The 144,179-nt window shown below is 46.5% G+C and overlaps 1 protein-coding gene and 1 long non-coding RNA gene across 3 annotated transcripts in view; one reads left to right on the forward strand and one right to left on the reverse strand.

The window, feature by feature from the left end:
* Positions 1-361: 361 nt before the first annotated feature.
* Positions 362-114,000, reverse strand: LOC134896408 (tight junction protein ZO-2-like). 2 transcript variants are annotated; one of them, XM_063913916.1, is made up of 10 exons: positions 113,900-114,000; positions 113,218-113,335; positions 58,758-58,811; positions 56,793-56,917; positions 55,396-55,498; positions 37,886-38,570; positions 37,535-37,638; positions 12,968-13,121; positions 11,168-11,231; positions 362-584 (listed from the first exon to the last, which is right to left on the reverse strand). In XM_063913916.1, exons 2-9 carry the CDS (start codon positions 113,239-113,241, stop codon positions 11,179-11,181), a joined length of 1,302 nt encoding a protein of 433 aa, XP_063769986.1. In that variant the 5' UTR covers positions 113,242-113,335; positions 113,900-114,000; the 3' UTR covers positions 362-584; positions 11,168-11,178. The 2 variants fall into 2 exon arrangements, with proteins under 2 accessions (XP_063769986.1, XP_063769985.1); XM_063913915.1 differs by lacking the exon at positions 113,900-114,000 and adding an exon at positions 113,564-113,853.
* A 26,711-nt stretch (positions 114,001-140,711) lies between these two features.
* Positions 140,712-144,179, forward strand: part of LOC134911010 (uncharacterized) — a 13,044-nt gene continuing 9,576 nt past the window's right edge. The window contains exon 1 of the long non-coding RNA XR_010176288.1: positions 140,712-140,822. This is a non-coding gene — a long non-coding RNA (uncharacterized LOC134911010). The remainder of the gene's footprint in view (positions 140,823-144,179) is intronic.

The raw sequence follows: 144,179 nt of genomic DNA on the forward strand, positions 1-144,179 counted from the left end.
AGGTGCAATGCCTAAAAACGTAAAAAGAAAAATTTGTTACCATTTGCCCTTGGTTCTTAAATCTATCTTAAATCGAAATCAAATCACAGATGTCTCAGATACATCAAAAAGCTGGTGTAGGTCACAAAAAGGAAAAAACATGGGAAGTATGTATGGTGTAATGGTTAGCAATACTGCCTCACAGCACTGAGGTTGATTCACATCCTGTGGTATTTTGGGTACTCCGTAGTCCAAAAATACACTGGTTAAATTTGACTGACAAAAAATAAAAATAATGATAATCTCTAGTATGTACATATGTTTAGGGCAGACTAGTGAGTCTTCGATACTTCAAAATTATTTTTTCCACAACTGCAGGAAGTATTTTAGAAATCTGTATTAAAATCTACTAAATCTCTTGAATGTAAACAAACATTGATTCAAATAACATTTCACAATACAGAGCAATGATTTAGTTTGTTTTGTTAACAATGTATCTTTAATGGAATACAAAATTCAAATATCTTGGCTTTTCACAGACGTTGATATCTTTGGTTAGAGGAACACACAATTGATCTGAGGTTGGAAGACCCATCAACATGGACCTGCAATGTGGAAAAAAAACAAAAAAAAACATTATAGCTATATGTGATAGAGTACATCATTATGGCTATTAGTCTTTCTATATAACTGAAGTCAACAATCACAATAAATCATAGATTCAGATTTCTATACAGTATATTCAATACATGCTCCTAGAAGCAGGACAATGAAAACAAAGGACTTCAGAATCTAAAGTGGCAGATGTGTATTTGCTTTCATTGTAATTTTTTATGAAACATGCCTTAGGCTGTCCTGCTATAGTGTTACAATCACCATCTGTAACACAGAAGTTACTGCTTACACACACATTAATATTATTATTCTCATTAATAAATACAGGTTGAGTATCCCTTATCCAAAATGCTTGGGACCAGAGATATTTTGGATATGGGATTTTTCCGTATTTTGGAATAATTGCATACCATAATGAGATATCAAGGTGATGGGACCTTAGTCTAAGCACAGAATGCATTTATGTTACATATACACCTTATACACACAGCCAGAAGGTAATTTTAGCCAATTTTAGCCAATATTTTTTATAACTTTGTGCATTAAATAAAGTGCGTTTACATTCACACAATTCATTTATGTTTCATATACACCTTATACACACAGCCTGAAGGTCATTTAATACAATATTTTTAATAACTTTGTGTATTAAACAAAATTTGTGTACATTGAGCCATCAGAAAACAAAGGTTTCACTATCTCACTCTCACTCAAAAAAGTCCGTATTTCGGAATATTCCGTATTTCGGAATATTTGGATATGGGATACTCAACCTGTATATATAAAAAATGTTGGGGGGGGGGGAAAGCGCTACTACCTTAATAATTCAATATAGACAATTAAATGCATCATACAAAAACATATGTAAAGAATTACCAGGTAGGCGCTCAATGCCAATGATGAACACAAAAATAAATAAATAAAACTATTTATTGAACAAACTAAAAACATATAACACTTTAAAATATATAAGACCACAGCATAACAATCATATGAAGCTGAGGTTTCTGAAACCTCTAGAATAAGCAATGGTATAGGCTAATTATAAGCACTTGGAAGGCAGTCGCAATAACCTTGAATATGAGATAATTCTTTATTTGATTTTATCTTTGTTTGAATACTCGCCCACAATAGAAGCACAAAGATACTAACACGGCCGTGCATACGAGTGTCCTCAAATTTTGTAAGTTCAATTCCAGCTGGAAAAAGTTCATCAACTTCCAAATCCAGTAGATGTATGAACGGTGCAGAAATAGGAGTTGTATTGATGAACAGACACTCTTTTTGGTTTTAGCAGGTCTCTGACCATGTTCTGGAGGTCCTGGGCTTTTTCCATCGGGAGAAAAACCCTCTTCTGTTCCGTGTCCAGAATCATGCCTAGGAATGATTGTCGAGTCGTTGGCATCAATTGTGACTTTGGCAGATTGAGAATCCAACCGTGTTGTTGTAGCACTCTCAGGGAGAGTGACACGCTCTTCTGCAATTGATCTCTTGATCTTGCTTTTATCAGGAGATCGTCCAAGTAAGGGATAATTGTGACTCCCTGCCTGCGCAGGAGCACCATCATCTCCGCCTTCACTGTGGTGAAAATCCTCGGGGCCGTGGAAAGCCCAAACGGTAACGTCTGTAACTGGTAATGACAGTCCTGTACAGCGAATCTCAGGTACGCCTGATGAGGAGGATATATGGGGACATGAAGGTATGCATCCTTTATGTCGAGTGACACCATAAAATCCCCCCCTTCCAGACTGGAGATCACAGTCCGGAGCGATTCCATCTTGAATTTGAACTTTTTCAAGTACAGGTTTAGGGATTTTAGATTTAAAATGGGTCTGACCGAGCCATCTGGCTTCGGGACCACGAACAGGGTTGAATAGTACCCTTTCCCCTGTTGGACTAGGGGAACCTTGACAATCACTTGCTGTTCACACAGCTTTTGAATTGCAGCTAACACTACTTCCCTCTCTGGGGGAGAAGCTGGCAAGGCCGACTTGAAAAATCGGCGAGGGGGCACCTCTTCGAATTCCGGTTTGTAGCCTTGGGATACAATATCCATCGCCCAAGGATCCACGTCTGACAGAACCCAGACCTGGCTGAAGAGTTGAAGACGTGCCCCCACCGGTGCGGACTCCCTCAGTGGAGCCCCAGCGTCATGCGGTGGATTTAGTAGAAGCCGGGGAGGACTTCTGCTCCTGGGAACTGGCCGAAGCAGGTGTTCTCTTCCCTCTACCCTAACCTCTGGCGAGGAAGGATGAGCCCCGACCTCTTCTGGACTTATGCGACCGAAAGGACTGCATCTGATATTGTGGAGTTTTCTTTTGCTGTGGGGGAACAAAAGGCAAAAAAGTAGATTTACCCGCGGTAGCTGTGGCAACCAGGTCCGCGAGACCTTCCCCAAATAAAACCTCACCCTTGTAAAGCAAAACTTCCATATGCCTCTTTGAGTCGGCATCACCCGTCCATTGGAGGGTCCACAGGGCTCGCCTAGCAGAAATCGCCATGGCGTTGGCTCTCAAACCTAGCAGCTCGTCTCTTTGAGCGTCTCTCATATATAGGACTGTGTCTTTAATGTGACCTATAGTCAATAAAATGGTATCCCTGTCTAATGTCAGCTGACAAGGTATCTGTCCAAGCTGCAACTGCGCTACATACCCATGCCGATGCTATTGCCGGTCTGAGTAAAGCACCCGTATGCGTATAAATAGATTTTAAGGTAGTTTCCTGTCTGCGATCAGCAGGATCCTTGAGGGCTGCCGTGTCTGGAGACGGTAGCGCCACCTTCTTGGACAGGCACGTTACAGCCTTGTCCACCCTGGGTGAGGATTCCCAGCGTACCCTGTCCTGTGCAGGGAAAGGATACGCCATAAGAATCCTCTTGGGAATCTGCAGTTTCTTGTCTGGAGTTTCCCAAGCTTTTTCAAACAACTCGTTCAGCTCATGAGATGGGGGAAAGGTTACCTCAGGTTTCTTTTCCTTATACATGCACACCCTCGTGTCTGGCAGAGGGGTCATCTGTGATATGCAAAACATCTTTTATTGCAATAATTATAGAATGAATACTTTTGGCCACCCTTGGGTGTAACCTTGCATCATCGTAGTTGACACTGGAGTCAGAATCCGTGTCGGTATCAGTGTCTGCTATTTGGGATAGGGGACGTTTTTGAGACCCTGAAGGGCCCTGTGACACAGTCAAAGCCATGGATTGACTCCCTGGTTTTTCCCTGGACTCTGCTTTGTCCATTCTCTTATGTAATAAGGTCACATTTGCATTTAAAACATTCCACATGTCCAACCAATCATGAGTCGGCGTTGCCGCCGGAGACACCACAATCATCTGCTCCACCTCCTTCTTAGATGAGCCTTCCGCTTCAGACATGCCGACACACTCGTACCGACACCCCCACACACACAGGGATATAGTTATAAGGAGACAGTTCCCCAATAAGGCCCTTTGGAGAGACAGAGAGAGAGTATGCCAGCACACACCCAGCGCCAACTGACACTGGAAACAATTTCCCAGATAATATAGCGCTTTTATATATAAATTAATTGTGTAATACACTCACTGCGCCTTACAAATGCCGCCCCCCCCCCCCCCCCCCCTCTTTTCAGCCCTATGTCACCGTGTTCAGCAGGGGAGAGTCCAGGGAGCCAGCTTCTCTGCAGTGCTCTGTGGAGAAAATGGCGCTGGTTAGTGCTGAGAGAACAAGCTCCGCCCCCTCCAGCGGCGGGCTTCGGTCCCACTCAAATGTATAAAACTGGCGGGGGATTTTTATAATTACTGTCTCCGCAGCCTATATACATATAAATGCCAGACTTAGAGGTTTATATTGCTGTCCAGGGAGCGCCCCCTGCGCCCTGCACCCATCCGTGCCTGCTACTGTGTGTTGTGTGTGGGAACAATGGCGTGCAGCGTTACCGCTGCGCGCTTACCTCAGGGAAGATCTGAAGTCTTCTGCCGCCTTAGAAGTCTTCTTTTCTTCTTATACTCACCCGGCTTCTATCTTCCGGCTCTGTGAGGAGGACGGCGGCGCGGCTCTGGGACGAACGGCGAGGGGAGATCTGCGTTCCGACTTCCTCTGGAGCTAATGGTGTCCAGTAGCCTAAGAAGCAGAGCCTATCACTTAAGTAGGTCTGCTTCTCTCTCCTCAGTCCCACGATGCAGGGAGCCTGTTGCCAGCAGTGCTCCCTGAAAATAAAAAACCTAACAAAATTCTTTCAGAGAAACTCAGGAGAGCTCCCCTGTAATGCACCCAATCTCCTCTGGGCACAGGATCTAACTGAGGTCTGGAGGAGGGGCATAGAGGGAGGAGCCAGTGCACACCCATTCTAAAGTTCTTTATAGTGCCCATATCTCCTGCGGAGCCCGTCTATACCCCATGGTCCTTACGGAGTCCCCAGCATCCTCTAGGACGTAAGAGAAATATAAGTAAAATGAGTTATTAAGATATATCTGCTTCAGAGACAAAACTTTAAAATTATTCACTGCTTTGAGTGGTCCATGAACATGAGACTGTGTATAAAGGCGTGTTCAGTATAAAGATGTGCAAATACGTCCAAAGAAGCCAATGCATAATCCCCCATTTTCAAGAATATAAGACTATACTATATATCAAGCTATTGCTTTGTGAAATATATCAACAGCTTTAATCAAATTTTAGCTGGGGACAAATTTAAGCAATTGTTTAAAGTAAAACAAAATTAATTTAATTTAGCAAACTTTCTACCATTTTGAAGCGGCTTTAATTTGACCATTTTATATAGATTGTAGTTACTCCTTGTATGTATTTCATGAAATGAAAGTAAATAAGATTTTACTTACGGAGTCCCCAGCATCCTCTAGGACGTTGGAGAAAATAAGATTTTACTTACCGGTAAATCTATTTCTCGTAGTCCGTAGAGGATGCTGGGGACTCCGTAAGGACCATGGGGAATAGACGGGCTCCGCAGGAGATAGGGCACTTTAAGAAAGCTTTGGATTCTGGGTGTGCACTGGCTCCTCCCTCTATGTCCCTCCTGCAGACCTCGGTTAGAGAAACTATGCCCAGAGGAGATGAACAGTTCGAGGAAAGGATTTTTGTAAATCTAAGGGCAAGATTCATACCAGCCACACCAATCACACCGTATAACTTGTGATAAACTACCCAGTTAACAGTATGAACAATAACATAGCCTCGGTTCAAACCCGATCAACTATAACATAACCCTTATGTAAGCAATAACTATATACAAGTCTTGCAGAAGAAGTCCGCACTTGGGACGGGCGCCCAGCATCCTCTACGGACTACGAGAAATAGATTTACCGTTAAGTAAAATCTTATTTTCTCCAACGTCCTAGAGGATGCTGGGGACTCCGTAAAGACCATGGGGATTATACCAAAGCTCCGAAACGGGCGGGAGAGTGCGGATGACTCTGCAGCACCGATTGAGCAAACAGGAGGGCCTCCTCAGCCAGGGTATCAAACTTCTAGAACTTTGCAAAGGTGTTTGACCCCGACCAAGTAGCAGCTCGGCACAATTGTAGTGCCGAGAACCTCCGGGCCGCCGCCCAAGAGGAGCCCACCTTCCTAGTGGAATGGACCTTAACAGATTTAGGCAATGGCAATCCTGCCGAAGAATGCGCCTGCTGAATCGTGTTACAGATCCAGCGAGCAATAGTCTGCTTTGAAGCAGGAGCGCCAACCTTGTTGGCCGCATACAGAACAAACAGAGCTTCGGTCTTCCTGATCCTAGCTGTTCTGGTCACATAAATCTTCAAAGCCCGGACCACATCCAGGGACTCGGAATCCTCCAAGTCCCGTGTAGCCACAGGCACGACAATAGGTTGGTTCATATGAAAAGATGAGACCACCTTGGGCAGAAATTGAGGACGAGTCCTCAACTCTGCCCTATCCACGTGAAAAATCAGGTATGGGCTTTTATATGATAAAGCCGCCAATTCCGAAACCCGCCTTGCAGAAGCTAAGGCCAACAACATGACTTTCCAAGTGAGGTATTTCAGCTCCACTGTTTTGAGTGGTTCAAACCAAGGTGACTTGAGGAAACTTAATACCACGTTTAGGTCCCAAGGCGCCACCGGAGGTACAAAGGGAGGCTGAATATGCAGCACGCCCTTCACAAAAGTCTGTACTTCAGGAAGAGAAGCCAATTCTCTTTGAAAGAAAATGGATAAGGCCGAAATTTGAACCTTTATGGACCCTAATTTTAGGCCCAAATTCACTCCTGTTTGAAGGAAGTGAAGCAGACGGCCCAAATGGAACTCCTCCGTAGGAGCAGCTCTGGCCTCACACTAAGAAACATTTTCGCCATATACGGTGATAATGTTTCGACGTCACGTCTTTCCTAGCCTTGATCAGGGTAGGAATGACCTCCTCCGGAATCCCTTTTTCAGCTAGGATCCGGCGTTCAACCGCCATGCCGTCAAACGCAGCCGCGGTAAGTCTTGGAACAGACAGGGCCCCTGCTGCAGCAGGTCCTGCCTTAGAGGAAGAGGCCACGGATCTTCTGTGAGTAACTCTTGCAGCTCCGGATACCAAGTCCTCCGTGGCCATTCTGGAACAATGAGAATTGTTCTGACCCTGCTTATTCTTATTATTCTCAACACCTTGGGTATGAGAGGAAGAGGAGGAAACACATAGACCGATCTGAACACCCAAGGTGTCACCAGAGCGTCTACCGCTACTGCCTGAGGGTCCCCTGACCTGGCGCAATATCGCTTTAGCTTTTTGTTGAGACGGGACGCCATCATGTCTATTTGAGGCAGCCCCCACCGACCCGTGATCTGTGCGAAGACCTCTTGATGAAGTCCCCACTCTCCCGGATGCAGGTCGTGCCTGCTGAGGAAATCCGCCTCCCAGTTGTCCACCCCCGGGATGGACACTGCTGATAGTGCGCGTACATGGCCTTCCGCCCAGCGTAGAATCCTGGTCGCTTCTGCCATGGCCACTCTGCTTCGCGTTCCGCCTTGGCGGTTTACATGAGCCACTGCCGTGACATTGTCTGACTGAATCAGAACCGGTTATTCCCGAAGCAAATCCTCCGCTTGACGCAGGGCGTTGTGTATGGCCCTCAACTCCAGGACGTTGATGTGGAGACAAGTCTCTAGATTTGACCAGAGACCTTGGAAATTTCTTCCCAGTGTGACTGTTCCCCAGCCTCGGAGGCTTGCGTCCGTGGTCACCAGGACCCAGTCCTGAATGCCGAATCTGCGACCTTCTAGTAGGTGAGCACTGTGCGGACACCACAGGAGAGATACCCTGGTCCTGGGAGACAGGGTGATCCTTTGATGCATTTGTAAATGGAACCCTGACCACTTGTCCAAGAGGTCCCATTGAAAAGTCCTCGCATGGAACCTGCAGAAGGGAATGGCCTCGTATGAAGCTACCATCTTCCCCAGAACCCGTGTGCAATGATGCACTGAAACGTTTTTTGGCTTTAATAGATTCCTGACCAGGGCTATGAGCTCCGGAACCTTTTTGATCGGAAGAAAAACCTTTTTCTGGTCTGTGTCCAGAATCAGGCCCAAAAAGGTCAGACGTGTTGTAGGGACTAGCTGGGACTTCGGTATATTGAGAATCCAGCCGTGTAACTGCAACGTCTTCATGGACAGAGACACGCTGTCCAGCAACTTCTCCCGAGATCTCGCCTTTATGAGGAGATCATCCAAGTATGGGATAATAGTGACACCCTGCCTGCGCAGGAGCACCATCATTTCTGCCATTACCTTGGTGAAAATTCTCGGGGCCGTGGAAAGCCCAAACGGCAACGTCTGAAATTGGTAGTGACAGTCCTGCACTGCAAATCTCAGGAACGCCTGGTGAGGGGGGAATATCGGAACATGAAGGTAAGCATCCTTTATGTCCAGGGACACCATCCAATCCCCCCCTCCAGGCTGGCGATGACCGCCCTGAGTGATTCCATTTTGAACTTGAACCTCTTCAAGTACAGGTTCAGGGATTTTAGATTTAAAATGGGTCTGACCGAACAGTCTGGTTTCGGGACCACAAACAGGGTTGAGTAATATCCCTCTCCTTGCTGGAGATGAGGAACTGTGATAATCACCTGTTGAATATACAATTTTTGGATTGCTGCCAACACTAGCTCCCTCTCTGACGGGGAAGCCGGCAGAGCCGATTTGAAAAACCGGCGAGGAGGCAAGTCTTCGAATTCCAGCCTGTATCCCTGAGTAGCAATCTAATGCCCAGGGATCCACCTGCGAGCGATCCCAGACGTGGCTGAAAAACAGAAGACGAGCCCCCACTAGATCTGCCTCCCCCCGGGAAGCCCCAATGTCATGCGGTGGACTTTGCAGATGCAGGGGAGGACTTCTGCTCCTGGGAACTAGCTGTGTGCAGCCTTCTTCCCTTGCCTTTTCCTCTGGCAACAATGGACGATCCCCGTACCTTCTTGCTCTTATTGGAACGAAAGGACTGCATTTGATAATGAAGTGCCTTTTTTGTATGCTGCGGGGGGACATAAGGTAAGAAATTTGACTTACCAGCCGTAGCAGTAGAGACAAGGTCCGAGAGGCCGTCTCCAAACTCCTCCTCCCCCTTGTAAGGCAAGGACTCCATATGCCGCTTTGAATCGGCGTCTCCCGTCCACTGTCGGGTCCACAAGAGCCGCCTAGCTGAAATAGACATAGTGTTTATTCTGGAGCTTAGTAAACAAATGTCTCTTTGAGCATCTCTCATATACAAGGCAGCCTCCCTGATATGCTCTATGGTAATTAAAATGGCATCCCTATCTAAGGTGTCAAGCTCCGTAGATAAGGAATCTGCCCATGCCACGACAGCACTACAAACCCAGGCCGACGCCATAGCCGGTCTAACAATAGTACCGGAATGAGTGTAAATGTGCTTCATGGTAATTTCCTGTCTGCGATCAGCAGGATCCTTGAGGGAAACCGTATCCTGCGAAGGCAGTGCCACCTTTTTGGATAAGCGTGTCAGCGCCTTGTCTACTTTAGATTCCCATCGTAGCCTATCCGTTTGTGGAAAAGGATACGCCATAAGAATCCATTTGGGAACTTGTGGTCTTCTATCTGGAGATTCCCAAGCCTTTTTGCACAATTCGCTCAGCTCAAATGAGGACGGAAAGGTGACCTCAGGCTTTTTCCCTTTATACGTGTACCCTCGTGTCAGGGACAGGGGGTTCCTCAGTAATATGCAAAACCTCTTTAATGGCAATAATTATGTACCGAATACCTTTTGCCACCTTCGGCTGTAATTTTGCATCTTCATAGTCGACACTGTCGGTATCTGTGTCATCGATCTGGGATATGGTGCGCTTCTGAGGCCCCGAAGGTCCTGGCGCCACAGGGACAGGCATGGTCTGGCTACCTGACTGATCCCTAGCTTCAGCCTTGTCTAATCTTTTATGCAATAGATTGACATTTGCATTTAAGACGTTCAGCAAATCCATCCATTCCTGTGTCGGCGCTGCCGACAGCGATATGACATTCAAGCACTCCCCCTCCACACATCCCCCTCGTCAAACATGTCGACACACGCGTACCGACACTTAACATACACACAGGGAAACTCTTTTCTGAAGACAGTATACCCTTTAAGGCCCTTTGGAGAGACAGAGAGAGAGTATGCCAGCACACACCCCAGCGCAATGACCCTGGAGACCAACACAATGTTTTTCCCCAGCCGCACTGTATAATATGTTATCCGCCAATTATGTGCCCCCCCCCCCCTCTCTTTTAAACACCCCTTCACCGTGTGTAAGCAGGGGAGAGTCTGGGGAGCTTCCTCTCAGCGGTGCTGTGGAGAGAAAATGGCGCTGGTGAGTGCTGAGAGAGAAGCCCCGCCCCCTCGGCGGCGGGCTTCAGTCCCGCTCAAAGTTATTAAAAAATGGCGGGGGCTCTTTTATATACATGTACAGTGCCCACCTGTACATGTATATTGTCTTTTGCCATAAGAGAGGTGTTATATTGCTGCCCAGGGCGCCCTGCACCCTTACAGTGACCGGAGTTTGTGAGGTGTATGGGAGCAATGACGCACATCTGCAGTGCTGTGCGTTACCTCAGTGAAGCTCTGAAGGCTTCTGCCGCCTGAGACGTCTTCTGACTTAGTTTCTTCTGGCTCTGTGAGGAGAACGGCGGCGCGGCTCTGGGGGTGGACGCCCAGTAAGAACCTGTGTTCACCCTCTCTGGAGCTAATGGTGTCCAGTAGCCGAGGAAGCAGAGCCTATCTTAGACGAGAAGGTCTGCCCCTCTCTCCTCAGTCCCTCGATGCAGGGAGCCTGTTGCCAGCAGTGCTCCCTGTAAAAATTTAGAAAAAAATCCAAACAAAAATGCTTCCTAGGCAGAGAACTCCGGGGAGCTCCCTGCAGTGCACCCATCTCGCTCTGGGCACAGTGTAAAAACGGAGGTCTGGAGGAGGGACATAGAGGGAGGAGCCAGTGCACACCCAGAATCCAAAGCTTTCTTAAAGTGCCCTATCTCCTGTGGAGCCCGTCTATTCCCCATGGTCCTTACGGAGTCCCCAGCATCCTCTAGGACGTTAGAGAAAAATATATTCAATCTATATAGAAAATATTGCTATACAAATGCATGGAAAAATACCTTTATTTGGCTCACTGCTCTTTGGATCTTGGATTTCTTCTCTTGTTTGTGTATGGTGGGTCATCTAAAATGCAAACAGTTATCAAACTTGTAGGTGACCTTTAACAAATGCATATTAAATATGTCTGCTTGCAACTACTTCTAATTACAAAAAAAAAAAAAAAATTATACTTTCATAAATTGTTTTGTTCCATAAATATATTTAGTAGGGAAATGTAATGTCGAGTGGCGTAACTATCATGAGTGCAAGAGATGCGACTGCTATGGGGACCGGGCTGCCTCTAGGGCCCACTATTCCCCTGCAACCAGTTAAGCATGAATTGGGCAGCAGCTGGGAACAAGGGACAACACACACCCCTGACGAAGGTAGACTTGATTGGCTGGATGAAAAGCTTTGGCCACAACCCCTCTGCTGATGGATCCAGGAAGCAACCACCCGACCTCAAGCAGAAACTGCTCTGGCTCCCGCTCAACTTGTTCTTCCCCGCCGCAGTCATATCACATTGCGCACCCCACATCCCCTCTGTCATGCAGTGTAACATAAGTAATGCTAGAAGGCTGGACATCTGCACTATTACAGCAAGCGCTCAGTCTTCATATACTGTGCAGCCATGGCCTCCACGCTAGGAAAGGCTATACTGTCAAATCCTCAGCTCTGCAAGATTTTGCTAAGGGGCCCACAAAGGGGGTAATTCCAAGTTGATCGCAGCAGGAAATTTTTTAGCAGTTGGGCAAAACCATGTGTACTGCAGGGGGGCAGATATAACATGTGCAGAGAGAGATAGATTTAGGTGTGGTGAGTTCAATCTGCAATCTAAATTGCAGTGTAAAAATAAAGCAGCCAGTATTTACCCTGCACAGAAACAAAATAACCCACCCAAATCTAACTCTCTCTGCATGTGTTATATGTGCCCCCCCTGCAGTGCACATGGTTTTGCCCAACTGCTAAAAAATTTCCTGCTGCGATCATCTTGGAATTACCCCCGAAGTTCTAGTTACGCCCCTGGTAATAACACAGAAACCCAGCGCAAATATTGATTGTCTGCCATTTCCTGCACACCTGAACAGGGCTTTGTCAGTGTTTTGAAGATACACAGCTATAAACATCACAAAGGTGATTACAACAGCTCATCAAAAATCAGCATCTTCATCTAGTGTCAAATGTACTTCTATATTAAAAAAGTTTTTACAACAATCTAGTTACATGGACAAAACTAAGGAGTAGTTGAAAATAAATGCAATTAGTATACAGTGGCCTTAGGGGTCTATTCAATTAACTGAATTCACTGAACCTGTATTTTTTATTTTATTTTTACAGGCAACTAAATTAAATAGCGTGTAAAAAAATACTGTGAAATATCAGGACGAATTACGATGTTTCTTCTCAGGTAATTGGATAAACCCCTTAATCTAATTGAAACTACTGTAATGCAATCATTGTTTATGTAAATAAAAAATACACTTAAAGAACAAAGATTGTGAACATTTATAAATACTATACATCACCAAATGGACTATTAAGGGGTTGGGTATGTGATGATGGCGTCCAGGAACCCAGCAGTCAGCATACAGACGCAGGGATCCCGGCCGCTAGAATGCCGGCAAGGGGGCGAGCGCAATGAAGCCCCTTGCCGGCTCGCCACAGGTTATATTCTCACTCTATGGATGTCGTGGACACCCACGAGTGGGAATAGTCCGTGGTAGCCGGGGTTCCGGCTGGCGGCATTGTCAGTGGACGGGTTTCCGGCGTCTGTATCCTGACCACCGGGATCCCGACTGCCGGCAACGTAACTCACTCACCTTCCATTTCAGAATCGCTGTCTTCCACATATGGCAAATTAATTAAAGTCTGCTTTTTGTCTCTAAGGACCACCAGCTGAAGCTTCCCTCGCGATTTCTCGATCAACGCCTGGGCCTCAGTTAAAGACATGTTCTCGGTTAAAATACCATTTATCTACAAATAAAGACACAAAAAATATATAGGATTTATAAAATGTGTGACCTGGTGAAACCCCCTCAAAAAAGTAGTATAATATTATACAATACTGTGCATAAGTTTTAGACATGTGTGGAATAAAACGCAGCAAAGTGAGAATTCTTGCAAAAATAGAAGTGTTAGCTTATTTTTGTCAATTAACAAAATGCAATTAAGTGAATGAACAGGAGAGAAATCTAAATCAAATCAATATTTTGTGTAATCACCCTTTGCCTTCAAATCAGTATCAATTCTTCTAAGTACACTTGCACAAAGTCAAGGATTTTGCAGGATTATAAGGCCTAATTCAGACCCGATTGCTAAGTTGCGTACAGCCAGCGATCATGTCTGAACTGCACATGCACCGCAATGCACAGAGGCGCGTCGGTCCGCAGCGACGGATGGTGCGAGAAAAGCAATCGCGCGGGCGATCACAATGTGACTGACAGGAAGAGGCTGTTTGTGGGTGGCAACTGCCCGTTTTTAAGGAGTGTCCGGAGAAACGCATTAGGAACCAGGCGTTTGGAGGGAGGGTTTCCGACGTCAGCTCATCACACTGGAAGAGTAAGTCCTGGTCTGTGCAGAGACTGCACAAATTTCTATTTGTGCAGCTCTCCTGCACATGCGATCGCACCCTTGCACAGCGATTTCCCCTCCCCTGTAGGCGGCGACTACCTTATCGCAAGGATGCAAAAAAATAGGATTTTATTTACCGGTAAATCTATTTTTCGTAGTCCGTAGAGGATGCTGGGGACTCCGTAAGGACCATGGGGAATAGACGGGCTCCGCAGGAGATAGGGCACTTTAAGAAAGCTTTGGATTCTGGGTGTGCACTGGCTCCTCCCTCTATGTCCCGCCTCCAGACCTCAGTTAGAGAAACTGTGCCCAGAGGATATGAACAGTACGAGGAAAGGATTTATGTAACCTAAGGGCGAGATTCATACCAGCCACACCAATCACACCGTATAACTTGTGATAAACTACCCAGTTCACAGTATGAACAAGTAACATAGCCTCGGTTCAAGACCGACCAACTATAACATAACCCCTATGTAAGCAATAACTATATACAAGTCTTGCAGAAGAAGTCCGCACTTGTGACGGGCGCCCAGCATCCTCTACGTACTACGAGAAATAGATTTACCGGTAAGTAAAATCCTATTTTCTCTAACGTCCTAGAGGATGCTGGGGACTCCGTAAGGACCATGGGGATTATACCAAAGCTCCCAAACGGGCGGGAGAGTGCGGATGACTCTGCAGCATCGATTGAGCAAACAGGAGGTCCTCCTCAGCCAGGGTATCAAACTTCTAGAACTTTGTAAAGGTGTTTGACCCCGACCAAGTAGCAGCTCGGCACAGTTGTAGTGCCGAGACCCCTCGGGCAGCCGCCCAAGAAGAGCCCACCTTCCTAGTGGAATGGGCCTTAACCGATTTAGACAATGGCAATCCTGCCGTAGAATGCGCCTTCTGAATCGTTTTACAGATCCAGCGAGCAATTGTCTGCTTTGAAGCAGGAGCGCCAACCTTGTTGGCCGCATACAGAACAAACAGAGTTTCAGTCTTCCTGATCCTAGCTGTTCTGGTCACGTAAATCTTCAAAGCCCTGACCACATCCAGGGACTCGGAGTCCTCCAAGTCCCGTGTACCCACAGGCACGACAATAGGTTGGTTCATATGAAAAGATGAGACCACCTTGGGCAGAAATTGAGGACGAGTCCTCAACTCTGCCCTATCCACGTGAAAAATCAGGTATGGGCTTTTATATGATAAAGCCGCTAATTCCGAAACACGCCTTGCAGAAGCTAAGGCCAACAACATGACCACTTTCCAAGTGAGGTATTTCAACTCCACTGTTTTGAGTGGTTCAAACCAAGGTGACTTGAGGAAACTTAATACCACGTTAAGATCCCAAGGCACCACCGGAGGTACAAAGGGAGGCTGAATATGCAGCACTCCCTTCACAAAAGTCTGTACTTCAGGAAGAGAAGCCAATTCTTTTTGAAAGAAAATGGATAAGGCAGAAATTTGGACCTTTATGGACCCTAATTTTAGGCCCAAATTCACTCCCGTTTGAAGGAAGTGAAGCAGACGGCCCAAATGGAACTCCTCCGTAGGAGCAGCTCTGGCCTCACACCAAGAAACATATTTCCGCCATATACGGTGATAATGTTTCGATGTCACATCCTTCCTAGCCTTGATCAGGGTAGGAATGACCTCCTCCGGAATCCCTTTTTCAGCTAGGATCCGGCGTTCAACCGCCATGCCGTCAAACGCAGCCGCTGTAAGTCTTGGAACAGACAGGGCCCCTGCTGCAGCAGGTCCTGCCTTAGAGGAAGAGGCCACGGATCTTCTGTGAGCAACTCTTGCAGATCCGGATACCAAGTCCTCCTTGGCCAATCTGGAACAATGAGAATTGTTCTGACCCTTCTTAGTCTAATTAATATCAACACCTTGGGTATGAGAGGCAGAGGAGGAAACACATAGACCGATCTGAACACCCATGGTGTCACCAGAGGGTCTACCGCTACCGCCTGAGGGTCTCTTGACCTGGCGCAATACCTCTTTAGCTTTTTGTTGAGACTGGACGCCATCATGTCTATTTGAGGCAGTCCCCACCGATCCACGATCTGTGTGAAGACTTCTTGATTAAGTCCCCACTCTCTCGGATGCAGGTCGTGCCTGCTGAGGAAGTCCGCCTCCCAGTTGTCCACCCCCGGGATGAACACTGCTGATAGTGCGCTTACATGGCCTTCCGCCCAGCGCAGAATCCTGGTCGCCTCTGCCATGGCCATTCTGCTCCTTGTGCCGCCTTGGCGGTTTACATGAGCCACTGCCGTGATATTGTCTGACTGAATCAGAACCGGTTTGTTCTGAAGCCACTCCTCCGCCTGGCGTAGGGCGTTATAAATGGCCCTTAACTCCAGGACACTGATGTGGAGACAAGTCTCTAGGCTTGACCAGAGACCTTGAAAATTTCTTCCCAGTGCGACAGCCCCCCAACCTCGGAGGCTCGCGTCCGTGGTCTCCAGGATCCAGTCCTGAATGCCGAACCTGCGACCCCTCTAGGACATAGGTTCTCAAACTCGGTCCTCAGGAGCACACACAGTGCATGTTTTGCAGGTCTCCTCACAGAATCACAAGTGAAATAATAAGCTGCACCTGTGGGCCTTTTAAAATGTGTCTGAGTAATTAATACACCTGTGCCCCTGCTGGGTTACCTGCACTGTGTGGGCTCCTGAGGACCGAGTTTGAGAACCTATGCTCTAGGAGGTGAGCACTGTGCAGCCACCACAGGAGAGATACCTTGGCCCTGGGAGACAGGGTGATCCATTTCTGCATCTGTAGATGGGACCCGGCCCATTTGTCCAATAGGTCCCATTGGAAAGTCCTCGCATGGAACCTGCCGAAGGGGATGGCCTCGTATGAAGCCACCATCTTCCCCAGAACCTTTGTGCAATGATGCACTGAAACCTTTTTTGGCTTTAAAAGGTTCCTGACCAGGGCTATGAGCTCCTGAGCCTTCTCCACCGGAAGAAAAACTCTTTTTTGGTTGTGTCTAGAATCAGGCCCAAAAAGGTCAGACGCGTTGCAGGTACTAGCTGGGATTTCGGTAAATTGAGAATCCAGCCGTGCATCTGCAACGTCTTCACGGACAGAGACACGCTGTCCAGCAACTTCTCACGAGATCTCGCCTTTATAAGGAGATCATCCAAGTACGGGATAATTGTGACTCCCTGCTTGCGCATGAGCACCATCATTTCCGCCATTACCTTGGTGAAAATTCTCGGGGCCGTGGAAAGACCAAACGGCAACGTCTGAAATTGGTAGTGACAATCCTGTACTGCAAATCTCAGAAACACCTGGTGAGGGGGGAAAATCGGAACATGAAGGTACGCATCCTTTATGTCCAGGGACACCATCCAATCCCCTCCCTCCAGGCTTGTTGATGACCATTCTGAGCGATTCCATTTTGAACTTGAACCTCTTCAAGTACAGGTTCAGGGATTTTAGATTTAGAATGGGTCTGACCGAACCGTCCGGTTTCGGTACCACAAACAGGAATGAATAATAACCCTCTCCTTGCTGGAGATGAGGAACCTTGATTATCACCTGTTGAATGTACAATTTGTGAATTGCCGCTAACACTAGCTCCCTCTCTGACGGGGAAGCCGGCAGAGCCGATTTGAAAAACCGGCGAGGGGGCATGTCTTCGAATTCCAGTCTGTATCCCTGGGAAACAATCTCTATTGCCCAGGGATCCACCTGTGATTGAATCCCAGACGTGGCTGAAAAGACGAAGACGTGCCCCCACTTGATCTGACCCCCCCCCCCCCCCGGAAAGCCCCAGCGTCATGCTGTGGACTTTGCGGAAGTAGGGGAGGACTTCTGCTCCTGGGAACTAGCCGAGTGCAGCTTTTTTCCCTTGCCTTTACCTCTGGCAACGAAGGACGATCCTCGTACCTTCTTGTTTTTATTGGAACGAAAGGACTGCATTTGATAATGTGGTACCTTCTTAGAATGCTGCGGGGGAACATAAGGTAAAAAATTCGATTTACCGGCCGTAGCAGTAGAGACTAGGTCCGAGAGGCCTTCTCCAAACAACTCCTCCCCCTTGTAAGGCAATTACTCCATATGCCGCTTTGAGTCAGCGTCTCCCGTCCACTGTCGGGTCCACAAGAGCCGCCTAGCAGAAATAGACATAGCGTTTATTCTAGAGCTTAGTAAACAAATGTCTCTCTGAGCATCCCTCATATACAAGGCAGCATCTCTGATTTGCTCCATGGTCATTAGAATGGTATCCCTACCTAAGGTGTCCATCTCCGTAGATAAGGAGTCTGCCCATGCCACGACAGCACTACAAACCCAGGCCGACGCCATGGCTGGCCTAACTATAGTTCCTGAATGTGTGTAAATGTGCTTCATGGTAATTTCCTGCTTGCGATCAGCAGGATCCTTAAGGGAAGCAGTATCCGGAGAAGGCAGTGCCACCTTCTTGGATAAGCGTGTCAGCGCCTTGTCTACTTTAGGCGCAGATTCCCATCGTATCCGATCCTTCTGTGGAAAAGGATACGCCATGAGAATCCTTTTGGGAACATGGAGTCTCCTATCCGGAGATTCCCAAGCCTTTTCGCATAATTCGCTAAGCTCAAATGAGGACGGAAACGTGACCTCAGGCTTTTTCCCTTTATACATGTGAACCCTCGTGTCAGGGACAGGGGGTTCCTCCGTGATATGCAAAACCTCTTTTATGGCAATAATCATGTACCGAATACCTTTTGCCACCTTCGGCTGTAATTTTGCATCCTCATAGTCGACACTAGAGTCGGTATCTGTGTCAGCGACCTGGGATATGGGGCGCTTTTGAGACCCTGAAGGTCCTGGCACCACAGGGACAGGCACGGACTGGCTACCTGACTGATCCCTAGCTTCAGCTTTGTCTAATCTTTTATGCAGGAGATTTACATTTGCATTCAAGACATTCAGCATATCCACCCAGTCCGGTGTCGGCGTTGCCGACGGCGACCTGACATTCAAGCACCCCCCCTCCACATTAAGCGAGCCTTCCTCATCAAACATGTTGACACACCCGTACCGACACACTGCACACACACAGGGAAACTTTTTCTGAAGACAGTATCCCCTGAAAGGCCCTTTGGAGAGACAGAGAGAGAGAGTATGCCAGCACACACCCCAGCGCAACAACCTGGAGAACAACACAGAATGTTTTTCCCCAGCAGCGCTGTATTATACTTTATCCGCCAATTATGTGCCCCCCCCCCCTCTCTTTTTAAACTCCCTTCACCGTGTGTAAGCAGGGGAGAGTCCGGGGAGCTTCCTCTCAGCGTTCTGTGGAGAGAGAAATGGCGCTGGTGAGTGCTGAGGGAGAAGCCCCGCCCCCTCGGCGGTGGGCTTCTGTCCCGCTCAAAATCGTGTAAAATGGCGGGGGCTCAATTATATACATGTACAGTGCCCAGCTGTACATCTATATACCTATTTGCCATCTAAGAGGTGTTATTATTGCTGCCCAGGGCGCACCCCCCCCCCCCCCCCCCCCTGCACCCTGCACCCATACAGTGACCGGAGTGTGTGAGGTGATGTGGAGCAATGACGCACAGCTCCGTGAAGCTGAAGGCTTCTGCCCCCTGAGACGTCTTCTTGCTTCTGTTCTTCTGGCTCTGTGAGGAGAACGGCGGCGTGGCTCCGGGGGTGGACGCCCAGGACGAACCTGTGTTCACCCCCTCTGAAGCTAATGGTGTCCAGTAGCCGAGGAAGCAGATCCTATCAGTTAAGTAGGTCTGCCCCTCTCTCCTCAGTCCCTCGATGCAGGGAGCCTGTTGCCAGCAGTGCTCCCTGTGAAATAAGTAAAAATCCAAACAAAAATGCTTTCTGTAGCAAAGAACTCAAGATAGCTCCCTGCAGTGCGCCCTTCATCTCTGGGCACAGTGTAAAACTGAGGTCTGGAGGAGGGACATAGAGGGAGGAGCCAGTGCACACCCAGAATCCAAAGCTTTCTTAAAGTGCCCCATCTCCTGCGGAGCCCGTCTATTCCCCATGGTCCTTACGGAGTCCCCAGCATCCTCTAGGAAGTTAGAGAAAAAAATGCACCCTAGCGATCAGGTCTGAATTAGGCTCATAGTCAGGTGTATGTTTAACCAATTATACCAGACAGGAGATTATGATCATTTCATATTTAGGTTGAAACAGTCATTAACTGAAACAGCTGTGTAGGAGTGGATGAGGAACAGCCAAACTCTGCTACAAAAGGTGAGACTGTGGAAGACCTTTGGCATGGCAAGACTGAGTACAGCATCAAGACACAAGGTAGTTATACAGCATCAGCAAGGTCTCTCCCAGGCAAAGATTTCAAAGCACACTGGGGTTTCAAGATGCGCTGTTTAAGTTCTTTTGAAAAAGCACAAAGAAACGGGCAATGTTTTGGAACGTAGACAGTCGGCCAAGGAAACGTAGTACATCAGATGAAAGACACATCATGCTTTACTTCTCTTCGAAAACAGAAGATGTCCAGCAGTGCCATCAGCTCAGAACTGTCAGAAACCTGTGGGACCCAGGTACACCCATCTACTTGTCAGAGAAGTCTAGCCAGAAGTGGTCTTCATGGAAGAATTGTGGCCAAAAAGATATACCTTCGACGTGGACACAAAGGCCAAGCGACTTAAATATGCACGAAAATATTGGAATTGGGGTGCAGAAAAAGGCAGCAGGTGATTTGGACTAAGGCAGTGATGGGGAACCTTTGACACTCCAGCTGTTGTTGAACTACACATGGTTAGCATTGCTTTCTTCTTGTTTGTGTGTGCTAGTTCGAATCTCACCACTGTTCTGTTAAATACTTTCTCAGGATATGTCCGTCTACTCGGGTAAAGTTCTAGGCTGAGTCTGGTAGGAGGGGCATAGAGGGAGGAGCCAGTGCACACTACTGATTTCTTAAAATGCCCAAGGCTCCTAGTGGACCCGTCTATACCCCATGGTACTAATGTGGACCCCAGTATCCTCTACGGACTATAAGAAAAGAATTTACCGGTAGGTAATTAAAATCCTTTTTTTGAAGACTGATTCAATATTATGTACAGTCTCAGAAATGCCTTTAAAGGGCATTTTTGTCCCACCAAAGTTGTGTAAGGTCAAAATTCAAATGTTCTATTGGGATACATTCAAATTCTGTTATAGCTGGTTAGATGTTAAATATATTTAAATGCAAATTATTGCAGGTTTGAAATCAACTTAATAAAATTGTATTTGTAAAATATTTAGGCAATTTCAATTTAGACGTATAGCTTATAGCATAGTCCAAATTAGACATTTTGAGAATTTTTGTTTGGCACTCTGTTTGTTCCTGGTAAACTATTCATTATTCTATTTGGTACATATCAGGAAACAGATGACTAAATATTAATCGCAGCTATACTCAAAACTGGGTTAGTACACAAAAAAAAAAAAAAAATTGTGCGCAGGGCCATGTGACCCTGGGGCAAGTGGTGGTGGTGGAAGGTGTGGCTGCAGCCAATCTGTGTAACGTTGCTGGCAACTCTTTCAATCGTTTCCCTACACGATGCACGTTAGGGTGCATCAAACGCCCCGACATTCGGAATGCTTGCTGTCCCTATTCTTAAAATGTACCTTTTTAGCATAGAAACTGTGCAAATTTTTTTTGATGTACGATTTGACTTAGGTGGTCCACCTCCCCACCCAAAAATTGTCTGTATTGTATTGTACTGTACTGTATTATACAAAACAACTAACTTTAGCAAAATGAAGCCAACTTTTGTATGTGTGCCATGAATGCGTGTCTTACATTGATTTAATAACATAAGAACACAATATGGTCACATTCAATATCAGTTTCCATAAACAGCCCTATACTGGCTCAACTAGGACTCTAAACTTTAGCAAAGCAAATTTTGATAAGATGAGGGTATTTTTCAGGGATATTGAATGGGAAGGTTTGTTTTTAGGAAAAAATACTACGGAGAAATGGGAGGTACTAAAATTCCTGCTAGCTAAAAATACACTCAAATTTATTCCTACGAGCAGCAAAAAAAGGAATAAAAATCATAAACCGATGTGGCTTAACAAAAAGATTAAGGAACTTATGGGCAAGAAAAGGCGAGCATTTAAAAAATACAAATCTGACGGGGAAGCAGAGTCATTTCAGCACTATAAGGAATGTAACAAATATGCAAAAAGGAAATAAAAGCGGCTAAAGTAGAAACTGAAAAACTAGTAGCAAAGGAAAGCAAAGCGAATCCCAAAAAATTATTTAAATACATTAATAGCAAGAGATTAAATAAGGAGAGTATAGGCCCTTTAAAAGGCAAGTTGGGAGTCATAAGCAAAAATGATAATGACATAGCGGACACACTAAATGAGTTTTTTTCAACAGTATTTACTAGAGAGGACCCAATTCAGGGACTAACATATAATCTCAATAATGAGAATATCCCACTGATAGGTACTTATTTAAGTGAGGAAGTAGTCTGTGACCGATTAAAACATTTAAAGATTAATAAGTCACCAGGTCCCGATGGTATTCACCCAAGGGTTCTAATGGAGCTTCATTCTGAACTTGCAAAGCCGCTATTTTTGATCTTTAAGGAGTCAGTAATATCAGGTATTGTTCCCAAAGACTGGCGTGTAGCGGAAGTAGTGCCTATATTCAAAAAGGGAAGTAAAGCTGAACCAGGTAATTATAGACCAGTTAGTCTTACATCTATAGTGGGGAAAGTATTGGAAGGTATTCTAAGAGATAGTATTCAGAAGTTCCTTGAAGTCAATAAGGTCATTAAAAGGAATCAACATGGGTTTATGAAGGACAGATCCTGTCAAACCAACTTACTTGGCTTTTATGAAACAGTAAGCGCAAACCTAGATCAGGGGTAAAGAGGTGGATGTAATCTTTTTAGATTTTGCCAAAGCATTCGATACTGTACCACACATGATACTCATCTACAAGCTACAAGAATCAGGGCTAGGAAGCACAATATGCACTTGGGTCAAAAATTGGTTCGATAATAGGGAGCAGTGCATTGTGGTTAATGGATCTTTTTCAACTTGGACTGAAGTGCTAAGTGGTGTGCCGCAAGGCTCAGTATTAGGACCGCTATTGTTCAATATTTTCATTAACGACCTAACAGAAGGTCTAGAGAGCATGGTGTCAATTTTTGCAGATGATACCAAATTGTGTAAAGTTATAAATGCGGAGGGGGATGCTGAGTCGCATCAGAATTACTTCGTTAAATTAGAAGCTTGGGCAGCGAAATGGAGAATGCGCTTCAATACAGACAAGTGTAAGGTAATGCACTGTGGTAACAAGAACAAAAATAACACCTACCTACTAAATGGGGTAAAATTAGGGGATTCTGTACTGGAAAAGGACTTAGGTGTCCTCATAGATAGCAAACTAAGCAGTAGTACCCAAAGTAGGACTGCAGCAAAGAAGGCTAACAAGATATTAGCATGCATAAAACGGGGAATTTATGCTAGGGACGAGAGTATTATACTCCCGTTATATAAATCACTTGTGAGGCCACACCTTGAATACTGTGTACAATTCTGGGCACCTTACTACAAAAAGGATATCCTGGAGCTAGAAAAGGTTCAAAGGCGGGCGACCAAACTAATTAAGGGTACGGAGACGCTGGAATACGAGGAAAGGCTTGCAAGACTAGGCATGTTTACACTGGAAAAGAGGAGATTAAGAGGGGACATGATCAACATTTACAAATATATAAGGGGACAATATACAGATCTTGCGCAGGACCTGTTTTTGGTTAGATCAACACAGAGAACTCGTGGACACTCGCTCAGGTTAGAGGAGAATACGGCGTAAAGGCTTTTTTACGGTAAGGACGATACGTGTTTGGAATTCCCTGCCTGAGGGAGTTGTAATGGCCAATACGGTCAACACCTTTAAGAATGGGTTAGATAAATTCCTAATGGATAAGGATATCCAGGGTTACGGGGCATAGTCACGCACTATGGTTATTATAAAAAAGAGGGGTTAATCGGAAAGGCAGTCAGCAACTTCAGTCAAAATTTTATACAAAATAATCGTGCATAGGAGACCACAAATAGGTTGAACCCGATGGACAATTGTCTTTTTTCAACCTTAGATACTATGTTACTATGTAACATAACAAAGAAAGGGAACAGCATGAAGCCTCATGGGCCTATCGTGGCTGTTCCCATCCAAATCATTAATCAAATCATTATTTCTTTTTCAGATAAAATAAATAGAAATGTATAGAAATAAATAGAAATAAAATAAAATAAATAGAAAAATAGAAATCTTTAATCTTCAGGGGCATGGTGGGCCACAAATATTTCAGATTCTTCAAAATTGGTATGCAACATATCCTTAACAATTCAAAAAAATGTAGCATGGGGACAAATAATTTTTCTTACTTTTAAAAATTCATGGGGCGTTTGATGCACCCTAATGCACGTGCATGATTCACTGTGAAAATTCAAGATCTCTGTTTGAATTTAAGCGTGTGCAATTCCCTGTAAATATCAACCATAAAACAAACAAACAAACAAACAAACAAGGGCAGATACGCAGGACCGCAGGTGTAGACCCAAGGACCAGCTGCTTCTCAGGGGAAGATGATCCTTGGAAAGTGGAGAAAGAAAAAAGTACCAATCAGCTCCTAACTGCCAGTGTATTCAAAATGGCAGTTGGGAGCGGATTAGCTGGCAGTTTCTTTTACTTTACTTTATCACTCTCCAAGGCTTAATAGTCAGCTATGAGTCACCTACTCAAGCCAGTAGCTTAAAGTTCACCATGGGCAACTGCTTGTCCTACATAAACTCTTATCAAATGGACTTTCCTTTATTCTATTTATTACAATTCACACTGTATTGTACACATTACGTAAGGTGCTAAAATAAAAGAGTCAACCCAATTAGCTGTAAAGGGTGCGAAGTGCCACTGCCGCATCATTTAAAAGTCGGCAATGACACCTGATCTTGCACCCATCACAACCTGGATTATGCCTGAATTTGCTCGCTGCCCCATCACTTCTCAGCAAGTTCAGGCCGGCTTATTAGTTTGCCCGCTACCGCGATATCACGGCTAATTGGATTGACCCCTTTGTCTGTGCTTGGGGTAGATGTTTTAGCTGCTCAGTCAGGGTAATTGTGAAATATAGACATAAATAAGCAAACACGTTCTTTATCAAAGAAAGTATCTGCTTATTTACTTATTTTTATTGCATTTACCACATATGATATACTGTACATAATACCTGACATTTCCATAGCTATTAGTATGACATTGTCATATCAGAATCAGATTTATTGGCCAGGTGTACTCACGTACACTAGGAATTTCTTGCGGCACAATGCATTGCCAAGTAGCAACATGAAGGGGGAATATATAGCATACATTATACGTACGAGTTCATACTGCACATTGCAACTGTACGATAGACTCAACATATTAGACATATTATACATATTAGACTTTTTATATATTGTTCAGCTGGTGGACAGCTAGTGGGAAGAAGCTTTTAATGGATCTGGTCGACTTTGCGGGAATGGACCTGTAGCGTCTGCCTGAGGGAAGAGGTTCAAACAGTTTGTGACCTGGGTGCTGCATATCTGCCACGATTTTCTCCGCTCGCTTCTTGACCCATGACTGGTAGAATTCCTGGACAGGAGGGAGGTCAGCCGCAAAGATCTTTTCAGGTGTCCTCACCACCCTTTTGCAGCCTCCGTCCGTCACCCTCATTGGCAGCTCTATACCAGATTGATCGAGGAACAATGGGGGTAATTAAGACCTGATCGCTCGCTAGCGTTTTTTTGCATCGCTGCGCATGCATATGCACTGCAATGCGCAGGCGCATCACACGAGTACAAAGTGGATCGTTGCTGTGCGATGGGTTTTACTAAGAATCCATTCGCACAGCTGATCGCAAGGAGAATGGCAGGAAGAAGGCGTTTGTGGGTGGCAACTGACCACTTTCAGGGAGTGGCTGGAAAAACACAGGCGTGTCCAAGCGTTTGCAGGGCGGGTGTCTGACGTCAATTCCGGCCCCGAACAGGCTGAAGTGATCACAGCGGCTGAGTAAGTCCTGGGCAACTCAGAAACTGCACAAAGTTTTCTTGTACCGCTCGGCTGCAGATGCGATCGCACACTTGCACAGCTAAAATACATTCCCCGGTGGGCGGTGACTATGCGAACACAGGACTTCAAAAAACAGCTAGCGAGCGATCAGATCTGAATTACCCCCATAGCACCGATTCTACGATAGCTGTGTACTAGAGGAGCAGCAGCTTCTGCGGGGTGTTGAATTTCCTGAGTTGCCTCAGAAAGAACATCCGCTGCTGGGCCTACTTTACGACAGTGCATATGTTGAGTCCCCATTTGAGGTCTCTGGAAATTTTTGACCCTAGGAATTTTAAGGAGTCGACCCATGAAACCACGCTGTTGGCTATTACGAGTGGTTGCATCACGTTGGGTTTTCTTCTGCAGTCCACCACCATCTCAACTGTTTTGAGGGGATTTAGGTCAAGGTTGTTCCTGCCGCAACACTGCATTAGCCGCTCCACTTCGCATCTATATGAAGATTCGTTTTCGTCCTTGATTAAGCCGATAATGGTGGTGTCGTCTGCAAATTTTTATAATTTTTACTGATTGCTCAGCCGAGGTGCAGTCATTGGTATATAGAGAGAAGAGCAGGGGGGAGAGGACACATCCTTGAGGGGCCCCCGTGCTGATAGTGTGCCCACTAGACGTGAATGACCCGGCTTTCACCACCTGTTTCCTTGCTGTTAGGAAGTAGACGATCCAGAAGCATGTTGATTCTGGAACCCCTAAGAGAAGGAGTTTCGCTTGCAGGATTGTGTTGAATGCCGAACTGAAGTCGACAAATAGGACTCTCGCATAAGAGCCCGGTCAGTCTAGATATTGTAGGATGTAGTGCAGCCTCAAGTTAACTGCATCCTCAATACTCCTGTTCACTCTGTGTGTCAGCTGCAAGGGGTCTAGGTGAGTGTTAGTCGCTTCTCTCAGGTGGTTCAGGACCAGCCGTTCATACAAACACTTTCATTGCCACAGATGTTCGTGCGGTCGATCTGCAGTTGTTTAGGTCTTTTGCAGCTGCGCTCTTTGCAACCGGGATGATTGTTGAACATTTAAAGCAGGAGGGAACCTTGCATGTCTCCAATGAGGTATTGAAGATCCTGGAGAAGATGGGGGCGAGCTGAACAGCACAGTTCTTTAGGGCAGATGGCGATACACCATCCGGCCTGTGGCTTTCCTAGGTTTGACCCTTCTGAACATTCCTTCTACCTCTTTCTGAGCCACCCGCAGTGCCTGGGAGATGAGACTAGGATAGGGGAGTGGGATGTCCGCTTCACCCAGGACAGGGGTAGGACTGGGACAGGGGGCCTCCTTCTCAAGTCTGCAGTAAAAGTTATACAGCTTGTTCACCAGTTCCTGATGCATGACAGTGGGTTTTCTTGTAGCTGGTTATAGCTTGCATACCTCTCCAAACTGACGTGGAGTCGTTGGCTGAAAGGTTGTTAGCTTGTTGGAGAATTGGATTTTAGCCAGCCTGATTTCGCGTGTCAGGGAGTTCCTGGCCTGTTTGTAAAGGGTACTGTCCCCACTGCTGTATGCCTCCTCCTTGGCCCGACGAAGCTTCCTGAGCTGGGAGTTGAACCAAGGCATGTTGTTATTGAAGGTGCGGACTGTTTTTGTTGGCACTCACGTGCCCTCGCAGAAGCCGATATAGGATGTCACTATAGCAGCCAGGTTGGTGGTAGAAGTTTTAAAAACCCACTAATCTGTGCAGTCAAAACAGGCCTGAAGCTTCAGCCTTGCTTCACTTGTCCAGCGTTTGACGTATCTGAAAACGGGCTCTTCAGTCCTTGAATACTGGATGTATGTGGAGAGGAGGTGGATTATGCAGTGGTCGGAGAGGCCTAGGGCTGCGCGGGAGATGGACCGGTAAGCTGTCTTCATGGAGGTATAGCAGTGGTCCAGGGTTCACCACACCCTGGTATGGCACTTGACTTGCTGCTTGTACTTAGGTAGCTCCTGGCTCAGGTTGGCATTGCTGAAGTCTCCCAGCAGTGAGTCTGTAATATTTGAGTTCTGTATCTGTTATCCTGGTGGCTAGGGCAGGGCATCGTTTGCGCTTTCTTGGGGGGGGGGGGAACACCCCCCAGTACTAAAAAAAATAAGAATTTACTTACCGATAATTCTATTTCTCGTAGTCCGTAGTGGATGCTGGGAACTCCATAAGGACCATGGGGAATAGCGGCTCCGCAGGAGACTGGGCACAAAAGTAAAGCTTTAGGACTACCTGGTGTGCACTGGCTCCTCCCCCTATGACCCTCCTCCAAGCCTCAGTTAGGATACTGTGCCCGGACGAGCGTACACAATAAGGAAGGATTTTGAATCCCGGGTAAGACTCATACCAGCCACACCAATCACACCGTACAACCTGTGATCTGAACCCAGTTAACAGCATGATAACAGAGGAGCCTCTGAAAAGATGGCTCACAACAATAATAACCCGATTTTTGTAACAATAACTATGTACAAGTATTGCAGACAATCCGCACTTGGGATGGGCGCCCAGCATCCACTACGGACTACGAGAAATAGAATTATCGGTAAGTAAATTCTTATTTTCTCTGACGTCCTAGTGGATGCTGGGAACTCCGTAAGGACCATGGGGATTATACCAAAGCTCCCAAACGGGCGGGAGAGTGCGGATGACTCTGCAGCACCGAATGAGAGAACTCCAGGTCCTCCTCAGCCAGGGTATCAAATTTGTAGAATTTAGCAAACGTGTTTGCCCCTGACCAAGTAGCTGCTCGGCAAAGTTGTAAAGCCGAGACCCCTCGGGCAGCCGCCCAAGATGAGCCCACCTTCCTTGTGGAATGGGCTTTTACAGATTTTGGCTGTGGCAGGCCTGCCACAGAATGTGCAAGCTGAATTGTACTACAAATCCAACGAGCAATAGTCTGCTTAGAAGCAGGAGCACCCAGCTTGTTGGGTGCATACAGGATAAACAGCGAATCAGATTTTCTGACTCCAGCCGTCCTGGAAACATATATTTTCAGGGCCCTGACTACGTCCAGCAACTTGGAGTCCTCCAAGTCCCTAGTAGCCGCAGGTACCACAATAGGCTGGTTCAAGTGAAACGCTGAAACCACCTTAGGGAGAAATTGAGAACGAGTCCTCAATTCTGCCCTGTCCGTATGAAAAATTAGGTAAGGGCTTTTATAGGATAAAGCCGCCAATTCTGAGACACGCCTGGCTGAAGCCAGAGCCAACAGCATTACCACTTTCCATGTGAGATATTTTAAGTCCACAGTGGTGAGTGGTTCAAACCAATGTGATTTTAGGAACCCCAAAACTACATTGAGATCCCAAGGTGCCACTGGAGGCACAAAAGGAGGCTGTATATGCAGTACCCCCTTGACAAACGTCTGAACTTCAGGAACTGAAGCCAGTTCTTTCTGGAAGAAAATCGACAGGGCCGAAATTTGAACCTTAATGGACCCTAATTTTAGGCCCATAGACAGTCCTGTTTGCAGGAAATGCAGGAAACGACCCAGTTGAAATTCCTCTGTAGGGGCCTTCCTGGCCTCGCACCACGCAACATATTTACGCCAAATACGGTGATAATGCTGTACGGTTACATCCTTCCTGGCTTTGATCAGGGTAGGGATGACTTCATGCGGAATGCCTTTTTCCTTCAGGATCCGGCGTTCAACCGCCATGCCGTCAAACGCAGCCGCGGTAAGTCTTGGAACAGACAGGGTCCCTGCTGGAGCAGGTCCTTTCTTAGAGGTAGAGGCCACGGGTCCTCTGTGAGCATCTCTTGAAGTTCCGGGTACCAAGTCCTTCTTGGCCAATCCGGAGCCACGAGTATAGTCCTTACTCCTCTCCTTCTTATGATTCTCAGTACCTTGGGTATGAGAGGCAGAGGAGGGAACACATACACTGACTGGTACACCCACGGTGTTACCAGAGCGTCCACAGCTATTGCCTGAGGGTCCCTTGACCTGGCGCAATACCCGTCTAGTTTTTTGTTGAGGCGGGACGCCATCATGTCCACCTTTGGTTTTTCCCAACGGTTCACAATCATGTGGAAGACTTCTGGGTGAAGTCCCCACTCTCCCGGGTGGAGGTCGTGTCTGCTGAGGAAGTCTGCTTCCCAGTTGTCCACTCCCAGAATGAACACTGCTGACAGTGCTATCACATGATTTTCCGCCCAGCGAAGAATCCTTGCAACTTCTGCCATTGCCCTCCTGCTTCTTGTGCCGCCCTGTCTGTTTACGTGGGCGACTGCCGTGATGTTGTCTGACTGGATCAGCACCGGCTGACCTTGAAGCAGAGGTCTTGCTAGGCTTAGAGCATTGTTCCTTGGTGACAAGATTATCCGCTGATGCATCTGAAGATGCGACCCAGACCATTTGTCTAGCAGATCCCACTGGAAGGTTCTTGCGTGGAATCTGCCGAATGGGATTGCTTCGTAAGAAGCCACCATCTTTCCCAGGACTCTTGTGCATTGATGCACTGAGACTTGGCCTGGTTTTAGGAGATTTCTGACTAGTTCGGATAACTCCCTGGCTTTCTCCTCCGGGAGAAACACCTTTTTCTGGACTGTGTCCAGGATCATCCCTAGGAATAGAAGTCGTGTCGTCAGGATCAGCTGCGATTTTGGAATATTGAGAATCCAACCGTGCTGGCGCAGCACTATCTGAGATAGTGCTACTCCGACTTCCAACTGTTCCCTGGATCTTGCCCTTATCAGGAGATCGTCCAAGTAAGGGATAACTAAAACTCCCTTCATTCGAAGGAGTATCATCATTTCGGCCATTACCTTGGTAAAGACCCGGGGTGCCGTGGACAATCCAAACGGCAGCGTCTGAAACTGATAGTGACAGTTCTGTACCACAAACCTGAGGTACCCTTGGTGAGAAGGGTAAATTGGGACATGTAGGTAAGCATCTTTGATGTTCAGAGACACCATATAGTCCCCTTCTTCCAGGTTTGCAATCACTGCTCTGAGTGACTCCATCTTGAATTTGAACCTTTGTATGTAAGTGTTCAAGGATTTTAGGTTTAAAATTGGTCTCACCGAGCCGTCCGGCTTCGGTACCACAAATAGTGTGGAATAGTACCCCTTTCCCTGTTGTAGGAGGGGTACCTTGATTATCACCTGCTGGGAATATAGCTTGTGAATGGCTTCCCATACTGCCTCCCTGTTTGAGGGAGACGTCGGTAAAGCAGACTTTAGAAAACGGCGAGGGGGAGACGTCTCGAATTCCAATTTGTACCCCTGAGATACCACCTGAAGGATCCAGGGGTCCACTTGCGAGTGGGCCCACTGCGCACTGAACTTCTTGAGACGGGCCCCCACCTTGCCTGAGTCCGCTTGTAAAGCCCCAGCGTCATGCTGAGGACTTTGCGGAGGCGGGAGAGGGCTTTTGTTCCTGGGAACTGGCTGTTTGTTGCAGCCTTTTTCCTCTCCCTCTGCCACGGGGCATAAATGAGGTGCCTTTTGCCCGCTTGCCCTTATGGGGCCGAAAGGACTGCGCCTGATAATACGGCGTCTTCTTAGGTTGAGAAGCTACCTGGGGTAAAAATGTGGATTTTCCAGCAGTTGCCGTGGCTACCAGGTCTGATAGACCTACCCCAAATAACTCCCCCCCCCCCCTTATAAGGCAATACTTCCATGTGCCTTTTAGAATCCGCATCACCTGACCACTGCCGCGTCCATAAACCTCTTCTTGCAGAAATGGACAGCGCGCTTACTCTTGATGCCAGTCGGCAAATATCCCTCTGTGCATCACGCATATATAGAAATGCATCCTTCAAATGCTCTATAGTCAGTAATATACTGTCCCTATCTAGGGTATCAATATTTTCAGTCAGGGAATCCGACCACGCCAGGCCCGCACTGCACATCCAGGCAGAGGCGATTGCTGGTCGCAGTATAACACCCGTGTGAGTGTATATACATTTTAGGATATTCTCCAGCTTTCTATCGGCAGGTTCCTTTAGGGCGGCCGTATCAGGAGAGGGTAGTGCTACCTGTTTAGACAAGCGTGTGAGCGCTTTATCCACCCTAGGGGGTGTTTCCCAACGTGCCCTATCCTCTGGCGGGAAAGGGTACGATGCCAATAACCTTTTAGGAATTATCAGTTTTTTATCGGGGGAAACCCACGCCTATTCCTTCCATAAGCTCATCCACTCAGGTGTCGACTCCCTAGGGGGTGACAACTCTATAATAAGCAATTGCTCCGCCTCCATCTCATTTTCCTCCTCAAACATGTCAACACAATCGTACCGACACACCGCACACACACAGGGAATGCTCTGATAGAGGACAGGACCCCACTAGCCCTTTGGGGAGACAGAGGGAGAGTATGCCAGCACACACCAGAGCGCTATATATAGACAGGAATACCACTATAAAATGTGCTTTTCCCTTTATAGCTGCTGTTAGTATCAAAACTGCGCCAAATTAGTGCCCCCCTCTCTTTTTTACCCTTTTCTGTAGTGCAGGACTGCAGGGGAGAGTCAGGGAGACGTCCTTCCAGCGGAGCTGTGATGGAAAATGGCGCCCGTGTGCTGAGATAGGCTCCGCCCCCTTCTCGGCGGCCTTTTCTCCCGCTTTTTGGTGAGTTCTGGCAGGGGTTAAAATACATCCATATAGCCCTGGGGGGTTATATGTGGTGTATTTATGCCAGCCAAGGTGTTTACATTGCTGCTCAGGGCGCCCCCCCCCTAGCGCCCTGCACCCTCAGTGACCGAAGTGTGCCTGAGTAACAATGGCGCACAGCTGCAGTGCTGTGCGCTACCTTGTTGAAGACTGATGTCTTCTGCCGCCGATTTTTCCGGACCTCTTCTTGCTTCTGGCTCTGTAAGGGGGCCGGCGGCGCGGCTCTGGGACCGAGCTCCGAGGCTGGGCCTGTGTTCGGTCCCTCTGGAGCTAATGGTGTCCAGTAGCCTAAGAAGCCCAAGCTACCACCACTTAGGTAGGTTCGCTTCTTCTCCCCTTAGTCCCTCGATGCAGTGAGCCTGTTGCCAGCAGGTCTCACTGAAAATAAAAAACCTAAAACTAAACTTTCACTAAGAAGCTCAGGAGAGCCCCTAGTGTGCACCCTTCTCGGCCAGGCACAAAAATCTAACTGAGGCTTGGAGGAGGGTCATAGGGGGAGGAGCCAGTGCACACCAGGTAGTCCTAAAGCTTTACTTTTGTGCCCAGTCTCCTGCGGAGCCGCTATTCCCCATGGTCCTTACGGAGTTCCCAGCATCCACTAGGACGTCAGAGAAATAAAGTGCATCACCCTAGGCGCTGTAGCTGCCGGACTCAATCCCACTAAGAAAAGTTTCACTCTACTTAACAAATCACACAGAAATACACAAAAATGGTGGATGCAAGCCACAGGCGCTCTGGATGGATAATACTTCCCTCTGGTATAAAGGAGGTGATGTAGATGTAATGAAGATAATTTTTCTTTATACTAAATTTCAACCTTGGATACGATCATCAACGCTCAAAAGGGTATGAAACAGAACAGAAATACATCATAGTGTAATATGTCCACAACATAAATGATGAAAGTCCCACATATGACTCCAAATAATTAGTTTATTTCATTTGCGTGAGTTCGGTACGCCATCTAGAATTTCTTGATTTGCTTCATTCAACACATATTATTTGGAGTCATGTGTGGGATTTTTTCATCATTTAGGTTGTGGACATATTACACTATGATGCGTTTCTGTTCTGTTTCATATCCCTTTGAGCGTTGATGATCGGTGGGGGGAGTAGAACGGGTTGCAGTTAATGATGAGTGTCTCCAATTGCTTGATTTACTTAGGATCGTAACGTTGGAGCACCACCCTTCGTTTATGTAGAAGCAGATGCCTTATGCTGACTGACCAGACCATTCTCACATTCTTCATTACATTAAGTTTGCGCTCTATAATTTGCTAATAGATTTAACTAGTAAATGATTCAAAACAAAAGGCTTTTTAAGAACCGTTGGTGAGAACATGAAATGGGATACATGGGAAAATAATCGGAAGTATATGAATAAATAGAAAAGCAAGCTATGCAGTGGGACAATGACTCTGTCATTTAGTCAAGAAATCAATATGTTAAGTTCATATCTCTTTTATCCATCTCTTCGCTCCCATTTCCTGGCAGTCGCCACTAATGTCAGTTGAATCATTTGCAAAGGTGCGTGGAGAATCTGATTCAACAGATAGTCTATTACTTTAAAATGAAACAAAAAAAAAAAAAAAGAAGAACGACACAGATTCCCTACAGAGAAATATTAAAAGATCAAAAAAAAAAAGGTTATTCCTGATATCAGTACAAGAGTTTAAAGGCACCAATGAAGAATCTTAAGATTGTTTCAGTGATATTGTAACAGTTTCATTCTTTTTATGCTTCTTGTGATTTATTATTTTTTTCTAAATGTTATTGAAGGATTTAAAATAGGAATATAATACCTACCGGAAATTCCTCTTCTCGTAGTCCGTAGGGGATACTGGGATGTATTAGTACCATGGGGTATAGATCGGGTCCATTGGAGCTTGGCACTTTAAGAACTGTTCAGTGTGTGCTGGCTCCTAAACTCTATGCCCCTCCTGCAGACTCAGTCCAGGAAAACGGTGCCCGAGGAGACGGACATACCTTGAGAGAAGGAAAACATACAACAGCAGCGGTAAGGCAACGAACCAACACACAAGAGTAATAAAGGATAGCTGCGCTAACCAGAACGTAAGATAGCAACGCTAACAAGAACAAAGAATAGCAACGCTAACCAGAACAGGAACAGGGACAGCAACAGCAGACCCAACCAAGAAGAAACTTACAACCAGGTAAGCAGGAAACACGAAGCACTGAGGTGGTCACCCAGTATCCCCTACAAACTACAAGAAAAGGAATTACCGGTAGGTATTAAATTCCTATTTTCTCTAACGTCCTAGGGGATACTGGGATGGATTAGTACCATGGGGAAGTCCCAAAGCTCCCAGAATGGGTGGGAGAATGCCGAGACCCCTGTAAATCCGCCTGACCAAACTGAAGGTCTTCACCGGCCAAGGTATCGAACTTATAAAACCTTACAAACGTGTTCGAACCAGACCAAGTAGCAGCTCAGCACAACTGCAAAGCCGAGACACCACGGGCAGCTGCCCAGAAAGAACCCACTGACCTAGCAGGACATCCAATTTTGGTAGCGTCATAAAGGACAAAGAGGGAGTCAGACTTCCTGTGACGAGCTGTCCTTTTGACGTAAATCCTCAAAGCTTGACTTGAAGAATCTGTGAGGAGGGAGTGCTTGAAATTCCAACTGGTAACCCTGGGATATGAGGTGCCTCACTCAAGAGTCCCGGAAGGATTCCATCCACACCTGGGCGAAATATTGTAGTCGAGCACCCTCCTGAAAGTCCCCCTGCAGCTGGGGCCAACAGTCACGCAAAGGGCTTAGTGGAGGAGGATCTGGAGGCTTGGTCCAGAGATTTGCATGGTTTGCAGGATTTGGCTCTATTTCCGCTTGCTGCATTTGAGGCACCTCTGGCTCTGCCTCTATACCTGGCCACACTAAAGGACTGAAGAGAGGGCCCTGGATAGGGATGTCTAGCCGGAGGCGCAGCAGTTGGCAGATAGGTAGACTTACCCACTGTTGCTTGAGAAATCCACTTGTTTATTTCTTCCCCAAACAAGGCATCCCCTGTAAAAGGAAGATTTTCTACGCCCTTCTTGGAATCAGCATCCGCTATCCACTGACGTAGCCACAGAGCTCTGCAAGCGGAGACCGCCATAGCGGTGGAATGGACATTAATGAGGCCTATCTCCTTAATCACCTCACTAATGAAATTAGCAGCATCTTGGATATGTTGCAGTAGAGTCAGGATCTCATCCTGAGGCAGAGTGTCAAACCCACCAATTATATTACCAGACCATTTGACCATGGCCCTCGTGATCCAACCGCAAGCAACACCTACAGCGCGACACCTACTGCAGTGTAAATGGATTTGAGTGTAGTCTCAATTTTACGGTCAGCAGGGTCTGTAAGAGAGATAGCAATAGGTACAGAGAGCACAATCTTACGCGACAGCCTGGACACTGAGGTATCAAGAATCAGAGGGTTCTCCCATACCTTCCTATCCTCAGGTGGGAAAGGGAAGGAATTCAGCAACAGTTTAGGGGTTTCAAATTGCCAGGATTGACCTACGCCTCTTTAAAGAGAGATTAATTCCTTGGAAATAGTAAAAAGGTGGCAGTAGATTTTGGTTTTATATTTAAACACCCCCCCCCCCCCCCCCAAAAAAAAAAAACACACTCTTCATCAGGTTCTGTCTCCTTATTTAGTATGTTGAGGACTTCTCTAATAGAATAAATTAGGGCCTCCACGCCCTGTGACAGAGTATTGTCACCTTCCATGTCCACTTCACCTTCATCCAAATCTGGCATTTCATTTTCAGAGTCAGATTGGAGTAAATGTGGGAGTGTGCGTTTATGTGAGACCAGCAGGGAGGGACTGAGCAGCCTGTCTGTGGTCAGCAGCCTTGACTAAAAATAATCATCCACAGATTTCTTTAGGATCTGACTTAACTGTCTGGCAGTAGCCAACTCAGTATTAATATTAGATATCATTCCTTTAAATGACTCTAACCACTCTGGCTCCTGTATGCTGCTACCCTGAGAAGGGAGAGAGCATGAAGTACATAGGAGAGATCCCCCCGGAGAAGGGGAAAACTTTGTGTTGCATGAGGGAGACGCAGCCTTTTTGCCAGACATTCTGATACAGCAGAAAACACACACAATATTAGTGAAATAGCACAGTTCAGTGAAAGAACACAAAAAACCCCAGACAGCCCGAATGGAGTGATATAAAGAGTAATGAGACCAGCACACAATGCCACACAGTCAAAGCAATGCTCTGCTGGGCATAAACCAGAGCCTTAGATAAGGCTGGTGGCTTTTGTAATTATTTATATACCCCCCCTCCTTTCTATAAATCCCCCTGGTACCAGTACAAGGCGATGTAGCAGGGTCTGTGGAGGAGCAGCGCGTTGTATGCAGCCTGGAGATCAGCATCCGCTGGAAATGGCACCTCTGAGACGCTGGTCCCGTTCTCCGGAAGCCCCGCCCCCATAATGGCGCACGGTCCCTCTACAAACGTTTATACTGGCTTTATCTTATTTTATGTGTAAAACGGAGTTAAAACCCCTTTTATCATCAGCGCCAGTGTGGGTGTTCTCAGCGGGCACCGCAGTCAGATGCCCACCGCGCCCTTATGCCGCCACTGTCACCGGGGACCCGCTAACCGAGAACCCGGTGTCTGTACTCACTGCACCGCGACTTCAGCATCTGTTTGGGGTGGCGGAATGCAGTCGGCGTGTGTGCACACCCTGGGGGCATGTGAAACAGCGCCTCAGGAGCTTTCGTCCTGTCAGCATGGATCCGGACCGTTAACCCTGTAAGAAGTTGGTTCAGTCCCCCACCTAAGTCCCACGACGCAGGCAGACTGGTGCCAGCCAGTATTGCCTGAAAATAATATACTAAAATAAGTTTTTGAAGAAAAACACCCTTGGAGCCCCAGAGAATGCACCTGGCTCCTCGGGCACATTTTTCTAAACAGAGTCTGCAGGAGGGGCAGAGACACGAGGAGCCAGCACACACTGAACATTTCTTAAAGTGCCAGGCTCCAATGGACTCGATCTATAGCCCATGGTACTAATCCATCCCAGTATCCCCTACGTTAGAGAAAATCATAATAGCCTAACACTGAATGTTATTTACCATTACATCTAGGCCACAATAAGATAGAAGTCCCACTGAACAACAATACATATCAAGAAAACCAGATGAATAAACTACCTTGAGAACAATATCTCCTTCATGCAAATTCCCATCTTTGGCTGCTAACCCAGTGTTTGTCAATCCCTTTATGTAAATCTGACTTCCAAGACGAAGGCCATATTCTGGAAGACAAAAATAAATAATGGAAATTTCAATTACATTTTAAACACATAGTGGGAGGAGCTGTATCAAACCTTGGAGAGAGATAAAGTGGAGAAAGATCAAGTACCAACCAATCAGCTCCTGTCATTTTTTAAACATAACCTGTAAAATGACTTAGAAGCCGAGTGACCCTCACTTTATCTCTCTTCACTATCTCTCTACAAGCTTTGCTATATCTCCCCCAATCGGATAATAATGAAAACTTACCCTCATTTGATTTTTTCTTTGTCAATAGAACATTGGTAGTTTTGCCTGAATCACCATAAGCTTGAGGGGATGGACTACGGGACTGAAGTCTGTCTCGACTATGACTTTTCTGCATTTCTTTATCATATTTACGCTCAGGTGAAGCTCTTCTGTCATAGCCACGGTCTGGACTATAACGTGCATTTCGGTCATACAAGTCATCTCTATCCAAGGTTCTTCCACGACTGCTATCTCTTCCATAGGTACGTGGGTCATCTAAGTCACGATCAAGGCTCCTACCACGGCTAGTTTCCCTTCTGTACCCACGATCTTCATCCAGACCACGGTCTATGCTTCTGCCACGACTGCGTTCTCTTTTATATGCCGGGTCCTCATTTAAACCACGATCTATACTTCTGCCACGGCTATGGTCTTGCCCAAGTCCATAACCCACATTAAGGTCCTGGTCTACGCTTTTTGCTCGGGTTGCATAAACTCTTTGATCTCTTTCATAATAAGGCCCTCTTTCTTGGTCCCTTCTGAAGCCTCTGTCAGGACTTGGATCTCTACTTCGGGATCCACCATATCCACTCCTATCACTGTATGCAGGTCTGCTCTCAAACTCTGAGTAGTCATCCATTATATCCAACGCTGGCTCAGATTTGCTTGGGGCAACCATTTGTACCTTTCTTGGTCTTCGAACTACCTGTAAATTGTAAATCGAGCTTTAGATTTTTTGTATAAAACCAAAAACCACCTTTAAAAATAAATAAATTGTAAATAGTTTTTTTGTGGCTCATATTGCAGGAATTTTCCATTTTTATTTTATTTGCAAACAAGTGAAGATAAACCTTTGTTCCGAGACCTCAGATTGTCCTGAAAAAAATGCCAATAAGGGCTGGATCACAGCTAACTGGATAACCACCAGGGATGGGGGGGGGGGGGGGGGGGGGGGGGGATCAACTAACCACAAATCACCACCATAGTCTTATAAACAGCATCTTTGTTCTAGTTAACCACTCAGATTCTGGTTGCAACTTTGATATATATAATGGTTTGTTTTGTTTTTTTCTCTCTCTCTCAAGTTCTGGGTTGGCATGCTTGCTTAACAGTATTTCATTCCAATAAGTTGTGTATAGGACACTATTTAAATAAACTTTACACAAAGATTCAATCTTTCTACGTAAACTAATAAGGCAGAGTACTTCCCTAGCACAATATATCTTGTTTGCTGTATGCATTGTATGCTATTCTAGCATATCCTAATGTTTCAGAGAGAGAGAGAGAGAGAGAGAGAGAGAGAGAGAGAGAGAGAGAGAGAGAGAGAGAGAGAGAGAGAAGATAGATAGATAGATAGATAGATAGATAGATAGATAGATAGATAGATAGATAGATAGATAGATAGATAGATATATGTTTATATCAAACAGATTTTAAACTTACAGTGTATCAAACATAAGTTATGTTCTAATAGTAATCTAGTAGTATCTATATTATGTAGTGTCTGTATGAGACCGGGAGCTAGAGTGTGCCTCAGATTCTTTTTTGCTCTTTAATTAAGGTTCTAGAATCTAGATAGACCGTGGTACAATACAATAGCGATTAAAACCAGGTTTAATGAACTTCATTACAATGCAATGGAGAGGATCCAAGCAGAACCAAGATAAGGCGTGCAGTAAGTAGCACCCAGGTTATTTTAACTGTTTGTTCTCCACTCACAATTAGACAGATGAAGAAAAAAAAATCTGTGCGTTATTACAATTAAAGACACACTAACAAATTCTCATATATCATAAGATTTGAAAAACAACTTTAAAATCTTTTGGATGCAAATCCTGTCCCCAGCATGCAACTATAACACGCAGCTATGTATTTTGATGTTCCAAGCAGAAAGATCTGACAGAGTTTATAGTTCATTGGAAAACAATAAAACAGATCGTGCTCATAAATGTAAATTAGATGAGTAGAAATCAATATGGGTCAGAAATATAATAATACATAGGAACCTTAAGAAGAAAACTCCAGTTTTAAAAGGACATTTTCTGAAGATTGTAAAATGTATAAATAGAAGAGGACCTTTTTAAAAAAAAAAAAAAAGCACTACCCTATTGAAGTCTAATTGTTTACTCGTCACAAAACCAGCACTGCTGTAATTGATTAAGTAATACACAAGTAGCTTTTCACGCGGCTCACTTCAAAGCACTGACATCAGCCAAGTGACACAGCAGTGGGGGCTAGGTATTGACAGGACTAAAAATGCCTGACCAGACAACAATGAAGTATCTGCAGCACTGCAAAGCGCTAGGCATGCATAACATATGATACACAAAAAAAAAATATATATATATAGTGGACTTTCCTTTAAAAAATACAAACACACTTAAAAGAGGTAGGAAATAGCCAAAGAAATGAGCGACATAGAAAAATAAGATTTTACTTACAGGTAAATCTATTTCTCGTAGTCCGTAAAGGATGCTGGGGACTCCGTAAGGACCATGGGGGATAGACGGGCTCCGCAGGAGATAGGGCACTTAAAGAAAGCTTTGGATTCTGGGTGTGCACTGGCTCCTCCCTCTATTTGCCTCCTCCAGACCTCAGTTAGAGAAACTGTGCCCAGAGGAGATCAACAGTACGAGGAAAGGATTTTTGTAAATCTAAGGGCAAGATTCATACCAGCCACACCACTCACACCGTATAAACTTGTGATCAAACTACCCAGTTAACAGTATGAACAACATAGCCTCGGTTCAAACCCGATCAACTATAACATAACCCTTATGCAAGCAATAACTATATACAAGTCTTGCAGAAGAAGTCCGCACTTGGGACGGGCACCCAGCATCCTCTACGGACTACGAGAAATAGATTTACCGGTAAGTAAAATCTTATTTACTCTAACGTCCTAGAGGATGCTGGGGACTCCGTAAGGACCATGGGGATTATACCAAAGCTCCTAAACGGGCAGGAGAGTGCGGATGACTCTGCAGCACCGATTGAGCAAACAGGAGGTCCTCCTCAGCCAGGGTATCTAACTTATAGAACTTTGCATAGGTGTTTTACCCCGACCAAGTAGCAGCTCGGCACAATTGTAGTGCCGAGACCCCTCGGGCAGCCGCCCAAGAAGAGCCCACCTTCCTAGTGGAATGGGCCTTAACAGATTTAGGCAATGGCAATCCTGCCGAAGAATGCGCCTGCTGAATCGTGTTCCAGATCCAGCGAGCAATAGTCTGCTTTGAAGCAGGAGTGCCAACCTTGTTTGCCGCATACAGAACAAACAGAGCTTCGGTCTTCCTGATCCTAGCCGTTCTGGTCACATAAATCTTCAAAGCCCTGACCACATCCAGGGACTCGGAATCCTCCAAGTCCCGTGTAGCCACAGGCACGACAATAGGTTGGTTCATATGAAAAGATGAGACCACCTTGGGCAGAAATTGAGGACGAGTCCTCAACTCTGCCCTATCCACGTGAAAAAATCAGGTATGGGCTTTTATATGATAAAGCCGCCAATTCCGAAACCCGCCTTGCAGAAGCTAATGCCAACAACATGACCACTTTCCAAGTTTTCAGCTCTACTGTTTTGAGTGGTTCAAACCAAGGTGACTTGAGGAAACTTAATACCACGTTAAGGTCCCAAGGCGCCACCGGAGGTACAAAGGGAGGCTAAATATGCAGCACGCCCTTCACAAAAGTCTGTACTTCAGGAAGAGAAGCCAATTCTCTTTGAAAGAAAATGGATAAGGCAGAAATTTGAACCTTTATGGACCCTAATTTTAGGCCCAAATTCACTCCCGGTTGAAGGAAGTGAAGCAGACAGCCCAACTGGAACTCCTCCGTAGGAGCAGTTCTGGCCTCACACCAAGAAACATATTTTCGCCATATATACGGTGATAATGTTTCGACGTCACGTCCTTCCTAGCCTTGATCAGGGTAGGAATGACCTCCTCCGGAATCCCTTTTTCCGCTAGGATCCGGCGTTCAACCGCCATGCCGTCAAACGCAGCCGCGGTAAGTCTTGGAACTATCAGGGCCCCTGCTGCAGCAGGTCCTGCCTTCGAGGAAGAGGCCACGGATCTTCTGTGAGCAACTTTTGCAGATCCGGATACCAAGTCCTCCTTGGCCAATCTGGAACAATGAGGATTGTTCTGACCCTTCTTATTCTTATTATCCTCAACACCTTGGGTATGAGAGGTAGAGGAGGAAACACATAGACCGATCTGAACACCCAAGGTGTCACCAGAGCGTCTACCGCAACCGCCTGAGGGTCTCTTGACCTGGCGCAATACCTCTTTAGCTTTTTGTTGAGGCGGGATGCCATCATGTCTATCTGAGGCAGTCCCCACCGATCCGTGATCTGTGTGAAGACTTCTTGATTAAGTCCCCACTCTCCCGGATGCAGGTCGTGCCTGCTGAGAAAGTCCGCCTCCCAGTTGTCCACCCCCGGGATGAACACTGCTGATAGTGCGCTTACATGGCCTTCTGCCCAGCGTAGAATCCTGGTCGCCTCTGCCATGGCCACTCTGCTCCTTGTGCCACCTTGGCGGTTTACATGAGCCACTGCCGTGACATTGTCTGACTGAATCAGAACCGGTTTGTTCTGAAGCCATTCCTCCGCTTGGAGTAGGGCGTTGTATATGGCCCTCAACTCCAGGACATTGATGTGGAGACCAGTCTCTAAGCTTGACCAGAGACCCTGGAAATTTCTTCCTAGTGCGACAGCTCCCCAACCTCGGAGGCTCGCGTCCATGGTCACCAGGACCCAGTCCTGAATGCTGAACCTGCGACCATCCAGGAGGTGAGCACTGCGCAGCCACCACAGGAGAGACACCCTGGCCCTGGGAGACAGGGTGATCCGTTTTTGCATGTGTAGATGGGACCCGGACCATTTGTTCAATAGAAAGGTCCTTGCATGGAACCTGCCGAAGTGGATGGCCTCGTATGAAGCCACCATCTTCCCCAGAACCCTCGTGCAATGATGCACCGAAACCTTTTTTGGCTTCAATAGGTTCCTGACCAGAGATACAACTCCTGAGCCTTCTCCACTGGAAGAAAAACTCTTTTTTGGTCTGTGTCTAGAATCAGACCCAAAAAGGTCAGACGCGTTGCAGGGACTAGCTGGGATTTCGGTAAATTGAGAATCCAGCCGTGCCTCTGCAACGTCTTCACGGACAGAGACACGCTGTCCAGCAACTTCTCCCGAGATCTCGCCTTTATGAGGAGATCGTCCAAGTACGGGATAATTGTGACGACCTGCCTGCGCAGGATCACCATCATTTCCGCCATTACCTTGGTGAAAATTCTCGGGGCCGTGGAAAGACCAAAGGGCAACGTCTGAAATTGGTAGTGACAGTCCTGTACTGCAAATCTCAGGAACGCCTGGTGAGGAGGGAAAAATCGGAACATGAAGGTACGCATCCTTTATGTCCAGGGACACCATCCAATCCCCTCCCTCCAGGCTGGCGATGACCGCTCTGAGAGATTCCATTTTGAACTTGAACCTCTTCAAGTACAGGTTCAGGGATTTCAGATTTAAAATGGGTCTGACCGAACCGTCCGGTTTCGGTACCACAAACAGGGATGAATAATAACCCTCTCCTTGCTGGAGATGAAGAACTTTGACTATCACCTGTTGAATGTACAATTTGTGAATTGCAGCTAACACCAGCTCCCTCTCCGACAGGGAAGCCGGCAGAGCCGATTTGAAAAACCAGCGAGGAGGCATGTCTTCGAATTCCAGTCTGTATCCCTGGGAAACAAACTCTATTGCCCAGGGATCCACCTGTGAGAGAACCCAGACGTGGCTGAACAGACGAAGACGTGCCCCCACTTGATCTGTGTCCCCCCCGCCCCCCCCACCCCGGAAAGCCCCAGCGTCATGCGGTGGACTTTGCGGAAGTAGGGGAGGACTTCTGCTCTTGGGAACTAGCAGAGTGCAGCTTTTTTCCCTTGCCTTTACCTCTGGCAACAAAGGACGATCCTCGTACCTTCTTGTTTTTATTGGAACGAAAGGACTGCATTTGATAATGCGGTACCTTCTTAACATGCTGCGGGGAAACATAAGGTAAAAAATTCGATTTACCGGCCGTAGCAGTAGAGACAAGTTCCAAGAGGCCTTCTCCAAACAACTCCTCCCCCTTGTAAGGCAATGACTCCATATGCCGCTTTGAGTCGGCGTCTACCGTCCACTGTCGGGTCCACAAGAGTCGCCTAGCAGAAATAGACATAGCGTTTATTCTGGAGCTTAGTAAACAAATGTCTCTCTGAGAATCCCTCATATACATGGCAGCATCTCTAATATGCTCAATGGTCATTAGAATGGTATCCCTATCTAAGGTTTCAATTTCCGTAGATAAGGAGTCTGCCCATGCCACGACAGCACTACAAACCCAGGCCGACGCCATGGCCGGTCTAACGATAGTTCCTGAATGTGTGTAAATGTGCTGCATGGTAATTTCCTGCTTGCGATCAGCAGGATCTTTGAGGGAAGCAGTATCCGGAGAAGGCAGTGCCACCTTCTTGGATAAGCGTGTCAGTGCCTTGTCTACTTTAGGCGAAGATTCCCATCGTATCCTATCCTTCTGTGGAAAAGGATACGCCATAAGAATCCTTTTGGGAACATGTAGTCTCCTATCCGGAGACTCCCAAGCCTTTTCGCACAATTCGCTTAGCTCAAATGAGGACGGAAACGTGACCTCAGGCTTTTTCCCTTTATACATGTGAACCCTCGTGTCAGGGACAGGGGGGTTCCTCAGTGATATGCAAAACCTCTTTTATGGCAATAATCATGTATCGAATACCCTTTGCCACCTTTGGCTGTAATTTTGCATCCTCATAGTCGACACTAGAGTCAGTGTCTGTGTCAGCGACCTGGGATATGGGGCGCTTTTGAGACCCTGAAGGTCCTGGCGCCACAGGGACAGGCACGGTCTGGCTACCTGACTGATCCCTAGCCTCAGCCTTGTCTAACCTTTTATGCAGGAGATTCACATTGGCATTTAAGACACTCAGCATATCCACCCAGTCCGGTGTCGGCGTTGCCGACGGCGACCTGACATTCAAACACTCCCCCTCCACGTCAAACATGTCGGCACACACACACTTACCGACACACTTCATACACACAGGGAAACTCTTTTCTGAAGACAGTATCCCCTTTAAGGCCCTTTAGAGAGACAGAGAGAGAATATGCCAGCACACACCCCAGCGCAATGACCCTGGAGACCAACACAAAATGTTTTTCCCCAGCAGCGCTGTATAATATCTTACCCGCCAATTATGTGCCCTCCACCCCTCTCTTTTAAACACCCCTTCACCATGTGTAAGCAGGGGAGAGTCCGGGGAGCTTCCTCTCAGCGTTCTGTGGAGAGAAAAATGGCGCTGGTGAGTGCTGAGGGAGAAGCCCCGCCCCCTAGGCGGCGGGCTTCGGTCCCGCTCAAATTTGTGTAAAAATGGCGGGGGCTCTTTTATATACATGTACAGTGCCCAGCTGTACATGTACATATCTTTTTGCCATGTTTTGAGGTGTTATTATTGCTGCCCAGGGCTCCCCCCTGCGCCCTGCACCCATACAGTGACCGGAGTGTGTGAGGTGTGTGGAGCAATGACACACAGCTGCGGTGCTGTGCGTTACCTCAGTGAAGCCGCTGAAGGCTTCTGCCGCCTGAGACGTCTTCTTGCTTCTGTTCTTCTGGCTCTGTGAGGAGAACAGCGGCGTGGCTCCGGGGCTGGACGCCCAGGACGAACTTGTGTTCACCCCCTCTGGAGCTAATGGTGTCCAGTAGCCGAGGAAGCAGATCCTATTATTTAAGTAGGTTTGCTCCTCTCTCCCCAGTCCCTCGATGCAGGGAGCCTGTTGCCAGCAGTGCTCCCTGTAAAAATAGAAAAATCCTAACAAAAATGCTTTCTAATGCAAAGAACTCAGGAGAGCTCCCTGCAGTGCGCCCATCTTCCTCTGGGCACAGTGTAAAACTGAGGTCTGGAGGAGGGACATAGAGGGAGGAGCCAGTGCACACCCAGAATCCAAAGCTTTCTTAAAGTGCCCTATCTCCTGCGGAGCCCGTCTATCCCCCATGGTCCTTACGGAGTCCCCAGCATCCTCTAGGACGTTAGAGAAACAAACATTTACCATAAAAGAATGTACAAATGAGTGTCTGCTCATCCAGCGGTTTTTAACTGCAGTCCAAGTATCACCAATTCTGAGTTAACAATTAGCCTACACAATGCATACCAACACCAGTGTGAAGGACTGCTTTCATATCACCAATCACCTATATGAAAACGGATACCAAGTACCATATAAAATTAAAACTTTAAATAAAAGGATAATGTGCAGATCACAAGTAACCTTGCATCCAGAAAGCAGACTAGGATAACAATGCTGTTACAAAGTAATTTACTCTGTCATTATCAATGTGGTAAGTGTCTTGTTCCTGATACTATCCTCATAATTCTGGACACTGACTGTATTCTTTATGGAATATAGAAGAGAGAAATAGTCATGTAGAAAAATCAGTACATTTCCAGAGACAGCCCAGACCAACCCTGGAAATTTTAGACAATTGTCAACTATGTAGATAGAGGAGGGCCAATACCAAGCTAGAATGGGGCAGCAGGCACTTGCGTACAGCATATTGCAGGGAGTTAAAACATGCCACATTTTCTTGAAGTAAAAATCTATGAAGGTTTCTCTAGTTCACGCAATATGCTCAAGTAAGAAGAGATAAAATTTGTAAGTGAAAAACTTTGATTGTATGAAGAATTATACATGTTTGCATTTAGTTATTAACAGTTACTTATGTAGTGCAAGACTATTCCGTTGCACTTTACAATTGGGAACACGCAGTAATAAAACAAGACTGTGTAATGACAGACCGACAAAGGTAAGAGGGCCCTGCTCACAAATCTACAATCTATAGGGAAATATGTATTGATACATAAGGATAGGTGCTACCTATTGCATAATGGTCCAGGCCAGATTGTAAAGGTTCTAGGTTGGCACAGTCACACAGGAATGCTGGCCAAGGGTCAGGAGAATGTTTAAGTGAAAAAATAGAAATTGTTCATGTACTATATAGAGGGGATGTAATTACTTTATGGAGACTATGAGGGTGGTTCTGGAATTATATAAACTTGTCTGAAGAGTGAGTTTTCAGGGAACACTTGATGGTTTGGAGACTAGAGGAAAGTCATATTGTGTTTGGGAGGGTATAACACAGAGTAGGTGTACCTGAAAAAAGGTCCTGTAACCGTTTATGGGAGCAGGTAATGCACGTGAATGAGATGCAGATCTTGTGCAAAGCGGAAAAGTCCGGTTTGGAGATACCTTGAGATAAGCGAAGAGGTGTACAGTATGTTGCTGTAGTTTGGTTAATGACCTTATGTGTGAGTAAAAATTTTATATTTAATTTCGATGAAATACAGGTAACCAATGAAGTGACAGAGTGGATCAGCAGAAAATTAATGTTTAGCCAGGAAGATCAGTCTCACAGCTGCATTTAAAATGGATTGTAGTGGTGAGCCTGTTTTGGGGAAGACCAGTAAGGAGGCTATTGCAATAATCAATTCCAGAGATAATGAGAGAATGAATAAGAGTTTTTGCAGTGTCTTCTGTAAGATATGGTTGTATTCTGGATATGATTTTTAGCTGTAACATGATTTGGAAACAGATTGTCCCCTACATTCAAAGGACAGTTCAGAGCCAAGGATGACCTAGGATGCAAGGTTGTGGGGTAGGATTCATTGTCAAGTTATCAACAGTGAGAGATATCAGGCTGGAAACTACTATTGAGCTATGGAAAAAAATTATTCTGTTTTTTTAATGATGGAGTTTGAGGTGGCAAGAGGACATTCAAGATGAAATTGTAGAAAGACATTCAGTAACGCTGACCAATACAGATGGTGACAAATCTGGGGAGATTAGGTAGCTTGAGTATCATCAAAAGAGCTGATTAGTTTGCCAAGAGATGTGGTATAAAGGAGCCATGCTCATCTTTGATGCGGTGCAGTATGTCGTAAGACGGCTTTCTGCATGGCGCGCCAGGCTTTGACTGTTGGCAGCCGGCACTCGCTCTATTATAGCACCTTTAATTCCATTAGGAATTAAAGGAGCGATCACTGGCTGCAAATAGTCAAAGCCTGGTGCGCCATACAGAAAGCAGTCTTGCGACATGTTGCACCGTAGCAAAGATGAGCATGGCTCCATCCATCTGTAGATTGTGAAACGCAAAAGACCTAAGACTGAGCCTTCCAGTACTCCAACTGGCAGATGTAGCGAAGAGGAGGTGGATTCAGAGAAACAAATAAGTAGGATGAGAACCAGGATAGGTATGTTTCCTGAAGACTTAAGTTTTGCAGTGTTTGTATGAGAAGAATGTGTCAAATGCAGAAGAAAGATCTAGAATAAGAAGTGAGTAACGGCATTTAGACTTGGTGGTGAACAGATCATTCACTACCTTCGTCAGTGAGGTCTCTGGAGTGTTGGTAACGAAAGCCTGACTGAAGGCAAGTGAAGAAAATGTGCCGTGTGGGTGTAGGCTAATTTCTCAAGTAGTTTGGAGGGGAATGGGAGCTGAGAAATAGGACGGTCATTTGAGAGTTAGAATCACTGCATACTTGAATACTGATGGAAAGATGCCAGTAGAAAGACAGATTACCAATTTTAGTTAAGATTGGAATGAGCACATTAGACATTAGAGTTCTGCTGATATGTAAGGGTATAGAATAAAGAGGAGAGGTAGTATAGTAGGTAAATCATAAGAGTGTAGTTACTTCATCTTCATTAGTGGGATCACTGAAGATAATGTGCCAAAGAGTTCAGGGAAGGTTTTGAGCAGGCAGCTGGCTGAGGAAGAGCACACCATTTTATTCTGTATCTTATCCTTGTGATAGGAAACAAGATCTTGTGAACTAATAGTAGCTGGTGGGTTGGGTGTGGAGGAGTAAGGAGAGATTTTAATGTATTAAAAAATGCTTGGGGTTAGAGGCTTGACTAGAGATGAAAAAATGGAAATCTGTTTTTTGGCAGAACATTAAAAAAAAAAAGAATTTACTCACCGGTAATTCTATTTCTCGTAGTCCGTAGTGGATGCTGGGAACTCCGTAAGGACCATGGGGAATAGCGGGCTCCGAAGGAGGCTGGGCACTCTAGAAAGATTTATGACTACCTGGTGTGCACTGGCTCCTCCCACTATGACCCTCCTCCAAGCCTCAGTTAGGACACTGTGCCCGGACGAGCTGACATAATAAGGAAGGATTTTGAATCCCGGGTAAGACTCATACCAGCCACACCAATCACACCGTACAACTCGTGATACTATATCCAGTTTGACAGTATGAAAACAACCGAGCCTCTCAACAGATGGCTCAACAATAACCCTTTAGTTAGCAATAACTATTTACAAGTATTGCAGACAATCCGCACTTGGGATGGGCGCCCAGCATCCACTACGGACTACGAGAAATAGAATTACCGGTGAGTAAATTCTTATTTTCTCTGACGTCCTAGTGGATGCTGGGAACTCCGTAAGGACCATGGGGATTATACCAAAGCTCCCAAACGGGCGGGAGAGTGCGGATGACTCTGCAGCACCGAATGAGAGAACTCCAGGTCCTCCTCAGCCAGATTATCAAATTTGTAGAATTTTGCAAACGTGTTTGCCCCTGACCAAGTAGCTGCTCGGCAAAGTTGTAAAGCCGAGACCCCTCGGGCAGCCGCCCAAGATGAGCCCACCTTCCTTGTGGAATGGGCATTTACAGATTTTGGCTGTGGCAGGCCTGCCACAGAATGTGCAAGCTGAATTGTACTACAAATCCAGCGAGCAATAGTCTGTTTAGAAGCAGGAGCACCCAGCTTGTTGGGTGCATACAGGATTAACAGCGAGTCAGATTTTCTGACTCCAGCCGTCCTGGAAACATATTTTCAGGGCCCTGACAACGTCTAGCAACTTGGAGTCCTCCAAATCCCTAGTAGCCGCAGGCACCACAATAGGCTGGTTCAGGTGAAACGCTGACACCACCTTAGGGAGAAACTGGGGACGAGTCCTCAATTCTGCCCTATCCATATGGAAAATCAGATAAGGGCTTTTACATGATAAAGCCGCCAATTCTGACACTCGCCTGGCTGAAGCCAAGGCCAATAACATGACCACTTTCCACGTGAGATATTTTAGATCCACGGTTTTTAGTGGCTCAAACCAATGTGATTTTAAGAAACTCAACACCACGTTGAGATCCCAAGGTGCCACAGGAGGCACAAACGGGGGCTGAATATGCAGCACTCCTTTCACAAATGTCTGAACTTCAGGTACTGAAGCTAGTTCTTTTTGAAAGAAAATCGACAGAGCCGAGATCTGTACTTTAATGGAGCCTAGTTTTAGGCCCATATTCACTCCTGCTTGCAGGAAATGCAGAAATCGACCTAGTTGAAATTCCTCTGTTGGGGCCATTTTGGCCTCGCACCATGCAACATATTTCCGCCATATGCGGTGATAATGCTTTGCCGTAACATCTTTCCTGGCTTTAATAAGCGTAGGAATTACTTCTTCCGGAATACCCTTTTCCTTCAGGATCCGGCGTTCAACCGCCATGCCGTCAAACGCAGCCGCGGTAAGTCTTGGAACAGACAGGGCCCCTGCTGTAGCAGGTCCTGTCTGAGCGGCAGAGGCCACGGGTCCTCTGAGATCATCTCTTGAAGTTCCGGGTACCACGCTCGTCTTGGCCAATCCGGAACCACGAGAATTGTGTTTACTCCTCACTTTCTTATTATTCTCAATACCTTTGGTATGAGAGGCAGAGGAGGGAACACATAAACCGACTGGTACACCCACGGTGTCACTAGAGCGTCCACAGCTATCGCCTGAGGGTCCCTTGACCTGGCGCAATATCTTTTTAACTTTTTGTTGAGGCGGGACGCCATCATGTCCACCTGTGGTTTTTCCCAACGGTTTACCAGCATCTGGAAGACTTCTGGATGAAGTCCCCACTCTCCCGGGTGGAGGTCGTGTCTGCTGAGGAAGTCTGCTTCCCAGTTGTCCACTCCCGGAATGAACACTGCTGACAGTGCTAGTACATGATTCTCCGCCCATCGGAGAATTCTTGTGGCTTCTGCCATTGCCATCCTGCTTCTTGTGCCTCCCTGTCGATTTACATGGGCGACTGCCGTGATGTTGTCTGACTGGATCAGCACCGGCTGGTGTAGGAGCAGGGATTTTGCTTGACTTAGGGCATTGTAAATGGCCCTTAGTTCCAGAATATTTATGTGAAGGGAAGTCTCCTGACTCGACCATAGTCCTTGGAAGTTTCTTCCCCGTGTGACTGCCCCCCAGCCTCGAAGGCTGGCATCCGTGGTCACCAGGACCCAGTCCTGTATGCCGAACCTGCGGCCCTCCAGAAGATGGGCACTCTGCAGCCACCACAGTAGAGACACCCTGGTTCTTGGAGACAGGGTTATTAAGCGATGCATCTGAAGATGCGATCCGTACCATTTGTCCAATAGGTCCCACTGAAAGATTCTGGCATGGAACCTGCCGAAGGGAATTGCTTCGTAAGAAGCTACCATCTTTCCCAGGACCCGCGTGCAGTGATGCACCGATACCTGTTTTGGATTCAGGAGGTCTCTGACTAGAGATGACAACTCCCTGGCTTTCTCCTCCGGGAGAAACACTTTTTTCTGGACTGTATCCAGGATCATACCCAGGAACAGTAGCCGTGTCGTCGGAACCAGCTGTGACTTTGGGATATTCAGAATCCAGCCGTGCTGGTGCAGCACTTCCTGAGATAGTGCTACTCCCACCAACAACTGTTCCTTGGATCTTGCCTTTATTAGGAGATCGTCCAAGTACGGGATAATTAAAACTCCCTTTTTTCGAAGGAGTATCATCATTTCCGCCATAACCTTGGTAAATACCCTCAGTGCCGTGGACAGTCCAAACGGCAGCGTCTGGAATTGGTAATGGCAATCCTGTACCACAAATCTGAGGTACTCCTGGTGAGGATGGTAAATGGGGACATGCAAGTAAGCATCCTTGATGTCCAGGGATACCATGTAATCCCCCTCGTCCAGGCTTGCAATAACCGCCCTGAGCGATTCCATCTTGAACTTGAATTTTTTTATGTATGTGTTCAAGGATTTCAAATTTAAAATGGGTCTCACCGAACCGTCCGGTTTCGGCACCACAAATAGTGTGGAATAGTAACCCCGGCCTTGTTGAAGTAGGGGTACCTTGATTATCACCTGCTGGGAATACAGCTTGTGAATTGCCGCTAGCACCGCCTCCCTGTCTGAGGGAGCAATCGGCAAGGCAGATTTTAGGAACCGGTGGGGTGGAGACGCCTCGAATTCCAGTTTGTACCCCTGAGATACTATTTGAAGGATCCAGGGATCCACCTGTGAGCGAGCCCACTGATCGCTGAAATTCTTGAGGCGGCCCCCCACCGTACCTGGCTCCGCCTGTGGAGCCCCACCGTCATACGACGGACTTGGAAGTGCCTTTTAGAATCTGCATCTCCTGTCCACTGGCGAGTCCATAAGCCTCTCCTAGCAGAAATGGACAATGCACTTACTTTAGATGCCAGCCGGCAGATTTCCCTCTGTGCATCTCTCATATATAAGACTGAGTCTTTGATATGGTTATCAGGATCGTGTCTCTGTGTCAATATTTTCTGACAGTTTATCTGACCACGCGGCGGCAGCACTGCACATCCATGCTGACGCAATAGCTGGTCTAAGTATAATGCCTGAGTGTGTATATACAGACTTCAGGATCGCCTCCTGCTTTCTATCAGCAGGTTCCTTGAGGGCGGCCGTATCCGGAGACGGTAGTGCCACCTTTTTAGACAAACGTGTGAGCGCTTTATCCACCCTAGGAGGTGTTTCCCAACGTGACCTATCCTCTGGCGGGAAAGGGAACGCCATTAGTACCTTCTTAGGAATTACCAATTTTTTATCAGGGAAAGCCCACGCTTCTTCACACACTTCATTTAATTCATCTGATGGGGGGAAAAACTACGGGTAGTTTTTTCTCCCCAAACATAATACCCTTTTTAGTGGTACCTGTAGTTATATCAGAAATGTGTAACACCTCTTTCATTGCCTCAATCATGCAGTGAATGGCCTTAGTGGGCATCAGGTTAGACTCATTGTCGTCGACACTGGTGTCAGTATCAGTGTCGACATCTGGGTCTGCGGTCTGAGGTAGCGGGCGTTTCAGAGCCCCTGATGACCTTTGAGACGCCTGGACAGGCACGAGCTGAGAAGTCGGCTGTCCCACATTTGGCATGTCGTCAAATTTCTTATGTAAGGAGTCTATACGTGCACTCATTTCTTTCCATAAGCTCATCCACTCAGGTGTCTGCCCCGCAGGGGGCGACATCCCTTCTAAAGGCATCTGCTCCGTCTCCACATCATTATCCTCATCAAACATGTCGACACAGCCGTACCGACACACCGCACACACACAGGGAATGCTCCAACAGAGGACAGGACCCACAAAAGCCCTTTGGGGGGACAGAGTGAGAGTATGCCAGCACACACCAGAGCGCTATATAATGCAGGGACTAACTGAGTTATGTCCCCTATAGCTGCTTTTTCTATATAAATGTATACTGCGCCTAAATTTAGTGCCCCCCTTCTCTTTTTTACCCTTTTCTGTAGTGTAGACTGCAGGGGAGAGCCAGGGAGCTTCCTTCCAGCGGAGCTGTGAGGGAAAAATGGCGCCAGTGTGCTGCAGGAGATAGCTCCGCCCCTTTTCCGCTGACTATTCTCCCGCTTTTTCCTATATTCTGGCAGGGGTATTTTCCACATATATAGCCTCTGGGGCTATATATTGTGGTATTTTTGCCAGCCAAGGTGTTATTATTACTTCTCAGGGCGCCCCCCCCCCCAGCGCCCTGCACCCTCAGTGACCGGAGTGTGAAGTGTGTGTGAGGAGCAATGGCGCACAGCTGCAGTGCTGTGCGCTACCTTGGTGAAGACTGATGTCTTCTGCCGCCGATTTTCCGGACCTCTTCTTGCTTCTGGCTCTGTAAGGGGGACGGCGGCGCGGCTCCGGGACCGAACACCAAGGCTGGGCCTGCGGTCGATCCCTCTGGAGCTAATGGTGTCCAGTAGCCTAAGAAGCCCAAGCTGGCTGCAAGCAGGCAGATTCGCTTCTTCTCCCCTTAGTCCCTCGCTGCAGTGAGCCTGTTGCCAGCAGGTCTCACTGAAAATAAAAAACCTAATTTCTATACTTTCTTTCTAAAGGCTCAGGAGAGCCCCTAGTGTGCATCCAACCTCGGCCGGGCACAAAATCTAACTGAGGCTTGGAGGAGGGTCATAGTGGGAGGAGCCAGTGCACACCAGGTAGTCATAAATCTTTCTAGAGTGCCCAGCCTCCTTCGGAGCCCGCTATTCCCCATGGTCCTTACGGAGTTCCCAGCATCCACTAGGACGTCAGAAAAAAAAGAGTGGTAGATAGTCTTATATGTGAGGAAGTCACTTGGACTATGACGTTCTACTTTACGTGAGAGTTTTTGTACATATTTTGTTAATTTAGAATGCTACAGTTGACATCTAAGTCTACATAGAATGTGAGGAGTTTGGATAATGTGTGATACGGCAATCTCAGGAGAAGTAAATGTATAATTGATGAGAGCAGCTGTTGTAGAGAGGAGGAAAGTTATTGAAAAGCTTTAAGTAATGGAGGAGAGTGTGCAGGTGATAAGGTTGTGATCTGAGAGAGGGAAAGGAGTGTCAGTGAATTCAGAAACAGAGCATAGTCTGGTGAATGTAAGATCAAAGCAGTGGCCATCCTTATGAGTTAAGGGGATGTAGTCAGCATTCAGACGATCACAATACCAACAGCGGCATCCCTACTGTCAGAATCCTGACACATTCCACCAGTAAGGGTTAGGCTGCAGGAGGGAGAGGAGTTGGGTTACAGTACTTACTAAAATGTGTCAGGATGCTGCTGTCTGTATTTTGACCATCGGCATCCTGCATGACTGTCGGGATCCCGTACCCAACCCCAGTAGAGTAGCTGATGATGGAGATGTCAGAGGATAAAATGTGAGGGAGCCAGATGATAAAAATATGTCCAGAAATTGTTAGGGTTTCCCCAAGTGGGCTATACATAGCAGCAACGTGCAGAGAGAAAGGGCTGAAAATGTTGATAGAAAGTATTTCAAACAATGTAAATGTGAGTGATAGACTGTTCTACCACAAGTTCTGTGTGAACAATTGGGATTGTAATTTTTCAACTACCACCTCCTTTACCGTTTCCAGGCACGGAGGTGTGGAGACCACTGTGTGAAAGAGCTGCAGGGAAGGCAATGTCTGATACTGTGAGCATGTTTCTGCTATAGCCAAAGGTTGAGGTTGTAAGAGAGGAAGAGGTCATGGATGGATGTTAATTTATTACAAACAGAGCGTGTATTACATAAACCACATTTTAGCAATTTGGAGGGTGATCGGAGACGTCATGTTTATGTAGTAAAACATTTCATGCCGAGCATGACTATGTAAAGTTCACCATATTCTAATAAAATATGATTATAGTCACCAGAACAGCTGTTTTCCCACATTTTCTTAGTTGCTGAACAGCAAATGAGTGCGGAACATTATCCAAGAGGGTACCATTAACCAGAAGAACACGATCATTCTCTCTGAGAGGAGGCAAAATACATTACATAAAAAAATAAATTATATTATATATATTTAGAATTCATTTTTGCTTTTACATTCCTTACATATTTAGATGGCTTTATATAAAATGTTGATGCGTGATATTCTCTTATTTGGGTTTCCTTTTTTAAATTACCTAAAATTCTCCATTTATATTTTTAGTAGGTTTACCATTAGTAGCCAACTAATCACTGCTCTAGGATACCAGCAGTCATGCAACAGATGCCAGAATCCCAACACCACTCAGGAGACCAGCACCATATCACCGACAGACGGGATGCCGGAGGTAAGTATTGGGGTTCGGCATTCGGGTTAGGGCCCAGGGGGTGGGAAGTGTTATGGTTATGCACTAGCAGGGGGTTTATCCCTACCTGACACCCACCAAGGGTTAGGGTAGAGGGTTGGGGTAAAAATACTTACCCCCTCTGATGTCGACATCTTCAGTGTAGAGATGCTGCGGTCGGTCATGTGACAGCCAGCATCCCGACCGCCTGGATACCGATAGCAATCCTTGTGTGCAATCATTATCTGACATTAACAAGTCCTTCCGTAAAATGGACATTATGTAGCCACATGACCCAAGAGCCAAATGCTGAATCTTAACTAATTTAAGCAACCAAAAGTCAGCCCAAATTAAACAGTGATCCAATCCCTCAGACCAAGTGGCAGAAATGGACCATGTGTGGTCATCTTTATGTAAGGCCCATGCGGATTTACCACTAGGGGTTCCATGTAATGTTAATACAATCCATCTAATGTAATTGGATTTATGATAATATCTATGTTGTGGCAACCTTATTTATTCTTCAGAACACATTAGCACTTTTGGGGTGGGGGGGGGAGGGGGATTTACATTCTTCTGGCTGTGCTACAACTACATAAAACTAAATAACCTTTTTCCAAATCACCGTATATCACAAATCTTATTCTTTTTTAAGAATGTTTTTCACTTACAGCTCTAAGTAGTAATCTCTGTCAAATAGGCTTCTTGAAAAAGTCATTTGTACAATGATCAACATTTGAAAAAGGACAAGTCAAAAAAAAAAAAAAAAAACTTTCATGGAAAATTAAAATAGATATTTTTCAAAAAGAACAGTCAGTGCAGTTTCCTTTGGTGGTATTACAATATGCTTTCATAACAGATATTTGCAGCTGGAATTTAACAGTTTTGCAAAAATTTACACATTTGAGAAACACACATATGCATCTAATTTCATTAATACAGAAAAACAAATCTTCCTATAACAAATGCATAATTATATAACTCTATCTTACTGTAGGCGACCATCAGCAGGACCTCCTGGGAGCACGTCAGAGATCACAATGGAATTGTCCCCATTATTAAAATGTGGATTATCTCTTCCTCCAGAAACAGCAATACCAAATCCTTTTCTTGAATCCTATGACAAATCAGCATTTTTTTTTACCAACATTTAAAAAACTTGAACATTTTGTAACTAAACATTTGTTGTTTTTGCTCATTACAAATGATCTAGCATGTCAATACGTGTAGGCCTGTGTTAGCTCTAATACATATGTACAAAGAAGACAGGTCACTAGTCAAGTGGTATTATGGTATTATGATATATGCTTAACAAAATATAGAACTAAAAGAGAAGTCAGAGTTAACCGAATCCCAATAGATGAAATGGTCTATGTGATTTTAGCTACGAAAGGCAATAATAATTTATGCCACATAAAGTCCCAGGAATCAAATTGTAGTGAACAATTCCTAAATGATAGTCTTGTAAGAGTCCTTGGGTTTTATACAAATGCAACCACGAAGTAGGGACAAAAACATCACGCTGTTTATTTAAGCATGCCTCATTCATTAGATCACAGTGAATGAATAATCTGCAATGCTACTTCCTGCTGCTGCGTGTACACAGTAGGTCTTCCTATATTACGGAGTAGGTTTGCCTTTCATATGTAAGCATTAAAGACAATTTTAAGCTATAAATGTGCTCCAGAGGTTTTGGAGTCACTAATAAAAGAAAGCATATTCTAAAAAGGAGCTTGTTTCTTCTTTTTTCGAGTCATTACTAATACTACTTTGGAGAGCGACACACAACTGGTCAAGCCAAAACAAAAATTTAAAACTCCTCCCGTTTGGCTTCCCAAAGTGCCAATTTATTGCACATTCCAGCTCGCAACTCAGGAGGCTGCAAGATTAAATATATCCCCCCGCGGCTATTTGCCCTTGCACAGAGCAACAATTGAATTGCTCTGTTCGGATCCATCTAGTGGCAGGCGCGGGGTGAAACAATTAAATAACCCCCTCAATTTCTAGTCAGGAACACCTTCCAAGGCACGGGTCTCCTTATACAGAGCATAAACGTTATCCATCTCCACAGAGATGCTATGGACCTGTGTTCATTAGGCTGATCTAGTACATATTTTGCTTTATTGTCAGCCTAAGACAGTTTCTCTCTTTTATAGGGCCTACTCGTTCTAAAGTAATATAGGTTTTTAACTTGATGCAGTTTGCAGCAACTGACACCGATGCACTGGAGTAATGCAGTATTACTCTGGTATCAATAAGCAGCTCTACCAGTAGCATTATTGTGTATGCATGAACTGAGATCAAGCATTTGCACAGTATGGGCTGGAGAAGGGATCTGAATGGATACCGCTTCACAAGCTGGACATCCTACTATGAAGAAGGGCTGTGGTCGAAAGCCACCTGAAAATGCGGTCAGCTCCTGCAGTTAAGTACTAAAAGCATCAGGACACCAGGAGAATGAATCCATTGCACAAAACAGGTTTCCATATGTATTTAATTTTTTGGGAAATGCAATGTATTACGAGCTTATAAAATTGCCATTTAATAAACTCCTTAGAGAGATTAACAGATGGAGAAACAAGCCAGCATGTCATGAATGACGGCATTTTGTGAACACATTTTCTGCTCAGAGTAGTTCTTTTATATTTCAATCACTATAGAACACAGTATTGTTAAAAGGCTGAATAGCTGCGTTGGGCATGCTTTACCGGTGGTCGGGATCCCCAGAATCGCGGCAGGGGGCCAGCGCAACTAAGCCCCTTGCGGGCACGCTGCTGGCTCGGTGACTCGCCATAGGTTCTATTCCCACTCTATGGGTGTCGTGGACACCCACGAGTGGGAATAGCCCTCTACCAGCATTATGGCGGCAAGGATCCCGTCATTCGTATACTGACCACCAGGATAGATATTGTACCGAGCATAGTTTTAGATAAAAGCTTTGGTTGCACGCACTATACCTTTTGTAATGTCACAGTGTACTGTTCCCAAATGGTGTCCTCCATTCCAAGTCCCTGTAGACAAACCAAACATTTTACAATTAACATTATCTTAAAACATAAAAAAAAACAAAATTTCCTAACCAATATGAAGTTATTTTTAATAATAAAATATGCCATTGTTTGTTTATCTTGTGGTAATCTTTCCTCTTATGTGCTTATTTTGTTTATCAGGCACTTCCCGCGGAATTTGAACATGAACAAGCGCAGAACGAGAGAGAAAAAAAATAAATAAATAAATAAGATTTTAAACCTACCGGTAAATCTTTTTCTCCTAGTCCGTAGAGGATGCTGGGGACTCCGTAAGGACCATGGGGTATAGACGGGCTCCGCAGGAGACATGGGCACTCAAAAGACTTTAGAATGGGTGTGCACTGGCTCCTCCCTCTATGCCCCTCCTCCAGACCTCAGTTAGAGAAACTGTGCCAAGAGGAGACGGATAGTACGAGGAAAGGATTTTTGTTAATCTAAAGGCAAGATTCATACCAGCCCACACCATATAACCTGGAATATACGCAACCAGTTAACAGCATTAACAAAACAGTATCAGCCAAAGACTGATCTTAACTGTAACATAACCCTTATGTAAACAACAACTATATACAAGCCTTGCAGAAATAAGTCCGCACTGGGACGGGCGCCCAGCATCCTCTACGGACTAGGAGAAAAAGATTTACCGGTAGGTTTAAAATCTTATTTTCTCTTACGTCCTAGAGGATGCTGGGGACTCCGTAAGGACCATGGGGATTATACCAAAGCTCCAAACCGGGCGGGAGAGTGCGGATGACTCTGCAGCATCGATTGAGCAAACATGAGGTCCTCATCAGCCAGGGTATCAAACTTGTAGAATTTTGCAAAGGTGTTTGAACCCGACCAAGTAGCTGCTCGGCAAGGCTGTAAAGCTGAGACGCCTGGGGCAGCCGCCCAAGAAGAGCCAACTTTCCAAGTGGAATGGGCCTTTACCGAATTTGGTAACGGCAATCCAGCCGTAGAATGAGCCTGCTGAATCGTGTTACAGATCCAGCGAGCAATAGTCTGCTTAGAAGCAGGAGCGCTAACCTTGTTGGCTGCATACAGGACAAACAGTGCCTCCGTTTTCCTAACCCGAGCCGTCCTGGCTACGTAAATTTTTAAGGCCCTGACTACATCAAGGGACTTGGAATCCTCCAAATCTCCCGTAGCCACCGGCACCACAATAGGTTGGTTCATATGAAACACCTTATTGTCTCTACTCTTTTCCATCTTATGATGCTCAATATTTTTGAGATTAGAGGAAGAGGAGGGAACACATAGACCGACTGAAACACCCATGGTGTCACCAGGGCGTCTACCGCTACTGCCGGAGGGTCCCTTGACCTGGCACAATACCTCTGAAGCTTCTTGTTGAGGCGTGACGCCATCATGTCTATTTGAGGAAGTCCCCAAAGACTTGTTATCTCTGCAAAAACTTCTTGATGATGAAGTCCCCACTCTTCTGGATGGAGATCGTGGCTGCTGAGGAAGTCTGCTTCCCAGTTGTCCACTCCCGGAATGAAGACTGCTGACAGGGCGCTTACGTGATTTTCGGCCCAGCGAAAAATCTTGGTGGCTTCCGCCATTGCCAATCTGCTCCTTGTCCCGCCTTGGCGGTTTACATGAGCCACGGCTGTGACGTTGTCTGATTGAATCAGAACCGGTAGGTCGCGAAGAAGATTCTCCGCTTGTCGTAGGCCGTTGTATATGGCCCTTAATTCTAGAACGTTTATGTGTAGACAAGACTCCTGGCTTGACCATAGTCCCTGAAAATTTCTTCCTTGTGTTACTGCTCCCCATCCTCGGAGGCTCGCGTCCGTGGTCACCAGAACCCAGTCTTGAATGCTGAACCTGCGACCCTCTAGAAGGTGAGCACTCTGCAGCCACCACAGGAGAGACACCCTGGCCCTAAGGGACAGGCTTATTATCTGATGAATTTGAAGATGGGACCCCGACCACTTGCCCAGAAGGTCCCACTGAAATGTCCTCGCATGAAACCTGCCGAATGGGATGGCCTCGTAGGTCACCACCATTTTTCCCCATTACTCGAGTGCATTGATGAACTGACACTCTGTTCGGTTTTAACAGGTCTCTGACCATGTTCTGGAGTTCCTGGGCTTTTTCCATTGGGAGAAAAACCCTCTTTTGTTCCGTGTCCAGAATCATGTCTAAGAACGATAGCCGAGTCGTTGGTACCAACTGTGACTTTGGTAGATTTAGAATCCAGCCATGCTGCTGGAGCACTCTCAGGGAGAGCGACACTTCTCAGCAACGTCTGAAACTGGTAATGACAGTCCTGTACAGCGAATCTCAGGTATGCCTGATAAGAGGGATATATGGGGACATGAAGGTATGCATCCTTTATGTCCAGTGACACCATAAAATCCCCCCCCTTCCATGCTGGAGATAACTGCCTGGAGCGATTCCATCTTGAATTTGAACTTTTGCAAGTACAGGTTTAGGGATTTTAGATTCAGAATGGGTCTGACCGAGCCATCCGGTTTCGGAACCACAAACAGGGTTGAATAGTACCCCTTCCCATGTTGAACTAGGGGAACCTTGACAATCACTTGCTGTTGACACAGCCTTTGAATTGCAGCTAAACTATCTCCCTCTCTGGGGGAGAAGCTGGTAAAGCAGATTTGAAAAATCGGCGCAGAGGCACCTCTTCGAATTCCAGCTTGTAGCCTTGGGATACAATTTCCATCGCCCAAGGATCCACGTCTGATTGAACCCAGACGTGGCTGAAGAGTCGAAGACGTGCCCCCACCAGTGCGGACTCCCTCAGTGGAGCCCCAGCGTCATGCGGTGGATTTAGTAGAAGCCGGGGAGGACTTCTGCTCCTGGGAACTAGCCGTGGCAGGCATTCTTTTCCCTTTACCCTTACCTCTGGCGAGGAAGGAAGAGCCCCGACCTCTTCTGGATTTATGCGACCGAAAGGACTGCATCTGATATTGTGGCGTTTTCTTTTGCTGTGGGGGAACATAATGCAAAAAAAGTATATTTACCCGCGGTAGCTGTGGAAACCAGGTCCGCGAGACCTTCCCCAAATAAAACCTCACCTTTGTAAGGCAAAACTTCCATATGCCTCTTTGAGTCGGCATCAACCGTCCATTGGCGGGTCCACAGGGCTCGCCTAGCAGCAATCGCCATGGCGTTGGTTCTTGAACCTAGCAGCCCAACGTCTCTCTGAGCATCTCTCATATATAAGACTGCGTCTTTAATGTGACCTAAGGTCAATAAAATGGTATCCCTATCTAGGGTATCAATGTCAGCTGACAAGGTATCTGTCCAAGCTGCTACCGCACTACAAACCCAAGCCAATGCTATTGCCGGTCTGAGCAAAGCACTCGTATGTATATAAATAGATTTTAAGGTAGTTTCCCGTCTACGATCAGCAGGATCCTTGAGGGCCGCCGTGTCTGGAGACGGTAGCGCCACCTTCTTGGACAAGCACGTTAAAGCCTTGTCCACCCTGGGTGAGGATTCCCACCGTACACTGTCCTGTGCAGGGAAAGGATATGCCATAAGAATCCTCTTGGGAATCTGCAGTTTTTTGTCTGGAGTTTCCCAAGCTTTTTCAAATAACGCGTTCAGCTCATGAGATGGGGGAAAGGTTACCTCAGGTTTCTTTTCCTTAAACATGCATACCCTCGTGTCAGGGACAGAGGGGTCCATCTGTGATATGTAAAACATCTTTTATTGCAATAATCATATAATGAATACTTTTGGCCACCCTTGGTTGTAACCTCGCATCATCGTAGTCGACACTGGAGTCAGAATCCGTGTCGGTATCAGTGTCTGCTACTTGGGACAGGGGACGTTTTTGAGACCCTGAAGGGCCCTGTGACACAGTCAAAGCCATTGATTGACTCCCTGTTTTATCCCTTGACTCTGCTTTGTCCAGTCTCTTATGTAATAAAACCACATTTGCATTTAAAACGCTCCACATATTCAACCAATCAGGTGTTGGCGTTACCGACAGACACCACAATCATCTGCTCCACCTCCTCCTTAGATGAGCCTTCCGCTTCAGACATGCCGACACACACGTACCGACACCCCCACACACTCAGGGATATATCTATATGGAGACAGTCCCCCAATAAGGCCCTTTGGAGAGACAGAGAGAGAGTATGCCAGCAAACAACCAGCGCCACCGGACACTGGAATAAAATCCCACTTAGTACAGCGCGTATATATACACACACATATACACTATATATATATATATATATATATATATATATAACAGAAATCAGTCCTTTGCGCTTAAAATCCTTGGAGTCCAGATTGTTGTCCAACTGCGCTTCAATCCCCTCCGTGCCACCGGAGCAAGGTAGAAACTGGTGAACAAATCGGAGAGCGCAAATGAGTAATAAAAAGTATACGATTTTACTTGAAATAACTGCTTACATACATTTCAGTTTAAAATAAACGGCATGTGTGGAATACTGCAACTCAGCCACTGCATCCGCAATGAAGACTTCTCACAGAGCCCGCTCTGGTCACGGTCACTGACGTCACCACGTCCACGTCCAAGCCACGCCCTACGCGTTTCGTCCAATCAGGGACTTCGTCAGGGGTGTGGTTTACATTCTCAATCACAGTCTCTTATATACCCATATATTACAATAAATACCATTTGAATATTTCAGTACAGGGAATGTTCTAAAGTACATATATAGTTTAAACAGAGTTCAGATTTCTATTAAACCTTATTCATAGACGGCTTGTCTGTATTATCACAACACATCACAAATTGGGAAAGACATATTATATATATATATATATATATATATATATATATATATATATATATATATATATATATATATATATATATATATATATATATACACATATACATATATATATATATACATATATATACATATATATACATACACACACACAACATATAAAGTCTCAAGTGGTGATCTAATTCTGCGGTGTCCGTCCTCACAACTGCTGCGCTAATGTGTACGAGCCGGGACCTAACCACTGCCGCTCACACACAAAGCGCTGCCGTTAAAGAAGTCAACAACGCACAAGTGATCACCTCTGTGATTATAGTTTATTAACCACTTCCTTATCATATAAACATATATATAACCAGGATAAATATATAGACAGAACAAAGATATAATTTATATATTCCAAATACCCGTGATAGGACATACACGTCAGAAATGGATGTGTTGTGATAATACAGACAAGCCGTCTATGAATAAGGTTTAATAGAAATCTGAACTCTGTTTAAACTATATATGTACTTTAGAACATTCCCTGTACTGAAATATTCAAATGGTATTTATTGTAAAGGACATAATTGTCTTTTTTTAAAAATCGTATTCCTGTTGAAGATTGCTTCTGCATTGTGGACTCTTCAATTGATAGCGCTTTGCACGAGAACGGCTGTAGCGAGGTCCCGGTTCCCGTGCACATAGCGCAGCATTAGGGGGGTTAACACTGCATGAGCAGCTCTACTATCTAAATTGTTATATGCTTTACTTATTCAATCTATGCACTTTAAACCTGTGACAAGTCAGGATTAATATGGGCTAGTTGTCTGAAATTGTAATTATAGTTGCTTTATAAAAAGTTAAAAACCTGTTACTTTGTATTTTGTTAAGATCGATTCCATAACTACAACGTCTAAATGGTTATTCCCATAAGAATCCTCTCTTGTAAATATTTCTCTTGTATATATATATATATATATATATATATATATATATATATATATATATATATATATATATATATACACACATACTTATATTTGCTTGTTAGTACCAATTAAATAATGGGAGAAAGATGGGAAAGAACCGCCCAATATGGGTATATAAGAGACTGTGATTGAGAATGTAAACCACACCCCTGACGAAGTCCCTGATTGGACGAAACGCGTAGGGCGTGGCTTGGACGTGGACGTGGTGACGTCAGTGACCGTGACCAGAGCGGGCTCTGTGAGAAGTCTTCATTGCGGATGCAGTGGCTGAGTTGCAGTATTCCACACATGCCGTTTATTTTAAACTGAAATGTATGTAAGCAGTTATTTCAAGTAAAATCGTATACTTTTTATTACTCATTTGCGCTCTCCGATTTGTTCACCAATATATATATATAATATCAGGCGGCACTCACGGCATTGTAGATACTGGTGAATAAACGGTCAAACTCCGTATGAATGTGTCAACGTTTCAATTTCATTTAAAATTGTCGTCAGGATACAAACAATACATTAAGATTCTCACCTTATATCCCCACCGCTGTGTGTGCGTCTCCCGCCCGCTGAGGCGCCAATCCAGGACGCCGAAGCTGAGCGCTGTTGGATGACGTCAGAACTGAGCGCCCTACCGGCCGCTCTGAAACCCATCACCATAGCAACAGTAAACATATCCCAGTGCTGCAATTAATTACAGAGGAAAAACAGCTAATAATCTCCATACTGAATGATTGCAAATACATATATCGACTAAATCGCCAGTCATAGTCACTAATCATTATACTAAAGTATATATAAAAAAACACCACAATTTTACAAAGCTTAATCATCAAATGGTACCATATATTGCAAATCAATTAGCTGAGCTTGTATGATTCTAGCCACTAAATTAATGATTACATAGCTTAAATAGATGTATCAAAATATTAAAATATTAATATGCGAAAAGCATTCGCCCTATTATTTAAAGCATGATAAAGGAAGTTTCTCATTTAATCCACGTGGAGACAGCACATCAAGTTTGAAAATCCACCTAGCCTCACACCTCAATAGAGCTGCTCCCCTATCTCCCCCTCTCATAGACAGAGGGATGTGATCTATCATGCGATACTTTATACTTGCTATACTATGTTTTAATTCGGCAAAATGCCTGGCTACTGGTTGATCACTTGTACCGGTAGTAAGTGCCTGTCTAATAGCTGAGCGATGTAATGTCATCCTCTCCTTGAACTTTCTAATGGTTTTGCCCACATAGGAGAGCCCACAGGGGCATATAATCTGATATACAACGTGGGTGCTCTCACACGTTAAACGATGATGGATTTTAATCTTGGTTCCCAAATGGGGATGACAAAAAGTGTCACCACTAATTAAGTACTTACATGTGGTACATGGACATTTAAAGCAACCTGGTTTACCTCTTGATAAGAATTTTTTTGGTGGTGATACCCCTTTTCATGTGATGTCCGTTTTAACTAGGATATCTCTCAGATTACTGGATCTAGAAAAACAAGGCATTAAATCCGTCGTACCCAAACCCAGATTTTCATCTGTCTTAATAAGATGCCAGCGTTTTTTAGTAATTTGGCTGACTGTTTCCGATCGTGAATGAAATTGATTAACCCAGGGGAATTTGAAATTGCCTGTAGTCCTTTCTTTCTTAAGGCCCGTACACACTGGGCGATATATCTGCCGTTCTCTTGAACGGCAGATACATCGCTGGTCCATCGGCCTGTGTGTACCAGCGATAGGTCTGTGAACTCCGTCGTTCACAGACCTATCGCGTCGGCTCTGCTGCACAGCCGACAGACAATATATCGTTAGATATATTGTCTCGTCGCTGTGTGTGTATGGCCGACCTGATAGGTCGTTTGTTGTCAGTGTCACCTTGAGTGGGCGGTCCTATGTAAAGTATCCTCCGCGCGGGTACAGCAGCCGCCTGGGTTCGGCGTGGGAGCAGCAGCAGCAGTAACCTGGCTTCGGCGTGGGACAGAGCTGACAGGATAGGAGGTGAGTATCACGATCCACTGCCCAGGGTTTCTGTATCTTCAGGGGCTGCATACATTATGCGGCAGCCGCCTGAGGGAAGTGCGGGAGGGGCTGTTTGTTCTGTGCGGGTGCCGCGGCCAGCACATGGGGGACCACCAGCGCGATTCCCCCAGGGAAAGCACACACCAGCATGAGCCGCGGAGGAGGCCCCCCCGCCCCCCTCCGCCGCTCACACAAGCATGAGCCGCGGAGACCCTCCACCTGCCTCCGCTGCTGCCGGCCCCTCTCCGCCGCACACACCAGCATGAGCCACGGAGGCTCCCGCCCGCCGCCGCGTATCCCGCGGCCATCACTGGAGAGGTATTGAGCATCGCTGTGTAGCGGTGTATTAATTTATTGCCATGGGTTTCCGTGACTTTTGGTTGGTCAGTGTGTATCGTCAGCAGATATATCTGCAGATAGATTGATCTGCAGATATATCTGCCAGTGTGTACCCACCTTTAGTTAATAGGTCCTTTCTATGTAAGGCCATTACTCTGTTCTTATCGAGCAATAATTAAGATCGTTTATATCCCCTGGCTACAAATTTAGAGATCAGGTCATCGATTTGAACGGCAGCTGTATCTGTGTCGTCATTGATCCTTCTCACTCTGATCATCTGAGAATATGGCAAGCCATATTTCAGATTCCTAGGGTGACAACTCTTCCAATGTAGGAAGGTATTGCGATCAGTGGGTTTAGTAAAAACCGTGGTTGTAATCTTGCCATCCATAAGGGAAATTTTAACGTCAAGGAAATCAATGACCTGTCGATCCATCTTATAAGTAAATTTGACCGGACTAGAGGACTCATTATGTTGTTTCATGATAGATTTGAAACTTGCCTCTGTACCCCTCCACACAAGCATGAGGTCATCAATAAATCTAGTATAAAATACAATATTGGTGGCAATCTCAGGATTTTTGAAAAATATCTCATGTTCAGCTGCGAACATGAAAATATTAGCATACGCCGGGGCAACTGCGGAACCCATCGCACACCCTTTGGTCTGCAAATAAAAATTTCCATCAAAAAGAAAATAATTTTTGGTGAGGATGAGTTCCAGCAGTTGCCCAATAATTTCAATATGAGTATTATCGAGAGAGCTACATTCCCGCAAGAATTTCTGCACTGTATCCAGACCCTCAGCATGAGGGATAACAGTGTACAAACTACACACATCTGCTGTAATTAACCATACATCACCAGGAACAGTGCCTAAATCAATTAGTTTATTGAGGAGTGCTGTGGTGTCCAATAAATAATTGGGATGCGCCTGTACAAAAGGTTGTAAGATGGAATCTAGTAAAGTTGAAGTGGGTTGAAATAAAGACCCACGAGCCGCAATAATGGGTCTGCCAGGCGGAGGATCTAAACCCTTATGAAATTTTGGCAGACTGTATAATAGTGGAACCAATGGAAACTCCGGAATAAGGACCTCAAAGCACTCCTCAGTAATAAGTGAAGCATCCAATGCCAATAAGAGAGTCTCCCTAAGACTTTGAGAAAAACCGGCAGTAGGGTTACCCCTGAGTTTTGTATAAACACCGGGTTCCGCTAACTGTCGCTGTAACTCAATTCTATAGTCACTCAGGTCCTGGAGAACGACCGCACCGCCCTTATCGGCCGGCCTGATGATCAAATTCTCATTGCCGGATAAAGATTTCAATGCTCTGCGTTCTTGTGGGTTAAGGTTAGGCGCAAACGAGGCAGGTTCTTGCATCGTATCTGTCACCTGCTGGTCAATGATGCGCATAAAGGTTTTGATACTGGGATTGTTAGACAATGGGTCGAAAGAAGATGGCTTTTTAAATTGCATCAAACTGGGGGGAATAGATCGTTCAATGTTCCTATCAGTTTGATTTTGTGAAAAAAACTCCTTCAATTTGAGTTTTCGTTGAAGTTGATATTTTTTTTTAATAACACTGGCATCTTATTAAGACAGATGAAAATCTGGGTTTGGGTACGACGGATTTAATGCCTTGTTTTTCTAGATCCAGTAATCTGAGAGATATCCTAGTTAAAACGGACATCACAGGAAAAGGGGTATCACCACCAAAAAAATTCTTATCAAGAGGTAAACCAGGTTGCTTTAAATGTCCATGTACCACATGTAAGTACTTAATTAGTGGTGACACTTTGTCATCCCCATTTGGGAACCAAGATTAAAATCCATCATCGTTTAACGTGTGAGAGCACCCACGTTGTATATCAGATTATATGCCCCTGTGGGCTCTCCTATGTGGGCAAAACCATTAGAAAGTTCAAGGAGAGGATGACATTACATCGCTCAGCTATTAGACAGGCACTTACTACCGGTACAAGTGATCAACCAGTAGCCAGGCATTTTGCCGAATTAAAACATAGTATAGCAAGTATAAAGTATCGCATGATAGATCACATCCCTCTGTCTATGAGAGGGGGAGATAGGGGAGCAGCTCTATTGAGGTGTGAGGCTAGGTGGATTTTCAAACTTGATGTGCTGTCTCCACGTGGATTAAATGAGAAACTTCCTTTATCATGCTTTAAATAATAGGGCGAATGCTTTTCGCATATTAATATTTTAATATTTTGATACATCTATTTAAGCTATGTAATCATTGATTTAGTGGCTAGAATCGTAAAAGCTCAGCTAATTGATTTGCAATATATGGTACCATTTGATGATTAAGCTTTGTAAAATTGTGGTGTTTTTTTATATATACTTTAGTATAATGATTAGTGACTATGACTGGCGATTTAGTCGATATATGTATTTGCAATCATTCAGTATGGAGATTATTAGCCGTTTCTCTAACGTCCTAGTGGATGCTGGGGACTCCGTCAGGACCATGGGGAATAGCGGGCTCCGCAGGAGACAGGGCACATCTAAAAAGCTTTTTAGGTCACATGGTGTGTACTGGCTCCTCCCCCTATGACCCTCCTCCAAGCCCCAGTTAGGTTTTTGTGCCCGTCCGAGAAGGGTGCAAACTGGATGGCTCTCTTAAGGAGCTATTTAGTAAAGTTTTTTTTTTTTTTAGGTTTCTAATCAGTGATTCCTGCTGGCGACAGGATCACTGCAACGAGGGACTTTGGGGAGAGACTGGCAACTCACCTGCGTGCAGGAGGATTGAAGTCTTAGGCTACTGGACACTGAGCTCCAGAGGGAGTCGGAACACAGGTCAGCCTGGGGTTCGTCCCGGAGCCGCGCCGCCGATCCCCCTTACAGACGCTGAAGAAAGACGGCGGAACGGAGGTCCGGAAACAGGCGGCAGAAGACTTCACAGTCTTCAGAGAGGTAGCGCACAGCACTGCAGCTGTGCGCCATTGTTGTCACACGGCTCACTGACACGGTCACGGAGGGTGCAGGGCGCTGCTGGGGGCGCCCTGGGCAGCAATATAAATACCTATTTGGCAAATAAATACATCACATATAGCCATTAAGGCTATATGTATGTATTTTAACCCAGGCCAGTTATTAAAAAAACGGGAGGAAAAGCCCGCCGAAAAGGGGGCGGAGCTTATTCTCCTCAGCACTCAGCGCCATTTTCCTGATCAGCTCCGCTGGTGAGGAAGGCTCCCACTCTCCCCTGCACTGCACTACAGAAACAGGGTTAAAAGAGAAGGGGGGCATAAATTGGCGATATAATGATATATTAAGAGCGCATATATAGAAACAACACCTTCTAGGGTTGTTATATACATTATAGCGCTTTTGGTGTGTGCTGGCAAACTCTCCCTCTGTTTCCCCAAAGGGCTAGTGGGTCCTGTCCTCTATCAGAGCATTCCCTGTGTGTGTGCTGTATGTCGGTACGTGTGTGTCGACATGTATGAGGAAAATGTTGGTGAGGAGGCGGAGCAAATTGCCTGTAATGTTGATGTCACTCTCTAGGGAGTCGACACCGGAATGGATGGTCTACTTATGGAATTACGTGATAATGTCAACACGCTGCAAGACGGTTGACGACATGAGATGGCCGGCGGACAAATTAGTACCGGTCCAGGCGTCTCAGACACCGTCAGGGGCTTGTAAAAACGCCCATTTACCTCAGTCGGTCGACAGACACAGACATGGACACTGACCCCAGTGTCGACGGTGAAGAAACATACGTAATTTTCCTTTAGGGCCACGAGTTACATGTTAAGGGCAATGAAGGAGCTGTTACATATTTCTGATACTACAAGTACCACAAATAAGGGTATTTTGTAGGGTGTGAATAAACTACTTGTAGTTTTGCCTGAATCAGATAAATTAAATGAAGTGTGTGATGATACGTGGGGTTCCTCCGATAGAAAGTTATGGGCGGTATACCCTTTCCCGCCAGAAGTAAGGGCGAGTTGGGAAACACACCTTAGGGTGGATAAGGCGCTCACACGCTTATAAAAACATGGCGTTACCGTCTCTAGATACGGCCGCCCTCAAGAAGCCAGCTGATAGGAAGCTGAAAAATATCATGACAGTATATACACACATACTGGTGTTATACTACGACCAGCAATCGCCTCAGCCTGGATGTGCAGCGCTGAGGGGGCTTGGTCGGATTTCCTGACTGAAAATTTTGATACCCTTGACAGGGACAAGATTTTATTGACTATAGAGCATTTTAAGGATGCATTTCTATATATGCGTGATGCGCAGAGGGATATTTGCATTCTGGCATCAAGAGTAAATGTGATTTACATATCTGCCAGACGAAGACACGACAGTGGTCAGGTGAGGCAGATTCCAGACGGCATGTGGAAGTATTGCCGTATAAAGGGGCGGTCCATCGGACCTGGTGGCCATGGCAACAGCTGAAAAATCCACTTTTTGTTACCCCGAATCACATATCGGCAAAAAAGGACACAGTCTTTTCAGTCTCAGTCCTTTCGTCCCCATAGGGGCAGGCGGGCAAAGGCCAGTCATATCTGCCCAGGGGTAGAGGAAAGGGAAGAAGACTGCAGCAAGCAGCCCATTCCCAGGAACAGAAGCCCCTCACAGCTTCTGCCAAGTCCGCAGCATAACGCTGGGGCCGTACAAGCGGACTCAGGTGCGGTAGGGGGTCATCTCAAGAGTTTCAGTACGCAGGGGGCTCACTCGCAAGGGAACTCCGGGATCCTACATGTAGTATCCCAGGTGTACATTGGAAATTCGAGACATCTCCCCCTCACACAATTCACAGGCTGTATTCCCAGCAGGTGATAATCAAAGTACCCCTCTTACAACATGGAAGGGGGTAGTATCCCACACTATATTGTGGTACTGAAGCCAACCGGCTCGGTGAGATCTGAAATATTTGAACACTTACATACAAGCGTTCAAATCAAGATGGAGTCACTCAGAGCAGTGATAGCGAACCAGGAAGAAGGGGACGATATGGTGTCACTGGATATCAGGGACGCTTACCTACAGGTCCAAATTTGCCCTTCTCACCAAGGGTACTTCAGGTTCCTGGTACAGAACTGTCACTATCAGTTCAGACGCTGCCGTTTGGGTTGTCCACGGCGCCCCGGGTCTTTACCAAGGTAATGGCCGGAATGATGATTTTTCTTAAAAGGAAACATGGACGCTTTCCTGATAAGGGCAAGGTCCAGAGAACAGTTGGAGGTCGGAGTAGCACTATCTTAAGTAGTTCTACGTCAGCACGAGTGGATTCTAAATATTCCAAAATCGCAGCTTTTTCCGATGACACGTCTACTGTTCATAGGGATGATTCTGGACACAGTCCAGAAAAACGTGTTTCTCCCAGTGGAGAAAGCCAGGGAGTTCTCCGAGCTAATCGGGATCCTCCTAAAACCAGGAAAAGTGTCAGTGCATCATTGCACAAGAGTCCTGGTAAAAATGGTGGCTTATTACGAAGCAATTCCATTCGGCAGATTTCCCGCAAGAACTCTTCGGTGGGATCTGCTGGACAAATGGTCCGGATCGCATCCTCAGATGCATCAGCGGCTAACCCTATATCCAAGGACAAGGGTGTCTCTCCTGTGGTGATTACAGAGTGCTCATCTTCTAGAGGGCCGCAGATTTGGCATTCAGGATTGGATGCCGGTGACCACGGAGGCCAGCCTGAGAGGCTGGAGAACAGTCACACAGGGAAAAAATTTCCAGGGAAGTGTGATTAAGTCTGGAGAATTCTCTCCGCATAAATAAGCTTAGAGCAAATTTATAAGGCTCTAAACTTAGCAAGACCTCTGCTTCAAGGTCAGCCGGTATTGATCCAGTGGGATAACATCACGGCATTCGTCCACGTAAATAGAAAGGGCGGCACAAGAAGCAGGAGGGCAGTGACAAAACTGCAAGGATTTGTCGCTAGGCGGAAAATCATGTGATAGCACTGTCAGCAGTGTTCTTTCCGGGAGGGGACGACTGGGAAGCAGACTTCCTCAGCAGGCATGACCTCCACCCGGGAGAGTGGAAACTTCATAGGGAAGTTTTTCAGCATGATTGTGGACCGTTGGCAAAGACCAAAGGTGGACATGATAGCGTCCCGCCCGAAAAACGGGACAGGTATTCCGCCAGGTCATGAGACCTTCAGGCGATAGCTGTGGATGTTCTGGTAACACCGTGGGTGTACCAGTCAGTGTATGGGTTCCCTCCTCTGTTTCTCATAACCAAGGTATTGAGAATTATAAGACATAGAGGAGTATGAACTATACTAGTGGCTCCGGATGGGCCAAGAGGGACTTGGTACCCGGAGCTTCAAGAGATGCTCACAGAGGACTAAGGGCCTGGGGAGCTAAGAAGGGACTTGCTTCAGCAAGTACCATGTCTTTTCCAAGAATTACCGCGGCTGCGTTTGACGGCATGGTGGTTGAATACCGGATTCTGAAGGGAAAAAAGGCATTCCATAAGAGGTCATACCTACCTTGGTCAAAGCCAGGAAGGAGGTGACCGCACAACGTCATCACCACATGTGGTGAAAATATGTTGCGTGGGTAAGGCCAGGAAGGCTCCACGAAGGAAATTCAACTAGGTCGATTCTGCACTTCCTGAAAACAGGAGTGTTTTGAGTCTCAAATTGGGGTTCATTAAGATTTAAATTTCGGCCCTGTAGATTTTCTTCCAGAAAAAATTGACTTCAGTTCCTGAAGTCCAGATTGTAAAGGGTGTATTCCATATACAGTTCTTTTGTGCCTCTAGGGGCACCGTGAGATCTCAACATAGTGTTGGGATTCCTTAAAATCATATTGGTTTGAACCGCTCAAATCTGTGGATTTGAAATATCTCACATGGAAAGTGACCATGCTGTTGACCAATATCTCACATGGAAAGTGACCATGTTGTTAGTCCTGGCCCCGGCCAGGCGATTGTCAAAAAGAATGGGCGGTTTTGTTTTACAAAAGCCCATATTAGAATTTTCCATTTGAACAGGGCAGAACTGGGACTCGTCTCCAGTTTCTTCCTAAAGGGGTGTCAGCGTTGTCACCTGAAACAACCTATTGTGGTGCCTGCGGCTACTGGGGACTTGGAGGACTCCAAGTTACTAGACGTTGTCAGGGCCCTAAAAAAATATATATATATATATATATATATATATATATATATATATATATATATATATATATATATATATATATATATATATATAGTTAGGACGGCTGGAGTCAGAAAGTCTGACTTGCTGTTTATATTGTATGCACCCAACAAGCTGGGTGCTCCTGCTTCTAAGCAGTCTATTGCACGCTAGATTTGTAGTACAATTCAGCTTGCACATTCTGTGGCAGGCCTGCCACAGCCGAAATATAGATGCCCATTCCACAAGGAAGGTGGCCTCATCCTGGGCGGCTGCCCGAGGAGTCTCGGCATTATAACTTTGCCGAGCAGCTACGTGGTCAGGGGAGAACACGTTTGTAAAATTTTACAAATTTGATACTCTGGCTAAAGTGGACCTGGAGTTCTCTCATTCGGTGCTGCAGAGTCATCCGCACTCTCCCGCCCGTTTGGGAGCTTTGGTATAATCCCCATGGTCCTGACGGAGTCCCCAGCATCCACTAGGACGTTAGAGAAAATAAGAATTTACTTACCGATAATTCTATTTCTCGTAGTCCGTAGTGGATGCTGGGCGCCCATCCCAAGTGCGGATTGTCTGCAATGCTTGTACATAGTTATTGTTACAAAAATCGGGTTATTACTATTGTTGTGAGCCATTTTTTCAGAGGCTACTTCGTTTTGTTATCATACTGTTAACTGGGTTCAGATCACAAGTTGTACGGTGTGATTGGTGTGGCTGGTATGAGTCTTACCCGGGATTCAAGATCCTTCCTTATTGTGTACGCTCGTCCGGGCACAGTACCTAACTGGGGCTTGGAGGAGGGTCATAGGGGGAGGAGCCAGTACACACCATGTGACCTAAAAAGCTTTTTAGATGTGCCCTGTCTCCTGCGGAGCCCGCTATTCCCCATGGTCCTGACGGAGTCCCCAGCATCCACTACGGACTACGAGAAATAGAATTATCGGTAAGTAAATTCTTATTTTTTCCTCTGTAATTAATTGCAGCACTGGGATATGTTTACTGTTGCTATGGTGATGGGTTTCAGAGCGGCCGGTAGGGCGCTCAGTTCTGACGTCATCCGACAGCGCTCAGCTTCGGCGTCCTGGATTGGCGCCTCAGCGGGCGGGAGATGCACACACAGCGGTGGGGATATAAGGTGAGAATCTTAATGCATTGTTTGTATCCTGACGACAATTTTAAATGAAATTGAAACGTTGACACATTCATACGGAGTTTGACCGTTTATTCACCAGTATCCACAATGCCGCGAGTGCCGCCTGATATTATCACATATTTGTTTCCATCTTGGCTGTGAGGGCACCGGGCGCAGTACCAATTGTTCATTGGAGTGCCGGACATTGTGTGTGTGTGTGTGTGTGTGTGTGTGTGTGTGTGTGTGTGTGTGTGTGTATATATATGTATATATATATATACACACACATATATATATATATATATATATATATATATATGTGTGTGTGTGTGTGTGTGTGTGTGTGTGTGTGTGTGTGTGTGTGTGTGTGTGTGTGTGTGTGTGTGTGTGTGTGTGTGTGTGTGTGTGTGTGTGTGTGTGTGTGTGTGTGTGTGTGTGTGTGTGTGTGTGTGTGTGTGTGTGTGTATATATATATATATATATATATATATATATATATATATATATATATATATATATAAGATTTTACTCACCGCTAAATCTATTTCTCGTAGTCCGTAGTGGATGCTGGGAACTCCGTAGGACCATGGGGAATAGCGGCTCCGCAGGAGACTGGGCACAACTAAAGAAAGCTTTAGGACTACCTGGTGTGCACTGGCTCCTCCCACTATGACCCTACTCCAGACCTCAGTTAGGATACTGTGCCCGGAAGAGCTGACACAATAAGGAAGGATTTTGAATCCCGGGTAAGACTCATACCAGCCACACCAATCACACCGTATAACTCGTAATATTATACCCAGTTAACAGTATGAAATATAACTGAGCCTCACTAACAGATGGCTCATAACAATAACCCTTTAGTTAGGCAATAACTATATACAAGTATTGCAGACAATCCGCACTTGGGATGGGCGCCCAGCATCCACTACGGACTACGAGAAATAGATTTACCGGTGAGTAAAATCTTATTTTCTCTGACGTCCTAGTGGATGCTGGGAACTCCGTAAGGACCATGGGGATTATACCAAAGCTCCCAAACGGGCGGGAGAGTGCGGATGACTCTGCAGCACCGAATGAGCAAACTCAAGGTCCTCCTCAGCCAGGGTATCAAACTTGCAGACTTTTTCAAAAATGTTTGAACCCGACCAAGTAACAGCTCGGCAAAGTTGTAAAGCCGAGACCCCTCGGTCAGCCGCCCAAGAAGAGCCCACTTTCCTCGTGGAATGGGCTTTTACAGATTTAGGGTGCGGCAGTCCAGCCGCAGAATGTGCAAGTTGAATCGTGCTACAGATCCAGCGAGCAATAGTCTGCTTAGAAGCAGGAGCACCCAGCTTGTTGGGTGCATACAGGATAAACAGCGAGTCAGTTTTCCTGACTCCAGCCGTCCTGGGAACATATATTTTCAGGGCCCTGACTACGTCCAGTAACTTGGAGTCCTCCAAGTCCCACGTAGCCGCAGGCACCACAATAGGTTGGTTCACATGAAAAGAGGATACCACCTTAGGAAGGAATTGGGAACGAGTCCTCAATTCCGCCCTATCCATATGAAAATCAGATAAGGGCATTTACATGACAAAACCGCCAATTCTGATACACGCCTGGCCGACGCCAAGGCCAACAGCATGACCACTTTCCACGTGAGGTATTTTAGCTCCACGGATTTAAGTGGCTCAACCCAATGCGACTTCAGGAAATCCAACACCACGTTGAGATCCTACAGTGCCACTAGAGGCACAAACGGGGGCTGAATATGCAGCACTCCCTTAACAAAAGTCTGAACTTCAGGCAGTGAAGCCAGTTCTTTTTGGAAGAGAATGTACAGAGCCGAAATCTGGACCTTAATGGAACCCAATTATAGGCCCGTAGTCAGTCCTGACTGTAAGAAGTGCAGAAATCGACCCAGTTGAAATTCCTCCGTTGGGGCCTTCCTGGCCTCACACCAAGCAACATATTTTTGCCATATGCGATGATAATATTTTGCGATCACCTCTTTCCTAGCCTTAATCAGCGTAGGAATGACTTCCTCCGGATTGCCTTTTCCTTTAGGATCCGGTGTTCAACCGCCATGCCGTCAAACACAGCCGTGGTAAGTCTTGGAACAGGCAGGGCCCCTGCTGCAGCAGGTCCTGTCTGAGCGGCAGAGGCCCTGGGTCCTCTGAGATCATTTCTTGAAGTTCTGGGTACCAAGCTCTTCTTGGCCAATCCGGAACCACGGGTATAGTTCTTACTCCTCTCCTTCTTAGAATTCTCAGTACCTTGGGTATGAGAGGCAAAGGAAGGAACACATACACCGACTGGTACACCCACGGTGTTACCAGAGCGTCCACAGCTATCGCCTGAGGGTCCCTTGACCTGGCGCAATATCTTTTTAGCTTTTTGTTGAGGCGGGACGCAATCATGTCACCTGTGGCCTTTCCCAACGGTGTACAATCATTTTGAAGACTTCTGGATGAAGTCCCCACTCTCCCGGGTGGAGGTCGTGCCTGCTGAGGAAGTCTGCATCCCAGTTGTCCACTCCCGGAATAAACACTGCTGACAGTGCTAACACATGATTTTCCGCCCATCGGAAAATCCTTGTGGCTTCTGCCATCACCATCCAGCTTCTTGTGCCGCCCTGCTGGTTTACATGGGCGACCGCCGTGATGTTGTCTGACTGGATCAGCACCGGCTGGTGTTGAAGCAGGGGTCTAGCCTGACTTAGGGCATTGTGAATGGCCCTTAGTCCCAGAATATTTATGGGTAGGGAAGTCTCCTGACTTGACCATAGTCCTTGGAAGATTCTTCCCTGTGTGACTGCCCCCCAGCCTCGAAGGCCGGCATCCGTGGTCACCAGGACCCAGTCCTGTATGCCGAATCTGCGGCCCTCTAGAAGATGAGCACTCTGCAGCCACCACAACAGCGACACCCAGGCCCTTGGAGACAGGGTGATCAGCCGATGCATCTGAAGATGCGACCCGGACCACTTGTCCAACAGATCCCACTGGAAGATCCTTGCCTGGAACCTGCCGAATGGAATTTCTTCGTAAGAAGCTACCATCTTTCCCAGGACTCGCGTGCATTGATGCACCGACACCTGTATTTGTATTAGGAGGTCTCCGACTAGAGATGACAACTCCTTGGCCTTCTCCTCCGGGAGAAACCCTTTTTCCTGTTCTGTGTCCAGAACCATACCCAGGAACAGTAGACGCATCGTAGGAACCAGCTGCGACTTTGGACTATTCAGAATCCAGCCGTGCTGTTGTAGCACTTCCCGAGATAGTGCTACTCCGACGAACAACTGCTCCCTGGACCTCGCCTTTATAAGGAGATCGTCCAAGTACGGGATAATTATAACTCCCTTTTTTCGAAGGAGTATCATCATTTCGGCCATTACCTTGGTAAATACCGTCGGTGCCGGGGACAGACCAACGGCAACGTCTGGAATTGGTAATGACAGTCCTGTACCACAATTTTGAGGTACTCCTGGTGAGGAGGGTAAATGGGGACATGCAGGTAAGCATCCTTGATGTCCAGTGATACCATGTAATCCCCTTCGTCCAGGCTTGCAATAACCGCCCTGAGCGATTTCATTTTGAACTTGAACCTTCGTATATAAGTGTTTAAGGATTTCAATTTTTAGAATGGGTCTCACCGAACCGTCTGGTTTCGGTACCACAAACATTGTGGAATAGTAACCCCGGCCTTGTTGAAGGAGGGGTACCTTGATTATCACCGGCTGGAAGTACAGCTTGTGAATTGCCGCCAGTACTACCTCTCCTCGAGGGCAGCAGGCAAGGCTGATTTGAGGTAACGGCGAGGGGGAGTCGCCTCGAACTCCAGCTTGTATCCCTGTGATACTACTTGCAGAACCCAGGGATCCACCTGTGAGCGAGCCCACTGGTCGCTGAAGTTCCCTAGACGCGCCCCCACCGCACCTGGCTCCACCTGTGGAGCCCCAGCGTCATGCGGTGGACTCAGAGGAAGCGGGGGAAGATTTTTGATCCTGGGAACTGGCTGTCTGGTGCAGCTTTTTCCCCTCTTCCCTTGTCTCTGTGCAGAAAGGAAGCGCCTTTGACCCGCTTGCTTTTCTGAAGCCGAAAGGACTGTACCTTATAATACGGTGCTTTCTTAGGCTGTGAGGAAACTTGAGGTAAATTTTTTCCTTCCCAGCTGTTGCTGTGGATACGAGGTCCCAGAGACCATCCCCAAACAATTCCTCACCCTTATAAGGCAGAATCTTCATGTGCCTTCTAAAGTCAGCATCGCCTGTCCACTGCCGGGTCCCTAATACCCTCCTGGCAGAATGAACATTGCATTAATTCTGGATGCCAGCCGGCAAATATCCCTCTGTGCATCCCTCATATATAAGACGACGTCTTTAATATGCTCTATTGTTAGCAAACAGTATCCCTGTCCTGACAGGGTAATAGACCACGCTGCAGCAGCACTATCCATGCTGAGGCAATTGCAGGTCTCAATATAGTACCTGAGTGTGTATATACAGACTTCAGGATAGCCCCTGCTTTTTATCAGCAGGCTCCTTCAAAGTGGCCGTATCCTAAGACGGCAGTGCCACCTTTTTTGACAAACGTGTGAGCGCCTTATCCACTCTAGGGGATATCTCCCAACGTGACCTATCCTCTGGCGGGAAAGGGTACGCCATCAGTAACTTTTTAGAAATTACCAGTTTCTTATCGGGGGAACCCACGCTTCTTCACACACTTCATTCACTCATCTGATGGGGGAACAAAACACTGGCAGCTTTTTCTCCCCAAACATAAAACCCCTTTTTTGTGGTACCTGGGTTAATGTCAGAAATGTGTAACACATTTATTTTTATTGCCGAGATCATGCAACGGATGTTCCTAGTGGATTGTGTATATGTCTCAACCTCGTTGACACTGGAGTCCGACTCCGTGTCGACATCTGTGTCTGCCATCTGAGGTAGCGGGCGTTTTTGAGCCCCTGATGCCCTTTGAGACGCCTGGGAAGGCGCGGGCTGAGAAGCCGGCTGTCCCACAGCTGTTACGTCATCCAGCCTTTTATGTAAGGAGTTGACACGGTCTGTTAATACCTTTCACCTATCCATCCACTCTGGTGTCGGCCCCACAGGGGGCGACATCACATTTATCAGCATCTGCTCCGCCGCCACATAAGCCTCCTCATCAACCATGTCGACACAGCCGTACCGACACACCGCACACACACAGGGAATGCTCTGACTGAGGACAGGACCCCACAAAGTCCTTTGGGGAGACAGAGAGAGAGAGAGTATGCCAGCACACACCAGAGCGCTATATAATGCAGGGATTCACACTACCCACAGTGATTTTTCCCTTATAGCTGCTAGAATACACAGATTTGCGCCTAAATTTAGTGCCCCCCCTCTCTTTTTAACCCTTTGAGCCTGAAAACTACAGGGGAGAGCCTGGGGAGCTGTCTTCCAGCTGCACTGTGAAGAGAAAATGGCGCCAGTGTGCTGAGGGAGATAGCCCCGCCCCTTTTTCGGCGGACTTTCTCCCGCTTTTTTATGGATCCTGGCAGGGGTATTTTACACATATATAGCCTCTAGGACTATATATTGTGTTATTTTGCCAGACAAGGTGTTAATATTGCTGCTCAGGGCGCCCCCCCACCCCCCAGCGCCCTGCACCCATCAGTGACCGGAGTGTGAGGTGTGCATGAGGAGCAATGGCGCACAGCTGCAGTGCTGTGCGCTACCTTGTTGAAGACCGAAGTCTTCTGCCGCCGATTTTCCGGACCATCTTCTTGCTTCTGGCTCTGTAAGGGGGACGGCGGCGCAGCTCCGGGACCGGACGATCGAGGTCGGGCCCTGTGTTCGATCCCTCTGGAGCTAATGGTGTCCAGTAGCCTAAGAAGCCCAAGCTAGCTGCAAGCAGGTAGGTTCGCTTCTTCTCCCCTTAGTCCCTCGTAACAGTGAGTCTGTTGCCAGCAGATCTCAATGAAAATAAAAAACCTAAAATGAACTCTTTTTCTAGGAGCTCCGGAGAGCCCCTAGTGTGCATCCAGCTCAGCCGGGCACAAGATTCTAACTGAGGTCTGGAGGAGGGTCATAGTGGGAGGAGCCAGTGCACACCAGGTAGTCCTAAAGCTTTCTTTAGTTGTGCCCAGTCTCCTGCGGAGCCGCTATTCCCCATGGTCCTTACGGAGTTCCCAACATCCACTAGGACTTCAGAGAGAAAAAAAAAAAAAAAAAAAAAAAAATAATACATATAAATATATATATATATATAAATATATATATATATATATATATATATATATATATATATATATATATATACACACACACACACACACACACACACATATATACATACACTCACTGCGCCAATGAAATGTGCCCCCCCCCCCCCCCCCCTCTTTTTAGCCCTCTGTAACCTTGTTCAGCACGGAAGAGTCCGGGGAGCCAGCTTCTCTGCAGCGTGCGGTAGAGAAAATGGCGCTGGTTAGTGCTTGAGGATCAAGCCCCACCCCCTCACCGGCGGGCTTCGGTCCCGCTCAAATTATTTATACTGGCGGGGGTTTATAAATATACTGCCTCCGCAGTATCTACTTTATATGCCAGTGTCCCAAGAGGTTTTTATTGCTGCCCAGGGCGCCCCCCCTGCACCCTTACAGTGCCCGCTGCTGTGCGTTTGTGTGGGAGCAATGGCGCGCAGCGTTACCTCAGTGAAGATCTGAAGTCTTCTGCCGCCTTTGAAGTCTTCTTTTCTTCTTAATACTCACCCGGCTTCTATCTTCCGGCTCTGCGAGGACGGCGGCGCGGCTCCGGGACGAACGGCGAGGGTGAGACCTATCATTTAAGTAGGTCTGCTTCTCTCCCCTCAGTCCCACGATGCAGGGAGCCTGTTGCCAGCAGTGCTCCCTGAAAATAAAAAACCTAACAAAAGTCTTTTTCAGAGAAACTCAGGAGAGCTCCCCTGCATTGCAACCAGTCTCCTCTGGGCACAGGATCTAACGGAGGTCTGGAGGAGAGGCATAGAGGGAGGAGCCAGTGCACGACCATTCTAAAAGTCTTTAGAGTGCCCATGTCTCCTGCGGAGCCCGTCTATACCCGATGGTCCTTACGGAGTCCCCAGCATCCTCTAGGATGTAAGAAAATATATAAATAACCTATCCACCCATATTCTGGGTTCTCCATTTGAAACGATAACCAAAATAAGGAAAAAAAAATCCTCCTATGTAACACACCTAATATTTGGCCACTATTTTATATTGTTTGCGATAGCTTGTTATTGCAGCTTATCTCCACACCCACATATCAACTAGATCTACTTCAGTCTCACCCTTCAGGCCTGCTCTAAAAACATTTGTGCAAGACCATCCCACAGTTTACTTTTAATTACACTTGTGCTGCGGTCTTCAGTGAATACAGGCTGCTGAGATAGCTGCATAAATCTGTAGTTCACAAACTGACCTGCTCTCTTTATTTGTGGTGTAGTTAGGCATGTTGGGTTCGGGAGCAGGGCAGCTCAGAATAAGATTGCTCAAGTAGTAAAGATACATTAAAACCCCCAAAAAAATATATATATTATAATATATTATACAGGTTGAGTATCCCATATCCAAATATCCGAAAATAAGATTTTACTCACCGGTAAATCTATTTCTCGTAGTCCGTAGTGGATGCTGGGAACTCCGAAAGGACCATGGGGAATAGCGGCTCCGCAGGAGACTGGGCACAACTAAAGAAAGCTTTTAGGTCACCTGGTGTGCACTGGCTCCTCCCACTATGACCCTCCTCCAAGCCTCAGTTAGGACACTGTGCCCGGACGAGCTGACATAATAAGGAAGGATTTTGAATCCCGGGTAAGACTCTTACCAGCCACACCAATCACACCGTATAACTCGTGATACCATACCCAGTTTTACAGTATGAAAACAACTGAGCCTCTCAACAGATGGCTCAACAATAACCCTTTAGTTAACAATAACTATGTACAAGTATTGCAGACAATCCGCACTTGGGACGGGCGCCCAGCATCCACTACGGACTACGAGAAATAGATTTACCGGTGAGTAAAATCTTATTTTCTCTGACGTCCTAGTGGATGCTGGGAACTCCGAAAGGACCATGGGGATTATACCAAAGCTCCCAAACGGGCGGGAGAGTGCGGATGACTCTGCAGCACCGAATGAGAGAACTCAAGGTCCTCCTCAGCCAGGGTATCAAATTTGTAGAATTTTGCAAACGTGTTTGCCCCTGACCAAGTAGCAGCTCGGCAAAGTTGTAAAGCCGAGACCCCTCGGGCAGCCGCCCAAGATGAGCCCACCTTCCTTATGGAATGGGCTTTTACTGATTTAGGATGCGGCAGTCCAGCCGCAGAATGCGCCAGCTGAATTGTGCTACAAATCCAGCGAGCAATAGTCTGCTTAGAAGCAGGAGCACCCAGCTTGTTGGGTGCATACAGGATAAATAGCGAGTCAGTTTACCTGACTCTAGCCGTCCTGGAAACATAAATTTTCAAGGCCCTGACTACGTCCAGCAACTTGGAATCCTCCAAGTCCCTAGTAGCCGCAGGCACCACAATAGGTTGGTTCAAGTGAAAAGCTGATACCACCCTAGGGAGAAACTGGGGACGAGTCCTCAATTCTGCCCTATCCATATGGAAAATCAGATAAGGGCTTTTACATGACAAAGCCGCCAATTCTGACACAAGCCTGGCTGAAACCAAGGCCAATAACATGACCACTTTCCACGTGAGATATTTTAGATCCACGGTTTTAAGTGGCTCAAACCAATGTGATTTTAAGAAACTCAACACCACGTTGAGATCCCAAGGTGCCACTGGAGGCACAAAAGGGGGCTGAATATGCAGCACTCCCTTAACAAACGTGTGAACTTCAGGTAGTGAAGCTAGTTCTTTCTGGAAGAAAATCGACAGAGCCGAGATCTGTACCTTAATGGAGCCTAATTTCAGGCCCATAGTCACTCCTGCTTGTAGGAAATGCAGAAATCGACCCAGTTGAAATTCCTCTGTTGGGGCCTTTTTGGCCTCACACCAAGCAACATACATCCGCCATATGCGGTGATAATGCTTTGCAGTTACATCTTTCCTGGCTTTAATCAGCGTAGGAATGATTTCCTCCGGAATGCCCTTTTCCTTCAGGATCCGGCGTTCAACCGCCCTGCCGTCAAACGCAGCCGCGGTAAGTCTTGGAACAGACAGGGCCCCTGCTGTAGCAGATCCTGTCTGAGCGGCAGAGGCCATGGGTCCTCTGAGATCATCTCTTGAAGTTCCGGGTACCACGCTCGTCTTGGCCAATCCGGAACCACGAGTATTGTTCTTACTCCTCGTTTTCTTATTATTCTCAGTACCCTTGGTATGAGAGGCAGAGGAGGGAACACATAAACTGACTGGTACACCCACGGTGTCACTAGAGCGTCCACAGCTATCGCCTGAGGGTCCCTTGACCTGGCGCAATATCTCTCTAGTTTTTTGTTTAGGCGGGACGCCATCATGTCCACCTGTGGCCTTTCCCAACGGTTTACCAAAAGTTGGAAGACTTCTGGATGAAGTCCCCACTCTCCCGGGTGTAGGTCGTGTCCGCTGAGGAAGTCTGCTTCCCAGTTGTCCACTCCCGGAATGAACACTGCTGACAGTGCTAAGACGTGATTTTCCGCCCATCGGAGAATCCTTGTGGCTTCTGCCATCGCCATCCTGCTTCTTGTGCCGCCCTGTCGGTTTACATGGGCGACTGCCGTGATGTTGTCTGATTGGATCAGTACCGGCTGGTTTTGAAGCAGAGGCCTTGCCAGACTTAGGGCATTGTAAATGGCCCTCAGTTCCAGAATATTTATGTGTAGGGACGACTCCCGACTTGACCAAAGTCCTTGGAAATTTCTTCCCTGTGTGACTGCCCCCCAGCCTCGAAGGCTGGCATCCGTGGTTACCAGGACCCAGTCCTGTATGCCGAATCTGCGGCCCTCTTGAAGATGAGCACTCTGCAGCCACCACAGTAGAGATAACCCTGTCTCCAAGGACCAGGGTATCAGCCGATGCATCTGAAGATGCGATCCCGACCACTTGTCCAAGAGGTCCCACTGAAAGGTTCTTGCATGGAACCTGCCGAATGGAATTTTGCTTCGTAAGAAGCTACCATTTTTCCCAGGACTCGTGTGCAGTGATGCACCGATACCTGTTTTGGTTTCAGAAGGTCTCTGACTAGAGATGACAGCTCCTTGGCTTTCTCCTGCGGGAGAAACACTTTTTTCTGTTCTGTGTCCAGAACCATCCCCAGGAACAGTAGGCGTGTGGTAGGAACCAGCTGTGACTTTGGAATGTATAGAATCCATCCGTGCTGTTGTAGCACTTCCCGAGATAGTGCTACTCCGACCAACAACTGCTCCTTGGACCTCGCCTTTATAAGGAGATCGTCCAAGTACGGGATAATTAAAACTTCCTTTCTCGAAGGAGTATAATCATTTCTGCCATTACCTTGGTAAAGACCCTCGGTGCCGTGGACAGTCCAAACGGCAGTGTTTGGAATTGGTAATGGCAATCCTGTACCACAAATCTGAGGTACTCCTGGTGAGGATGGTAAATGGGGACATGTAGGTAAGCCTCCTTGATGTCCAGGGATACCATGTAATCCCCCTCCTCCAGGCTTGCAATAATCGCCCTGAGCGATTCCATCTTGAACTTGAATTTTTTTTATGTATGTGTTCAAGGATTTCAAATATAAAATGGGTCTCACCGAACCGTCCGGTTTCGGTATGTGGAATAGTAACCCCGTCCTTGTTGAAGTAGGGGCACCTTGACTATCACCTGCTGGGAATACAGCTTGTGAATTGCCTCTAGCACAGTCTCCCTGCCTGAGGGAGTTGTCGGCAAGGCAGATTTGAGGAAACGGAGGGGGGGAGACGCCTCGAATTCCAGCTTGTACCCCTGAAATACTACTTGAAGGATCTAGGGATCCACCTGTGAGCGAGCCCACTGATCGCTGAAATTTTTGAGGCGGCCCCCCACCGTACCTGGCTACGCCTGTGGAGCCCCCCCGTCATGCGGTGGACTCAGAGGAAGCGGGGGAAGAATTTTGATTCTGGGAACTGGCTGACTGGTGCAGCTTTTTCCCTCTTCCCTCGTTTTACACGCTTGCATTTCTGAAGCCGAAAGGACTGTACCTGATAATACAGTGCTTTCTGAGGCTGTGAGGAAACATGAGGTAAAAAAAAATTCTTCCCAGCTGTTGCTGTGGATACGAGGTCCCAGAGACCATCCCCAAACAATTCCTCACCCTTATAAGGCTCTATGTGCCTTTTAAAGTCAGCATCACCTGTCCAGTGTCGGGTCCCGAATGGACATTGCATTAATTCTGGATGCCAGCCGGCAAAATATCCCTCTGTGCATCCCTCATATATAAGACGACGTCTTATTTCGCAAAATAGTATCCCTGTTTGACAGGGTTACAGACCACGCTGCAGCAGCACTATCTGCAGGTTTCAGTCTAGTACCTGAGTGTGTAAATACAGACTTCAGGATAGCCTCCTGCTTTTTATCAGCAGGTACCTTCAAAGTGGCCGTATCCTAAGACGGCAGTGCCACCTTTTTTGACAAACGTGTGAGCGCCTTATCCACCCTAGGGGATATCTCCCAGCGTAACTTATCCTCTGGCGGGAAAGGGTACGCCATCAGTAACTTTTTAGAAATTACCAGTTTCTTATCGGGGGAACCCACGCTTTTTCACACTTCATTCACTCATTTGATGGGGGAACAAAACACTGCCTTCTTTTTCTCCCCAAACATAAAACCCTTTTTTAGTGGTACTTGGGTTAATGTCAGAAATGTGTAACACATTTTTTATTGCCGGGATCATGTAACGGATGTTCCTAGTGGATTGTGTATATGTCTCAACCTCGTCGACACTGGAGTCAGACTCCGTGTCGACATCTGTGTCTGCCATCTGAGGGAGCGGGCGTTTTTGAGCCCCTGATGGCCTTTGAGACGCCTGGGCAGGCGCGGGCTGAGAAGCCGGCTGTCCCATAGCTGTTACGTCATCCAGCCTTTTATGTAAGGAGTTGACACTGTCGGTTTATACCTTCCACCTATCCATCCACTCTGGTGTCGGCCCCACAGGGGGCGACATCCCATTTATCGGCATCTGCTCTGCCATCACATAAGCCTCCTCATCAAACGTGTCGACACAGCCGTACCGACACACCGCACACACACAGGGAATGCTCTGACTGAGGACAGGACCCCACACAGCCCTTTGGGGAGACAGAGAGAGTATGCCAGCACACACCAGAGCGCTATATAATTTAGGGATTAACACTATATTGAGTGAATTTTTCCCAATAGCTGCTTGTATATACAATATTGCGCCTAAATTTAGTGCCCCCCCCCCCCCTCTCTTTTTAACCCTTTGAGCCTGAAAACTACAGGGGAGAGCCTGGGGAGCTGTCTTCCAGTTGCACTGCGAAGAGAAAATGGCGCCAGTGTGCTGAGAGAGATAGCTCCGCCCCTTTTTCGCAGACTTTTCTCCCGCATTTTTATGGATTCTGGCAGGGGTATTTATCACATATATAGCCTCTGGGGCTATATATTGTGATATATATGCCAGCCAAGGTGTTTTTATTGCTGCTCAGGGCGCCCCCCCCCCAGCGCCCTGCACCCTCAGTGACCGGAGTGTGAAGTGTGCATGAGGAGCAATGGCGCACAGCTGCAGTGCTGTGCGCTACCTTGGTGAAGACTGATGTCTTCTGCCGCCGATTTTCCGGACCTCTTCTTGCTTTTGGCTCTGTAAGGGGGACGGCGGCGCGGCTCCGGGACCGAACACCAAGGCCAGTTCCATGCGGTCGATCCCTCTGGAGCTAATGGTGTCCAGTAGCCTAAGAAGCCCAAGCTAGCTGCAAGCAGGTAGGTTCGCTTCTTCTCCCCTTAGTCCCTCGGTGCAGTGAGCCTGTTGCCAGCAGGTCTCACTGTAAAATAAAAAACCGAATTATATACTTTCTTTCTAGAAGCTCAGGAGAGCCCCTAGTGTGCATCCAACCTCGGCTGGGCACAAAATCTAACTGAGGCTTGGAGGAGGGTCATAGTGGGAGGAGCCAGTGCACACCAGGTGACCTAAAAGCTTTCTTTAGTTGTGCCCAGTCTCCTGCGGAGCTGCTATTCCCCATGGTCCTTTCGGAGTTCCCAGCATCCACTAGGACGTCAGAGAAATACGGAATATTCCGAAATACGGACTTTTTTGAGCGAGAGTGAGATAGTGAAACTTTTGTTTTCTGATGGCTCAATGTACACAAACTTTGTTTAATACACACAGTTATTAAAAATATTGTATTAAATGACCTTCAGACTGTGTATATAAGGTGTATATGAAACATAAATGAATTGTGTGAATGTAGACACAATTTGTTTAATGTACAAAGTTATAAAAAATATTGGCTAAAATGAGCTTCAGGCTGTGTGTATAAGGTGTATATGAAACATAAATGCATTCTGTGCTTAGATTTAGGTCCCATTGCCATGATATCTCATTGTGGTATGCAATTATTCCAAAATACGGAAAAATCCCATATCCAAAATATCTCTGGTCCCAAGCATTTTGGATAAGGGATACTCAACCTGTATATCTCCCCTATATAGATCTATATTTCTCTCATAATAAATTATACAGTATATACACACACACACACACACACACACACACACAATTCTTTACAAAAATTACTATTTAAAAATTTGATTTTGTACAAGGATTGCAATTCATTAGTAAAAACACATTAGTATTCCTTTAGGTTCATTAAAGGTTTTGTATGTTTCGTGTTACCATCTGCACTCCTTATAACTCTATGAATGGGTATGCTTCGGTCATGCACTTATAATTAACTTGATCCTGCAAAGCTTATATTTCTAGAAGGAATAGATTATGTTACCACTGGCATGTGTTCATTTTTATGCATCTAGCTTTTTGGCCTCAAATACACAGTGCCAGTTAAAAATCCCAAATACTAGTTAAATGCCCTGACACAGCCCAGTACTTTGTGCTCACTTTAACAGAGCAGAAGTTTGTTAATTTACAGAAGACTGTGCTAAATATATAGGGGTGGGTATATTTAGCAACCTCACCCAACTGTACTGGTAACCAACGTTATGTACAACCTTCTGGAAATGTGCAGCACTTAGACGTTAAGATAGTAGCACAGCGTTTCCTTATTGGACGTCAAGTTGGATTGACATCCTGTCAGTGGAGAGAGTAGGAAGAGAAGACTTTCTACTCATTGGCAGCTACATCGGAAGCATAACACCAGCTAAGCTTATTAAATTTTCCTGAACTGATGTCACTCCTTGACAACCATTACTATGGATGCACGATAAAATCTGGGAGTTACAGGACCACATAAGAAATCAATGGTTTTGATATAGTAACCTGTTCTGCCAATTAGATGAAGCAATGAAACCTGTTTTTTGTTATTAAAAATACGGTAAATAAAATAAAAATCACTTCTAAAAAGAGAAGTTGCCCAAAGCAACCAGATTACTTATAAATTTGTAGAATGTACTAGATAAATAATAGGTAGAATTGGATTGGTTAAACATCAGAAACTGTGGCAATTGTGTTTACATGTGGAGTTAATGTACTATGACCGGCAAATAACTGTACACACACATTGATACAAAAATTAGTTTTGAATTTGTGCCAGTTTGAACATAAAAATAAATATCCAAGAATCCCCCGGTCAGTGCTATTAAATGGTTGCTGAAACTTCAAGAACTACGCTAGACAGTGCTCAATGAAAATGGAATTCTCATAAGACTCAATATAAAGCAAACTAATTAATTCCCTGATGAGACATAGTTCAGTCTGGCAGATGTTTCATACTGTCAGTAGTAAGCTGCACTGCCCTGCCATGTCCCCCTGCTCTGTACAGTACGAACTTCACTGTTCAGACCAGTCCACTTTCCAGATTGCTGTGGCCCAATTCTTCCACTGGCAGCTGTCATAATTCCTTGAGTCCTTAGTGCACCACAAGGCGTTTCCTGTGTCACAATTACAAACGTAGCCTTAAGGGCCCTACACACTGGCAGATAACAGAACGATATGAACGTTCTCATTCATTAATGAACAAGAACTCGTTCATATCGTTCAGTGTGTAGGCACCAACCATGAATGATGCGCGGCCCCGCGCTCATTCAACGTTGGTGCCCCATCACTTATGCATGCAGGCCAATATGGACAATCCTGTCCATATTAGCATGCAGGGCTATGGGGCCGGGGGGAGTGAAGAAACTTCTCTCCCCTCTTCCCCCCAGCCACCGGGTCACCCGTATCCGCCGTTGGGCAGCTCGGCGGCGGATCGCCGAGTCTGTAGGGGGCAATACTCATCTTGCTGCTATGCAGCACGCTGCATGGCTCGCCAGGCTGTCACTATTCACAGACAGCAATCACTTAATTAATTCCAGTAGGAAATAATGGAGCTAACGCTGGTTGTGTATAGTTACAGTCCGTCAAGCCATCAGGCATGCTGCATAGCAGCAAGAGGAGTATGGCTACATCTGTATGTTGCACCCATCACGACCAAGAGCGCATCATTGAATGTTATAAGCACATTATGCAGAAATGGAGCAAAGTGATGCAAGAACAGGGGGTGGCTGTAGTTACATCTTCGTAATGCTGACTGCTCAGTGAGTGGTGAAGTAGTGTCCGATTGCGTTATGCCACTTTCAGATCGCTAATGCCGGGTCGCACCCAGGAATTGGAAACGGGTCCTTCCCATGTGCGACCTAGCATTGGACCCCGAGAATTGGCTTCCCGACCATGCATATTGTAGGGTTGCCATCTTGGGCGGGGACCGCAGTGTCATCGGGGGACAGAGGCGGCGCTGGGAGATGAGATCATCTCTGCGCTGCCTCTCCATATGCTGTGAACGAGTACCAGGTCGCATCAACCCGTGAAACCTGTTCACACTGCACCTGACCTGGAAATAATCCGGGAATAAGGTTGAATTACCTGGTCAGGTGACCCTGGAATTAGTCAGTGACCCCTTACACACCACACAACGACCCTCATCGACCCAGCAATATACCGGGTCGATACTGGGTTATCTGCGCAGTGTGAAAGGGGTATTAGCTACATTCGTGTTACTTTCAGAAGGTTGAGTTTAGTTAGACATAGCACGCACTTCATAGGGCACACCTAAAGTAGGGGTTATGGAGACAGATGATGTGTTTGCAGCTGGCTAGAATTTTTTTTTATACTATTCTGAACCAGATGTACAGTATATGTAAGGGACATGCGGGGTGGGAGAGGAAGAACGATAAAATGATCATTGTAAGAGGTGTGGGGGATTTACTGTCCAATGAGATTGGAATATGTTAGCTTCTGAACAAAAATAGTAACTAAAAGAAAATTACTAAAAAGTGATCATGAAGATAATAAAGTAGTGAGAAGGCAATATGCACAGAGGGTTGATGTAAGGAGCGTGCAGGGTGTTATAATAAACAGCATGCCGCAGAAGGATAGTAATTAATGCCCTTTAGCATTATAGGTTTAAGAATAAACACAGGTATCAAAGCACAGAATAAAAAAAAAATTAACACAGAAATAAAACAAAGTGATATAAGTACTGCTTGGTCAGACTGTAGCAGCGGTAGGCTTCAAATATTGGCCCTCATTCCGAGTTGATCGGTCGCAAGGCGAATTTAGCAGAGTTACACACGCTAAGCCGCCGCCTACTGGGAGTGAATCTTAGCTTCTTAAAATTGCGACCGATGTATTCGCAATATTGCGATTACTAACTACTTAGCAGTTTCAGAGTAGCTTCAGACTTACTCTGCCTGTGCGATCAGTTCAGTGCTTGTCGTTCCTGTTTGACGTCACAAACACACCCAGCGTTCGCCCAGGCACTCCCACCGTTTCTCCGGCCACTCCTGCGTTTTTTCCGGAAACGGTAGCGTTTTCAGCCACACGCCCCTGAAACGCCGTGTTTCCGCCCAGTAACACCCATTTCCTGTCAATCACATTACGATCGCCGGAGCGATGAAAAAGCCGTGAGTAAAATTACTTTCTACATAGCAAAGTTACTTGGCGCAGTCGCAGTGCGAACATTGCGCATGCGTACTAAGCGGATTTTCATTGCGATGCGATGAAAAAATAAGAATTTACTTACCGATAATTCTATTTCTCGGAGTCCGCAGTGGATGCTGGGGTTCCTGAAAGGACCATGGGGAATAGCGGCTCCGCAGGAGACAGGGCACAAAAAGTAAAGCTTTACGATCAGGTGGTGTGTACTGGCTCCTCCCCCTATGACCCTCCTCCAAGCCTCAGTTAGGTACTGTGCCCGGACGAGCGTACACAATAAGGAAGGATTTATGAATCCCGGGTAAGACTCATACCAGCCACACCAATCACACCGTACAACCTGTGATCTAAACCCAGTTAACAGTATGATAACAGCGGAGCCTCTGAAAAGATGGCTCACAACAATAATAACCCGATTTTTGTAACTATGTACAAGTAATGCAGATAATCCGCACTTGGGATGGGCGCCCAGCATCCACTACGGACTCCGAGAAATAGAATTATCGGTAAGTAAATTCTTATTTTCTCTATCGTCCTAGTGGATGCTGGGGTTCCTGAAAGGACCATGGGGATTATACCAAAGCTCCCAAACGGGCGGGAGAGTGCGGATGACTCTGCAGCACCGAATGAGAGAACTCCAGGTCCTCCTTAGCCAGGGTATCAAATTTGTAGAATTTTACAAACGTGTTCTCCCCCGACCACGTAGCCGCTCGGCAGAGTTGTAATGCCGAGACCCCTCGGGCAGCCGCCCAAGAAGAACCCACCTTCCTTGTGGAGTGGGCTTTTACCGATTTTGGCTGTGGCAGGCCTGCCACAGAATGTGCAAGCTGAATCGTACTACAAATCCAGCGAGCAATAGTCCGCTTAGACGCAGGAGCGCCCAACTTGTTGGGAGCATATAGTATAAACAGCGAGTCAGATTTCCTGACTCCAGCTGTCCTTGAAATGTATATTTTTAAAGCTCTGACAACGTCCAACAACTTGGAGTCCTCCAAGTCGCTTGTAGCCGCAGGCACTACAATAGGTTGGTTCAGATGAAATGCTGACACCACCTTAGGGAGAAAATGCGGACGAGTCCGCAGTTCTGCCCTGTCCGAATGGAAAATCAGATATGGGCTTTTGTAAGATAAAGCTGCCAGTTCTGACACTCTCCTGGCCGAAGCCAGGGCTAGTAGCATGGTCACTTTCCATGTGAGATATTTCAAATCCACAGTTTTTAGTGGTTCAAACCAATGAGATTTGAGAAAGTCCAAAACAACATTGAGATCCCACGGTGCCACTGGAGGCACCACAGGGGGCTGTATATGCAGCACTCCCTTAACAAAAGTCTGGACTTCAGGAACTGAAGCCAATTCTTTTTGGAAGAAAATCGACAGGGCCGAAATTTGAACCTTAATAGATCCCAATTTGAGACCCATAGACAATCCTGATTGCAGGAAATGTAGGAATCGACCCAGTTGAAATTCCTCCGTCGGAGCACTCCGATCCTCGCACCACGCAACATATTTTCGCCAAATGCGGTGATAATGTTGCGCGGTTACTTCCTTCCTTGCTTTAATCAAAGTAGGAATGACTTCTTCCGGCATGCCTTTTTCCTTTAGGATCCGGCGTTCAACCGCCATGCCGTCAAACGCAGCCGCGGTAAGTCTTGAAACAGACAGGGACCCTGCTGAAGCAAGTCCCTTCTCAGAGGTAGAGGCCACGGATCTTCCGTGATCATCTCTTGAAGTTCCGGGTACCAAGTCCTTCTTGGCCAATCCGGAACCACTAGTATCGTTCTTACGCCTCTTTGCCGTATAATTCTCAATACTTTTGGTATGAGAGGCGGAGGAGGAAACACATACACCGACTGGTACACCCAAGGCGTTACCAGCGCGTCCACAGCTATTGCCTGCGGATCTCTTGACCTGGCGCAATACCTGTCCAGTTTTTTGTTGAGGCGAGACGCCATCATGTCCACCATTGGTCTTTCCCAACGGGTTACCAGCATGTGGAAAACTTCTGGATGAAGTCCCCACTCTCCCGGGTGAAGGTCGTGTCTGCTGAGGAAGTCTGCTTCCCAGTTGTCCACTCCCGGGATGAACACTGCTGACAGTGCTATCACATGATTCTCTGCCCAGCGAAGAATCCTTGCAGCTTCTGCCATTGCACTCCTGCTTCTTGTGCCGCCCTGTCTGTTCACATGGGCGACTGCCGTGATGTTGTCCGACTGGATCAACACCGGTTTTCCTTGAAGCAGAGGTTCTGCCTGGCTTAGAGCATTGTAGATTGCTCTTAGTTCCAGAATGTTTATGTGAAGAGACGTTTCCAGGCTCGACCACACGCCCTGGAAGTTTCTTCCTTGTGTGACTGCTCCCCAGCCTCTCAGGCTGGCGTCCGTGGTCACCAGGATCCAATCCTGTATGCCGAATCTGCGGCCCTCCAATAGATGAGCACTCTGCAACCACCACAGAAGAGATACCCTTGTCCTTGGAGACAGGGTTATCCGCTGGTGCATCTGAAGATGCGACCCTGACCATTTGTCCAACAGATCCCTCTGGAAAATTCTTGCGTGGAATCTGCCGAATGGAATTGCTTCGTAAGAAGCCACCATTTTTCCCAGGACTCTTGTGCATTGATGTACAGACACCTTTCCTGGTTTTAGGAGGTTCCTGACAAGCTCGGATAACTCCTTGGCTTTTTCCTCCGGGAGAAAAACCTTTTTCTGAACCGTGTCCAGAATCATCCCTAGGAACAGCAGACGTGTTGTCGGAATTAACTGGGATTTTGGAATATTCAGAATCCACCCGTGCTGTTTTAGCACTTCTTGAGACAGTGCTAATCCCATCTCTAGCTGTTCTCTGGACCTTGCCCTTATTAGGAGATCGTCCAAGTATGGGATAATTAATACGCCTTTTCTTCGAAGAAGAATCATCATCTCGGCCATTACCTTGGTAAAGATCCGAGGTGCCGTGGACAATCCGAACGGCAGCGTCTGAAACTGATAGTGACAGTTCTGTACGACGAACCTGAGGTACCCCTGGTGTGAGGGGTAAATTGGAACGTGGAGATACGCATCCTTGATGTCCAAGGATACCATAAAGTCCCCTTCTTCCAGGTTCGCTATCACTGTTCTGAGTGACTCCATCTTGAACTTCTTTATGTACAGGTTCAAGGATTTCAGATTTAGAATAGGTCTTACCGAGCCATCCGGCTTCGGTACCACAAATAGAGTGGAATAATACCCCTTTCCTTGTTGTAAAAGGGGTACCTTGACTATCACCTGCTGAGAGTACAGCTTGTGAATGGCTTCCAAGACCGTCACCCTGTCGGAGGGGGGACGTTGGTAAAGCAGACTTCAGGAAACGGCGAGGTGGATCCGTCTCTAGTTCCAACCTGTACCCCTGAGATATTATCTGCAGGATCCAGGGATCTACCTGCGAGTGAGCCCACTGCGCGCTGAAATTCTTGAGACGACCCCCCACCGCCCCCGAGTCCGCTTGAGAAGCCCCAGCGTCATGCTGAGGCTTTTGTAGAAGCGGGGGAGGGCTTCTGTTCCTGGGAAGGAGCTGCCTGTTGCTGTCTCTTCCCCCTTCCTCTGCCTCGTGGCAGATATGAATATCCCTTTGCTCTCTTGTTTTTAAAGGAACGAAAGGGCTGCGGTTGAAAAGTCTGTGTCTTTTTCTGTTGGGGAGTGACTCGAGGTAAAAAGGTGGATTTCCCGGCTGTAGCCGTGGCCACCAAATCCGATAGACCGACACCAAATAACTCCTCCCCTTTATACGGCAAAACTTCCATATGCCGTTTTGAGTCCGCATCGCCTGACCACTGTCGCGTCCATAAACTTCTTCTGGCCGAAATGGACATAGCACTTACCCGTGATGCCAGTGTGCAGATATCCCTCTGTGCATCACGCATATAAAGAAATGCATCCTTTATTTGCTCTAAAGACAGTAAAACATTGTCCCTATCCAGGGTATCAATATTTTCAATCAGGGACTCTGACCAAGCTACCCCAGCACTGCACATCCAGGCTGTCGCTATAGCTGGTCGTAGTATAACACCTGTATGTGTGTATATACTTTTTTGGATATTTTCCATCCTCCTATCTGCTGGATCTTTAAGTGCGGCCGTCTCAGGAGAGGGTAACGCCACTTGTTTTGATAAGCGTGTGAGCGCCTTGTCCACCCTAGGAGGTGTTTCCCAGCGCGCCCTAACCTCTGGCGGGAAAGGGTATAAAGCCAATAACTTCTTTGAAATTAGCATTTTTTTATCGGGGGCAAATCACGCTTCATCACACACCTCATTTAATTCATCTGATTCAGGAAAAACTATAGGTAGTTTTTTCACACCCCACATGATACCCTGTTTTGTGGTACCTGTAGTATCAGCAATATGTAACGCCTCCTTCATTGCCAAAATCATATAACGTGTGGCCCTACTAGAAAATACGGTTGATTCGTCACCGTCGCCACTGGAATCAGTGCCTGTGTCTGGGTCTGTGTCGACCGACTGAGGCAAAGGGCGTTTTACAGCCCCTGACGGTGTTTGAGGCGCCTGGACAGGCACTAATTGATTGTCCGGCCGTCTCATGTCGTCAAACGACTGCTTTAGCGTGTTGACACTATCCCGTAATTCCATAAATAAAGGCATCCATTCTGGTGTCGACCCCCTAGGAGGTGACATCCCCATATTTGGCAATTGCTCCGCCTCCACACCAATATCGTCCTCATACATGTCGACACACACGTACCGACACACAGCAGACACACAGGGAATGCTCTTAACGAAGACAGGACCCCACTAGCCCTTTGGGGAGACAGAGGGAGAGTTTGCCAGCACACACCAAAAGCGCTATATATGACAGGGATAGCCTTATAATAAGTGCTCCCTGTATAGCTGCTTTAATAATATAGTTTTGCCACAATTTTGCCCCCCCTCTCTTGTTTTACCCTGTTTCTGTAGTGCAGTGCAGGGGAGAGCCTGGGAGCCTTCCTGACCAGCGGAGCTGTGTGAGGAAAATGGCGCTGTGTGCTGAGGAGATAGGCCCCGCCCCTTTTTCGGTGGGCTCGTCTCCCGCTCTTTAGTGGATTCTGGCAGGGGTTAAATATCTCCATATAGCCCCCGGAGGCTATATGTGAGGTATTTTTAGCCAAAAAAGGTTTTCATTTGCCTCCCAGGGCGCCCCCCTCCCAGCGCCCTGCACCCTCAGTGACTGCCGTGTGAAGTGTGCTGAGAGGAAAATGGCGCACAGCTGCAGTGCTGTGCGCTACCTTAAGAAGACTGAGGAGTCTTCTGCCGCCGATTCTGGACCTCTTCTCGTTTCAGCATCTGCAAGGGGGCCGGCGGCGAGGCTCCGGTGACCATCCAGGCTGTACCTGTGATCGTCCCTCTGGAGCTAATGTCCAGTAGCCAAGAAGCCAATCCATCCTGCACGCAGGTGAGTTCACTTCTTCTCCCCTAAGTCCCTCGTTGCAGTGATCCTGTTGCCAGCAGGACTCACTGTAAAATAAAAAACCTAAGCTAAACTTTTCTAAGCAGCTCTTTAGGAGAGCCACCTAGATTGCACCCTTCTCGGCCGGGCACAAAAATCTAACTGAGGCTTGGAGGAGGGTCATAGGGGGAGGAGCCAGTACACACCACCTGATCGTAAAGCTTTACTTTTTGTGCCCTGTCTCCTGCGGAGCCGCTATTCCCCATGGTCCTTTCAGGAACCCCAGCATCCACTAGGACGATAGAGAAATACCGAGCGAACAACTCGGAATGAGGGCCATTGATCACTAGTTGTACAAATAATTTTGTGTTAGGGTTTGTTATTTTATTGCGATACTTCATACATTTTATGAGTAAGTCACTGGACTGATATGAAATTGAACATACGCTGGCTAGCAGAGCGTACGTATGTATTGGAGATGTTCGTCTTTCAACCGCACATTCACTTACAACTGAAGAGGAGTAGCTGGTCTGTAATGGTGCTTTTGCATGTAGGCAATGGTTCTGCAAGGACACACCAATGGCAATACAGCCATAAGCCTAAACGTGCATTTCAGATATCTTTGCTACCTAGTACAGGCTGGTGCAAGCGCACACCGATGACAACCGGTAGCAAACTGAAGGAACAAACAGAAGACTAGCATGCCACAATGTACATACAACACTGTGGGGATATACAGTTTACCCATGCACGCAATATGAGAACACCTTAGCCCGTTTCTGTTCAGCTCAACATGAGGCCCATAATAATAATAATAATAATAATAATAATAATAATAATAATAATAATTTTATTTATATAGCGCTCTCTCCAATAGGACTCAAGGTGCTTAACAGATACATAGCATAATATAGTGCAGAAAATAATGAAGTACATTTTCATAAAATACAGAAGCATGAAGATACTAAAAAGGGACATTATGGAAATGCTTGGGTAAACAGGAAAGTCTTGAGTCTACTTTTGAAGGATTCTATAGTTGGGGGCTCTCGCACTGTGCGGGGAAGTGAGTTCCATAGAGTCGGAACCGCATGACTAAAAGCTCGACGCCCGCATGAATTACGGGAGAGTCTAGGTACTGCTAAAAGTCCTTCATCTACAGATTGCAGTAATCGAGTGGGGCAGTATGGGGTCAGAAGCTGCTTCAGGTACCTTGGGCCCTGGTCATGTAATGCTTTGAAAGTCAGTAAGCCAATCTTGAAGATGATTCGCAATCTTACAGGCAGCCAGTGAAGGGAGTAGAGGATGGGTGTTATGTGGCTAGAACGGGGCTGGTTGGTTAACAACCTGGCAGATGTGTTTTGCACCAGCTGTAAGCGGTGCAATTCTTTTGCTGGGAGACCAAGGTAGAGGGCATTACAGTAGTCTAATCGAGATGATACAAATGCATGTATGACTTTTGGCAGATCATCTGAGGGAATTAAGTGCTTGATTCTGGCTATGTTCCTCAGGTGAAAGAATAAGGATTTGATTGTGGCTGATATCTGATGTTTAAGTGTCAAGCCACCATCCAGGACAACACCAAGATTCCGCACACGAACACTGGTCTGTAATTCTGAATCCCCGAGTGTAAGTCCAGTTGGTTGGCTATGCTGCGGTCTTGTCCTTTGATGTTGCCGTCGTATCATAAGGACCTCTGTTTTATCTGGGTTCAGTCGCAGCCAACTGGCACTCATCCACTCCTGTAGCTCAGCTAGACAGCCATTTAGGGTTGCTATTGGGTTATCAGTGCCCAGGGCAAAGGACAAGTACAGTTGTGTATCATCTGCATAGCAGTGGTAGACCAGGCCATGGCACCTGATTATTTTGCCCAATGGAAGCATGTATACTGCAAAAAGCATGGGGGATAGTATAGAACCTTGTGGGACACCCCATGGCAACGGCACTGGGGGTGATGAGTATAATCCAGACGATACTCTCTGTGACCTGCCTGTGAGAAATTATTTGAACCAGCTTAGGACTGTGCCATCCAGGCCACAGAAATGTATCAGTCGCTCAATCAGAAGCCCATGGTCCACGGTATCAAATGCTGCCGAGAGATCCAGAAGGATTAATATTGAACAGTCACCTCTGTCTCTTGCCATCACACACACACACACACACCAGGGCTGTTTCAGTGCTAGGTCTTCTCCTGAATCCTGATTGGAATGGATCATAAATATCATGGGCTGTCAGGCGGGTTTCCAGTTGTTTTGCAACCACTTTCTCAATAACCTTTCCTAGGAAAGGTTGGTTTGATACCGGTCTGTTGGTCATGCAGTCAGGATCTGAACTAGGTTTTTTTAAAAAGCGGTCTAACAATTGCTTCCTTTAGGGGTCCAGGAAAGATTCCTGCCTGCAAAGAGCATTGAACAATTTTTGCAAAGACAGTACCAATTATATCCATACAACCTATTAGAAGCTTGGTTGAGGCCGGGTCCAGATCACAGGTGGTGGGACGCAAAATCCGAGCAATTTCAGCAGTGTCCTTTAAATCCACTGGGTCAAAGCTGGTCCATGAAGGCAGGTAGCTTATATTGGCAGGCTTTGTAGTTTGGCACTCCTTTGATGGCACTGTGGAGATTCCAGCCCGGATGGTGGATATTTTATCTGCAAAGAAGTTTTCAAACTCGTTGCATCTTGCCTGGGAGAGGGTTTCATCAGTCTGCAGGCATGCTGGCTTGTAAAGCATCTCCACTGTGCGGAAAAGTTGAGCTGGCCTATTGTTTGCTGCTGTGATCTCATTTGACAGGAACTGTGATTTCTTACGAGTGATTGTCAATTTATATTCTTCGTTATGCTTTACTAGTTTTATTTTGTCATCCACTAGGTTAGTCTTCCCCCATCGTCTTTCCAGCCTACGCCCCCTTTTCTTGAGCTCACTAACACTGTTGTCGAACCATGGAGCTTGACGTTATGGTTTACGAGTTCTTATACGCACAGGGACGATAATATCAATTGCAGCCATAACATCCCTATTATAATAACGGACAGGAACAGGGATCTTCACAGGCACCCAGTATAGCAGAGAGATCCAGATTTGCTGCAAGAGCCTGGGGAGTCATACCCCTCCTTGGACGATACCTGGTCAACTTCATGGGCAGAGATTTTATTTGAGGGGTTGCAGCTGAGAACCAAATGGAGTAGTGGTCTGACCAGATGACTGGGTTTATTTTTAGGTCAGTGACTTCTAATCCAATCTGAAAGACAAGATCGAGAGTGTGACCACTTTTATGTGTGGCAGAAGGAATGATCTGTGTGAAGCCCAGATCATTCATTGTACACAGGAGGTCTTGGCCAAGGCGTGAGAGCTCATCATCCACCGTGCATTGAAATCCCAGAGGATGAGCCATCTTTGAAGTTCCAGGACCAGGCCAGCAACAGTGCCTGCAATTTCTTGTAGAAATATCTTTCCATCTCCAGGGGGCCGGTAAATGAGAAGTACTCTGAAACCTAATCCTGTCGAACTCCGGGCAGCAATGCACTCGAATGAGCAAGTAATTTCAATAGGGTGGACCCTAAGTTTAAGTTCTTTTTTGAAGCAGACGGCAACCCCGCCACCCCTGCGGTCTAGTCTTGGGTTGTGGATGACAGAGTAGTTTGTTGGGATCGCAGCCTCCAATATAGGTGCTGTATTTTCATCAGTCACTATTGCATCTACCCATAGCAATTGAATTACCCTAGAGTATCTGATAGTTAGGCTCATTTCTGAATTCAGAACAACATGCGGGTCAGCTGATGAAAACAATTGAAGTGATAAGAGTTAAGCTTGCGAATTCAGTCATAAAATTTGCATCACTGACCACAACCATATAATTGGGAATAATGAATGCTGACAAATTCAGAATGTACTGGCTTACATAGAAGTTACAGATCTGAATGTATAGCAGAGAAATAGCTGAGAATATGAAGGACAGAATACATGCACAGACATTTTTCTTTTTAAATGTAAATAAGCAGCTTCTTCGAACAACTTTTTTCATCCAATAATCCCAGTCCTACTACTTGCATGATTTCATTACCACTACCATGACTTCCCTTAGCAACAACTCTCCTATGCAAATCACAACAAATACTACACTGGCTATATTTTAAGCTACTGCTACAGTATGTTGGAAATGAAATACACATTCTATGCTGAATTACTATAGAGTCCAAATGTTTGGTGATAGCAATTTTATTTTTATTTTATCCTTTTTTTAAATGGTAATCCACTCAGGTAGGGTCAACATGCAAATTAATTTCCAAATTCATGAGATGCATGCCCTCTTACCTCATACAACTCCCAAGTCTTGGGTTTTCAAAGACGAGACAGATTTATCACAAATTCCCAGCAACACCTGGATTAAAACTCCTCACTTTGGATAAATGTAAACAAGACTGACAAACTTCCAAAATGAAACTCCTTACCAGTCACCATTTTAAAGCAGTTACACCCCTTTCAGACTAACTTTAAAATACCAGGTTTTTAGCAATGAACACGCATCAACCCGGAATTTCTGTATGTCTGAAAGGCACCAACCCGGAAACCTGCTATTGACCAGGACTTTTCCCGGGTACACGTGTGTAGTATGAGCGGCCGGCGAACGGGATCCCAGCGCCCAGCATACCAGCGCCGGGATCCCGACCGCCAGCAGCGGGGTGAGCACAAATGAGCCCCTTGCAGCCACGATGGCGCTAGTCTCCCTCCAGGGGGGTCGTGGACCCCCAAGAGGGAGAATAGTTGTCAGTATGCTGGGTGTCGGGATTCCGGCGCCGGGATCCCAACAGCCGACATACTGAATACCAGCTGGGTACACAACTCGGGTTAAGTGTGATGCTGCAGGGACAGGAAGAGAGCTTCAGACCGTGCTGCACTGCAAAATACTATATACAGCATATGACAAAGAATATAAATACACACATATATACACACCTAGAGAAATATAGCACTAACCAATCGGGTTACGGCTAGGTGACCGGCAGTGGGAACCCGGCGATCAGCATACCAACCCCAGGGTCCCGGCTGCAGAATGCTGGGGGGTGGGGCGAGTGTGACAAAGCCCCTTGCGGGGGCACCCACGAGTGCGAATAGTCCCTGTTAGTCGGCATGCCCACTGTAGGGCTTTTAATCGCTCGGGATCCCGGCATCACCATGGTGACTGCTGGGATCCCAAGCATCGGTCACATGACCGGATCCCAACCAATCAGCTCTTATCATTTTTCAAACAGCCTATACAATGAGAGTTAGAAGCGGGTTAGTGCTTTATAGCTCTCCATACTTTGATAAATACCCCCTAAGAATCAATAAAACTGTAAAATAGGAGAATCGGTTATTTTTCCCCCTTAGAATGTAACAAGTGACATTTTTAATTGGTGGGAAGGGATAAACCACAAAATGAAGGTTTGAGGTATTGAGTGAGTAATTATATTTTTCCATGAGGACTTGTTTCCATGGTCAGATTTGCTGAGTTAATACTGATCCATTATACACACTCTATTGGAAAGATTATAAATAGGCAAGAAATACAGAGATTATAGCAACATTTTTACGTTATGCATCTTCGTTTTGTGTGTATGTGAATGAAATCCCGAATTGGCTGGAACAGATACAAATGAAGATTCCAGGACTATACATTTGTAGAGGCACCCACACCAACAGCAGAGGAATTGCTGCAAGTTATAATATACATTTCCCTGAATGCTTGGATGTAAAACAGCATTAGAACCTATTGTGAAGTGTTACTAATACGCCACCTCCTCTTTCTAGAGCCTGTACTATGTTTTCATTTTTCCCAGGACCCCACGGTTCATCTCACATTCCCAGCAAAAGCCGAGGCTGTGACTGTGCGTGAGGGATGAGAGCATGATCACTAGAGGTGATACAGCAGCTTCTGATCAGTTCTCCTATACAGTCCTCTTTCTCTGGCCATTCTGAAGTGAAGAGGTGTTTTGATTTTCTTTTGGATACTTTTTAACATAAATCACTGTTTCAACCTAAGAAAACATGCGAGTTCTTTTTCAACAAGTTCTTATTAATGATTCACAGATTGCAGAGTGCCATGGGAGTACCGCAGCAACCAGTCACATGACATATGAGTAGAGTGCCCTTAGAACACCTCAGTATGCTCATCACAGCACAATCAGGTACATGCTTTTTAACACAACATGAGGTTGAAAGAAACAATCAGATTTTAGCACGATAAAACCAGACATCTGACTGGCTGCAGTTATTTACAGCACCTGGCATTACAAATGTATGACTAGCCCAGTAATCATTATTAACTATCAAAATCTGATCAAATAGGGGGGAATTAAAAAGGAAATCTGGTCAACCAATATTAGAAACTGGCTGATATTTGTCTTCAAGCATCCATTGAATAGGAGAAGCTCTTTATTACCTCTTCATTCTGCCTAACCCTTTAAATGCTAGCCTTTCATTTGTGTGAGCGCAACTGGAAAGCATGTTTGCAGTATAAGGAACATGAAACTAACATAGCATTTAAAGAATGTTTTATTTTAAGCTATAGCTAGAAACATTTGTTTTACTTTAAAGATCAGCATCCTTCATGTAGTCCAATCAAATTATTAATAGCAGCCTTAAGAAAAAAAGAACCTCTAGATGGGAAAATAGTTAATTCCAATATTCCTCTTACAGACTGCCACTGTAATTTGTTTTTCCATAGGATTGTGCCTTTAATGTTGGCAAGCAACCAAGCTGTGTAGCAGAATGCTGCTTCTGGATACACAGACTGACCAGATCAAGAGACGGATGTGGAGTTCACAAGTCACTTCACATGAGACTTCATCCGAGTACACTATCCAGAACCAGTAATATTTTTGGGGCCTATGCCACACTGGGGGCAGTGCACCACTTACGCAGGATTAAGATGATACAGAGTTTTGGGGAAGGGGGGGAGGGGGTGCTTATTAGGGATATAGACCATTAATGGTATACACACAAGGTGCACAGCTGAGAATCATATACAAAGGTACTCTTGACAAGAATTGAATTGAAAAACTGTTACAAAACTTACCTGACCATTTTAATCAAATTATAAGAAAGTCAAAACTGTGTTTGGTCAACAATAGTTCACAAACAATCAGATGTAGATGACTGATCAGTCGATGATCTGATTGGCTTTGGTGTGAAATGCTAATCTGAAATAGGTAATTTAAATTCTCAGAAACAAAGGTTAAAATAAGATTTTACTTACCGGTAAATCTATTTCTCGTAGTCCGTAGAGGATGCTGGGACTCCGTAAGGACCATGGGGAATAGACGGGCTCCGCAGGACCTATAGGGCACTTTAAGAAAGCTTTGGACTCTGGGTGTGCACTGGCTCCTCCCTCTATGACCCTCCTCCAGACCTCAGTTAGGGAAACTGTGCCCAGAGGAGATGGACAGTACGAGGAAGGATTTTTGTAAATCTAAGGGTGAGATTCATACCAGCCACACCGTATAACTTGTGATAAACTACCCAGTTAACAGTATGAACAACAACATAGCCACGGTTCCACCGAAAAACTATAACATAACCCTTATGTAAGCAATAACTATATACAAGTCTTGCAGAAGAAGTCCACACTTGGGACGGGCGCCCAGCATCCTCTACGGACTACGAGAAATAGATTTAGATTTACCGGTAAGTAAAATCTTATTTTCTCTAACGTCCTTGAGGATGCTGGGACTCCGTAAGGACCATGGGGATTATACCAAAGCTCCCAAACGGGCGGGAGAGTGCGGATGACTCTGCAGCACCGATTGAGCAAACAGGAGGTCTTCCTCAGCCAGGGTATCAAACTTATAGAACTTTGCAAAGGTGTTTGTCCCCGACCAAGTAGCTGCTCGGCACAACTGTAATGCCGAGACCCCTCGGGCAGCCGCCCAAGAAGAGCCCACTTTCCTAGTGGAGTGGGCCTTAACCGATTTCGGTAACGGCAATCCTGCCGTAGAATGCGCCTGCTGAATCGTGTTACAGATCCAGCGAGCAATAGTCTGCTTTGAAGCAGGAGCGCCAAACTTGTTGGACGCATACAGAACGAACAAAGCTTCAGTCTTCCTGATTCTAGCCGTTCTTGTCACATAAATCTTCAAAGCCCTGACTACATCCAGGGACTCGGAATCCTCCAAGTCCCGTGTACCCACAGGCACGACAATAGGTTGGTTCACATGAAAAGATGAGACCACTTTTGGCAGAAAGTGAGGGCGAGTCTTCAACTCTGCCCTATCCACTTGAAAAACCAAGTATGGGCTTTTATGTGATAAAGCCGCCAATTCGGAAACACGTCTTGCCGAAGCCAACGCCAACAACATGACCACTTTCCACGTGAGGTATTTCAACTCCACAGTTTTGAGTGGTTCAAACCAAGGTGACTTGAGGAAACGTAACACCACGTTAAGATCCCAAGGCGCCACCGGAGGCACAAAGGGAGGCTGAATATGCAGCACTCCCTTCACAAAGGTCTGTACTTCAGGAATAGAGGCCAATTCTCTTTGAAAGAAAATGGATAAGGTCGAAATCTGGACCTTTATGGACCCTAATTTTAGGCCCAAAGTCACTCCTGTTTGAAGGAAGTGAAGTAGACGGCCCAAATGGAACTCCTCCGTAGGAGCAGCTCTGGCCTCACACCAAGAAACATATTTCCGCCATATACGGTGATAATGTTTTAACGTCACGTCTTTCCTAGCCTTGATCAGGGTAGGAATGACTTCCTACGGAATCCCTTTTTCCGCTAGGATCCGGCGTTCAACCGCCATGCCGTCAAACGCAGCAGCGGTAAGTCTTGGAACAGACAGGGCCCCTGCTGCAGAGGAAGAGGCCACGGATCTTCTGTGAGTAACTCTTGCAGCTCCGGATACCAAGTCCTCCGTGGCCAATCTGGAACAATGAGAATTGTTCTGACCCTGCTTCTTCGTATTATTCTCAACAACTTGGGTATGAGAGGAAGAGGAGGAAACACATAGACCGATCTGAACACCCAAGGTGTTACCAGAGCGTCTACCGCTACCGCCTGAGGGTCCCTTGACCTATAGCTTTTTGTTGAGACGGGATGCCATCATGTCGATTTGAGGCAGTCCCCAACGATCCGTGATCTGTGCGAAGATTTCTTGATGAAGTCCCCACTCTCCCGGATGCAGGTCGTGCCTGAGGAAGTCCGCCTCCCAGTTGTCCACCCCCGGGATGAACACCGCTGACAGCGCGCTTACATGGCCTTCCGCCCAGCGTAGAATCCTGATCGCTTCTGCCATGGCCATTCTGCTCCTTGTTCCACCTTGGCGGTTTATATGAGCCACTGCCGTGACATTGTCTGACTGAATCAGAACCGGTTTTCTCCGAAGCAATTCCTCCGCTTGACGCAGGGCATTGTATATGGCCCTCAACTCCAGGACGTTGATGTGGAGACAAGACTCTAGGCTTGACCAGAGACCTTGGAAATTTCTTCCCAGTGTCACTGCTCCCCAGCCTCGGAGGCTTGCGTCCGTGGTCACCAGGACCCAGTCCTGAATGCCGAACCTGCGACCTTCTAGTAGGTGAGCACTGTTCAGCCACCACAGGAGAGATACCCTGGTCCTGGGAGACAGGGTGATCCTTTGATGCATTTGTAAATGGGACCCGGACCACTTGTCCAAGAGGTCCCATTGAAAAGTCCTCGCACGGAACCTGCCGAAAGGGATGGCCTCGTAGGAAGCCACCATCTTCCCCAGGACCCGCGTGCAATGATGCACTGAAACCTTTTTTGGTTTTAATAGGTTCCCGACCATGGCTATGAGTTCCTGAACCTTTTTCGATCGGAAGAAAAACCTTTTTCTGGTCTGTGTCTAGAATCAGCCCCAAAAAGGTCAGACGCGTTGTAGGGACTAGCTGGGACTTCAGTATATTGAGAATCCAGCCGTGTATCTGCAACGTCTTCATGGACAGAGACACGCTGTCCAGCAACCTCTCCCGAGATCTCGCCTTTATGAGGAGATCGTCCAAGTATGGGATAATTGTGACCCCCCTGCCTGCGCAGGAGCACCATCATTTCCGCCATTACCTTGGTGAAAATTCTCAGGGCTGTGGAAAGCCCAAACGGCAACATCTGAAATTGGTAGTGACAGTCCTGCACTGCAAATCTCAGGAACACCTGATGCGGGGGGGAATATCGGAACATGAAGGTAAGCATCCTTTATGTCCAGGGACACCATCCAATCCCCCCCCCCCCTCCAGGCTGGCGATGACCGCCCTGAGTGATTCCATTTTGAACTTGAACCTCTTCAAGTACAGGTTCAGAGATTTCAGGTTTAAAATGGGTCTGACCGAACCGTTCGGTATCGGGACCACAAACAGGGTTGAGTAATATCCCTCTCCTTGCTGGAGATAAGGAACTGTGACAATCACCTTTTGAATATACAATTTTTGGATTGCTGCCAACACTAGCTCCCTCTCTGACGGGGAAGCCAGCAGAGCCGATTTGAAAAATCGGCGAGGAGGCAAGTCTTCGAATTCCAGCCTGTATCCCTGAGAAACAATCTCTAATGCCCAAGGATCCACCTGCGAGTGAACCCAGACGTGGCTGAAAAATCGAACACGTGCCCCCACCAGATCTGCCTCCCCTTGGAAAGCCCCAGCGTCATGCGGTGGACTTTGCAGATGCAGGGGAGGACTTCTGCTCTTGGGAACTAGCTGTGTGCAGCTTTTTTCCCCTGCCTTTCCCTCTGGCAACAAAGGATAATCCACGTACATTCTTGTTTTTATTGGAACGAAAGGACTGCATTTGATAATGAGGTGCCTTTTTTGTATGCTGTGGGGGGACATAAGGTAAGAAATTTGACTTACCAGCCGTAGAGACAAGATCCGAGAGGCCGTCTCCAAACAACTCCACCCCTTTGTAAAGCAAGGACTCCATATGCCGCTTTGAATCGGCATCTCCCGTCCACTGTCGGGCCCACAAGAGCCGCCTAGCAGAAATAGACATAGCATTTATTCTGGAGCTTAATAAACAAATGTCTCTCTGAGCATCCCTCATATACAAGGCAGCATCTCTGATATGCTCTATGGTCATTTGAATGGCGTCCCTATCTAAGGTGTCAATTTCCGTAGATAAGGAATCTGCCCATGCCACAACCGCACTACAAACCCAGGCCGACGCCATAGCCGGTCGAGCAATAGTACCGGAATGATTGTAAATGTGCTTTACGGTAATTTCCTGCCTGCGATCAGCAGGTTCCTTAAGGGTAGCCGTATCCTGAGAAGGCAGTGCCACCTTTTTGGACAAAAGTGTCAGCGCCTTGTTAACTTTTGGCGAAGATTCCCAGCGTATCCTATCAGTTTGTGGAAAAGGATACGCCATGAGAATCCTTTTGGGAACTTGTGGTCTCCTATCCGGAGATTCCCAAGCCTTTTCGCACAAGTCACTTAATTCAAATGAGGATGGAAAAGTGACTTCAGGCCTTTTCCCTTTATACATGTGTACCCTCGTGTCAGGGACAGGGGGTTCCTCAGTAATATGCAAAACCTCTTTAATGGCAATATTCATGTACTGTATACCCTTAGCCACCTTTGGCTGTAATTTTGCATCTTCATAGACGACACTAGAGTCAGTATCTGTGTCATCGATCTGGGATATGGTGCGCTTCTGAGACCCCGAAGGACCTGGCGCCCCGGGGACAGGCATGGACTGGCTACCTGACTGATCCCTAGCTTCTGCCTTGTCTAATCTTTTATGCAATAGATTGACATTTGCATTCAAGACATTCAGCATATCCACCCATTCCGGTGTCAGCGTTGCCGACGGCGACCTGACATTCAAGCACTCCCCCTCCACATTAAGCGAGCCTTCCTCGTCAAACATGTCGACACACGCGTACCGACACACTTCACACACACACAGGGAACCCCTTTCCTGAAGACAGTATCCCTGTCAAGGCCCTTTGGAGAGGCAGAGAGAGAGTGTGCCAGCACACACCCCAGCGCAATAACCCTGGAGACCAACACAAAATGTTTTTCCCCAGCAGCGCTGTATAATATGTAAACCGCCAATTATGTGCCTCCCCCCCCCCCCCCCCCTCTTTTAAGCACCCTTTCACCGTGTGTAAGCAGGGGAGAGTCCGGGGAGCTTCCTCTCAGCAGTGCTGTGGAGAGAAAATGACGCTGGTGAGTTCTCAGGGAGACCCGCCCCCTCGGCGGCGGGCTTCTGTCCCGCTCAAACTTAGTAAAATATGGCGGGGGCTCTTTTATATACATGTATATAGTCTTTTTGCCATGCAGAGGTTTATATTGCTGCCCAGGGCGCCCCCCCCCGTGCCCTGCACCCTTACAGTGACCGGAGTATGTGAGGTGTATGGGAGCAATGACGCACAGCTGCAGTGCTGTGAGTTACCTCAGTGAAGCTGAAGGCTTCTGCCGCCAGACGACTTCTGTCTTCTGTACTTCTAGCTCTGTGAGGAGAACGGCGGCGCGGCTCCGGGGGTGGACGCCCAGTAAGAACCTGCGTTCACCCCCTCTGGAGCTAATGGTGTCCAGTAGCCGAGGAAGCAGAGCCTATCTTTGACAAGAAGGTCTGCTCCTCTCTCCTCAGTCCCTCGATGCAGGGAGCCTGTTGCCAGCAGTGCTCCCTGTGAAAAAGTAGTAAAAAGTAGAAAAAAAAATCCAAACAAAAATGCTTCTAGGCAGAGAACTCTGGAGAGCTCTCTGCAGTGCACCCATCTTGCTCTGGGCACAGTGTAAAACTAAGGTCTGGAGGAGGGGCATAGAGGGAGGAGCCAGTGCACACCCAGAGTCCAAAGCTTTCTTAAAGTGCCCTATCGCCTGCGGAGCCCGTCTATCCCCCATGGTCCTTACGGAGTCCCAGCATCCTCAAGGAAGTTACAGAAATTGTGATAGCAACTGTCATTTCTAAATATGAATATCTTAATAAAAAACTATGACGTGTACCAACACTGAATATGTATCCAAGCATATATAAGGCCAACAGTTCATCGGAAATGAGACAAAAAAAAAAAAAAAAGTGAACTCATGTACAGCCTCTATGGGATTTCTGCTCTTACCTTAAGGTGCATACACATCAGAACGATATCACTAAAATGTGATATAGTCTGCGACGGGACCCAACATCGGTAAGTGCATACACACTTGCTGATGTCGGAAGTGACAAAGGGAGGAGCGGGGGCCATGCTGCATTCGGCCTGTCAAGCCTAGACGATGTCGCGGACAATGTGCGGGAGCGCGCATTGTCAACGGTATCTGTTTGGATGGTCGACCATGTTAAGGTCGACAGTCATTAGGTCGACTACTATTGGTCAACCTTGACGTATGGTCGACACATGAAAATGGTCGACATGTCAGGTCAACACTTTTTTTTTATAGATTTTTTACTTTTTCATACTTTACCATCCACATGGACTACGATTGGGAACGGTAACCTGTGCCGAGTGCAGCGGTAGCTGAGCGAGGCACCATGCCCGCAGCACGGCGAGCGAAGCAAGCCATGCAAGGGGACGCGGTACACTAATTGGGGTTCCTGGTCATGTTACGGAAAAATGTACACCAAAAAGTTTTAAAAATCCATGTCGACCTTTTCATGTGTCGACCTGTCCCGTGTCGGCTATTAGTCCATGTCGACCTAAACATGGTCAACCATTCATATTAGAACCATTGTCAACGACACTGAATAAACACTGTACGATATCATGAACGAAGTGTCCGAATCGGTTACATAGTGCCGATATCGTGCAGTTTTTGTTCTAGTTGTAGGAATTAACTGAATAACTAAACTTCTGTGTAGGAATCGAAAGACGGTCTGGTATGCAATTGTTTGGGCGCCCATTGTTTTATCGCCCCAGCAAAAAAAGGGTATCCGTTCACATGGTCGACCATGTTATGGTCGACAGTCATTAGGTCGACATTGACATGGACACATGGTCGACACATGAAAGGTCGACACATGAAAAGGTCGACATGAGTTTTTTTTTTTTTTTTTTTTTTTTCTTTTGGGGAACTTATCCATACTTTACGATCCACGTGGACTACGATTGGAACGGTAATCTGTGCCGAGCGAATCGGTAGCGGAGGGACGCTGTGCACTAATTGGGGTTCCCAGTCACTTTACGCAAAAAACGACACCAAAAAAGTTTAAAAAAACTCATGTCGACCTTTTCATGTGTTGACCATTTTCATGTGTCGACCATGTGTCCATGTCAATGTCGACCAATAGTGGTCGACCTAATGACTGTCGACCATAACATGGTCGACCATTCATACAGGAACCCAAAAAAAGCAGGTGTAAACGTATAAGTGATGCACACAACGCAAAAAGTCCTGTTTGTGCGCCTAAACGGGAAACTTTCACAACACTGTTATCACACCTTGGCGTGCTGCAAGGAGAAATATCGGCATCAGCACGAGTCCCCGCCGTTGGACTGAATCTCACAGTAAAGTCTGTGTTAAAAAAACAAACAAACACAAAATCGGGTCACGGTTTACAAGGAATCCGAGGGTTACCGCAGCCAAATCATGATTTTTCATCGCAGGAAAGAGGCTATTTAGTTGAAAAACCTTAGTTGAATAACCTATCCCTGCACCGTTGGGTGGGGGGGGGGTTTTGCTGGCAAGTAGCCATAAATTCATGGCCCTTAAAGTGTCAGATTGGAGGAGTCTTTCAATTTGGCCAGGACCCCACATACGCACTACTTGATTTCTGGCTAAAAAATAAACGATAACATTTGTGTCATTATTGTTTATTTTTAGCCTGAAATTGTCCAGTGTGTATGGGGGTGATATTGGTGAACGATGCGCGCTCCCGCATGTCATTCAGCATTTACCAATATTGAGCTGACATGCAGCTCAACCTGTCAATGCAGCTTACATGTTCAGTAATGCCGGCAGTGACGTCACTGAACGGTATCGTTGAACGATAACGTTCAGTGTACGCACTATATCGCTAGTCGTTCACCGCCAGCATTTAAACATCGGGTACTGTGTACCCGCCTTAACTTCCAGGGACATAAGTTATCGCTACAGCTGTTCCTGCAAGTTATCCTTAGTACATAGCAGAGATAACTAATCACAACACAGACCATTAATAATCACATAGGCCCCTTTGCGTTATATATGACAACCCAATTTTCCTTTCGCATTTCATGTTGATAAACGGAGTTTCAGAAATTTACAAATATAAAATGCTGATTCCATCAGTTCATTTGCTGCATAATAACGTTGACCTTTTTTATTTTTTTTTTAATATTTCACCAGGACAAGGTTAACCTGATTTATACAAGGTGCTATGTTAGAGACTTACACACCCTAACAGAAAAAAACACCTCTCTTAAACATAGCAATAGCATTTCACTGTACACAATTGTGGCCGGAACAGATATTTTTGGATTAAGAAAAAAAACATAACTACACAAAAAACATATCCGGAACTTTTTATAGGTCGCTTGTGTAGTGTTGCCCTGCTCTTGCGTTTGCTCTGAACACATAAAGGCCAGGCACGGCGGCTCAGTGAGTGTGGGACTTCCTGTAGACTCTGAGCTGCCCAGGTAGTGTATAATGTAATGTGAATATATTTATATATAAATCAGTGGTGACCCAGATTCTGCCTTACCTGATAGTGAGCTCTGACAGCCATTTTAGGCACGGCGAATCAGGTAGGGGGTGTCAGTGAAATCCAGGTCCTCCCTCGGAGTTACACCCAGTCCAGCAGCTGCTTCCAGGGGCAGCACCTGTGTACAGAGAGAGGATAGGAGTGAGACCCGTGCGCTTCTCCCCTAACAGAGGCGGCAGCAGCAGTGTGTGGACGGGAGGGAAGCGCGGCAGTGATACTGTCCTATGGCAGTCATGTGCCTCCTCACAGAATGAGAACTCTCTCCTGTGCGGGAAGGCGGCGGCAGCCTCCCCTCCTGTACCTGCCCTGCCCTGCCCTGCTCCCAGCCAGGTCGTTACGTGCTCACCTCGCCGCCGTTCTGCGCTGTAATATGATCTGAGCGCCGCACTCACACACAGGGTACAACCCAGGGGAGGCTGTGGGAAGTCAGGCAATGAGAGTGCAGGAGGAGGGGGAGCAGCCGGGTGCTGCTAATAGACCGAAGAAATATTCAAGGAAAACATCGTAAGAGAGAAGTAACAAATAGCAAGTTCACATGCTCGCAGCAGCCGCCCCAGTTTCCGGCTCTGCCCCCAGCAGCACTGCCTCTCATGGCAGCATGTGTGCTCCGTGGGGAAGTTTGTAGTCGGGAATATTAATGCAGCCACAATGAGGGATAAGGGCGTGTACACGGAAGCTGTACCTATGTCACTGTCTGGATAGAGGTAGAGAGTGAGACTGGAGTTTGGTACTTCATGTATGTTTATGACATGTATCATGAAGTCAGTCATGTGTACGCGGGAAACTGCCACCATGTACTATTCCTATTTATCAGTGTAGAAGTGAAAATTTTGTCTGCCAACGGCAATTAGCAACAAATTGCAATAAGGCAGATGGATCGGGAGTCTGAACTTTAGGAAAAACAAGGGGAGATTTATCACATCTTAGAGATAAAGTGGTAAAGTCCAGCGTGTAAAATGAAAGAAGCTGAGTGGCTGATACTTTATCTCTCTTCCAAGGTTTGATAAATCCCCCCTTTCCCAAGTATTCCAACTATCGCCAGCTATATTTTTTGGCACGTGCACACAGTACCTATAAGACATTTTTTCTACTTGCACCACGCAAGTAGAAAAAAATGTCTTATAGGTACTGTGTGCGCGTGCCAAAAAATGGGTGTGGCCAATGAAAATGGGGGCGTGGTACACATGGGGGGGCCAGATACACATATGACCCCAATAGTGCCAGATACACAAATGCGCCCACAGTGCCAGATACGCAAAAGCCCCCACTGTGCCAGATATACAAGGCCCCCATAGTGCCAGATATACATTGCCCCACTGTGCCAGAAATACATTGCCCCACTGTGCCAGATATACAGTGCCCCACAGTGCCAGATATACAATGCCCCCACAGTGCCAGATATACATTGCCCCCACTGTGCCAGATATACATTGCCCCCACTGTGCCCCCCCCCCCCCTGCTCACCGCTGTCTCTGTTTTGTCGCTGCTACGTGAGGGGAGGAGAGCGCAGCGTCTCACCTGCCCCTCATTGCTCGTGAAGTCAGGTGAGGTGTCCGGCGGTGGGAATCTCAAATGAGGCGCCGGTTTGTTAGCCAATCAGAGCTTGCGGACCGGCAGCTAATCAGGAGCCGTGGCTGTCTCTGTTCTGTCGCTTCTATGTGAGGGGAGGAGAACGCAGCTCTTCTCCTGCCCCTCATTGCTCATGAAGTCCGGTGAGGTCTCCGGCGGTGGGTATCTGAAATGAGGCACCGTTTCGTTAGCCAATCAGAGCTCGTGGACCGGCAGCCAATCAGGAGCCGTAGCTGCCGGTCCGCGAGCTCTGATTGGCTAGCAAACCGGTGCCTCATTTCAGATACCCACAGCTGCCGGCGCGGAGACCGTACATCACCGAGTATTGAGGGGTAGGAGAGGCGTGTGCTGCGCTCTCCTCCCCTCACACAGACGCCAGCGGGATGCAGGTATGTTGGATGGCAGGCGGTACAATGTACCGGCTGGGAATTTCTTACCGGTACGCCGTACCGCCCCATACCGCCATACTTGCAGCACTGAGCACAAGACACCTGTAATAGAATTAATGATGAGCGTCTGGATCACTTTTGGCATTATTCAGACTTATAAGAGAGACAGGCACTCCAGTATATGATAACAAGATTGCATCACCAGAATTGGGATGGTTGTCATATAGTGCTGATCTCTCCTACTTACAGCTTTGACTGCCTGATGCTGCTTAAGTTCAGTTGCTGATTGGCTGGATAGTGGAATGTTGGGGCTCGGTTTGGAAAAGATAGAGGCATATCCAATTAGAGGTAAAACAACATCGGGTTTTTCACACTTTTTTCAATGTTTTACGGATACTTTTACAGGCTATCCAATTTGGATCACCCGTAAAAAAACAGCTTTCCTCCTGAAAACACACAGGTTCAGTCAAACCTGTGTGTTTTCAGTAGAAACAGCTGGGGCTGGTTATGGGTATTTGGTTTTGCCTGCCTGAGACAGGTGAAACAAAAGCCCTGATAACCATGGGTACCTGCAGTGTCCCATGCCCGCAACGGCAGGCTCGGACTGCAGGGGGGGCGCCGCAGCCCAGGAGTACAGAATTCTCAAGCAGTGAATGTCAAATAATGCAACCTAACTTTAGGTTTAGGTCCTATCAGGGACGGATTAGGAACAAAAAGCGGCCCTGGAAAAATTTGTACTAGTGGCCCCACATGGGCCGCACCAGAGGTGTAAGGTCTAGCCATGGGCCATGGCAGCAGCACCCTCCCCCCAAGACTTTCCAGATAGTGGGCATGTCCAGCATCAAGGGGGAAGTTAAAAAGAAATAAAATTACATATTATGAGCACATTATATGATACACCTTCAGAATTTAGGAAACTATATAATTCTTTAGAAAGATATATTTTCTTGCTTATTACACCAACCGTATCCCAATCACTATTCACTCAGTCTTATATGTCAGCCAAGCAGGCAGACAGAGCATACACTAGATCATCTGCAATCACAGGCTAAGTGGCAAAGTCATTTTCATATATGCAAATTATTTTACATCTTATTCATTATGTCTATAAAAAGGACCACATGTCCTCAAATAAAACAGGCTCCGCGGATGCGTCGGCCCACCGGGAATCTTCCCTGTAAACCCTATGGCCAATCTGCCTCTGGGTCCTATAGAGCAGAGGAAACTGAAAGCCCTGAATAATATAATTACTGCAAAGAGCCATGACCCTTAGACACTTCCACATGTACTCACAAGCCTCACTGATCTCTCCATACCTTCTTACATGCCATCTGACATCCTCACATGCCCATCTCCCCACATATCAAAATGTTCACAAAAATCATCAAATCAGCACAACTCTTGTCTCACCGCTGCGTCCAGCATCAATGTAGTTGGTATGCGGTTATGTAACCGACAGTTGGGAGACTGCCGGTCACAATACCAACGCCGGGATCCCGAACACTGAATAGACCGCCAGTCGGTATGCCGACCATCAGGGACTATTCCCACTTGTGTGTGTCCACAACACCCATAGAGTGGAAATAGAACCTGTGGCAAGTGCAGCTCGCCACCGAGCCCACTGCATGTCGAGCCTAAAAGGGCTTTATGCCGCTCGCCACCCCCCCACCCCCTGCTGGACATCTGAAAGCCGGAATCCCTGCGTCGAACCCAACCCATATAGTCTGACTCTTCACATTTGCTAACACTGCTACCATATCCTCAATGTCAGTGGAGGGAATTGTGAAGAAACAGAATTCATGAATGGCCAACATATCCTACAGACCTCCCACATGCCCTCAGATCTCCCCATATACTTATTACTTGCACCTCACATCTACTCACATGATCTCAGACCTCACCACATACCATTAGTCCCCTCACATGTCTATCAGGCCACCCATATGACTTTCACACATACCCATCAGATACATCACCAGCTATCAAACATACTCACCAGATCTACTCACATGTCCCTCAGACTTCCCAATGCCACTTGTATATCATTAGACATACCAACAAGCTCCTTACATGCCATCAAACTTCCCTACATTTCCCTTACATGTCCATGCCATGACACAAATGCCTCTTGTCCTCAGCAGTGAAGAGAGAAAATGTCAACAGATGCAAAACATACTATGAAAGATGTCAGTTCCCCGGTGGACATCGACTTAATCATAAACTGTCCCAAATTAATTAATTTGTGCCGCTTAGGAGGTGCTTCTGTAACTCCAGGGAAGCATTGCTCACCAACCCGACTATGCATCCGGGGTTCCTGACCCAGATAATTTCTCAAAGTCATTGAGCCACCAGACACATCTATGAAATGAGCGGCTGCACCATTGGCGGAGAAAGGTGATCGCCACTGCATTGTGCTTGATGTGGTTATCACCCCCCGACCCCCTCTGGATCCACACTTGGCTACAATTGGTCTTCTTTTACCTTATGTTCCCAACACCTCTTAGATTGGAAACTAATTTGTGCAGGGCCATCTCAACCTTCTGTTTAATTGCATTGTGTATAATTTGTCTGGATCATGGTCCCCTCAATGTACAGGGCTGTGTAATATGTTAATAATTGATAATAATAGTGTTACACAGTGTTGTTACTGCTTAGAACATTTGCCAGGATAGCAATTTAAACCTATTGCAGATAAAGCAGACATTAGTAATACAGTATTACTCCCCCATATATGTCTATTTTAAAAAGCTGACTTGGCAACCTTATGCTAGCTCTTGGAAAAAACATAGGGAAGCATTCTACTCATTCCTATGTGCAGTTTTGCAGTTTGTTAATTAACTTCTGTAGGAGTAGCCAATAATTTAGACCAAACACAATATACACTGAAATTAGGATTTTCTGCTAAAGCAAAGTTTAAATAGTAGCAAGTAAAAAAAAATGATTTATTAAATGTTTTCATAAATAGTAATTATTGTACAACGCATTTGGCCCGATTCAGCCCTGATCACTGCTGTGCGTTTTCGCACAGCGGGTGATCATCGAACCACTGCGTATGCGTATGCACCGCAATGCACAGGTGCGTCACCAAACAGCAATAGCATGGCGCAAAAATTTCGATTGCACAGGCGTTCGCAAGGGTATTGACAGGAAGAGAATGTTTGTGGGTGGTAACTGGCCATTTTCTGTGAGTGTCTCAAAAAACGGAGGCGTTCCCAAACGTTTTCAGGGAGGGTGTGTGACATCAGCTCCTGCCCAGATCAGCCTGATTTATTCGCACCGAGACACTGTCAATCTAACGATCCACACCCATCCGTTTGCATCACACTCACCATTTAATGTTTTTCCTATTCTGTGCAGTATGTGTGTAACTCAATATTTACTCCTCCAGTGCAAAGAAATCAGGCTGATCTGGGCAGGAGCTGATGTTGGGGGTAGATCATTAGATCGACAGTGTCTAGGTTGACAATGTTTAGGTCGACCACTATAGGTCGACAGTCACTAGGTCGACAGGGTTTCTAGGTCGACAGGTCAAAAGGTCGGCATGAGGGTTTTTTTGGGGTGTTGTTTTCTTCGTAGAGTGACCGGGAACCCCAGTTAGTGCACCGTGTCCCCTCGCATGGTTCGCTTCGCTCGCCATGCTTCGGGCAAGATGCCTTGCTCCGCTACGGCTTAGCTCGGCACAGATTACCGTTCCAGTCGTAGTCCACGTGGATCGTTAAGTATGAAAAAGTAAAAAAAAAAAAAAAAAATCATGTCGACCTTTTGACCTGTCGACCTAGAAACCCTGTCGACCTTCCAACCCTGTCGGCCTAGTGACTGTCGACCTATAGTGGTCGACCTGAACATTGTCGACCTAGACAGTGTCGATCTTCAGACCGGATCCCAAATGGATTTGCAGCTGTCCACTGACTGAGGGGAATTTTCACACAGCGTACACATGCAATTGCACACTTGCACGGGGCAAATTTTCACTCCCCCTGGGCGGCGACTATTTGATCGCAGGACAGTGTAATTTGCAGCACAGCGATCAGGTCTGAATTAGGCCCATCTATCAAAGGAAGGATAAAAGAGACATTTTATGTGTGCTTGGAACAGCACTCTCAAAGGGCAAGGATATATTTTGTAAGTGGTTTGTTCATTTTATTCATGAGGTCAGAACACATGTATGTAATACTTCCTTCTTTTTATATATCAAACTTACTTTCATGTTTTACTTTTACAGTACTGTATAGATGTGACAGATGCCCATTAAATATTCCAGTGGCGTAGCTAATGTACCTAAGCTTGCATGGCGTGATCAAAATCACATTACTGAGCAAATATAACTAGAAGGTTTGTCTCTTTGGGACTAAATGGCCTAATTGGAGTATTAAAATCTTGTTTTTACTATGTTTCTCTGACGTCCTAGTGGATGCTGGGAACTCCGTAAGGACCATGGGGAATAGACGGGCTCCGCAGGAGACTGGACAGTCTAAAAGAAAGATTAGGTACTATCTGGTGTGCACTGGCTCCTCCCTCTATGCCCCTCCTCCAGACCTCAGTTAGAATCTGTGCCCGGCCAGAGCTGGGTGCTCCTAGTGGGCTCTCCTGAGCTTGCTAGAAAGAAAGTATTTGTTAGGTTTTTTATTTTCAGTGAGATCTGCTGGCAACAGACTCACTGCTACGTGGGACTGAGGGGAGAGAAGCAAATCTACCTGCGTGCAGCTAGCTTGTGCTTCTTGTGACACCATTAGCTCCAGAGGGTTCGAACACAGGGCCTGACCTCGATCGTCCGTTCCCGGAGCCGCGCCGCCGTCCCCCTTGCAGAGCCAGAAGACAGAAGAAGGAGATGAAATCGGCGGCAGAAGACTCCGGTCTTCATTAAGGTAGCGCACAGCACTGCAGCTGTGCGCCATTGCTTCCACAGCACACCACACACTCCGGTCACTGTAGGGTGCAGGGCGCTGGGGGGGGGGGGGCGCCCTGGGCAGCAATTATATTACCTTTTGGCTAAATATACACATAATACAGTCAGCTAACTGTATATGTGTAAAAAAAAACGCCATTAAGTTAAAGAAAACGCGGGACAGAAGCCCGCCGCTGAGGGGGCGGGGCCTTCTTCCTCAGCACACCAGCGCCATTTTCCCTCCACAGCTCCGCTGGAAGCACGCTCCCCAGGCTCTCCCCTGCAGTATCCAGGTACAAGATGGGTTAAAAAGAGAGGGGGGGCACATAAATTTAGGCGCAAATCGATAAAAACAAGCAGCTATTGGGAAAATCACTTATTAGCAGTGTAAATCCCTGTGTTATATAGCGCTGTGGTGTGTGCTGGCATACTCTCTCTCTGTCTCCCCAAAGGACTTTGTGGGGTCCTGTCCTCAGTCTGAGCATTCCCTGTGTGTGTGCGGTGTGTCGGTACGGCTGTGTCGACATGTTTGATGAGGAGGGTTACATGGAGGCGAAGCAGGGGCAGATACATGTGGTTTCGCCCCCGACGGGGCCGACACCTGATTGGATGGATATGTGGAAGGTCTTAACCGACAGTGTCAACTCCTTACATAAAAGGTTTGATGACGCAGCAGCCTTGGGACAGCCGGGGTCTCAGCCCGCGCCTGCCCAGGCGACTCAGAAGCCGTCAGGGGCTCATAAATGCCCGCTAGCTCTGATGGTAGACACAGATGTCTACACGGAGTCTGACTCCAGTGTGGATGAGGATGAGACAAATGTACAGTCTACAAAAGCCATCCGATGCATGATTACTGCAATGAAAGATGTATTGCACATTTCTGATATTAACCCGGTTACCACCAAAAGGGGTATTATGTTTGGGGAGAAAAAGCAGCCAGTGACTTTTCCCCCATCTGATGAATTAAATGATTTGTGTGAAGAAGCGTGGAGTTCCCCTGATAAGAAACTAGTGATTTCTAAGAGGTTACTGATGGCGTACCCTTTCCCGCCAACGGATAGGTTACGTTGGGAAACATCCCCTAGGGTGGACAAGGCGCTAACACGCTTATCTAAAAGGGTGGCACTGCCGTCTCAGGATACAGCCGTCCTAAAGGATCCTGCGGATAGAAAGCAGGAAGCTATCCTGAAGTCTGTGTATACACACTCTGGTACTCTACTGAGACCTACTATTGCTTAGGCCTGGATGTGTAGTGCTGCAGCAGCATGGACTGATACCCTGTCAGACAACATTGATTCCCTCGACAGGGATACTATTTTGCTAACCATTGAACATATAAAAGACGTCGTCTTATATATGCGGGATGCACAGAGGGACATTTGCCTGCTGGCATCTAGAATTAATGCAATGTCCATTTCTGCCAGGAGAGTATTATGGACTCGGCAGTGGATAGGTGATGCAGATTCTAAAAAACACATGGAGGTTTTGCCTTATAAGGGTGAGGAACTATTTGGGGACGGTCTCTCGGACCTCGTATCCACAGCAACTGCTGGGAAGTCGACTTTTTTGCCTCAGGTTCCCTCACAGCCTAAGATTATCAAATGCAGTCCTTTCGGCCTCAGAAAGGCAAGCGGGTCAGAGGAGCATCCTTTCTGGCCAGAGGCAAGGGTAGAGGAAGGAAGCTGCACCAGGCAGCCAGTTCCCAGGAACAAAAATCCTCCCCTGCTTCCACTAAGTCCACCGCATGACGTTGGGGCTCCACAGGCGGAGCCAGGTGCTGTGGGGGCGCGTCTCCGAAACTTCAGCAACCAGTGGGTTCGCTCACAAGTGGATCTATGGGTTGTACAAATTGTATCTCAGGGATACAAGCTGGAGTTCGAGGCGACTCCCCCTCACCGCTACCTCAAATCAGCCTTGCCAGCTGCTCCCAGGGAAAGGGAGGTAGTACTGGCGGCAATTCACAAGCTGTACCTCCAGCAGGTGATAATCAAGGTCCCCCTCCTTCAACAGGGCAGGGGTTACTATTCCACAATGTTTGTGGTACCGAAACCGGACGGTTCGGTGAGACCCATCCTGAATTTAAAATCCTTGAACACTTATATAAAGAAGTTCAAGTTCAAAATGGAATCGCTCAGGGCGGTTATTGCAAGCCTGGAAGAGGGGGATTTTATGGTGTCGCTGGACATCAAGGATGCTTACTTGCATGTCCCCGTTTACCCACCTCACCAGGAGTACCTCAGATTTGTGGTACAGGACTGTCATTACCAATTCCAGACGTTGCCGTTTGGTCTCTCCACGGCTCCGAGAATATTTACCAAGGTAATGGCCGAAATGATGATACTCCTTCGAAGAAAGGGAGTTATAATTATCCCGTACTTGGACGATCTCCTCATAAAGGCGAGGTCCAAAGAGCAGTTGTTGGTCAGCGTAGCACTCTCTCAGGAAGTGTTGCAACAGCACGGCTGGATTCTGAATATCCCAAAGTCGCAGCTGATCCCTACGACGCGTCTGCTTTTCCTGGGAATGATTCTGGACACAGAACAGAAGAAAGTGTTTCTCCCGGAGGAGAAGGCCCAGGAATTGTCATCTCTGCTCAGGGACCTCCTGAAACCAAAACAGGTGTCGGTGCATCACTGCACGCGAGTCCTGGGAAAGATGGTGGCTTCTTACGAAGCAATTCCCTTCGGCAGGTTCCATGCAAGGATCTTTCAGTGGGATCTGTTGGACAAATGGTCCGGATCGCATCTTCAGATGCATCGGTTGATCACCCTGTCTCCAAGGACCAGGGTGTCTCTGCTGTGGTAGCTGCAGAGTGCTCATCTTCTCGAGGGACGCAGGTTCGGCATACAGGACTGGATCCTGGTGACCACGGATGCAAGCCTCCGGGGATGGGGGGCAGTCACTCAGGGAAGAAACTTCCAGGGACAGTGGTCAAGTCTGGAGACTTCTCTACACATAAATATATTGGAACTAAGGGCCATCTACAACGCCCTGAGTCAAGCAGAGCCCCTGCTTCAAAACCAATCTGTACTGATTCAGTCAGACAACATCACGGCGGTCGCCCATGTAAACCGCCAGGGCGGCACAAGAAGCAGGATGGCAATGGCAGAAGCCACAAGGATTCTTCGATGGGCGGAGCATCACGTGCTAGCACTGTCAGCAGTGTTCATTCCGGGAGTGGACAACTGGGAAGCAGACTTCCTCAGCAGGCACGACCTCCACCCGGGAGAGTGGGGACTTCATCAAGAAGTCTTCACACAGATTGTAAATCGTTGGGAACTGCCACAGGTGGACATGATGGCGTCCCGCCTCAACAAAAAGCTAAAAAAATATTGCGCCAGGTCACGGGACCCTCAGGCGATAGCTGTGGACGCACTAGTGACACCGTGGGTGTACCAGTCGGTTTATGTGTTCCCTCCTCTTCCTCTCATACCCAAGGTACTGAGGATAGTAAGAAAGAGAGGAGTAAGAACTATACTCATCGTTCCGGATTGGCCAAGTAGAACTTGGTACCCAGAACTACAAGAAATGATCTCAGAGGACCCATGGCCTCTGCCTCTCAGACAGGACCTGTTACAGCAGGGGCCCTGTCTGTTCCAAGACTTACCGCGGCTGCGTTTGACGGCATGGCGGTTGAACGCCGGATCCTAGCGGAAAAGGGCATTCCGGATGAAGTTATTCCTACGCTGATAAAGGCTAGGAAAGACGTGACAGCAAAACATTATCACCGTATATGGCGAAAATATGTTGCTTGGTGTGAGGCCAGGAAGGCCCCTACAGAGGAATTCCAGCTGGGTCGATTCCTGCACTTCCTACAGTCAGGAGTGACTATGGGCTTAAAATTAGGATCCATAAAGGTCCAGATTTCGGCCCTATCTATTTTCTTTCAAAAAGAACTGGCTTCACTGCCTGAAGTTCAGACGTTTGTTAAGGGAGTGCTGCATATTCAGCCCCCTTTTGTGCCTCCAGTGGCACCTTGGGATCTTAACGTTGTGTTGGATTTCCTGAAATCACACTGGTTTGAGCCACTTAAGACCGTGGAGCTAAAGTATCTCACGTGGAAGGTGGTCATGCTGTTGGCCTTGGCTTCAGCTAGGCGTGTGTCAGAATTGGCGGCTTTGTCATGTAAAAGCCCGTATCTGATCTTCCATATGGACAGGGCAGAGTTGAGGACTCGTCCCCAATTTCTCCCTAAGGTGGTATCAGCGTTTCATTTGAACCAGCCTATTGTGGTGCCTGCGGCTACTCGGGACTTGGAGGACTCCAGGTTACTTGATGTAGTCAGGGCTTTGAAAATCTATGTAGCCAGGACGGCTGGAGTCAGGAAAACGGACTCGCTGTTTATCCTGCATGCACCCAACAAACTGGGTGCTCCGGTTTCAAAGCAAACTATTGCGCGCTGGATCTGTAACACGATTCAGCAAGCTCATTCTGCGGCAGGGTTACCGCATCCTAAATCAGTAAAAGCCCATTCCACAAGGAAGGTGGGCTCTTCTTGGGCGGCTGCCCGAGGGGTCTCGGCTTTACAGCTTTGCCGAGCTGCTACTTGGTCGGGTTCAAACACATTTGCTAAGTTCTACAAGTTTGATACCCTGGCTGAGGAGGACCTTGCCTTTGCTCATTCGGTGCTGCAGAGTCATCCGCACTCTTCCGCCCGTTTGGGAGCTTTGGTATAATCCCCATGGTCCTTACGGAGTTCCCAGCATCCACTAGGACGTCAGAGAAAATAAGAATTTACTCACCGGTAATTCTATTTCTCGTAGTCCGTAGTGGATGCTGGGCGCCCGTCCTAAGTGCGGACTCTATGCAATACATGTATATAGTTATTGCTTAACTAAAGGGTTATTGTTATGAGCCATCTGTTACTGAGGCTCAGTTGTTGTTCATACTGTTAACTGGGTATGGTTATCACAAGTTGTACAGTGTGATTGGTGTGGCTGGTATGAGTCTTACCCTGGATTCCAAATCCTTTCCTTGTTGTGTCAGCTCTTCCGGGCACAGTTTCCTTAACTGAGGTCTGGAGGAGGGGCATAGAGGGAGGAGCCAGTGCACACCAGATAGTACCTAATCTTTCTTTTAGAGTGCCCAGTCTCCTGCGGAGCCCGTCTATTCCCCATGGTCCTTACAGAGTTCCCAGCATCCACTACGGACTACGAGAAATAGAATTACCGGTGAGTAAATTCTTATTTTCTCTTACGTCCTAGTGGATACTGGGGTTCTGTACTTTAGTACCATGGGGTATAGATCGGGTCCCCTGAAGCCTGGCACTTTAAAACCTTTAATGTGTGTATGTGTGTGCTGGCTTCTCCCCTCTATGCCCCTCCTAACGGACTCAGTTTAGAAAAATATGCCCAAGGAACCGGGTGCATTTCTCTGGAGCGGGTCAGTGTACCGAAGGCATTGCGCACTCGCGCACACCCCTGCAGCATGCCGCACACCCCCAGCACAGAGCCAGAGGTGGAAGAGGGGGAGAAGCTGAAATCAAATACTGAGTTAGATGATTCCTCTTCTGCACAGGGTGTAGACTCACTTATTATTCCAAGAAGGGATGTTTTAAATATCCCTAGTAATGAATCTGAGGTGCAGCAATCCTATTTCTCTGCACACAAGGGTGCCATGGGCCTATCCTGATAAAAAAAATTCCAAGTGTCAAAAAAGTCGTTAGCCACTTTCCCATTTTCCCAGGAAGGGCGTAAGGTATGGGAAACTTCCCTGGCAGTGGACGCATCTGTGTCACGCCTGTCCAAAAAGCATGTTCTACCGGTTCCAGGGGCTACAGCCTTTAAGGAACCTGCAGACATGAAAATAGAAGCAACTTTGAAATCTATTTACTGTATGTTGCAGTGGGGGCATCCCAAAGGCCTGTTATTGCAAGATGTTAGGTGACGCACGCCATACACACTTGGGCGGATAACATTCAGGAGGGCTTAGCAGGGAATAAGTCCCTAGCTGACTTAGTACTGCTGGTTCAGCGTTTTCAGGAGTCTGCCCGCTTCCTTTGCGATACCATCAAGGGAATCGGTGTTATTAATGCACATGCTTCTACCATGCCAGTCTCTGCACGCAGAGCACTGTGGTTACGCCAGTGGGTAGTGGACGCTGAGTCTAAAAGAGTGTGGAAGCCTTACCCTTCACAGGTGATTGGCTTTTCGGTGGTGAATTGGATACCTGGATTTCGAAGGCGACGGCTGGAAAGTCTACGTTCCTCTCATCTGCTGCTCCGCCACCTAGACGCTCTTACACTGGACCTTCTCTGCAGTGCCAGCTACCACAGGGTCTCAGGACCATAGTGTCAGCTCTGGCTCCTCCAAACCCTCAGCATGACGGTGTCCCTCCACTCCAGGGGGACCTCAGGGTCGGAGCTCATCTGAGATTCTTCAGCTCCTGCCAGGATGCCTGGGTAAAAGATCTGATCTCCCACTGCTACAAGCTGGAATTCTAAAGTATTCCACCTCGCAGGTTTTTCAAGTCAGGTTTACCAGCTTCAAAACCATGCGCTTCATGTTGCAGGAGGCCATTCAAAAGTTAACCCTGACCCAGGTCATTGTTCCTGTGCACCTCAACAACAAGGTGAAGGATATTACTCCAGCCTTTTTGTGGTACCAAAACCGGACGATTCAGTGAGACCCATTTTGAATCTCAAATCAGTAAACCCATATCTGCCGGGTTTCTGGTTCAAAATAGAGTCTCTGAAAGCAGTGATCTCTTGGTCTCTCTGGACATAAAGGACGCCTACCTCCATGTCCCAATATGGCTGCCTCATCAGATGTACCTCAGGTTTGCTCTGATGGAGGAACACTACCAGTTCCAGGCGCTGCCCTTCGGCTTATCCACAGACCCAAGGGTTTTCACCAAAGTTATGGCAGAGATGATGTTTTAACTCAGGATTCATGGGGTGAACATTGTCCCCTACCTGGACAATCTGCTAATAAAAACAAGGTCAAAGGAAATCCTGCTGGACAGCATCTGCCGCACGACATCCCTGTTGTCACGCCACAGTTGGATTCTGAACTTTCAGACATCACACATGGAGCCAACCCAACACCTCCAGTTCCTTGGAATGATCCTAGACACGGTGGCTCAAAAAGTTTTCCTCCCTGCAGACAAGGTGAAAGCTCTTCGGGAGTTGGTTCAAGCGGTTCTACAACCACACAAGGTCTCGGTACATCTCTGCTCCCGTCTTCTGGGCAAGATGGTGGCCTCCTTTGAGGCAATTACATTTGGCAGGTTTCATGCAAGGACCTTCCAACTGGACCTCCTGAAGAAGTGGTTGGGATCGCATCTGCAGATGCACCAAGTCATTCGTCTGTCCCCACAGGCCAGGATCTCCCTTCTGTGGTGGTTACAGCCTGACAATCTCTTGGTGGAGAGGAGCTTCGGGATCCAGGATTGGCTTCTCGTGACCATGGACGTCAGCCTTTGGGGCTGGGGCGCAGTTACCCAAGGGGCACAGTTTCTGGGAAGATGGTCGGAACTTGAGTACTGCCTTCCGATAAACATACTGGAGCTAAGAGCGATATACAATGCTCTGCTGTACAGAGCTCAACTGCTCTGAGGTCAAGCCATTCAAGTTCAGTTGGACAATGCCACAGCAGTGGCATACGTCAATCAACAGGAAGGAACAAAGAGCAGGGCCTGCATGAGGGAAGTATCCAAGATTCTCCTTTGGGTCGAAAGGAATGCAAGAGCGGTGTCAGCCATTTTCATTCCAGGAGTGGACAACTGGGAGGTGGACTTCCTAAGCCGCCATGACCTCCACCCAGGACCTCCACAGGTTTTCCGGATGATAACGGATCTCTGGGACGTCCCCAGATCGATCTGATGGCCTCTCGGCTCAACAAAAAGCTTCCGTGCTATTGTTCCAGGATGAGGGACCCTCTGGCAGTGGCGATGCACGCGCTGACGGCACAGTGGAATTACCAGCTGGTGTACCTGTTTTCTCCGATTCCCTTACTTCCACGAATCCTAAAAAGAATCCGGAGAGAGGGAATTCAAGCAATTCTCATTGCTCCCGGCTGGCCTCGAAGGGTCTGGTACGCGGACCTTCTGGCCATGGCAGTAGAAGAACCCTGGGCCCTCCCACTGTTGGAGGATCTTCTTCAGCAAGGGCCGTTCATCTACCCGGACTTACTGCGGCTTCATTTGATGGCATGGCGGTTGAGCGGAACATTCATGCTAAGAAGGGTATTCCGGATAGGGTCCTTACCACCATGGTTCAGGCCAGGAAGCCTGTCACTTAGAAGTATTACCTCCATATCTGGAAATGTTACATCTCCTGGTGTGAGGGCCGAGGATGTCCAGCTGCTGAATTAAATCTGGGGTGCTTTTTGCGTTTCCTGCAAGCTGGCTTGGATAGGGGCCTACGGTTGGGCTCCATCAAGGTTCAGATCTCGGCCTTGTCCATCTTCTTCCAGAAGAAATTGGCTGCTCTGCCTGAGGTACAGACGTTCCTGCAGGGTGTCCTGCGTATTCAACCTCCCTTTGTGCTGCCTACGGCTCCTTGGGATCACAACGTGGTTCTGACATTCCTACAATCCTCCTGGTTTGAACATCTGATGTCTGTGGAATACAAATAGCTCACGTGGAAGACAGTGATGCTCTTAGCGTTGGTTTCAGCCAGGTGGGTTTCACAGCTGGGTGCTTTGTCCTGTAGGAGTCCCTACATGGTCTTTCATGCAGACAGGGCAGAGCTCAGGACTCGTCAACAGTTCCTGCCGAAGGTGGTCTCTGCTTTCCACCTGAATCAGCCTATTGTGGTCCCGGCGGCTTCAGCCATGGCCTCTCTTCTTGAGTTCTTGGATGTGGTGCGAGCTCTGAGGATTTACGTCAAGAGGACTGCGACTGTCCGAAAATCGGATTCTTTGTTTGTCCTTTATGATGATCGCAAGAAAGATCTTCCTGCTTCCAAACAATCCATCGCCCGTTGGATTAGGTTTACTATTCAACAGGCCTATGCTTCTGCGGCCTTACCTGTTCCTATGTCTGTCAAGGCCCACTCTACCAGGTCTGTGGGTTCTTCCTGGGCGGCTGCCCGAGGTGTTTCGGTTCTGCAACTATGCCGAGCCGCTACCTACGTTTGTCAAGTTCTACAAGTTTGATAAACTGGCCAGAGAGGATGTCCAGTTTGGACACACAGTGTTGCTGGCGTCTCAGCATGTTCCCACCCATTCTGGGAGCTTTGGGACGTCCCCATCGTAATTTAGTGTTCCCAGTATCCCTTATGGATGATAGAGAAAAGAGGATTTTAATTACCTACCGGTAAATCCTTTTCTTGTAGTCCATAAGGGATACTAGGCGCCCGCCTCTGTGCTTCACCTTCCTGCAAGTTATGGTTCTTGTGTGAAGTTATTACTTTACAGCTGTTGCTGTTTTCTAGATCACTAGCGGTGCTAGTTTTGTTGTTGCTGAGTGCTGGTTCGTTACTCTCACCACTCGTGTCTTGTTATGTTTCCTCCTCTCAAGTATGTCTTCTCCTTCAGGCACAGTTTTCCTAGACTGAGCTGTGAGGGAGGGCATAGAGGGGAGGAGCCAGCACACTCTGTTGAGTGCCCCGGCTCCTTTGGATCTATATCGGTCGTAATTCAGTGTTCCCAATATCCCTTATGGACTACGAGAAAAGGATTTACTGGTAGGTAATTAAAATCCTATTATAATGTGGTAGGGTAGGGTGTGTTATGATATGTCGAAAGCCATAATCATGTTGCCACGAGAATGTCGACATTGACCATGTTTACATCTATCATGTAGACACTGAAGAAATATGAACATGTTAAAATGTCAACGTATTGTCCCTAGTGGCCCAGCAGTGACTTACCTGCTGTTGGTGGCTGCAGTAGTTCCAGCGCAGCTTCCGGGTCCCAGCGGTCATGTGGCCTTTACTTTTGGGTCAGTTCTCCGATCCTTCTAGTAAGTATTAACTAACTATAATCCCTAATCCCACACTGCATCCCCGCAGCCGGGTGTGGATCATAGAATCGACAGTAACTAGGTCGACAGACATTTGGGTCGACCACTATTGGTCGTCAGGGACTAGGTCGACACCTGAAATAGGTCGACATGAACAAGGTCGACATGGAAAAAGGTCGATATGAGTTTAAAAAAACCCGTTGTCGTTTTCTTCATAAAGTGACCGGGAATCCCAATTAGTGCACCGTGTCGCCTCGCATGGCTTGCTTCGCTCACCATGCTTCGGGCAAGGTGCCTCGCTCTGCTGCCACTGAACTCGGCACAGGTTACTATTCCCAATGTAAATCCACGTGGATCGTAAAGTATGAAAAAGTTCAAAAAATTTTACAAAATGAAAAACTCACATCGACCTATAGACCATATCGACCAAATGCATGTCACTAGTGGTCGACCTAATGAGTGTCGAACTAAGTGCAGTCAACCTAAAGACCAGATCCCCCGCAGCCTAACCCTAACATCCCCTTAGTGCCTAACCCTTCCATCTCCAGCTTGACCCTAAAGTTAACATTCTAAAGCACGTAGGGTGGGCGATGGCAGCAATTTGGACGATGAACGATCTGAATGATGATCGTTATCGTCCAAATTGTTCTGCATTGCAAAACGACGAGAAACCAACGATGAACGACTGTGGGGATGCGCATCGTTCACCATTGGTGCCTACACACTAAATGATATGAACGATATATTGTTCATTTCTGAGCGATATCGTTCATATCGCCCGTCATCATTGCCCAGTGTGTAGAGCGCTTCAGTGTTGATATCACAACTGTAAATTGTGTGTGGATAGATAGATAGAAAACATGTATGTTAATCTTACTTTTAAAGAGTTTACAACTGCAAGTGTAAGCAAAGAAGGTTTCTTGTGTAAAACGTTGCAAGATATTCTGTATTTCTTCCAGAATGTTCTGTTCCTACAGTTTCTATACAATGTACAATTGCAGTTACTTGTGATAAAATCATACTTGCCTACTCTCCTGGAATGGCCGGGAGGCTCCCGAAAATCGAGTGACCCTCCCGGCCCCCCGGAAGAGCAGGCACGTCTCCCAATTTCAGGGGTCCCCTCTGCGCGGCCGCCCACTTAGCGAGTAAAGCTGGCAGTCTGGGCAGGCGATGATGTGATTCTTGCTGAATTGCGTCATCATAGCCACGCCCCCTGCTGTATAATGCCGGTAATAGCAGCATTACACAGCGGGGGGGCTTACATGACGCAATTCCCGTAGGCCCGCCCCTGCCCCGCCTTCACCCCACCCAGCCTCTGGCCCGCCTCCCAAAGCACGTTACATCACTGCCCGCCCCCCTGCTGAGCCGACCTGATTGCTCTCTCCCGGAGAGAGCAGCCTAAAAGTCGACAAGTATGGATAAAATAACTGAGTTGAAGGGTGTATTTTACAGCTGACAACAATTATTCTATTAACCTGTCCTGTCTGAGTGCTCAGTGGAGTACAGTATTTGTGATCCAGCTGATGAGTTAATTGCTAAAGCTAAATCTTGACTGACTTGTTAGTGTGGTTGTTGTTACCAATGCTATAAACATAGGGTGTGTTCTAATACTACATCTAGAATTATGGTAGACAGCTCTAACTAGACGGAAAGATTATAATTATCATTCTTTTTTTATTCCAGTTTCTTAATTCTACATAATAACATGCAAAAATGTACAGTATTGTGCATAATCATCCTCAAATGAATAAATATTTCTTAAGAAGGCATAAGTCCTGGGCTCACCAGGACCTAGGGGTCATCATTACACTGCTGGTACTGATTGCACCCTCCTAATGCCCTATACCAGGGGTGGGGTACCTCCGTCTCGTGAGCCTTATACGGCCTGGAAAAGCATTTTGTCCATGCCCCCTCCCTACCAAAACTTCTGCCTCTAACCCCCTCCTTGCCCTCCAGTACTGCCCCGGCTGCTATCTACCCAAGCCGCATCCCTACCCCCCAGTGCTGGCTGCCCCTAACCCTCTCCTTGCCACCCTGTACTGCCCCAGCTATATACCCGTGCCCCCTCTATACCCCCAATACTTCCAGCCCCTAACCCCCTCCTTGTCCCCACTACTGTCCCAGCTGCTATCTAGCTATGCCTCTTTTCTACCCTCAGTACAACCTGCCCCTAACACTCTCCTTGCCGCCCAGTACTGCCACAGCTGCTATCTACAATTAACCCCTAACTACTCCCAGCACTGCCTGCCACTAGCCACCCCAACACTGTTCCCACTGCTGTCTGAACTTACCCTCTCCCTACCCCCAGCGCTGCCTGTCTTTACAGCCCCCTCCACTCCCAGCTCTACCCCAACTTCTCCCTGCTTCTGCCCCAACTGCTACTTGCTCTTTACACCCCTATAATAAATGCTACCTGCCCACAGCACTGCCATAAGCTGACACCTGGCCCTCGCACTGTCCCAACTGCTGCCTTCCCTCACTCCTCATAAAGTGTGATGGGACCCAGAAACGGTGGAGTAGGACCCCAATTTTTTATAATGAGGGGTCCCTAGGACCCACAATTTTTTTTGCTCAGCGCGATCACTGCAATGCATAGGAGATGGCTTCAGGCGGTTATGTGAGGCAGCTTTGAAGAGATATCTCAACAGAGGTCTGCTCTGCTGGCTGCGGGCAGTAGGAATGGCTGTGGCTGTGCTGCGGTGCAGAGTGGACCCAGGACCTGGACCAGTAGTGTGCAGGAGTCTGGATGGGACCTGTCCTGCAGTGGTGGTGAGTGCCCTGCTGGCACTATACTGGGGCGTTATGTTTGTCTGTCATTAATGGGGGCAGTATGTGTTAGCAGCTATTACTGTGGGCCATTATGTGTAAGGAGCACTAATGTGGGCATTATGTGTATGGCCATGCCCACTTTCCTAGGAGAGCACACATTGTGGGGGGAGCTACAAAAATGTCCCTCAAAGGATTTTGAACAAATCCAAATGGCCCTTGGCAGAAAAAAAGATTTCCCACCCCTGCCCTAAACAGATCCTTGGCTTAAAAATAAGAGTCTCCTCCTTTATTCTGAGTTGCTTGATCCGAAGATTTTCTTAGTTAAATAAAATAAACTTGCGAATAAATACTAATCTCAGGCATCACGTAACAGTTTTATTATTAACCCTTACATAGCCCTTACAGTATTCAAAAGCCCATTCTGTACCTACGTTAACATTTTTAAGAAATACCCAAGAAATATAATTATTTTTGCTCAAGCTCATAAATGATCTCAAGTCATAACTAGGCTCTCATTCACAAGCTCCAAGATAAAAAATCTTGTGCATTAAATAATCATAGACTGTACCAGAGTTTTCTTCTATCCCACTGATTTTTATTTTTTTCGTGGTGGTCTTTAAACCCACTTGGTGTATGTCGTAGAGCCAACCTGTGCAAATATGTGTCATGTTATTTCAGTGCACACTCCTTGGTGACAACACCTGCAGCTCTTGCTTCTCTTCAAACAATAACGGCAAGGTAGGGTCCATAAGGCAGGAATCCCCGTAAGACAGGGCATTAGGATAGGGTACAGAAACTTAATGTTAGATCTATTTTTTATATTATGTGTACTAGGAGAAAACAGATGCAGAGAATGCTTAAAGTTTTGGGTGAAGGACAGAAAACAAGAGGCCTATATTTTCCATATTCATATAGCTCAGTTTTCATTTTATTATGCTTTTCCCTTAGGACTGTTTTCTACTAGGAAGGTTGAGTTATGACGGTCATTGCCGTTTTATGCAGAATTTTTTGGTATGGCGCTGATTGTCAGCTTTACCAAACATTTGGCAGATGGACTGAAACCATGGCATTTTGGCTTCATTGACATAAAGGGCCTAATTCAGGGGGATGGGGGGGTATCCTGAAGAATTTGCTATGGGGCTCCATTAGCGTTAGCTACGCCCGTGGCTGGGAATGTACTGTATCTTTCTTCTCTGTGGTGGTACAAGTACAAATGACCCGCTGCAGAAATATTTTGTGAGAGCCCCTATTGTGAGGACATCTACAAACTTCTGCATCAGAATGTTCACTATGTTAATGATAGTACTGCCACTTAGTTCCCCTTCTGCTGATATGTAATGTTGATGTATCAGTATTTTTTTTTTTAGTTAATTATTAAAGAGTCATCTTTCGTAAACTAGGTCATCGTAAGCTCAAGTTTACCATTACATTAAAAGCTTTTTGAAAGTTGGCAGAGTATTAAAGGGTAAATCCACATACTGTAACTACTGAAATGGAGCTAGCACCAGAACATAATTTATTATGCTGAACCAGCTGACAACGGAAGGAACAGACACCTCGACTTTATCTTTATCACAGATTGCATTAAATACAAATTTTATCTTTAATCTTTATTTAAATAACTAATGAGTCATGTTAGGAAAGAGTGCAGTAAAAATAAGTATTCTATTGAAAATGTTTACTTTAGTTCTATATTGACAACAACACTTCCTAATTTATTTTTAAATTCATATATTTTATGATGCTAACCCAGTGTTTTTCAACCGCTGTGCCGTGGCACACTAGTGTGCCGAGTGCGGTTGTCAGATGTGCCGCTGCTGCCTGCCCGCCACAGATGCCTGCTCTCTTCTGCGGTGCACTGCACTCTTCCGTGTCACAGCCCGTTACCTATGGTGACGTGGTGTGACTCATAGATCACACCCGTCATGCCGGCTGGTCTGTTAACATGCGCGCTCTCCTGCCCGCCTACCCAGCCGCCAGCTCTCCTGTCCACCTACCCGGTTGCTTTCCTGCCCGCCTACCCGGCCGTCAGGCTCTCCTGCCCGCCCTCCTGCTCCATGCTCTCAGTGCTGAGCGAGAAACCTGAGGTTGGGGCCAGTGTATTTTGTTTATTTATTTGATTGCTGTGGGGACAATTTGTGGAGTTACTGGGGGGAAGGGGGACACAACATTTGGCATTACTCTGGGGGACAGTGTGAATGTTATTACTGGGGGGTCACAATGTTTGGCATTACTCTCGGGGACAGTGTGTGGTGGAATTACTCGGGGGGGGGGGGCACACACAATGTGTGGCATTACTATGGCGGAAGAAGTGTTGGAATTATTTTTTTGAGAGGGACACAATGTGTGACATCACTGTTGGTGTCTGTGGTGGAATTACCATTTCTATGTTTTATTACAGTGGGGGCCAATGTGTTTTTTATTGCAGGGGCCAATGTGTCTGTTTTATTACTATGGGAGATATTATACAGTATATTAGTTGATTAAAAAAAACTGACGGTGTGCCTTGGCAATTTTAAAATCTCATTTAGTGTTCCACAAGTTTAAAAAGGTTGAAATCACTGTGCTAACCTAATATAGAGCTGAAGTTAACTAATCTTATATTGTATTGGCTGTTACGACAGCTCCGTTGTTACATGCATACTGTATATTATGATAGCCTGTCCGCGCAAAACAAATTTTTTTCTCATCAAATGATATACATCTTTCTCATCAAACAACTAGCTCAACACTGCTGTGGCTGATACGGGACTTTGGAGAGATAAGTATCATTAGATGGGTACAGATAATATAGATATGCTGATGCCCTTAAGCTAATCAGGATAGAGGAATACACTCGCAAGGAGATGAACAGTCTACTCATGCACCTCATACCAGCTACAAAGTGGCAAGGAGTTATAGATTCACGTGGACTTTTTATCACTCTGCATAAAAAACACAGGGGCAGATGTATTAAGCCTGGAGAAGGCATAAAGAAGTGATAAAGCGGTGATAAATGCAAGGTGATAATGCACCAGCCAATCATCTCCAATATGTAAATTGACAGTTATGAGCCGATTGGCTGGTGCGTTATCACCTTGCACTTATCGCCCCTTTATCACTTCTTTATGCCTTCTCCAGGCTTAATACATCTGCCCCACTGTGCTACATGCAGCATGGTAACATGGAGGCCCTGTGCCGCCCCACCCCTTAAACCCGTGACACCTTTACCTGCTGCACTGGCCGCAGCTCCACAGGCTGCAGGGAGCCTGCCTGGACCTTCCCTTGGATTCTTTGGGCACCTCTGCAGTGGTGCTACAGGGTACGGTAGGCATCACGCAGGCCCCGCGGGGAACCAACAGTGCTGCCCCCCCAGGACCCTGTGCCCTGATGGCACCGCTCACGCACTCTTAGTTATGGCCCTAGTTGCATGCAGGAAGACAAAAAAAAATGAAACCAGCTCCCAGCAATAGTTTGATCACTTTGTCAGTGTTGCTTTTTTTTTAGCAGTTTGGAAAGTAATAGTAACAATGGCACAGGGATAATGCAGACAATGGGGAGCACTACAAAAAAAAATCAACCCATGTGTTTTCATCTATGTATTTTTTATTATTCTGTTTAGTTTTTCTTTGTAAAAAAAAAAAATAGCAACACTGTGTACTTACTTATCTGTTTTTCATGTATAATTATTGTGTGGACTTTTCACAGGCTATTTGAGATAGTTTATTTCAGAAGAGTGAACTTTCCTGCTTACTCTACACCGCAAATACAATCTGGAATAGTTGGTGCACAACACGGACTGCAGCCAGCTTGTGTTGGCCAGCATCCGTGTCTCAGTCCTCGTTATTTCTCTCAGTAGTACAGCCTGCCAGTGTTTTCTTCTGGTCTGGGACTACTGTGTTGCAATTACAAATTGGCATCTGAAGGACACAAAGACAACGCTTCTTCTATAGAGTTTTGTCATTAACAGCAATGTAATCTACTTCTCATTATAACGCAAGAGTTCAAAGCACTTCAACTCTAATTCTCCTTTTTTTAAATTATACATGAAATAATTAGCGCTGAGCCTCATTAATTTTACACTGCTTTTCTCATACAGAAAGGAAACTGCATAGAGAGAGCTGTAAATCAGTTTTATCACCTATTTTACTCAAGAAATAAATCTGTGATCATCACAAACAAATTATTCTAAAACTATGAATTGCTTTATTTTACATTCAAGCAGCATGGAGCTCTTTCATCTGTTTTAATATTACAGTAGGCTACTTCAATAACGTTATATTAAATGAATACTTTCACCCAAATGCTAAATAAAAAAACATAACCTTTAGTATTTAACAGAGCACTAGCTATTGCTTTTCTATATCTGCAGATCCAGTTGAATGATGTGTTTATCGATCTATTCATTGCATAGATATTTACATGTAATGAGGTTTATGACTGTCTTAGCTGTTCACCCACAACTTCAATATATAGTTCCCTAGAGCAGTGGTTCTCAATCACTTTCCGCCTGGGTACCCCCTGGCTTCCATTTGCATTGTTTGTACACCTAACGTTTGTTTAGGTGGCACAATATATAAAAGCAATGTGCTATAGAAACAAGTTTTTATAAAAAGGACACAAGAATATAATGAATTGTACGTCTAAAGTTCTCACACATTACAATCTATGAAAAATGTCAAATTGACAATATAACTATAGTCTACATATGCTTTCTTTTACAGGAATAGACTTGTTCATTTTGTTATCAGAGTCCTATTGTGATGCATGGGGTACAGATCCCTAGGATACTGCTTTCCTACGTGTCTAATTATCACATGGATTTTTCTCCTCACCATTACAAGCATTTTAAAAGCAACCCTGAGCATCACAGTGAGTAACCCTGTGGCTAACAGTACAACGGGTTGAGATCCACTGCCCTAGAGCAAGCTCTCATTGCAGAGCTTCTCCTAAAAGTACACCGATTTATATTTAAGATTATAGCTATAAGAAAGATGTAAGTGAAAACAAGGCAGATAATTAAAATAAAGTGCAAAAACTATAGTGTGTCATTGATTGCAATGGTCCTTTTTTTTATAAATGAAAAATACATTATGTAATTTTTCATAAAAAATAGAAACACAAAAATATTTATACAGTAGCTTCTTGGTGTTAGGAAGTGGTGGTTTTTACCTATAGGCTGCAGGATTGTAGCCTCCCAAGCAGGGCCGGCAACAGAAATTTTGGGTCCCGGTACACTGATATCTCTGCGGGCCCCCCACCCCACCCCCCACCCCCAGGAAACAGGACAAGGACTCATATCATCTACAGGACACAAGTATATTAAAAACAAAATTATAGACTCTCTAACGTCTAGAAAACAAAACTTTAATGGAACAATACAATACCGATATAATGGGATCATCCGTTTCCAAAATTAAGATTCACAGTCAGACCCACAATGGTCAGGGATTTTGTAGTCTGTACTGAGCAGCAACTGAGCCTGAATGACCAGTCACCACCACAGCACAGACATTCTGCTCTGATGAGTCTGATCTCATCTGACACGCACATGCATGCAGATGCATCCATGTGCAGAATGCATATGCATGCATAATGTGCCTGCCTGCCTGCATCCCGCCCCAAACTAATCCTAAAGCCCTAACCCAAACCCAAATCCCATTCCCTATACATTAACATGTATTATGATTTATGAAATGCAAAAGCCTTACCCTGCTTGCTGCTGCAGCAACACACTGACACAGCCGCTCTAATTCACCAGGCTCGCCTCCCCAATTCCCACAGGCCGCAGTACTCTGTCTGTCCTGGCAGCTCCTGCTGTGCGCTCCGTGCCTCAGTCCGGCTCCTCACTCACCCAGCAGAGAGAGACAGGTAGGCAGCGTGCGGTGAGGACGCTGGAGGGGCGGTCCTGGCTGGGGACTGGCTGGCAGGATAACAGGTGACCTGTCCAGCCGAGCTTCCTGGCTGGGGACTGGTTGACAGGATAACAGGTGACCTGGGGGCTGGGGGCACTGAGGGGTGAACAGGGCACTGAGGGGTGAGCAGCACACAGGATTCGGGAGAGAAGGAGGGGGGGCGCGCGCACGCAAACACACATCAATCACAGGGCACTGAGGGGTTGAACAGCACACAGGACTCGGGGGGGCGCACACAAACAAACACACACACTTAAATCATGGTGCAGCGGCCGGCCCGCGAATCCGCGATGCCGGGAGCAAACAGGTTTTTTTGACAGTTGTGATGAACTGCAGCCGCTGCTGTCCACTGCCTGGACCTTGGGGCCCCTAACAACGGCGGGGCCCGGGACGGGTGTCCCGTTTGACCCCCCCTGTCGCCGGGCCTGCTCCCAAGGTACAAACTGCCACCCTGCTCACTGTCTGTGAAGCCAGATGCAGTCTGTTTGACTGCACTGGCTTCACTGTGACTGGCACTGACTACCTATTGGAAGTCCTACCTGCCAGTCACAGATACTACAGGCAGTCCCATTGGGAGGCGTTTCCTCCCTCCGAGCTGCGTTAGGCAGAGAGCTGGCTTCCTGTAGGCTTCCTGTCAGCCCTAGCCGGCTTCTATAGGCTGCAGCCGATGCAGTCCATAGAAGCCGGGGGTTTGCGCATGCGCAGTCAAGCTGCCACTTATGCGTATGCGCCGATCTCAGCTCCTGGCAGCTTCATTATGCAGGTGCCGGGAACCGACCAGCAGCAGCAGGCACTCTCTTATTCTGGCAGACCAGGCGGTGGCAGTGGCAAAAGACCCCCCCTCCACATAGGTAGGAGCCGCCATTGGTGTTAGGCTTCCTCCACATGGAAAATAATTACAGTCAACATACAGAGGCAGTGTAACTATTAATATATACAGTAAATTGCATAATTTTTTTGTGATTCATAGTGTTATCAAATATGCAGTTGTACCTTCCAGGTTTTCTAGGAGAGCAAACTGGCACTGTACTAACCCTGTTGCAATTTATCCTTGTGGGAATTTGTATAAAAAGGAATATGCCCCCCTCTGACTCAGGCGGTTGAGGTCTGGTGGGTTGCCCATAATCTGCTAGGTTTACAAGGTTTTGATCCTGCTTCACTATTGTGGGACAATAAAGGATTCCCTGGACTAGGCAGTTTTGATGTCAAGTCCTTTTGGTCCCTTTATGAAGTGACTTCTTTGAGTCACATGTATCAGGATAACCTTAAAATTTTTGATCAGATTAAATCTGAATTTGGAAACCCTAACTCAGGCTTTTTTTTTTGTATTTGCAGTTGTGCCATGCTCTAAATGCCCAGTTCAGGGACCCGTCTCTCCTCCTTTTAGACTTCCCTGTTAAAACAATTATACTTCTTTAGATCCTCATGAAGTTGTGTCTGCTATTTGAACAGGCATTTATCATCTATGGTACTGGTGCTGTCTCTAAGGCTTGGGAACTCTCTCCAATGTGAAGTGGAAGCTTGTGCTTGGTGGTAATAGAGACACTTCTGTCTGGGTCCACTACCAGCAGATACATTTTTTATTTTTTTCATAGAGTATATTATACTCCATTCAGCCTATTCAACATGGGGATTCCAGCTGATTCCACTTGCCATAGATGTGGGATGCCAGAAGCAGCTCTCTGGCACCTTCTTTGGGTTCTGCAGTCCTTTTGAAACCAGATATGGGACTGTGTCTCTACTACCATACCAGCATTGCACTCTCTTGACCCAATTTTTTGTCTATTAAATGACATCCTGATTAAAATATACTTGCTCCAAAATATGCATTTGTACAAGGCAATGCATACAAGAAAAAAATAAATACTCCCACACCAATCAATAGAATTGCAGCAGGAATAAAACTTAGAATATCTGGCATTCTTTGTCTAAATGGTTGGACTACTCTAATCTGAATCAAGACTATAAAACTAGTTTTTCATTTTTAATACAGAATTTCTGAACAAGCAAGGCGAAAAATGTGTTAAAGGCATTTATGTAGGAGGAATGTGTTTACAGTATGTTTTAATTTTATTAAGGACAGTGGATACCAGTCCAAAGGATCGTTAATAAATTAAGCTGGGATCACAAGAGTACCAAATATAAAAAAGCTGCATAAGCTGAAATCCATAGATTTTAACATCCAGGAGTAAGGTAAGTCATTTTTTAGCCCAATTCTGGGCAATAGCTCTGGACTGACCAGTCTGGAACCTGACTATAACTATAACAGGAGATTGCTACACTCCTGGTTTAGCCAATATAATAATCAGCATAGGCTGATATGTGCAGTTATAAAATGTGTCACTCACCTACACCACTCCTCCCCTTGAAAACTTCTCATTCCCTCCTCACAGATTTCTCATACTGCTCCCCATGTATAGAACTCCCTACCTCCAATGACCTCCACCACCTTCACCTTCCAATCTGTAAACTCTCTCAACACCATAGCCTACTGTACTCCCTCCAAAGTAGCATTACCTCTGCACACTCTGTCTGCCACGTCCACTTGAGTCCCTTTAGCTCCTACTTTCTCTGCATATCCCTTTCCCTCTTGAATGTAAGTTGTCATGAGCCAGGTCTTCTTTTGTCTACAACTGCTCGGTCTAATTAGAAAGTACTTGTTATGTTTTTATATTTACATTTATTTGTGTAATTTTCATTTCTCTAACGTCCTAGAGGATGCTGGGGACTCCATAAGGACCATGGTGATAGACTGGCTCCGCAGGAGACATGGGCACTTTAAGAAAGTCTTTAGACCTGGGTGTGCACTGGCTCCTCCCTCTATGCCCCTCCTCCAGACCTCAGTTTGATACTGTGCCCAGAGGAGCTGGGTGCTTTTCAGTGAGCTCTCCTGAGTTTGCTGATAGAAAGTATTTTGTTAGTTTTTTTATTTTCAGGGAGCTCTGCTGGCAACAGACTCCCTGCATCGTGGGACTGAGGGGAGAGAAGCAGCCCTACTCTCTGAAGCTAGGTCCTGCTTCTTAGGCTACTGGACACCATTAGCTCCAGAGGGATCGGAACGCACGATCTCACCCTCGCCGTCCGTCCCAGAGCCGCGCCGCCGTTCCCCTCGCAGAGCCGGAAGAAGAAAAGAAGACTTCAAATGCGGCAGAAGACTTCATGATCTTCACTGAGGTAACGCACAGCACTGCAGCTGTGCGCCATTGCTCCCATACACCTCACATACTCCGGTCACTGTAAGGGTGCAGGGCGCAGGGGGGGGCGCCCTGGGCAGCAATATAAACCTCTTATTTGGCAAAAGGAGCATATATACAGCTGGACACTGTATATATGCAGGAGCCCCCGCCAATTTTACACTTTAGCGGGACAGAAGCCCGCCGTCGAGGGGGCGGGGCTTCTCCCTCAGCACTCACCAGCGCCATGTTTTTCTCCACAGCACCGCTGAGAGGAAGCTCCCCGGACTCTCCCCTGCTTATACCACGGTAGAAGAGAGGGTTTTAAAGAAGAGGGGGGGCACATAATTCGGCGCAGATAATAACAGCGCTACTGGGTAAACATTAAATTGCTGTGTTTTTTCCTGGGTCATATAGCGCTGGGGTGTGTGCTGGCATACTCTCTCTCTATCTCTCCAAAGGGCCTTGTGGGGGAATTATCTTCAGATGAGCATTCCCTGAGTGTGTGGTGTGTCGGTACGTGTGTGTCGACATGTCTGAGGTAAAAGGCTCTCCTAAGGAGGAGATGGAGCAAATGTGTGTGTGAGTGGTGTCTCCGTCGACAACACCGACACCTGATTGGATATGTGAAATTAAGTGCTAAGGTAAATTTATTGCACAAAAGATTAGAGAACAGACAGTGAATCTACAATTGTCTGTCCCTGTGTTGCAGAGACCTTCAGAGTCTCAAAACGCTCACTATCCAAAATAATAGACACTGATATCGACACAGAGTCTGACTCCAGTGTCGACTACGATAATGCAAAGTACAGCCAAAACTGGCAGCAAAGTATTCAATATATGATTATTGTAATAAAAGATGTTTTGCATATCACTGATGACTCATCTGTCCCTGACACGAGGGTACACATGTTTGAGGGGAAGAAAGCTGAGGTAAATTTCCCTCCTCTCATGAAGAAAAAGAGCGGGAATCTCCAGACAAGAGACTGCAGATTCCCACAAAGAATTCTCAGGGAGTATCCTTTCCCTACGAGGGCCAGGATACGATGGGAATCTTCCCCTAGGGTGGACAAAGCTTTGTCACGTTTACCCAAAAGATAGCGCTGACTCAACAGCTATCCTCAGGGATCCTGCAGATAGCATGCAGTAAAAGTACTTTGAAGTCCATTTACACACATTCTGGTACACTACTCAGACGGTGAGTGTGTCGACATGGGTTTATAGCGCTGTAGCAGCGTGGACAGATACCTTATCAGCTGAGATTGAAACCCTAGATAAGGATACCATGTTATTGACCCTAGTATATGTGTGTATATATATATATATATATATATATATATATATATATATAAAAGATGCTGTCTTATATATATATATATATATATATATATATATATATATATATATATATATAAAACATGCCCAAAGAGACATTAGTCTACTGGGTGCTAGAGTCAACGCTATGTCGATTTCTGCTAGACGTGTCCTGGGGAACATGCAATGGACAGGTGATGCCGACTAAAAGAGACATATGGAAGGTTTACCTTACAAGGCTGAGGAATTGTGTGGAGAAGGGCTCTCGGACCTGGTCTCCACAGCTATAGCTGGTAATTCTGATCTTTTGCCTTATATTCCCTCACAGCCTAAGAAAGCACGACATTATCAAATGCAGTCCTTTTGGTCGCAGAATAACAAGAAAGTACGAGGAGCGTCCTTTCTTACCAGAGATAAGGGCACAGGGCACAGCTAGTTCCCAGGAACAGAAGTCCTCCCCGGCCTCTACTACATCCACCGCATGACGCTGGAGCTCCGCTAAGGGAGTCTGTCCCAGTGGGAGCACGTCTTAGACTCTTCAGCCACATCTGAGTTCACTCACAGGTGGATCCCGGGGCAATAAAAATTGTTTCTCAGGGTTACAAGCTGGAATTCGAAAGGTGTCTCCTTGCCGGTTTTTCCTTATCGGACCTACCGGCTTCTCCCCCAGAAAGGGAGATAATATTAAATACAATTCACACATTGTATCTCCAACAGGTGGTGCTCAAGGTTCCCCTCCTGCAACAAGGAAGGCGATATGACTCAACCTTGGCTGTAGTCCCGAAACCGTACAGTTCGGTCAGACCTATTTTAAAATTAAAATCTCTGAACCTATACGGGAAAAGGTTAAAATTGAAAGTGGAATCGCCCAGAGCGATCATCACCAGCCTGGAAGGGGGGGATTTGATAATGTATCTAGACATAAAGGCGGCATACCTTCATGTTCCCATTTATACACCCCATCAGGCGTACCTGACAATTGCGGTACAGGATTGTCATTACCAATTTCAGGGTAACTGGCGGAAATAATGGTGCTCCTACGCAAGCAAGGAGTCACAGTTAT

This window comes from Pseudophryne corroboree, chromosome 1 (assembly GCF_028390025.1).
Source record: "Pseudophryne corroboree isolate aPseCor3 chromosome 1, aPseCor3.hap2, whole genome shotgun sequence".
NCBI classification, from domain to species: Eukaryota; Metazoa; Chordata; class Amphibia; order Anura; family Myobatrachidae; genus Pseudophryne; species Pseudophryne corroboree.

What these genes read in the sequence shown, in the direction of transcription:
- LOC134896408 (XM_063913916.1), bottom strand. Translation starts at nt 113,241, where the DNA reads ATGGCTGTCAGAGCTCACTATCAG. An exon ending in CCTGCTGATGGTCGCCTACA is followed by an intron (nt 55,499 to 56,792) that starts GTAAGATAGAGT and finishes GCCTCCTCTCAG; the next exon opens with AGAGAATGATCGTGTTCTTC. An exon ending in CAGCGATTCTGAAATGGAAG is followed by an intron (nt 11,232 to 12,967) that starts GTGAGTGAGTTA and finishes TTTGCATTTTAG; the next exon opens with ATGACCCACCATACACAAAC.